At 48.6% G+C, this 144,179-nt stretch overlaps 3 protein-coding genes and 2 long non-coding RNA genes across 17 annotated transcripts in view; 4 read left to right on the top strand and 1 right to left on the bottom strand.

The window, feature by feature from the left end:
* The window catches only part of LOC122366829, a 21,661-nt gene extending 5,724 nt beyond the window's left edge, over window positions 1-15,937 (top strand). The window contains exon 2 of the mRNA XM_043339445.1: window positions 15,107-15,937. Coding sequence (XP_043195380.1) covers window positions 15,107-15,519 — 413 coding nt within the window. The 3' untranslated portion in view covers window positions 15,520-15,937. The remainder of the gene's footprint in view (window positions 1-15,106) is intronic.
* Window positions 15,938-41,103: 25,166 nt separating this feature from the next.
* On the top strand, window positions 41,104-41,751 carry LOC122366830. Its single transcript, XR_006253954.1, has 2 exons — window positions 41,104-41,412; window positions 41,672-41,751. It is a non-coding gene; the product is annotated as an uncharacterized LOC122366830 (long non-coding RNA).
* An 8,014-nt stretch (window positions 41,752-49,765) lies between these two features.
* Window positions 49,766-52,391, top strand: LOC122366827. The gene is made up of 2 exons (XM_043339444.1): window positions 49,766-52,052; window positions 52,312-52,391. Exon 1 carries the CDS (start codon window positions 49,836-49,838, stop codon window positions 51,414-51,416), a length of 1,581 nt encoding a protein of 526 aa, XP_043195379.1. The 5' UTR covers window positions 49,766-49,835; the 3' UTR covers window positions 51,417-52,052; window positions 52,312-52,391.
* A 2,347-nt stretch (window positions 52,392-54,738) lies between these two features.
* On the top strand, window positions 54,739-132,931 carry LOC122366826 (voltage-dependent calcium channel type A subunit alpha-1-like). Of its 13 annotated transcripts, none has more exons than XM_043339434.1 (41): window positions 54,739-55,364; window positions 66,216-66,416; window positions 71,715-71,820; window positions 72,110-72,249; window positions 77,233-77,339; window positions 78,757-78,912; window positions 79,126-79,182; window positions 79,601-79,752; window positions 81,691-81,794; window positions 83,001-83,116; window positions 84,010-84,069; window positions 84,252-84,350; window positions 84,767-84,793; window positions 85,779-85,863; window positions 86,043-86,170; window positions 86,553-86,778; window positions 87,102-87,306; window positions 87,530-87,751; window positions 88,179-88,288; window positions 89,922-90,041; window positions 91,624-91,813; window positions 93,856-93,968; window positions 96,271-96,531; window positions 96,969-97,112; window positions 97,480-97,681; window positions 99,403-99,567; window positions 108,976-109,086; window positions 112,210-112,293; window positions 112,676-112,795; window positions 113,126-113,191; window positions 115,645-115,736; window positions 117,432-117,591; window positions 119,946-120,073; window positions 122,425-122,627; window positions 122,772-122,876; window positions 123,059-123,165; window positions 123,804-123,833; window positions 124,191-124,336; window positions 124,556-124,724; window positions 129,668-129,878; window positions 131,079-132,931. In XM_043339434.1, exons 2-41 carry the CDS (start codon window positions 66,304-66,306, stop codon window positions 131,675-131,677), a joined length of 5,739 nt encoding a protein of 1,912 aa, XP_043195369.1. In that variant the 5' UTR covers window positions 54,739-55,364; window positions 66,216-66,303; the 3' UTR covers window positions 131,678-132,931. The 13 variants fall into 13 exon arrangements, with proteins under 13 accessions (XP_043195369.1, XP_043195367.1, XP_043195371.1 ...); XM_043339432.1 differs by lacking the exons at window positions 108,976-109,086; window positions 115,645-115,736 and adding exons at window positions 110,028-110,138; window positions 114,508-114,599 and having other exon boundaries at window positions 55,101-55,364; XM_043339436.1 differs by lacking the exons at window positions 93,856-93,968; window positions 115,645-115,736 and adding exons at window positions 95,109-95,215; window positions 114,508-114,599 and having other exon boundaries at window positions 55,135-55,364.
* A 1,728-nt stretch (window positions 132,932-134,659) lies between these two features.
* LOC122366835 lies at window positions 134,660-143,650 on the bottom strand. Its single transcript, XR_006253956.1, has 3 exons — window positions 143,264-143,650; window positions 142,707-142,838; window positions 134,660-135,090 (listed from the first exon to the last, which is right to left on the bottom strand). It is a non-coding gene; the product is annotated as an uncharacterized LOC122366835 (long non-coding RNA).
* Between the last annotated feature and the right edge of the window lie 529 nt (window positions 143,651-144,179).

Below are 144,179 nucleotides of genomic sequence, written 5' to 3'. Positions count from 1 at the left end.
GGCCCTTCCCGGCAGCAGCGGTGGCCACTTCAGCGCGGCTATTACGAGCCGGTGGCGGTCGTGGACTGACCCGAGCAGACCCGACAGAGCGAGACAGGCCGACCGACAGAAAGGGCGACAGAGCGACAGAGACCGACAGACCGACAGACAGACCAGCAGACTAACAGACCGACAGACCGACCGACCGACTGACAGACCGACAGACCGACAGACCGACAGGCCGATAGGCCGCCAGGCCTACAGGCCGACAGACCGACAGACCGACACACCGACACACCGACAGACCTACAGACAGAACGTCAGGCCGACAGTCCGACAGGCCGACAGACCGACTGACAGACCGACAGACCGACAGACCAGCAGACCGACAGACCGACAGACAGACAGGCAGACAGACATACCGACAGACCGACAGACCGACAGACAGAACGTCAGGCCGACAGTCCGACAGGCCGACAGACCGACAGACAGACCGACAGACCGACAGACCGACAGACCGCTAGACTGACAGACAGACAGACAGACAGACATACAGACCGAAAGACCGACAGACCGACAGATAGACAGACAGACCGAACGATCGACTGGGCCCGGCTCGGTCCGTCGCGGGGCCGGTTCGGACGGGAGATCTCACCGGCTCATCTCCTCGGAGCTCCTCTCCTTTGAATAAGGGTTTCGGTGACGATGCGATTTCTCGAGCTGTTTGTGACTGTGTTTATTGATTATTGGAGCTGTATGAGGAATGCCAAACGCAGCGTTCAGTCAGGGATAGTGGTCGATGGAGTTGCAAACATTGCAGGCAAGATACAGTCACATACTTTGGTCTATTGATCCAGGGCTTAGAGCAACGTAAACCTAGGTTCAAACCTCACAGGAAGGTGGGAACTCTGCGAGCAGTGAGCCAGCATGAAGAGCGGCCTGAGTTGGCGCCAGTTCTGGTGTCTGTCGGCGGAGCTCGGCGTCTGAGTGTAGCCCGCAGCCGTCCAGTGAAGTTTTGTGGCCGACTCAGGGCTGCTCGGAGCACTCTGTGTCAAACTTGAGCGACCTTCTCCCCCGGGGTGGCGGGGCTACTGCCGAGATCAGAGGCGCCGGCCCTGATTAGGCCCTCACTCCCCAGGTGACATCTAATATAGAGACAGCGCGAATCGATCTGGGCTGAGCGGCGGCGGGCGGCGGGCGGCGGGCGGCGGCCCGGTCCTGTCGGTCCGTCGGTCCGGTCCGACACCCGAGACGGAGGGCAGGGGAGGGGAGAGGCGGGCGGAAATCAGCACATAACCGACGCGCCTCCATTCCACGTGGAGCAGTGGAAATGGACTCGACACTGGCGCGCAATATTTCTGACGAAACTTATGAAAAGGAGGATTATGGAGTGCATATGATTCCTAATATGCAATACGTATGTTTACAGAAGATCATTTCAATAGGCGATACTTGACATAGTTGCAGAGACCGTTGTATTACTGGTATCTACTTTCGTCAGTAAGAATTCCGCTTATAATTAAAGGTACAGTGTTCACTTAACCCTCGCCCGTAAACGGCGATCTGCCACCTTCGCCCATGCAGGGGGGGGGGGGGTTGGTGCGACCCCCCCCCTTGGCGTTTGAAAACGGAACGTCGTAGAGCTTAGCGGAAAAAACCAACGGATTGCTCTCGCCGAGATCTCGCGATTGGTGGTATATTTTTTGGTCCTAGGTCAACATTTGACCTACTTTTGACCGGTCAAAGGTCAAATTTTCGGAAAAATAGACTTTTTTCATTTTTCCGCGGCGATTGCGGCAAAACGGTGGGAGATATCGACTTGAAACCTTCACTATCGTGTTCCTTGATCAATTCTCTATCGTTTGGTATGTATTTCGTTTCCCTAGCTCTAAAAATGGCGCGTTGGGAGCGCCGGAAGTCGGCAAGGTCACAGTCGGCGGCAGAAATTCGAAAAATCAAAATTTAAATTTTTGAAATCTGATTGTATTTTTGGATTTGGGAGGTCCATTTGCTCCCTATAGAAGCTAATATTGCTGCATATTCCCATTGAGGTGACAAGAATTAGCAAAATAGTGGTTCGGGCGCTTTTCAAAAATAGTACCGGACGCTGTTCCTCTTGTGCCGTCATAGCTCCGTGACCTGACCTGACCTGGTCAAGTTTCTTATACCATATGATAGCCAATACTTGCCCCAACATGCATGGGAAGTTTCATCACGATCCATCAACCGATGTTCGTACCACCGGCAGGAAACCTCGGGCGTTGGCACTCAGTTTGTGAAAATCCGGCCGGAGGCTGTTCCCTTTGTGACGTCATAACTCCGTGACCTGACATGGCCCGGTCAAATTTTTTTATCAAAAGATGCGCAAGGTTTGCCCCATAAGGTACCCAAAATTTGGCGGCGCTGCGCGCCGCCGTTTTTGCACTATTTCCGAAAAGCCTCAGGGGGGGGGGGGGGTGCACCAATCCCCCCTACATGGGCGAGGGTTAACCCCTAACACACATGGATTCTGCATTGATACGGCTTGCCTGTGCTAGATTACTTTTCAACGTAAACTTAATGAGATTTATTTCCTAAAAGCTGGACACATGATTGATTTCATGAGCTTTTATCATGAAATTAGTCTTTGAGACTCGTCCTTTAATATATACCGGATTAGCTTTTTAGGTTATCGACTATGTTTTGACAAGCGATTAGTTCATGGTAATAGTCATGATTAACATGGTAATTTGGTACCGAACTGGTTAACAACAATAATGAAGTTATGAACCATGCTTGTACTGAGGTATAGCAAAGGGCGCATTGACGTCGATAATGTATCCATTGATGCTATTGGCTCAATCTCACGTCCAGGCTGCATACTGTAAAACCAGTATCCTGGAGTTTGGAGATTCATGTCATGTCTCAAAGGGCTGCCGAAACTCGGTGATGTTTTTTTACTTAATCATAGAATAACCCATGTAGCGTTGTGTTCAAATGATCACTTTAACCAATTCAGATTCAAGTCTCCTCGTAAGCGGATTTCAGCAACAGTTCCTAGAAAACAGGATGTATCGGTACTTTATTGCATACCTCTTCTGTTGAATGCTGGGCTCCTTGCCGGAGTATCTGACGACTGACCTCCCCGTTGGACTGTTTGTCTCCGTTCGGCCACTGTTCGACCGCGGGTCCATCGGCGGCCAGTCGCGCCGCCGAGCGTCCCGGCCGGCCCCGGCTGTCGGGCCGAGGTGTGCTAGAGCGCCCATTTGGCGCGCGCCCAGCATCGCCCAGACGTCATCGGAGTGGCCGTCCGATGACGCCTCCTGATGACGCCTGCTGATGACGCTGCACTTAGCCACGGCGGCCGCCGGCCCCGCGCGGGGATTAACCCTCGCCGGACCTATTGGTTTTCTACATACGCGCCGGCCGAGGGGGGGGGGGCGGGTACGACCCCCCCTCGCCGTTTCGCCCCTGGTGGAGCTAGCGCGTCGCGGAAAAAAAACGAGCGTGTGCGCCGTTACGATCGGGGTACCAAACCCGATTTTAAGGTCCTAGGTCAACCGGTGACCTCTGAGGTCAGGTCAAGTGCCCCAGGGTACGGTTCAGTTTTTGGTGAATAACTTCGCAAAAAACGGCCGCAGAGCCGCGATTTTGGCAGCATCGTGTTCGCCTTGATCAGGCGCGTCGAATGATATACTTTTTGTCCGGGTCAGGTCAACTTGGGGTGTTGACCTCAGGTCAAGGTCAGGTCAGCACCCCCAAGTCACGAAGCTGGTCGAAAGGGGTCATATGTCGCAATGTCGCATATCATTCGATTCGGCAGGTCTTCCTGAGTCCATTGGTGGCTTTCTCGACTCGCTAGCTCAATTTGATCAAGAGTTATTGACGAAAAACTAATTTGACCTTGATGACGTCATAAATGACGTCACGCAAGGTCAACATTGCAAAAGTGACGCATCTAACCTTGCAAGGAGTGCATCAAATCACGATTCTGTGTGCTTGAGATAGTTGGAGATCGTTCCCGGCGCCAGAATAGCAGTTTTCATTTTTCCCCATTGACTTATAATGGTGAGGTCACGAAAATGACCTGACCTCATATGACCTTTAGGAAAAATCCGAGATATACAAGTTGTGAGACTCATAATGGATACTAGATCCTGCAAGTTTCATTTCCCTGTGACATCTCCTCTGGCAGTGAGGGCGTTGCGAAGTTGCGACATCTGAAGACCGTGCAGAGGTTCACTTATGACGTCATAGGTCAGTGACCTGACCTGACCCAAAAATGCAGTTGGTGTCAAAAGATGCGGCTTGGATCAAAGGTCAGGTATGCCAAGGTTCAGCTCTCTATCGCCAGCGTGTTCGGAGCTATCGCGAAAAAACCCTATGGGGGGCGGCACCCGCCCCCCCCCCCCTCGGCCGGCGAGGGTTAATGACCGCCTGGCGCCGGCTGATTGTATGGGGTCTGTGGAACCGGGTCCGGCGCCCGCCACACAGAGCATCCGACGGTATTGTGCTCACAATCCGATACCGCCGTGTGCCAACAGTGCCGAGAACACGTCCAACAGATAATGACATCCTGTGGAAAATGATACAGGAGCTATTACTGCGCCGGAGAGCAATTAAGTCATTTTGGTGAGTCGTTTCGTTGTTATAACTTCACGATTTAACCATACCTACTTTACGCGAAACATTCTCATGAGCCATTGAACAGCGTTCCGCTCAAAGAAATTGGCATTATATCACATTCTTTGAACATTGCCTTTGATGTGTTCAATAGATTGTAATTAGTTTCTCGAAATATCCCGGCTAAAGAGCTTAATTCCGAACCTTGTGTGACAATGGATCGGCTTCGGGGACCGGTGAAATCCCCGCACGTAAAAGGTATCGCCTCGGGCTCTGACGGTCGGTAGAGTGCTGCCACTCAGCACATGTGGTCGCCGGAGTCGCCAGAGGCTTCTGTCGTAGGACCCGTGGTCGCCAGGGTCGCCAGCCTCTCCTCTGTTTACTCATAGAGATTGTTGTCATAATCGTCAGCCACTCCCCGCCTGTCGGGCTTGTGGTCGCCATAGTCGCGCCAGCAGCTTACCGCTTAGCTCGTGGTCGCCAGGGTCGCCAGCCGCTCCCGTTTATCTCTGTGGTAGCCCGAGTTGCCAGCTGCTCACTGGTCGCCAGAGTTGCCAGCCTCCAGTGTATCCAGTACGCACCGGCGCGGTGTCTGATGTATTTATGCCGGCCACGAGCCCAGGTAATTACGGCTACCTGTGCACTGAATGCGCAGTGTCTCGTCTACCACAGACGTCCATAGAGACAAACAATGCGTCTGCCACACAGTAGGCAGGCGCAGTGCGGTCTCGGCTCGGGTACCCCGGCTACACTTTTGCAGTTTACTATGCTAACACCAGTAAAACGCCTTTTGGGCGAAGAACGAGCGAGCGAGATAGTGAGCCCTGCACGTGCAGAAGGGCGAGAGGGTAATTCCAACGGGCTTGTGCAAAGCATCCTTCTAACCGGTCGCTAGCGGTGTACCAAATTTGAACGCAATCGGCCCAGCCGTTCCTGAGATCTGGAAGCGGCATTCTGCACGTGCGCACGTGCAAACGGGGTCCAAAATGACTTTTGCACGGCATCCTACTAACCGGTCCCCAACCGTGTACCAAATTTGAGCGCAATCGGCCCAGCCGTTCTCGAGATCTGGAAACGCCCCCTGCACGTGCGCACGTGCAGTAGCACCCTAACCGCAACACATGGGAATGCATTGCCTGGTGGGTGCCTACCTGTATGCCAAGTTTCAGCGAAATCGCCCCAGTAATTACCGAGTTACTGAAATGGGAACAAAATTGGCACCTCTTATTGTTGTATTTTGCACGTGCAGTGGGGGTCACTCACATAGATGAAGAGTATCCGACCTTTGGTAGAAGGGATGCAGCTACCCTATAAAAATGACCGCAAGACAATCGCTCAAGCCGCTGCTGATATATGGGCCTCTCAAAATCATTACTTTTGCAAAACTGCTTAAACACCCTTGACTTTTCACGTGGCACGTGCCACGGCGGTCACTGAGATGTATCAAAAGTAGTCAATTACGGGGTAGAAGGGATGGGGCTACCCAGCAAAAAAGACCGCAGGCCATTCGGTCCAGCGGTTGCTGAGATATAAGCCTCTCAAAAGCGTTACAGGCCGGGCCGGGCCGGGCCGGGCCGGGCCGGGCCGGGCCGCTCATACTGAGATTTTACCGTTATATTGAAAAGACTTCGCTTCGCTCGCTGCGCTCGCTCGCTCGTAATCACTGATATATACCGAGGAAAAGGACTTCTGATAAAGTTGCAATATTTTCGGTGTTGGAATAAAAGGTAACCGTGCCTTTTATGCGCGTATGTCTGTCAAGTCATTTTAGCGCATTTGCACATTGTTTGGTAGACATCTGTTGAATATTGACTAGTAACGTTATTACTGTGGTTACGTCTATTGTAATGATTTAGTATGATTTTTAGGTTTTATCCCAAACTACTACTGGCGTGATGATAAGAAGCCCATAGTTTTTATCGGCTGTAGCTGACTTTCAAAGGTGACCAGCTCCTGTCAGTAACAACTTCTTTTGTGAGTGATGTGCAATGTGCAACATGCATGCTATTAGCCTCCCTATCCTTGGCGGAGATAAATGTTCATTTTCCTGAAATGTTCCGCTTTGCTCGTGATGTTGTCAGCAACAAAAGCCTTGAATATGTCTGAGTTATCGGATTTGGCTATTAGGAGTTCATGCTCATTGCGCCAACCATGCTTCAGTTGCGCGTATGTCTATCGATCAGCCATGTCGCTGTCTTGACGATGATAATATTCACATAATGTCCTTGGCAACCAGTAGGATTTTTTGCCAATACTCCTCATCCGCCAACAAACAGCCCATTTTTCAAACAGCCTTTTGAAAGCAGTCATACGTATTCTTTTATTCTTCGTGACAGGAAATATAGTGTCTAACGGCGCGTCTCAGTCGCCACCCGTTCGGTCTGTCTACCGTACCGGCACGGTTTGTAGATGTGATGCGGGATGGTGCGGAGGTGATAAATGGCGAGCCTCCCCGGCCGGCTGGGCACCGACGGGGGCGACGCGACGGGGCCGACGGGGCTGCGCGCGGCGGAAATGACCGGCTCCCACCATCTCGGCGGGTGGAGGCGGTGTCGCCATGCCGATACGCTGACCCCGATATTATATGTATCTGGCCGGCGGGAGACGGTGTGCTCCCCGGGGGGCGATCGGCGGTGTCCGGGGACCGCCGACGGGCCGCACCGCGGCGTCTCAGCGGTCGGTCACAGACTATGACCTGATGACACTGATCCCGACACCGACCGCTGTCACTGCGCTCCCGCCCGTCACTGGCTCATGTCACCTCAGCTCAGCAGAATGCTTTTGAAGACAACATTTGTTTAGCTTTCTGATCATGTTTGACGGAATTATCGTGAAAAGGCGTTTAAAGCATTGACGTTTCCTTGCAACAGGTGTATCAAATCGAAGCCGTAACCATTGACACACTATGATTCCATGCTGACGGGGACACGAATGGACCAAAACGGGCTTCGCTCCATGTTAGCTTGAACATTTGAACAATGCCAAACGGTTTCATTCAAAGTTCGACTTACGTCTGAAATAATCACTTGTAAAAGAAGTCAGGAAAACGCTATCAAAGGCCGATTGAGGTTTCTGGGTCGTCTTTGGCAGGCAGACGGCAGCGTAAGATGATCGTGAGGACCGCTGAAGGTCGGCCAAAAACTGCCGTAGCATCCCAATCAGTTCAGCTAGCTTTGTAAGAAGACAAGCGCTCTGTCTAGCTGTTCAGCTCCTCAGTTTCTTGATAGCATATTGTGTGAGCACCTCAAGGACATAAGTTTGTTACAGATATTGATGGAACGCTCGACAATATTCAACAAGGTATTTTAATCAAATATCTAAACCCGACTTTTCAATGACGCCTTGCATTCCCCAAAATAATACCCATGATTAATCACTTTGGCGCACCTCGGTGTTCATTAATTCACACTCTCCCTAAGCGTGATAAATCACACCGACAATGCATGCAGCCGCGGCCCGTGATTAGTTCTGACACAGCTGTCACAGTCTGTGTGTATGTGACGGGAGGGCTGTGACCTGTCGGGGACTGCGGCACTCCCTGCGCGCCCACGCCGCACCTCGCCGTCACGGTGGAGCGGCGCGACAACAAAAGGCGAATTTATCGTTCAGACCTAATCGATGGCGGCCTGCCGAGCGTTGTTTACTCTTACTTTGTTCTCCGGGCTCCCGAGCAGGCGGATACATGGACAGGCACTGGGACCAGACCGGTAAATGTCACACGAACGGTTATTTGTTGCTGCAGTCCGGTGTGTGAAAAGGTGACCCAAATATGTTGCGCTCATAAAGGGAAAACTTGGTGTAGTCTTACCGTAGTATGGCGGTCAATTCTGAGCTTAAATCAAACTTGAGAGTTGAGGGTTCGAAATGGGGTAGCAATATCACCACACTGGATTAGTTTTAATGACTCCAAACAAACTTTACTTGTGAAATGTTTCCTGAAATCACCATTGTGTGTCTACCTGAGCTTGACACAGGTAGAAATGCTGATGGCTGATGCTAGTGTTCCGAGCCTATTTCGGTATAACGATCCCACATGACACACGCGCTTGATATTGTAGCTCCAGATATTGTAGTTACCATGCTCCCAGTGCGTTAGTATGTAAATATCACCGCATCATTCCGTTATACCAGGTAGTCGCCGTGTCACCGACACACCCTGTGCCGTTATATAAACACCCAGCGGCGACCGCACAGCCGGGGATAATCTGCAGCGGCGCCGCACCGTGATTATCCAGTGATTACACATTCCTCTGATCCGCCCGGCAGCGCAGATTGAGCGCATCTGCAGTGTCACTGACCGTGTTGGTCCGGCGTATTGTGAGCGCGCTGAATACAGCCAGTAGTGGTGGGCTCGCTGCGCCGGGTTCGCCGCTAATTCGGTGTCATATGAGAGGCAGGATTGGTTAGTTATACGCCAACTAGAGAGAAGGGGGAGGAGAGATAATTTTGAATGGTCTGCGTATAGGCTGTGGAAGAAGTACTGCACATATTGAGTGGACCTAGATCCTGCCTGAACGTTGAAGGCGTCAGCAACCAATTCGAAGCGACCAGGAAGACACAGGTTTACGTGTCCTACCCGGTATTCGAATCTGGGCGGCCGATTAGGAGGTAAAGATCTCACCCAAGGCCACATGCTTCCCGGGACTGGCCAATTGGCATCGTGTGACGTGAACGGAGATATTTGCAGTGCAGTCCGGTCACAGCGACAGGCGTAGGAAACAGCGGTGTGCAGCCACGCTCGTCTGTTTTGGTAACTGATTGGACTTACGTAAGCACAGAAGTTGTAATCACCCTTGTAGTTGTGCACTGCTAGCAGATGTTTTTTAGCAATAGTATCAAGATGCCATGCGTCCAAGAAGCGTCTTTTGCACGTTTTTTTTTATTTATGTAAGTCTAACTTACAGATACCCAGCTGCCCAGTGTTTTTTATCTTCGATCTCAACCGATAAATGGTCAAAGAGAACTCAAACTTGGTCGGTCACCGCTAAAAGCTGGTCCAATATGGCGTGCTCAATATATAACTGGCACAGTTGATTTGACAGCTGCAGTAGTCATGATGTTAGGTTTGTCAGACTGTTTACATGCTCATTGATATTTGCTCTGATGCTCAGCAGCATTTATCAGCAGGCTGGCTGTCGGAGCTCCTATGTTCACCTCGAGAGTCCACAGCTGGTTCACATGATATCTGCGTTTGACCAGTCCGTGTGCACAGTTTGTCCAGTCGCCGTTTCCAGCGTCTCGGTCGGTCAGTTCGCTGGTTCAGTGGATACACGCGGTGTCGCTCGGTATGCCGTTACCTCTGACCGGCGGTGGAGGCAGTCCTGGACGGTCGTCCGGACCCTCTGATGGACGGAGCAATCTCGGTCCGTCGCCGGCAGACCGACCACCGACCGGACGCACCGCGGCGACCGAAACACGCCCCCGCTCGGCCAGAGCCCACACCGCTCCGCTCACCGTGCTTATCGAATTCAAATCAGTGTTGTTCAAGGCGCGCTCCAGCAATTACCAGAGGCGGGGATTCTTGGTAATGGCTCATTAGTTTTATGCTTAATTAGCGACTGGCGGTTTCAGTATCGGGAGGAAATTATATAATCGGGTTTCATATTCACCTGGCGGCTCTGACGGCACGTAACCCGTGCCCGGGGAAATGACGGATCACGTGGTTGCTTCCACGACCTCCCAGAGGCGCAACCACATTCCCGTCCCTTTATAACGGGCCCTCGGGGCCTCGCGGCGCTGAGCCTGGCCGGTTCTCTTTCGGATTGGTTTTTGTTTATAATTATGTGTGTAAATATATATAAATGGTCTTACGGTACTGACTTCTTTTCTATTTGTCATTGGCACCAGTGAATATGGAACAGCATGGCATGAGCGTCAAATCACGAACACGCTTACATCTTTCTTTGGCTTGTTGACATTTTGGCTTGGATGAAAGGTTGAAAGCGTAAGCATCAGTGATCATTAGAGAGTGAAAAGCTTTCACGACTAATCCGGCTCAAGCGCATCATTAAACTTTCTACCAACTGTTGAACTTCAGGCATTGACATCCATTTCCACTCCATTGTGGTGGTCTGCAAGTGTTGGCTGCCGCTGTCGAGCTGCGCCCTGCGGACGGACAAAACAATCCAGGGTGGTGTCTCACTTGAACTAGTGGACCAGGCCTGCTTCGGTTGAAAACCGAATCAAGGAATTGGAGACGTCAGTAATGGAACGTGGTGCACTTACAGGATATGTTACATTCATCAGATACAGTACATTTTAGGCGATACTGGTAGCTACCATTTATCTTTACCAGGGAGCGCAATAGGTAAACTGATATTCGGCAAGAGGGCCCAAACCACTTAGCCTGCCACTGCGATTTCAACCACATCCTCTGAGTAGAAACACCTATAAGCATTATATAAGCCCTTGCAAAATGCACCTGATTGTGCCGCGCCTCGCCCTTTCACCGCTCAACTGAATAGCAATGCAAACAATCTGGAAATCACAAACTAAAAATTACAAATCAAATATCCCTTTGGGTTTGGCTACAATCTCTCTGAGCAGACCAGTCAGATTCGTCATTTACTAAATTCCCGAACAGAAGCCTTGGTGTTTGGCGCAGCTGGCGTGTTTCCGCAGTTGCCGACAGACAGCGGGTGCCAGAACCAGCTCCGTCCCGGATGGCCAGGCGGTCTTGAACGGCGCGCTCGCACACCGAGCTCATATTTTTAGCGTGCGTTTCAGTGTGTCTGAACGACTGACGGCTCGGCAGTGAGGTCTGCAGCACAGTGCTGATCGATAACCTGCCCTGCTGGAGCGACGCCGCTCCGACGCAACACCATTACTCGGCAATTTACCAGAAATGATCCAAATAAATTACACCAATCTGCTACCGTTTAACATGCCAGCTCTCTGCTGGCGGAGGAACGCAGGTGGGCGGGCAGATCTCATTTTGTCTGGCGCTGCGTGCGCTCCGACACGGCGTCGCGGAATGTCGGCCGATACATCGGCGGAAAGGCGTGTCGATGAGACGCCCCAGAACTATCGAGCCGGCCCCATGCAGCGCCGAGAGCCGGGGCAGCCTCCCGCACGGCGGCTGAGCTACCGCCGGGCCTCGGCCGCGAGAACCCGAGCAGGTCACGTCGACAGACTGGGGTTCAGGTGACACGGACACGGACACACGGACACGGACACGGACACGGATGACACGGACACGAAAATGGAAACGGAACCGAGGTCTTGCGAAACACCTGTTCTAAGTTTCCTTGGAGGAGAAGCAGCGCGGTGACTTTTTTACTTCTCCTTCTTGGAATAATGATGAAATAATGCAATGTATTTCTTGCACACGCTGCACATCACTTCACGACACCAACCAGCACAGACAGAGGGTCCTGTCTGGCTGAGGCAGTGTACCGATCGGTCTGCTGAGTCACTCGAGCCGTGACCGCTGGCCGTGACCGCTGGTCACCTGCCGGGTGACAGGTCGCGGCTGGCGAGGCTATTGGCGGCGGCGGCTGCTGACGCCGGCACGCTGTGGAGCCGGGCAGGCAGACTCCATTTCCCAGCAGCGGGCACCACCAATAACGCTGTCCGGCTCCGACGCCAGGTCAGACGTTATGGAGAGGGACGGCGGGATCAGGTGACACAGCGCGCAGGCTCGGTTACATGGTTACAATGTAAAAAAAATGTTTACTTATATTCTAGTTATCCGGCCACTTTTCATTAACAAGTAAAATTATTACATTGTTTGTGAAAAGTGAAGTCTACTCGCATTTTGTTTGTGAAAAGTGGCCGGATAACAAGGAAATTACAAAAATAGTAAACATTTTTACAGTGTACGGAGGCTCAGTTCCTCGCGTCATAAAGGTTCGATGGCACTTTCATGTAGTTGTACTTACTTACTTCATCGTTAATTGCTTCCGCTTTTACCTGACATTGGTCACATCTCAATATCAACGTCGATAAGCATCTGATAATCTCGGTAAAAATACAATTGCATTAATGGAAGCGGATTTCTGGTAGAAAGGTTAAATCTAGACTGGTCACTTGGATTATGAACTGATGTGAGCCCGACGATGGCATGCTGTCACCAATGTGTCAGATTTTCACATATGCGTGGGCGGAGTGCACAGAGGAGCTGTCGCCAGTCCAATGTAACTCGATTGGTTTATTCATGAATCTGCTGTCGTAAAATGACAGCTATTGACAGGCCGCCGCTCCCACGCGGAATTAGCTACAACAGTTTGCATCAAATAGCATGCAACACCAGATTGTAAACAAGGTTTTCATATGTCTGTGTATTCATGGTTCCAGGGAAGCTGATAGGGTCATGGATGAGACTATGGTATACTTCGAGCAACTAGCTTCAAACCATTGGAAATATTCCGGGCAATGATCACTCCCCGAGCTGCTGTAGTTCGATTGCAGGAAGCTGATGCACTAACTCAACTTGCTTCACTCTTGTTGGAACACTCCTCACTCATCTGTTCTCTGTTAAGCGAATGGCAGGAAAACAACAAAGTCGTAAAGCCGGCTATACGGGGGAAGAACAGACCCGCGCTGAAACAGCTCCGTTTTACGATATGCGAGCTGGGCTTTTACGGGCCATCTACGGAATTATCTGTGACAGCCTGTTGTTGCTCATGTGGATGACACTGTATGCATGATTTGCATGTACCTACTAATTCATCGTACACCTCAAAAACTTTTCATGAATTCGGAAATAGCTTTATGACATAGCAGCGGAATGATATACCTAATAGCTTTCTGTACATAATTGACTAGCATTGGGGCTATATTTTTATGAGTTATTTTGCTGGTAAAATGCGCTGATATTTTTTTTCTCTGATCAAGAACACATAGCAATATACAATTTAGGTGCATTTGTTGGAGCATTTATTTGATTTTAGTGGTAGTCACTTACCTATGCATTGAGCGGAATCACTTAATTAAACATTCATCCCCTGGCCTGTATTTTCTAGACCGTATTCAAGGGGAGGCGCATGCATATGAGTTTATGATAACACTGTTGCAAGTTTCAATTTGCGCAGACCCTTTGTTCCTCTCTCGCGGTAGAGTTCGGGACGCAGCGGCGTTTTTTAACTTCAGCCTGCTGCACAATGGCCCAGCGTCGGCGGTATACATATATTATGCGTCTGGTCACCCACTTTTAGTCCCTGTTGCTGAAACATCCCGCAGCCATTAATGGAGAAAAGCAAAAGTGTTCTGAAAATAACTGAGACTTTCCTTTTTGCCTAAATGAGAATATCAGAGGCGCATACGCTCGCTCAAAAATTAAGCAGATGCAGATGGTTGAAAGTGTAAGCACTATATATTGTGAATAGTATCAACGAGTCTCACTCTCTGTAGTTATCATGATAAAATATTCAAGGCACGTACAGAAAAGATCCAATTTTCTCTTACAACGCTCACCTATCAACGAATAATGTATCGTTTCCCGTTCACCAAAATACTTGTTGAGCATTGAGTAATGATAACCTGTTAGGATTCCTTCTAACTACATGCAGTTATATCAGCATATCATATTTCAAGTAAGATAAACTTCGCCTAGTGTCAACCGTAGCTCGTCAGCCATAGTGCGACAGCGATCATTGGGTGGACCGGCCTGTTCCGCCAGACACGGGAGTGCTGCGGAACAGCCTACCACCGCAGGCAGTCTCGGCCGGCGCGAAGCTCGGCTCGTACAGTCTGGCGCCGCGCCGACGGACGGATGGTAACCTTGGCGTCAAGGCAGGAAACAGGTGGTGGTGCTCAATGCTCATGCTCCGTCGCTCCATTGCTCCTTGCTTTGGGCTGAGGGAGAGGGAGCTGCCCCGAATTGATAGTCGACATGTCTTTGGTTCCATGCGCATTATGGTCTTACAGTCCAATGCAGCACATCCAACAGTTTCCCTTCAACATCATCTTGCATAGCCGCCAGTGGCGAATACCTTCTTATTTCTTTATTGTAGAGTGATTTTTGCTTTCCAAATTGTAATGGGAACGAGTTCATAATAACAGTGTACAGTTAAGTACAGTATACTAACAGCTGCCCTCTGACTGTACCTAAAATGTAAAACATGTCTACCTATAAAAGAAAATGTTTCCATCGTGCGCGGCTCCACCCATCTGCACCCATGGTGACCGTCCATGTTCAACGAGCTGAAATCGTACACAGCGCCATCTGTCCTGGGTAACGGCCAACGGGGACGGTAGGCTCAGTTGGCTGAGCGTCCAGCAGGTGGCGGCCAGTTGCTGTTAGTCTGTCTGACCTGACACCCTGCCTGAGCAACCATCACTTCTGACTTGGTCGGTACTATGTCTGACCGGGTACCGTCTCTGCTGCCTGGCTCTGTCTACTGTCTGACATTGTGCTCTGCCCAATGTATGACCTGTTATCCCCCGGCACTGACCCGCTGTCTGACTACCTAGCTATTTAGTTTATTGACACTTCAAGAAGACTCCATAATACCTTGACCACTCTCCAAGCCGGTGCCCTGGTTTAACCGGTACCCTGTCTAACCCGTTGCACTCTGACCCCCAGGAGACACGATGCTGGCTGCCAGTGCGGCTCGGAGCCGCCGCCGGAGCAGTGTGGCCATCCCTCCGGCGGCCGGCGGCAGGCGTCAGTCCCTGTTCGTCACCCAGCAGCTGGAGGAGCGTCGCGAGCGGCGGCTGCGCGAGAACCGCGACCAGCTCGACGAGCGCGACGAGCCGGAGGAGGGCGAGGGGGCCGCTGACGCGCCGTCAGAGGGCCGGCCGGCGTCGGCCACCTCTGCCGAGCGCGTCTCACCGCCGGACAGACCGGCGGAGAGGCGCGTCACGCTCAACGTGCCCGATGGAGACGCGCCAGAGCCGGGGATGCGCCGGCGACGGGCCGTCGGCATCGGCGACCACAAGTCCTGCGCGCTCGTCCAGTCCAACATGAAGACCCTGCGGCTCGGCGACCTCATGTGAGTACTGAGTACCCGGATGGACCGGCTCTGTTCGGCCCGATCTGTGGGCCCTCTGTGTGCTGTGTATTATAGAGCGCAAGTGGCGCCGTGGTGCTCATGCAGACTGGTAGCGCCACTGACCTGCTGTGGCAGATGAGTGAAACTCAGCTTTGTTATAATCTGCACTGGCGGCGCACCGAGGCAGCAATTCAGGAACGGTGAATCTCAATCTTTGACATCTAAACCGAGGCATAACTACGCGTCAATCGTTAGTTTTTTGTCTTTTTTTTACTGCTTCGGACCAAAGCAGTCTGCTTCCTAAATAAACGAAGGTGTACCGCTTGGCGCAGCATTGGTATGCGGGTCTATACGGGCATGATTTATGCTGAGACTTATCAAGTCTCATGAATTTGTCTTCTAATACTAGTTGCAGTCATTCCAACTTTCATTTTTGTGTGGAAGAGTGCTGTCAATTTCAAATCATTTAGGTGCATGAAAGCAATTTTTAGCATTTTGAACAACCCATTTCCACGAGGCTCTATAGTCTATAGCTCAAATAGGCTGAAACGGCAATATGCTTACATCCGCCTCGATCTGGTCGTATGTGGTAAGCTAATGGGTCCGACCGACGACGCTAATTAATTCAAGAAGCGCGCAGATCTCCTGTGCATTTGTTAAACTGTTCATCCAATAAATCGAACGGCTGTTCAAGAGCCGGAACAAATTCCTTTTCAGGTGATTACCCAGTAAACATGGCAGCCTCGATAGTTGTTCCGACTGTTCATTGGATCAACAGCAGTGATCGATTTCCTGCCAATAAAACACATGGCCCAGCTAATGTGGTAGACTGCTGCAGAGACGCCCGACACACCCAGTTACCGCCGTTGATGGCGCGGTAAAATAAATCCGTCACTGACGGGTGTCACATAATAGTCGAGCTGCTCTACGTTCTCAGCATGCTGTTTGCTTAGCAATCTATTTCCAACACAGCGAGACACAAATGGCATTTTAAAATTATCACACTTGTGTGCTCTAACTTGGACTCAGAGTTTGTTGAGGTGATCCACAGACACCATATTGATATTAGCACACCTAGCTGAAGGCATAGACGAACTAACCAGCACGTGGCACGGGAAATCAGCCCTGTTCTAGTGTTTGAAGTGTCTGGGGTAGTGTTACATCCACGGATGGATAGCGGTTACAACGTCAACAAGAAACTTGATCCATATACTTGCATTTCGCAACAATAAATTTACAGTTAACCGTTCTCATTTAACCCTATTCCTGGCGGGCTCCGCCGGGACAAGAAACTGGCGGGGGGGGGGGGGGCCGATTCGGCCCCCCCTCAGATCTCAAAAACTACACATCGCAGCGACAAACGGTAAACGGAATCGGATACGCACGGTCAAGATCTACAATTTTTACTAAGGTCATTTTCAGGTCAGGTCAAAGATGACGTCACAGGGGTCGAAAAAGTCAAAATGGCGGCGCTAGATATGGAGAGAGTTTTTCTCGAATAACTTTCGAATTAGTCAAGATAGGAACAAACTAAGGGCAGCATCGTGATCCTCTCGTCAATCCGCATCGAATGATATATATGTTGACCTCGAAAGGTCAAGGTCAAAGGTTGACCTCAGGTCACGTGACCTCGAGGTCATCATGTATATCATTCGATGCGTCTTGACGAGCTGAACACAATGAAACCATCCACGCGTCTGTATCTTGTTCCTGTACGGAGTGATTGGCCAAAAACCGCTGGTGACCTTTGATGACGTCACATAACCTCACAGCTGCCCAACAGCAAAACAGACCTCAAGGTAGTGAAGGTTGATCGTATATGAAGTCATGTATGGTATATGGGGCCATTCCGACCCGTTTTAGTGGTAAAAACAGGGGGTTGATTTTTCCCCCATTGACTTATAATGGGGAGGTCGCGAAACTGACCTGACCTTAGGTCACCGATATCAAAATTCCGAGATATACAAATTGCACATACTGGTACCCTAACTAAAGCCTGAAGAGAAGAAATTGATCGGTCAAAAACTCTAGCTCTGGCGTGATTGCAAACTTTTCTGAGGTAGGGTCACCAAACCGCCTCTGGTGACCTGACCTGAGGTCAGATCAACTCAAAATTTTCAGACATGTTGCGTAGAAGCCTTTAAGGAAAAGTCAGAAAATTTGAGCTTCCTAGCTCAACGCGTTTGGGAGAAATAACCAAAAAACCTCAGGGGGGGGGCTCCTGAGGCCCCCCCGCCAGGAATAGGGTTAAAAACAAGCTATAAAGAATGTGTATGATTTAGAGAATGTAATATTAAACAACGTAGGGCACGTTGAAAGAGGAGAAGAATATGATCAAGATGCGACTGTCCTTCTGGACACCGAGGTTCGGCGCAGTTGAAAATCACCTTTCCTCGTCACCGCCACCGTCTATGTCACCGCCGCAGCAGCCGCAGCCCTCGCCTCTGTCCCGCGCCCGTTACCGAACGGCCAGTCCCCCGCGCGGTGTGGCGGGCCGGCCAGTCCGCCGCGCGGTGTGGCGGGCCGGCCAGTCCGCCGCGCGGTGTGGCGGGCCGGCCAGTCCCCCGCGCGGCATGTGGCGGGCCGGCCAGTCCCCCGCGCGGCATGTGGCGGGCCGGCCAGTCCCCCGCGCGGCATGTGGCGGGTCGGCCAGTCCGCCGGTGTGTCGAGTCGGCCAGTCCGCCGGTGTGTCGGCTAGGCTAGTCCGCCGCGCGGTGGGTCGAGTCGGCCAGTCCGCCGGCGGCGGGCCGGCGGTCAGGTCGTCACCTGGATCGGTGGTAGCGGTTGTGGTGGTGCCTGGTGGTGCTTGGTGGGTGGTGGTGGTGGTGGTGGTGGTGGCTGTAGTGACGGTGGTGACTGTGGCGGTGACAGTGACGGAATGGTGACAGTGACGGAATGGTGACAGTGACGTTGACTGTGACGGTATAATTGTATCCGCTTACTTTTCGACAAACCTTGCTATCATAGCGTAGCCAATCATTATGCACGCCTCCACATTGACGTCACATGAGCTGCGGACCTCTCTATGGCCAGCCGGATACTTAAAATGCCCAATAATTATTTCCTTTTTCCTTCCGAAAGACATCCGAGCTAAAAATAATGGCAGCAGTTGTGGTTGATAGTCCTAGTTTCCACTCCACTTATTTGATAAACACGCACGCTTAGTCATCAGAAGGTCGTTTGGATAGCCTGAAAACTAGGAGCAGGTGCTTTTCACGTCAACACATCACAAATGGATGACAATCAACAGCCGGATAGAGTGGACGCCTCCTTTGGCTACGTTCAAGTTCGTTTGTATCAGCCTAATACTGCCGGGCTTACACTCATGGATCCAATATGCCAATGAGGGCAGTTGTTATTGATATTATGTGATTCAATTTGTGCAATAATGTTTGGACTAAGTTTACTTCTAATTTTATAGTTCCAATTAGCGTAGCTAACACCTTCTCTGAAGCTTTACTGCATTTTTCTGTTTATGAGAAGCACGGCTAATTTAGAAAGTTACAGCCTGCATTAGTGCAAGCTATACGCCGCTTCACAAACAACCAGCATAACTTTTACAACTTGTCTCCAGTCTCCACTCGAATAGTATCCAACGTTCGATTTCAAACTACTGGCAGCACGCTAAAAACCAATAAGGAGCTAAGTATGGTATCGGTATAAGCAGCTGTTAGGATATCATGTTCCATAAGTAGAAGCCTCAGACCAAAAGTAGAGGCGGGCGGCAGCAAAACTTTAAACTCACCTTATAAGAAACATAGCTCATCGAGGACTTATGCCTTTGTACTGGTATGTAAATCATTCCTTCCTGACAATTTTCAAAAGGCTAAAAAAAAAATGGAAGAGCTACGAATTTCTCCTCCGGCTCATGTTTGCTTTCTACGCCTTTGCTTCAATATGTCAAGCTTACAGCCGGCGCTTAGTATAATGCTAAATAGAATATAGTCATAAATTCACGTAAAACTATAAGTTGCGCAATAAGCTGATAGTAATAAAATATGTAATAATTGCTGTATTTTTTATAAAAGACAATATAAAAATGTGTTTTACCTAAAAAATCAGAAAAAATATAAAAGATTAATGATAGAACGTAAACTGGGAACACCAAATTAAACTGAAGTGGTCATTAAAACATCCATATTGATTGTCTAACGCCCCTCGTCCCGGGTAAAGGTCACTGGGTCAGCTGGTAGTCTCTGCAGTTAGGTGGTCCATGAGTGTCGCGCCTGAGAGCTGTTATAAACCGAAATCAGAGTGGTCTCAGCCGCAGAAATCAGCTTCATCGGGGGAACGCACGAACCGTCTCATGGTGAATCACAGGGGATGATTTTAGGGTCATGGAGTCCAATATATAGATCATAAGCTAAGTTACGTTTCTCCTTGCCTGCATAAAATATAAGGTGAAATTTAAATTTGTCAGGAATGTTTATTAATTTAGCATGTGTATTCTGTATCCATACTGCTCCCTTGCATCGAAACTAGTGATGTCATTTTCCAAAAAAATGTCTGACCGATACCGACCGAAACCAAAATTTGGGAAAAATTTCCGACCGAATACCGACCGATAACATCCCAAGCCAAAATTTGACCGAAATTTGACCGAACCTCTATTTGCTATTACTCTACCTCAAAATTTAAATATTTGGTAAATTCTGATGGAAAATAATGGGAAATGGCATTTCAGTCCAAGTTCAGTCAATTCTTAGCCACTGCAAAATACATATTGTGGTAGAAGTTACATTGCTGAGGGTAGCAACACATGGACCTCACCATTTCACAGATTTAGTTGATTAGAATTGTCAAGAATCTACTGTGGTCTATGTAAGGAAGAATGCTCATTCATGTTGCAAAAGCACGATCTATTAGTATAGTCAAATGGTTGGTAATAGGTATGTTCATGACAACATTCCCTAGGAGAAAAGGCGGAATCAAAACACCACAAAACTCATCAAAGCTGCTTGGAAACTTGCCTTGAGTCTTGAGATGTGGTCTGAGATACTCTACAAATAATTTGACACTGAAAATCCAGCTGAAAAGGCAGGTAGCTCTGAGCTTGAATTTTGTCCCAAAAATGAAATGAAAATTCATTACACAGGCACTTTGTCTTATCTCTTGTTTGTCTTATCTTTACAAGAAAACAAAATATGCAGACAAAATTAATCCCTACAAAGTGGCGCCAAAGTGGCGCAAAAAGTAATAGAAGAACCAAGGATTGGCTTTTAAGATCCTCTCTTCCGTAACGAAAGGATGTATGTTGATGACGTAATATTTATTTATATGCCCTTTTGGTCGAATTATTGAAGGGAAATTAATTTTCTTGTAGTGAATTACACTCACAATGTTGATTTCATTAGAATTCAATATCGTGTTGGATCATTTACATCAATAAAATAATTCACGAGGCTAACAATCCAAAACTTTTTTTGCAGCAACTTTATCAGCTGGTTTAAAGTCTCTGTTATGGCGCACGTGTTTCGAAATCCTTCCTTGTGTTTGGAATGTGGAAGATTCCAGAAATCGGACATGAGCCGATGTAGTTTTTGTCAAGATTCCTATGTTTTTATGTTGTGGTCATCTAGATTTCAAACATTTGGTTGAAACCTGCAATATTTAACCCTAGAACGCCTAGGGGGGGTTGTATCAACCCCCCCCCCTGAGGTTTTTTCGAAGTGCACGCTAAACAGCTTGTCGTAGCGGGCTGAAATTTTCAATACCCTCTGGGGCAACCTTTGCGCATCTTTTGCCGAAAAAAAAAATTGATCGGGTCATGTCAGGTCACGGAGTTATGACGTCATAAGAGGTACAGCCTGCGGCCGGATTTTCACAAACTGAGTGCCAACGCCCGAGGTTTCCTGCCGGTGGTACGGACATCGGTTGATGGATCGTGATGAAACTTCCCATGCATGTTGGGGCAAGTATTGGCTATCATATGGTATAAGAAATTTGACCGGGTCAGGTCAGGTCACGGAGCTATGACGTCACAAGAGGAACAGCGTCCGGTACTATTTTTGAAAAGCGCCCGAACCACTATTTTGCTAATTCTTGTCACCTCAATGGGAATATGCAGCAACATTAGCTTCTATAGGGAGCAAATGGACCTCCCAAATCCAAAAATACAATCAGATTTCAAAAATTTAAATTTTGATTTTTCGAATTTCTGCCGCCGACTGTGACCTTGCCGACTTCCGGTGCTCCCAACGCGCCATTTTTAGAGCTAGGGAAACGAAATACATACCAAACGATAGAGAATTGATCAAGGAACACGATAGTGAAGGTTTCAAGTCGATATCTCCCACCGTTTTGCCGCAATCGCCGCCGAAAGTTGAAAAAGTCTATTTTTCCGAAAATTTGACCTTTGACCGGTCAAAAGTAGGTCAAATGTTGACCTAGGACCAAAAAATATACCACCAATCGCGAGATCTCGTTGAGAGCAATCCGTTGGTTTTTTCCGCTAAGCTCTACGACCTTCCGTTTCGAAACGCCAGGGGGGGTCGTAACAAACCCCCCCTGGTCGTTCGTGTTATGAGAAATGGCCTGGTCGTGCGAGGGTTAAGGAGAATGTGGGATAGTAGAAGACCTGTGAAATGTAAATGTGATCACTGCTAAGTGCTAACTGTCCAGTCTTCAGAAACACATTTCAGTAATTCAAGTTATTTTTGTCCTTGCATTTTTGATGACTGTATAATGATTTTTGTAGGTAATACTTTTTTGATTACAGGTGAAATTCAGTTAGACTGGAATATAGTTTCAAAATTGTGTGTACTTGTGGGGCCAACTGAGTCAATATCAGCCTGCTTGTAGTTGTGGTTGGACAATGGGTGGCTGCTGCCTGCTTGGTGGGTTGGCTAATGAAGTTGCCAAAATGTGGCATTTGGCATTTGGGGGAAATTTTGCAACTCTATCATTAACATTCCAATAAAGTTCATTTTAACTAGGCAAAAATGGAATACTTTCTCTTTTTGAAAATGGTTTCACTGGCAGGGTGACCGAAAGTGTCCGATTTTTGGGGGGCCTGACCGACCGATTACCAAATCGGTCAGCATATCTTTTCGGTAACCGAAATTTTCGGTAACCGATTGACACCACTAATCGAAACCATCATGTTTCTCAAAACTCCTTTTTCTCAGTCGGTTGGCGAAGAGCTTGCCTGGGGCTGGGTATGTAAGTACCCAAGCTGATCATAGATTTGCCGAAATTTACTAGTCCCGATTTTGGCCCTTCCTCTAACTTACTTCCCTTCTATCCAAGATGATTATGATTGCTTACTTGCAGCTAACCTCCATGCGTGACTTGTTACCATTATAGCCACCTAGTCGTTCTTGGGTCAAACTATCCTCCCACATGCACTACCCAGTCTATAATCACCCACGTAACCATTTGAATAAAGGCAATCAGCCCTTAGTCGTATAAGCGGTGTGCCGAATATCAATTCAGCGATAAGATCATCAAGATGATAGTGAATGTCTGTAAGACGAGCGCTTTTCGACCATTTGAAGAAAAAAAATCATCATAAAATACAAACTCTTACTGCTGCCTCCGGTGTTGATCGTACAGATTTCGTTGAGAATCGATGTCATCCATTTATCGTCGGCCAGCGGGTGTTTGAACTTAGGATTCGGAGGGTCTCTAAAACACATTCTGGTTCGCAATAGATAGCGGCTGCCATACTGAATGACCCCAAGCTGTTTGGCCTGAGCTCATTTCCAGCTGTTTTCATGATACTCCGATTTAAATCAAATCCATGAGGCGTGCTACCTTTTGGCGAGAATACAAAGTCAGTGGATAGTCGCAACAGCTTGTACTGGACCTAATGAAACAAGCTTCTTAGGAACGGTGAGCATGTAACTTAGCCAAGGGAAATACATAGCAGTAACCTTTTCAATGATGGTTCTAGATGCGCTAGTGGGGAGTTGACTTACATTTATATACGAGCATTGAGTAACGAGCATGATACTGTGACATTAACCTGACATAAATGTCGGGTATACTATACATAGCCTTTCACGATGCATTCACTCTAAACGATTCATGCTTTTACTGCGAGCCCACGTTTCTGGAGCAGCGGCTCTGTCTCCCTGGCGACACACGTATGATCTTTCCTTGGATAATCTGATATTATCCAGGCTATCTGGATAATCTGATATTATCCAGGCACCAGATGATGGCTGTCACCACACCAGCGTTGAGATGACATCCGTCAATTGATGTTAGCTCATAGCTGGTGGCGACGGCAGAAAATCAGCCGTGGTATACGTGTCCTGCCTGATGTACACCACTCTTCTTGACATCTCTATTTGTCTCGCTTTCCTGTGTCTTACTCTTTCGCCTTGTTTTTGTTATGCCTGACTCTCTCTCTCTCTCTCTTTTTCTCTCTCTCTCTCTCTCTCTCTCTCTCTCTCTCTCTCTCTTTCTCTCTCCTCTCTCTCTGGAATTATCTGTTTAATCAAAAGCTAGATTTTATAATGACGTGAGGGCCAGAATGTCGAGCGTTGTAGGTAGGTCCTGATAATTTTTGAACACCAAGAGCTTCATTGACGGGATATAGTAAGAATGTATTTAATTCTCTGTTCCAATGTCTGCCCGCGCCCGTGTCAGCTCCGTAAATAGTCGCGATCCGTGCGAACTAGAACACTGTCACCTCCGAAAGATGCATTGAGATGAAGCTGCTGCCGCACGGAACCGGCTGTCGCAGTGTCACCGGCTGGAGATCATTGTCCACCGTTCCCTGATTATGGACTTCTCTGTCTTTGCGATATAGTTCCATGACCTCCTGCGTTGAGTCAATTACGCAGAGTCGATTACTAATTGGTCCAAGTATGTAGCGTATTGCCTCCGGTGGGGCCCACTAGCCGTAATGAATGCTACTGTCCAGAGGCCACAGCGTCTGTTATATCTCCATTATTGTGAGATATTTTGCCAGCATTTTCGTTGAAAATTGCTATTGCAAAATTGTACCCTACATTGAAGGAAATGTTTGCTTCAACGTCTTGCCAAGTGTGTTTAAATCCTTGGCATGAATCTTCTTATATTCTCTCGCTTATGTGGTTCATTTCTTGTTAGTTTGCCTTTATTTCAATGCTCATCATTCATGAGCATAAGTTACTTGGTTCCTTTCTCGTTATTTTTCCTTCATTTCAATGCTAATTATTGATAAGCACAAGCATCATTCAACCGATTAGCTCGATGTTCTACTAATTAAACGCGGCTTAGGAAGAATGTTTTTTATATTTCATATCACTTACTCCTGTAGACAGACAACAGCCTACCTGGAGTTTTCCAGCAGGTCGGTTTGTATGCTCTGTTGGGAATCACTCGGGTTTCCCAGGTCGCAGCTCCTCCCACGCATGTAGTCGTGCTGTGTGCGGTGTCTCCTGTTGGTTGCCGTGGGGGAGGGAGGGGGAGGTCCTCAGGCACCGTGGGGCAGCCGTCGGCACTCGTTAGTGCTGGGACGGGCCTCATCATCTCACACCGGTGCTCCTGTCATAGCGTGTCTCTGAGAGGCGCAGACGGAGCGCGTGCGTCATACGTGGCGTGCTGGAACAGAGACAGAGGCACTGTGCAGTGTGCACACGGTGACTCGTCATCTGATAGTCATACAAAACTGATACCGGTACCGTCACTGACACTGCCACTGCCACTGACACTGCCACTGACACCGACACGCAAAAACAGCAGCGGCGGTGGTAGCGGTGACATTGTTCGCACTACTCGCCGGCTGGTGATTAATTGAGCTCGCCTGTTGGAGGCGGTCCTTGCAAGGAGATTCAGGCGGCCAACGGCTCATGAAAAAATATGGAAAGTGCTGCATTTCTCTGTGGTGGCGTCGTATTCCTCTGATATCCTTATAACCTTTCAAATACTGGAAAGTAGTTAACTGGTCACATTGATACACACCCCAGTGCAGAGTCTTGTACCCTTGTTCACACAGGGGACAGACGTGTGACGCGTCGGACCCTTCTCCGCCCTGTTCTGGTTGTACGGACTCTGTTGCACGCTACTGGCTCCGGGTTAACCTATGTCGCTGCAGGACCGGCGAGTCCGGAGAGTCAACTCCGCAGGTCCTGGGGATCCGGATGGGTCACAATCAGCCGGATCCGGAGTCGGGACGGCGTAGGAGAGGTCAAGAGGGTCCAGTACACTGTGCCGGATCCACGGATCCGATGGATCCTTCCCGCTGAATCCGCTCCGGCGCACACGGCGCTGCCATTTCGCGGCGCGCCGCGGCACTCTGTAAATCCATACCACTCTGTCGCTGATCAATGAGAAAGCGGTGACGGGCGTGTCGCCCTGACAGCGGCTCCCAGGATGTGACGGCGGCTGTCAGCGCGGGTCCGCAGGGACGAGACGAGACTGGCAGCCGTCAATGTGCTAAAAATGCACCATAAATACTGGAACGATAGACTTGGAGAGCGAGGCGGCCGGTCGAACGGCATTTGGTGATACCCGAAGGTCAATAGCCTTAAGCACCCGCTTATTAGTCCGATTAGCGGATATTGGGGTGGCAATAATGTCGGCACTTCCGTATGGATGCATGAGTGCATAATGCACGTTGCACAGCACGCACCTATTGCATGGGTGTGACGCGTTGTGCCAGCTCAGGATGGAACATTGCTTCTAACGTTTCCAAGACAATGATAAAATCATTATAAACTTTAGCAGACTGACTTACGAGTTTTCATCCAGGATTGAGCGGCCCCTGAGATTACACACCGCGGTCCACAAAGTTCTCTCCTCCCGACTCGGCTCTCTATAGAATCAAAATGAATGTGAAATGTGAGTTCATAACTTACACATTCAGGGATTAACCAGAATGTCGTCTGAGGCCCATATGTGATTCGGTTTGTTTTCAAGGATCACAGTCTGCTTTCCATTTGTTAATTGATCGAAGAAGTCGCGTTAATGACATCTATCCACCGCTATAAATGTTCGCTGATGAGTCGAAACAGCCACATCTGGGTTTTTACGTGCGGTTGACAATCGACTGACGTTTACCACGTGACACAGACCTAAGACGGAGTGGGTACGTGCCGGGGACATTTGAGCTGAAACAGAGAGAAACGCAGACGACGTTTTTTTTTTTTGCATGTGGTGTGGCGTATTCCAGAATCTTCGAAAACTCGTCCAATCGTCCAGATTGAAGGTGTGAACCAGCGAGAGGATGCACCAGCCAACAACTACAGAAGACTGCCGAGTGTGAACTTTTGAGCCAGTGTGCGCTTCCTGAGTGAGCTCTGAGACTGTTTACGACTCCCTGATCCTGGTGGCCCCACGGCAGGCCTCAGCCATGATCTCCACACGGACATACAGTGTGCGGATGAAGCGCAGCACGCAGCGCAGGCAGGCAGCCAGGAAACGGACGCCGGGCGGTGTGTCCCGAGAGTCCTCTCAGCGGAGTCAGACCGGGAGACCGCTGGACGGCGACCGTCCGTCGCCCGCGCCAGCCGCCGCCGCTGTGAGCCGGGAGGACGGAGCTGCTGCCGCCGCTGTGACCCAGGAGGACGGAGCTGCTGCCGGTGCTGTGACCCAGGAGGACGGAGCTGCTGCCGGTGCTGAGGATACCTCCGGCGTGGGACAGGACCAGTGGCCGGGAGCCGAGCCGCCCGAGGGTGCTGAGAGGAGTCCGCCGCGCAGCCCGCCGTCCGGCGAGGCGGTGGCCATCGGCCTGAGTGGAGACGGTGAGGCGGACGGACAGATGGTGTATTACTCCTGCAGGACACCGTTCCACCATCCGCACCAGCTGCACCAGCAGCTGCACCAACAGCTCCACCAGCAGCAGCACCAGCAGGAGTGCCAACCCAATCACCAACACCATCGACAGCAGAACGGACGGCAGCAGCAGACGCAACAGTACAGGTAAGAACGGCTCAGAAACAAAGCCAGGTCCATTACCGACTCTGAACTCACCCCGGCCATTCGGGTGACGTATAAATGGGATCAGAGACGAGACCCAGCTCGGAGAAACCAGATTGGAATGTTTTTTCAGAAGCTTGTCCGGGCCGCTATTTTCTGCTGATAATGTGGTAGCAACTGGGGAGTGCTTGTTCAGTCGCGAGATTAACCGCGGAACGCCGGGGACTCTGCCGCTGGCCGGGGTGTGGGCGTGATCGGCCTTCCAACACACGGCTGGGTTCGGCGGGGTGGCTGTTCCCGGGGGTCGCCGGCTGGAGACCCGACAACATGGCCTGATAGGGAGATTAGCAGGTGTGGCGCTGTTACAGCCTCCACTCTCCATGTAATCGTTTTTAGGACTGATTTTGGGTGATTGACTGAGCTGCCAATACCTGAGTCATATTTGTGTGAGTCGAATCGAATGAGGTGGCATGATATGTCTGTACATACCTACACTTCGATTAACCTTCGCCCCAGTGGGGGGGGGGGCATATGTTACCACCCTGTCGCGTTTTTCGCGTGTAAATAAAAAAGCGCGGCGCGTAGCGCCGCGCCGCTTGGGGTAGCTTTTTGTACATCAATTTTGGACAATGTGTGAAATTTTTGACCCCAGGTCATGTCAGGTCAGGTCACCAGGTCAAGTTAACTGACCAAGCCTAAAAAAAAAGTTTGCAATCATGTCCAGCCTGCAGTGTTTGTCAGAAAGGTTTCAAACTTGGTGGATTGCATGATGTTATGAGTGCCTACAATTTGTATATCTCGGATTTTTCATATCCGTGACCTAAGGTCAGGTCAGTGGCGTGACCTTACCATTATAAGGCAATGGAGAAAAATGAAAATGCCTCTAGATCCGTGTGTACGCATGGGAACAGTCCAAATATTTCAGAATCACAATGATTTAGTCCACTCGTGATGACCAAGGTGTCATTTTTGCTGATAGCCTCTAGACAGGTCATCTGAGGTCACTTGAGGCTACAAACAGTTTTTTGCCAATAACTCGCGATTGGAAAGAGATAGAACGCTGGGGATGATCTCATTGTGTTTGTCTTGTTGAGACGCATCGACTGATATGTAACATGACCTTTTCCGGTCAGGTCATGACCTTGAACTGAGGTCAAATTTTCAAGTTGACATTTCAAGGTCAAATTATAGTTCATTCGACGCGTCTCGGCGAGGGGAACACGATTCTGGCAATAGAAATGCCGTGGCTTTTTGTAGTCAAAAGTTATTGTCGAAAAACACTTTTCGTAAAAACAGCTATTTTTGGAGTTTTTGCCCTCTGGAGGCTAAACCGTTGACCTGAGGTCAATATTGATAATGATCTTTTCAAAAGAAGAGCTCAAAAGCTATCGTTTGCTGTTCCATGCGTTTTTTAGCTACCATAGTTCCTGAGATAGCGGCATGTTTTCAGAAAAATATAATGACAATTGGCAAATTTTGACCTTTGATGACCTCTGGTGACCCCAATATTGCTCAAAGGTGAAAAATGACTGAAATACTTTCAAACGTACGCATTGAGAGCTATCGACTGCTTTTTACCGCGTCTTTCTATCCCTCTTAGTTTTTGAGTTAGAGGTGGGTGGTAACATATGCCCCCCCCCCCCCCACTAGGGCGAAGTTGGCTGAGACCGCCACTGGGGCGCGGGTTAAAGTCCCTACACTTGTTTTAGGCAGCGCGCGACACAAAGTGTGCTCGATATGGAATGGTAGTAATCGTCTCTGCTGAAGATATCGCAGAGTGTGATATAAATAGATAAACGCACGTCATTTGAATAGCAAAGACGGAAGACTTCGATGTTTTAATGGTAAAACTATTAATCGCTATTCTGACATAGTTAAACCCTGAATGAGCTGCAGCGCCCGGTCAGTCACTTACGGAAATTAGGCGCCTTCTTTATTTCATGCTCAATTTGCCTGAATCAGCCCGCATTAGTCGGCTGCGATCGAAGCATCAGTGTCGGTAATGTGGCCCACAAGTGGCAGTGGGTGCTGGGCTGCAGCCTGAGGCCAATGCCCAGTCATCAGTCCCTCGGTCAGCAGGTGGTTAGTCCTTCAGTCGCTCAGGCAGGAACCAGTCACTCAGTCCTTCATTCGGTGGTTGCAGTCATCCAGTCTCTGAGTCAGGGGTCAGTCACCCAGTCCTCCATCCGGTGGCCAGTCACTCAGTCCGTCAGCCGGTGACCAGTCAGTCCCTCGGTGAGTGGGCGGGCCGCACCGCCGCCGGGCCGGCAGCTGCTCCTCCATGATGCACTATGGGCGACCGCTGCTTAAATACCGCCGTAATGCTGCCGCATCGATCGCTGTCTGACCTGACGGCTCGCCTCAGTGGGCTGCCTAACCTGGTCTATAGTGGCTGACTAGCCTGACCAATGGCGGCTGCCTAAACTGTCCAATAGCAGCTGCCTAGCCTGAACGATAGTGACTGCTCATCCTGCTAAAGTCAGCGGTCACTTATGTAGCACAGACACACAGCCCTGTCTGCTCTGTGGGACAGTCGGATAGTCCTGTCAGCTGTCTGGGATAGTCGGAGTCAGACAGCCCTGTCTACTGTGTGGGACAGTCGGATAGTCCTGTCTGCTGTCTGGGACAGTCGGATAGTCCTGTCAGCTGTCTGGGACAGTCATGGAGCCCTGTAAGGAATCGTGTGAGGACGGTCGGGCGGCTGGGACAGTAGCCCGCCCGCCGGGCTGTCCGTCTCTGTCTCTGACTGCGGGGCCGACTGTCGTCGAATATCCCCTAGGACTGTGTGGCGGTACTCTGTGATTATTGACGGCATATCCGCCTCCGCGTGCGGCGAGATTGGCCGGGGCCGCCGGCGGGGTCCGCTGGTCCCAGCGGCGGCGCCGGACCGATCGCGTGTCACCTTCACACACCACTGACCACTGAACAGCGTCCACCGCTGCTCGTGGTAACCAACACTGGACATGTCGCACTGCAATCATTGCATGATTTCAAGTCGTGTTTGCTCTTTTTCATAACTTCTTGATGATCTCAAGTTATTTAAACATTATCGAAAAATACTGCTGGAACATCTGACTTATTCTGGTTTTCAAGTGTTGGGAAAATATAATTTGGACGAAGTATATGTTTGAAACATAGCGAAAGTTGAAGCTCAAATGACACAAAACATCGGCAATAAAATTTCGAGCTCTGCCTTCTTTCCTTACGTAACTGGTACCCGTTCGAAAGTCGCCGTGGATTGTGCCAGGCGTGCTCGGGGGTCCTTCAGCCCGTGAGGACCACTCTGCTGAACTCCCATCTGCCACCCCCGTGACGTCATAAGGGGGGTCAGTCTACCGGCGCGGCGGCGGCCCATCAGCCAGGTATTATTGCCTTGTTATCGGTGGAAGCCACCGGCGCGATCGAGGCACAACGAGGGCGCTGACGCTTTTAGAGATACCTGTGCCATGATTGCCTCCCTCTTTGTACGAGGAACTAGAAAGCCTGATTATGAGTGGATTTTGCTGATTTAGTAAATCAGTTGCACTAAAAAGCATTTTATTATTTTCCAAATGTTTGATATTATGTGTATGAAAAAAAATTTAAAATGAAAGGCATTCGATGCATTTAACAGTTATCTAAATTATTTAAAAATAATTATCATGCAATAAGATTCAGCTCAACCTTCGCATTTGAACCCGTCCCTATACGTAATAGTTATAATTTTAAGCCTCAGAAACCGACACACAGACAAGCAACGAAAATCGAAGAATACCAAAGACATTGGTAGCGACTTGCGGTGATGAGGAGTGTGCTAATGCTCGAGCGGGCCGCTGCCACTGTGTCAGTCACAGCGCTCGAGTCGGCCTGGTGCGCGGTCAGTCCCGGCGCGCTGGTTCAGTCCTGTCCTGCTCCCATACGGCGCCGCCCCTTCACCTGCTCTGGGACCTAATCGTCATTCGGTACGGCACCAGTCTAAGCACTCCGAGTGGAAGTCAGTCATACTGCGTCAGTCTCAGCCTTCGGTACAGGATGTCCTAGCAATGTAACTGACCCAGCTCTAACTTTGGGCTGACCACTGGCCAATACCGGATCCGTCCCAACGCTCTGACTGGCCCAGTCTCGCTCGCTATCCGAAAAGTGCTGGATCAGACTAGGCGTTTTAGGTTTCTGACGGACCAGCTCTGGACTCTGGATCGCTCCCAGCGCTCTCTCCCGGCTTTGGCTGGCTGACCGTCGGCCCAGTCACCTGTTGTCTATCCATAGCGCTCGGCTACCGCCGGCTGGCGAGCCGAGCTCCCAGTCTGCGATCCGTTATCGATTCACCAGTCGATGCGTCGGTGTCACACACGACCGACCGACCGACTTTACAGTTTTATTCTGTCGCTATGCACCTGTCTCAACGCGGCATGTCTGTCTGCATCTGCTAGTCAGGTGAAAATTCGATAAGGTGATGTTATTTTGTGAGAATTAATGATGTACTTATAAGTAACCTAGCTGCTTATGTATATGATACGTCAACAAAGAAGGTTGCCTTTGAGCTTGATGTTTCCACTGACGCCAACATTATTTGCTGATGAGATGGCCAAGCGAGTAAAATATATATTAAACCACGAGCAGGAATAAAAATCATTTAAACGTCGAGCCGCAGGCGAGACGTTTAAATGATTTTTTTCCTGCGAGTGGTTTAATTGTTTTATCCCGTGGCGGTTGCGCGTTCTTCAATAAATATACAAGCTCACAAAGCCAGGGGGGGTCGAAGTCTAGTTCATACTAGACTGGCAACCCCACGGCTGACGTCACGATCCCCAGCGTGACGTCACAGCCCCAGGGCATTGACCCCTTGAAGCTTGCAATGCTTACAGACAAACTGAACAAAGCTTGTACGTAACAAAAGAGTCATGCTTCTACGCTCGATAATGTGTTTATTGAGTTTTTAGCAGATAAAGCAGACAAAATTGTTCAAAGGCAGAAACAGCGAGGTGTACGCCAGTCGCCACGCATCGATCTCATCGCATATGGTGCCCCAAGAGGCGCAGCATTGCACCCGTGACCCCTCTTTATGTCCCTAAGGTCATTTCAGGTCAAGAATGGTCTCCATCAGTTTTTGTTTTACCGTAACCTTTGACAGAGATATGATTCTTGATTAAACAGCAACAAAAATACATTAGATGTGTTAAACCGCGGCGCGTAGCGCCGCGAAATTTGGTACGACTATTCTCTCATCAATTTTACACATGGTGTGCAAGCTTGAACTTCCTAACTTTTAAGGTCAGGTCACCAGGTCACTTTGAATGACCCAACCTCAAGTCACTTTTTTGCAACTTTGTCACCGTGCCAGAGCTACAGTAGATGTCGGAGGCCTTTGAAAGTCGCAGGATGTTATTAGGTCATTAGTAGCTACAATTTGTATATCTCGGAATTTTGATATCGGTGACCTAAGGTCAGGTCAATTTCGCGACCTCCCCATTATAAGTCAATGGGGGAAAAATCAACTCCCTGTTTTTACCACTAAAACGGGTCAGAATGGCCCCATATACCATACATGACTTCATACTCGTATACGATCAACCTTCACTACCTTGAGGTCTGTTTTGCTGTTGGGCAGCTGTAAGGTCATGTGACGTCATCAAAGGTCACCAAAGGTTTTTTGCCAATAACTCCGTACAGGAACAAGATACAGCCGTGCGGATGGTCTCATTGTGAGATGATGTTATTCGTACTCCAGCGTAGATGGGTAGCCATACGGCTTCCACGGTTGACAGTGATGACATGTTCAGCTCGTCAAGACGCATCGAATGATATACATGATGACCTCGAGGTCACGTGACCTGAGGTCAACCGCTTGCCGTTTACCGCAAACCGAGGTGCCGTTTACCGCTTGTCGCTATCTTGCCTCGTTCTCGAGATCTTGGGGGGGGGGCGGTCATCCGCCCCCCCCCCCCGTCGGTGCGAAGTTGGCGCAGACCCCCGTCGGTGCGCGGGTTAAGCTGAGTTCCTGTTCATCTTCCTGTTTTGGACGAGCTTTTGAGTGTGAAAAGCAAAAGGGGGTGGCTGCACCCGAAACTGCTTTTATTCACAGACATGTTATTTATAACCACAGTTCTGACCGCGGTCGGAGTCGGAGTCGATTTTGGAAACCAGAGCCGGAGTCAGTCGGAGTCACCGAAAATCAATCGACTCCGCAGACCTGGCAGGGTGAGGGTTGCGGAGTCGAAGTCGGAAATAGAGTCGGCTGGAGTCGATAGGTATGCCCGCAGTCGGAGTCGAAGTTGTTTTTTGGAAGCCGGAGTCGGAGTCGGAGTCAGAGTCACCGAAAATCCATCGACTGCGCAGCCCTGGACTTATAACGGTACCGAAATGAGCTGCTGTTGGAATGTCAAGTGTGTTCACACGATTTTCAGGCACCAGAATCTGCATAGATGCAGATAGACGATCGATCATAGACGATCTAAGATCTTAGATCGTGAAATGGTCATTTCATGGCTTCTGGTTTCTAGTCAAGATCTGGTAGCCAGCGGTTCCTTAAAGTTCCCAGGCATTCTCTGGTTCTCTGGCGCCTCAGGTCTCTTGATTTCTCAACCTGTCGGCTGTCTCAACCGTTCACGGTTTTCTGAAAGCTTCTGAGTGGCGGCTCTTCCACCAGCTATAAGCTGGTTGTTTCGTGGTTCTTGACTTATAGCTAAACTTCTGATTCTCAGACAATTTATGATTGATCACACTTAGATCACAAGGATACTTCTACCAGGATAAAAACAGATATTTCTGTGTATCATTCACTTTACCACCAGGGACTGGCGACTTGCATTCTGTATAACATAATATTAATAAGTCTTTATTCTTATTTCTTTACGCGCTGAAATTAACCACCTGTGTCTGGAACCATGATATGATAAAGTTAAAATATTATGCCAAAGCTAGATAAATTAGATGAGCCCCAAAATACAGGAAAAAGTCCAAAGAGCTTATTTTACCCTATTTCATAACAACAAAACTATCTGCAAATACGAGATAGCGTCCTTAGCAACCGCCCATAGCAACGTGTTTGTCTGAACCACGCATCTGGAAAATTGAGTAGATACTGGATAAGTCGACTAGAGTTTGGTCAAAACTACACTGAATTTGATTTCGAAATGGCTTTTTGTGAATCAAATGTAAAGTGACTTATTATTTCCTTTCAAATTTTCATACTATTAGGAAACATGCTTGTTTGCTCTATATTTGTAAAGAAACAACTGCAAGGACGAAATATGACGACAAATTCTAGTACCTTGTTGGTAGGAAACTTCGTCCAACCTTATGTTTTAGGGCCTTGCACAAAGCCATCTGCAAAATATTTATCAGCTTCCATGATTACTTCCTTGGATTACTTTGTCGTTACTTTTTGATAGTAGGGGTCTGATTACTTTATTGTACTAATTAATTTCTACTTCTTCTTGGTCTAACTACTTTCTGGGTCGATATGAACCATGAAAGGGAGTTACCTAATTTTGACATGTTTCAAGGGTTCCTGGACTATGATGATGAACCAGATGAAAATGTGGAAGAAAGAATTGACAAGTTTATTCAAAATCAGGTGCCGGCGGCAACGACTAAGAAAACCAAGTCAGATATCCGGAAGTTAGACGCTTTTCTACAAAGAAAGAATGAGACTAGACCGATAGAGACTATTCCGGCAAGGGAGCTGAACATAATTCTATGCGAATTTATCATGGAACTTAACAAGGACAATGGCGATCCATTTGAAATTTCTACTTACAACGGCGTTCGGTATTCGCTGGAGAGACATCTGAAGGCCGTGAAGCACCCGCAACCAGATCTGAGTGGGAAAGAATATGATAAGTTTCGGGCTTGTCTGTCGGCAAAGGTGACCATTGCGAAGGGAGCAGGAAAGGGAAATCGGCCGAATCGTGCAATGCCCCTCAGCGAAGATGATGAGAAGAAACTTTGGACTAGTGGAGCAATGGGGAAACACTCGCCTAAGTGTCTCTTGCGGGCACTCTGGTGGAAGTTTACCACTGGCTTCGGTCTTCGTGGTGTTCAAGAACACCGTGAACACCGTGAAGAGCCATCATCAAACTAGTCGGAGTGGACTAGTTTGATGATGGCTCTCCCACAAGGGTCTCCGCTGTCTCCGATATGCTTCAACGCTTATACACTGCCCATCGCGACGATGTCTCTCCCTAGCAAGTTTCATGTCCTGACCTTTGCCGACGACGTTCTGGTGGTCGGCACGGGAAAAGACATGGCCGTTCTCGAGCGTCACATGCAAGAGGTCTTGGATGATATTCTAACAATCTGCCAGAACGCCAGCATGGAAATAAATCCTGCGAAGGCCACAGCCTGCGTGCTATCTCTGAGTAAGCACTGCCCACCTCCATGTCGACTTCGCTACGACGGTCAGCCTATACCCGACACCGAGACCATCACTCATCTCGGCGTTACGCTGGACAGGCGCCTCACCTTCGGCGCACACATCGAGAAGGTCGTCTCTCGATGCACCAGGGCACTCGGCACGCTGAAGATGGCTCAGAAGAGGGGCGTCTGCCAGCGGCGCATCGTCGAACTCTACCGCTCCCTCATCCTGAGCCGTCTAACGTACGGTGGAGAGGTGATTACGGCCAGCCCATCCTCCCTCGAGAGGCTCGACCGCATACAAAACGCCGCGCTGAGAATCGCAACAGGATGCACTCGCGACACGGCACGACCCACTCTTCGCTATATGGTCGACGTGCGGTCAGTGCCCCAGAAGATCGAGACACTCAGGGTGACGGCCGTCGCCAAGATCTTGGAAACGCCGGGGCACCCTCTCCGCACCGCTGTCCAGTCCATGACTGACCGAGCCCCTCTGCGCCGTCTTCAGAAGAGCGGCTGGATTCGTCAGGCATGCGCGACCCTGCGAGACATCAAGGGGCGCCACAGCTTGAGAGCGTGTCCTCAATTCGCAGCGACTCCGGACTGCGTGTCGGACGCTTGGAATATCATGGCCTGTCACTCACTTGACAGATCATGCCGCGAGTGGCCCCCTGGAGTCGCCAACGCGGCGTTCGAGGAACTTCTCGACAAGATCCACGACCGGGACACTGCCACTCTGGTTCTCGCCACCGACGGATCGGTCACTCGTGACCCCCCTCGCAGCGGCTGGGGCTGTTTCCTCAGGTACGGCGAGTCGACGCGCTGCACATCCGGGGCATGTCGACTGACCCTGTCGAGCATGCGCGCGGAAATGGAGGCGGTCACCCTCGGCCTGTGCGCCGCTCGCGAGCTCGCCCCAGACGCGGAGCACATAATCATCGCCACCGACTCACAATCTCTCCTCCGGAAACTGGAAACTGGCTGGTCGCCTCCCGAGTGGCAACAGGTTCCCCAAAGGATAACCTGGCTCTACTGCCCTGGCCACTCCGGGATCTCCATGAATGAAAAGGCCGACCGCTTGGCGGGAGAGGGCTCCTCGGCAACCAGCAGGATCGTGCTCTCGGCCTCCGACATCAGGCACATCGTGAACGACTACCAAAGAGAAGCGGAAGCGCAAGAAGCACTGCACCGAGGAAGCCGGGAGGTCGAGAGGATGGTCGAGCGCGGCCTTCGTCGAGGATGGGTCGCCAAGTCGCATCGTCGTGGCGCCGTGGGTAGACTCGCCTGTCAGCTGGCCTGCGGCACCATCTCTCGCAGGACACTGGCCGACGTGCAGTCGGTGGGAGGCGCAGAGGCGGCATGGACTCGTATCTTCGGGTCCCGCTCCGCCAGTGAAGCTACCGCCGAGGAGTAAGTAAGTAAGAACACCGTGACATGCAATGGGGCGATGTGAAGCTCGGTGAATCGTCTGAAGGGACCTTCATCGAGTTTCAGGAGCGAGCTACTAAGACGAGAAAAGGTGCATGCCCGGGACGCCCATTCACCCCCAAGATATACTGGACTTGTGAGGGTCAGTGTTCCGAAAGCTGTGCGGTGGCTCTTTTCAAGCTATATGAAGAAAAGAGACACAACAAAGAACACCCAGCGTTCTACCTAGCCATCAACTACCAGAGCAAAGAAGACTGGTATAAAAACCAGCCGCTCGGCAACGGCAGCCTCAGCAAGATGATGAAAGAGACAGCGATTGACGCGGGCTTAGAAGGAAACAGGTTTACCAACCACAGCGGCCGCAAGACCGGCGTTAAACGACTTCTTGACGCTCAAGTGGCGCCGCATTTCATTGCGCAGCTTACGGGACATAAGAGTGTTAGTTCTCTATCGAGCTACGCCGAAGCCGATGAAAAAATGCAGAAGAGAATGTCGGCTGTGGTCGCAGGAGAGAGCCATCCTGCTGGGCCAGTCAAGAGGACAGAAGTTGTGTCTCGCGCGGATGGGGGGCAAGATGTTCACGCGCAGAGCATGTCGACTGGTGCGAGCGGATTCAGTGGGAACTTCAATGGCTGTACATTCTATGTGTACAGTCGTAACTGATAAGTTACGAGGGCGCTAGACAACAAGGAGTGGAGTGATTTGAATAGTGATTTTGAAAACTGTCACCATTATGCTTGTTGTATGCTTGCGTTATGCTTGTTCAGCCTGCAACTCGAATGTTTTGAATGTGATGCGATGTGATTGAAATACATATCGTCATATGATGGATCACCGATGTTTGTTTTGGTTATTCAAATGAATTAACACATTTAATTTCAATACCCCATCCCTGTATGAAATGTGACGTCACAACAAGGGGTTTAACAATTTGTTAAACCCCTCCCGCATGTTTAACAACTCAGTTATCCATCGAGTGATAAACTTTTCAAGATAACACGTGAACCAATGTGTAACACATCCTTTCGCCATGGGATAATACTGTTTACTTTATTTACCTGCTCGGACCCTCCAGCAACATCTTTGAGTTTTTTTTTTTTTAGACAGTCTTGTCTACCTTAGAACGCCTTATGCACTCATGAAAATGCGTGATGTTTTTTTTTTTGTTAGTGAAGTTACACCTGTAAACATGATGTTATTGGGAACAGTTAGTAGTTAACCCGCGCCCTGCTGGGGGGGGGTGTTTGAACACCCCCCCTTGTGGCTTTTCGCGAATATCTCAAAAACGGCGGCGCGGAGCGCCGCCGTTTTTGGTACACCTTATCATACATCAATTCTACACATGTTGTGAAAATTTCAGACCAAGGTCATTCAAGGTCAGGTCACCAGGTCACTTGAAGTGACCTCACCTCATAAAAAGTTTCAATGTCTGTCATAGCTACACCGAGTGACCGATCGCTTTGAAACTTTCAGCGATTGCTAAGAGCAATAGCATGTACAAAATGTATATCTCAGAATTTTGATATCGATGACCTAAGGTCAGGTCAATTTTGCGACCTCCCCATTATAAGTCAATGGGAGAATATTGAAATGCGCCTCTTTTGGACGAAAGACATTATAAACACTCCCAAACACTGAATTACAAGTGGTTTAGACACACTGAACATGAAAATGGTGTCCGTGACCCGCTTGTTTATGCCCTGAGGTCATCTTAGGTCACGAATGGTATCTAACAGTTTTTCGCAAATAACTTTTGATAGAGGCATGCTAGAGCGATGAAAATGCCTTAGATGTGTTCAGCTCGACGATACGGATCGACTGATATGCAACATGACCCTTTCCGGTCAGGTCATGACCTTGACCTGAGGTCAAATTTTCAAGTTGACCTTTCAAGGTCAAGTTATAGTTCATTCGATGCGTCTTGACGAGAGGAACACGATGCCGGTAAAAGTAAGCTCGTACAAGGCTTGGGTCAAAAGTTATTGCAGAAAAACTGTTTCCGAAAAAATCGGCTATTTTTGCAGTTTTTGCCCCCTGCAGGCAAAACCGTTGAAGCTAGGTCAAATCTGAGAAAATTACTCAGAAAGGGCGTTAATAGGGCTATCGAATGCGCTTTTCCGCGGCGCTGTAGCTCTATTGGTTCCCGAGTTATGCGTTGGCTTCTTGGAAATTGTCGACATTCGACCTGGAAATCGGCGAAATTTTGCCTTCAATGACCTCTGGTGACCTGACCTTTGACCTGACCAAAAAATTGACCGAAGTGATTTCCTCATTATTTTTGACGCTCTTTCGAACGCCGCCTTCCGCGTATCGCTACGTGGCCCAGGAGCCGAGTTAGAAGGGGGGGTGTTCAAACACCCCCCCCCAGCAGGGCGTGGAAATCCAGGACCCCCAGCCGGGCGCGGGTTAATGTATCTTGTTCTTTTTTCTAATTTTCAATTCAAAATATAAAATAGCTGTATCTCTTCCCAACGCAACTTGCTGTTTGTCCTAAGAAAATAAGCATGACCTTCTTTGCAGTTTTTTTGCGCTATTTGAGTTAGAGAATTAGTAAATCACTATCACACATGTGAAGCATGACTAAGACCGGAATAAGAACTCTCGTCTGCCGTCGACCGTGGCTCTGACGTCGGGCCGTAGATGGCGCCAGGTGTGGCCCGACCAATGGTCCACACCGAGTGGCGCCGGACGGTGGCGACGGCTGGCGGGAAATGTACGAACCTCACTGGCTCAGCTGTAACCCACTGGCTTTCCTTTCTATCGTGTGCCAGTAACTGGAGCCTATAGGTAAAGAAGGAGATGGCAGCGCTGGTTTTGCGATACATAGCCGGTTTCTATCCAAGTGGACCGGCGAACCTTACCATTCCCTATTTGAGGGTGCCGATTTGGTGCATGACTATTAGACATTAGATAGGTAGGCAGAGGTGAAAAAAACCTGCTACTCGCCTGCGTGCGTAGGTGACAGCCATAGGAATAAAAAGACAGATTCGAGCATTTCAGTTGATGCATCTAAAATTGATAACTAGGCCGTTTCCGCTAAAATCAGAGCTGTCTTCCCATAGAGGGCCACTACGGACCACGGCACAAAAATTTAACGGCGTCATCTCTTTGTAGACAGCTGGGGCTGAAAAATCCCGCCGGTGCGACAGCCGGTGCGTTGTGAAGCGCCATAGACAACGCAGGAAAAACGGCGACAGCGCGACAGCTCGTCCCCGCTCGTCGCCGGTTGAGCGGTGGCGGGGACCGGCGCGGCCTTGGCCGCCGCTGGAGTAGGGGAGGACCGGGCGACTGGGACGGGGGACGTCACATCTGGGCCACAACTGGGGCGAGGTCCATGACCATCGGTCCCAGAAACTTGGTAGGAGCGTCGATAATTGGTTCTGACTACTGCAGCAAAGGCAAGTGAATCAGTGACAATCCTTTCGTGAGTTCTGATTGAACTGGATCAGGAAGCCAGGACGAGCTAGGAAGTCGATCAGACCTATAGGTAAGTTGGATGATAGTGATTTATTTATTGTTGTTGTGCCACTGAAATGTGTTGATGCGTTGTAATGCCCAGAGGCCGAAATTTGAAAGGTCAGTTTCTTTCTAACATTCTAGCCTCACTTTCAATTTTGTTATGCCTTCAAAGGTGATGAGAAAATGTAAAAATATGGTACCTACTGTTTCAAGATGACTTGTAAAAAAATCGTGACAGCTAGACATCGCGTAGGTGACAGCTTTTGAGTTTTATTCACCTCTGTAGGTAGGTATGTTTTGTCTTTGGGATTACCTAGGCCAGTAATAGGTATATATATTGAAAGTGAATACTACGCAAGATTATTTTGCATTATGTTCACTTATACGCAAAACTTTATTTGGCGACGTCAATAGTGCCCATCCACACACCCGGGAACTGGAGGCTGGGCGGTTGGACAGCAGATGGCTCCGGGAGGCCGGTGCTACTTGCGACGGAAAAATGAGCCCAGGGTGTTCCCGCCGTTACGGGTTGTTTAGGTTTTGTTATGCAAGAGCCTGAGTGAGGGCTGCTTTGTCTAAACGACTGCATTTGCTATTTTCAGGTGACCGCCCCAGACGATTTGTAATGATATGTGACGCATGTTGAACGGCATCAGAGCTGTCCTGATCGGGGCGCAGTGAAGTACGGTTTGCTGAACAGTGATTGCCACTTGGACCGATACTGAAGCCGAAATATTATTGCCGGCTATACTGACGGTGCAGTTGGCTGTATCACCATACTGAGTCACTGACATTTGTACTAAAGTCGCCTATCGTCCCGGACGAAGTGAGTAGCCATACACTGACACAAACCGTGTAATGCTTATTCGCTCTGTCATAAATGCATATTCGTTTGTCTCACAGTGCCAGCTGGCTACCTATCTGAAATTGTCTCTTGCGGACTGATTAAGAAATAATTTTCGTTGTTAAATTGTCAGTTTATTGGGTATGTGCAGTTCACGTGTTGTTGTGGCTGTTCCCCCCAGTGACCTTGGGCGAATCGTAAGCTGCATTGAGTTAATTGTCTTTTGTATGTGTTTTCACAGTTTTCTACGGTCATCACGGTCCACACTGATCGCTGCAAGGTGTCACTACTGAATGATCCCAATACATACTGACCGACTAACACTTTGTAGTAAAAACCGGTGGCCAGATCAGTAGAAAATTCCATTAGGACGATTGGCCACAGTAGATAAGTTTCTGAGGTTTTTCACGGGACAGTATAGACCCTACTGATATGCTCTTTCTTCAAGGAGACTAACAATATTAACTGAGATATCCTGTATTATAGAATGTCCTAATTTCCTACAGTTGACAAACCTCGACAACTTCATGTCATCTGGTCTTACAAGTAGTGCAGCTTTGTTGTTATCTCTCTCACTCTTTTCTGTCGGAGGCTTCCTGTGCCGGAGTCAGAAGATGGACATGTCAGGCAACAAGTCGATGTCAGGCAGGACCATCACTCCAACTGAAGCTGGGAGAGAGTACCAGACCAGCTTGAAAACAAAGGCGTTCAAACGGGAGCTGCAGGACCTGATGAAGCTCGGCTCGCAGCTTGTGCGGCATGATGATACTTCAGTCGAGATACTCCCGGGCATCATGGAAGAAGATGTTGCTAAGTAGATTCACACCTACATTTCTCTGGGACAGGTGGAACAAGATCTTCAGCATCTTCTCTCCCCAGAAGACTTTCAGAGACACACTGAGACACATAAGAAAACCATGGAGACTGTGAACCAGATTAAGACTGCTCTTGAAGAGTACCAGAGCACACTGAAGAAAACAAGTGTCAAACCACTCTCACGCGCTGGTGTGTCAACAAAATCTGGTTCCTCTAAGTCAGTCAAGTCTGGTCTCCAGCTGATGCGCATCCAGGCGGAACACAACAAGGCCGAGATTCAAGCAAAGCTGAAGATGTTGAACAGAAAACAGGATCTGGATAGACAGCGCCAAGAGCTCGAGTGGAAACAGGAATCATTGGAGCTGGAGACTCAGATGGCCGTTCAAGAAATGCAAGAGGAAGTCGTGGAGGAAAGGTTTGAAAGAGAACTGGATGACAGCGCTGCAGAAGACGGCCCACCAAATGAACCACAAGCACAGCAAGCAGTGTTGGAAGAACAGAGGATGCTGTCTCAGGAGGGTAATGAACAGAGACCCTCAAGTGGAGCAAGACCGATGTTAACCTCACCTGGCATGCCTCCCAGTGAGTCGCACGCAGCAGCAGCGACTGGACCTGCTGGAGGTAGCTTGAATGTGGAGGCACCAAGTTTTCAGCCACGCGGCCAGCCTCCCGATCATGACCAACAAGATCAAGACGACAACACAACAAATGTGTTGAAAGGTCTCTCCGAGCTGCTGGTGGAGCAGAGCAAGCGCGCCCGTCTACCAGCTATCGAGCCAGATGTGTTTTCTGGAGAAGAGGAGAGGTACCATCTGTGGATGAACAGCTTTGAAACATACATCGAGAACAGGACAGCCTGCCCGCAGGAGCGTCTACACTTTCTGTCCAGATACACAAGAGGAGAAGCCAGATCGATGATTGAAAGCCTGCTGCACCTGAATACTACAGATGCATACGACAATGCCAAGAAGAAACTCCATGATAGGTACGGTAACACCTTCATAACTGCCAATGCCTTCCGCAAGCGCATCCATGAGTGGCCTGCAGTTCGACCCGGCGACGGGAAAGCATTGAGACAACTAGCTGACTACCTCGAGAGCTGTAAGACAGCATCAAGACATGTGAGTGGACTGGCCTCACTGGACTCAGTGGATGAGAACATAGACCCCTTTAAACATGGACTGTGCACTGGCTTAGCCTAATCGACATTTGAGGCAAAATTTTGCCTCCTATGTAAACAATGAATCTAGCATTACATTCGATTCGGTGCTTTTTGTTGCGCTTTAGATATTTCATAATCACAATAGCTTTAAAAGAAACGCAACTAACTTATTCTAAGGGACATGGCCAACGGAGAGGTCAGGGCGAGGGGGGCGACCCCTGCACTTTAATGATCGGGGATCGACTCCCGCATAAAGTTGCGTTTTCCTCGAAACTTGACGCTTAGTTAAACACCCCACCTTTCAAACGAAAACTATCAAATAATGCTGCGAGTAGTTTATTTTGTATTGTGCAAAAATACACATGCATGCCTTCCTATTTACTTCTCTCAGTAGTTTCCCACCCAACTCTGACCCGAAGTCTGAATGTACCTGAGAACCTGAGATCAGGTACCGGAGAACGTAGGCGTTCAAATGTTCACTCATTTCGATCCAGTCAGCTTTCGGATCTTGTCGGAATCCGAGTTTCTTCGACCAGCGCGTCCCTGTGCTTGCTTTGGCCTCTTTTCGGCGTGTGCTAGGCTGTTCAGGTCCTTGGCATGATTGGAGATGCAAGCGTTGAACAGCGCCCCCGCCATGGTGGGCAAGATGAGTTTGCTGAGTTTGTGACCAGCCGCGCACTCCAGCTGGGAGCCTTTTTTTTCTTCCAAGAGGTTCAGCGATATCTCCTTAAACACTCTCCTGGGGTTTGTGCACCCAAACAAAATGGCGCGGGTTTTAGCCTCAACTCTCAGGGACCTGAAGATGGAGCATATGTCCTCAGTGATTTTGAGACAAGTGGCAGATGGCTGGAGCCGGATGTCCGAGTGCCGCCGGTCGGTTGAGTTCTGTCGAGGCGAACTCGCGGAACGAGCGCTGCCTGGCCTCCACCTCAGCGTCCGCAGCTCTCCGCTTTTTCTCCTTCCAGAGAGCCTGGTTCTCCGGAGACGGGTCCACCTGGACGGCTGTCCTCGCTGCCCGGCGCTCTGCCACGGCTCGCACCAGCTCCTCGTCGAGAGCCCACGGCTGCGGGTCTGCGCGAGCGCCCCGCGGGATGTATTTCCCGCTCGCTCCGCTGATGGCACCGCTGAAGGCCGTGGCGAGCCGCTCCACAGAGTCCTCCCCGGACATGGCACCAGCCGCCACCTCACAGGCAGCGGCAAAGCCAGCCCAGTCGGCCTTGTGGAAGGCCCAGCGCTCTTTCCTGATTCGGCGAGGGCGAGAGCCGGAGATAGCAGCCGTGATGACCTGAGGCAGATGATCGCTGCCTAGGTCTGTTCCGGCTTGCCACGTGCAGCGCCGCGCCAGGTTGCTGTGTGCCAGCGCGACGTCCGGGGTGCTGTGCTGCGCCTCCTCTCCGTAGCCGCTCCTTGTCGATGCGCCGGTGTTGAGGACCTGCCAGTCCTTCTCGCTGACCCAGTCATAGACGCGTCGGCCGACCTCGTCTGGGTTATAACAATGAACATCCCAGGCGGGGTGGTGACCGTTAACGTCTCCCCATGATGATGACGTTGCCCAGGGTCGGGAAGGCCTCCAGTGAGAAGAAGTCCACCCGCTCGTCAGTCGCGGACGTCCTGATGGGCGGGCGGTAGACGTTGTAGATGTCGAGATGGTGTCTGAGTTGGGTGGTTGGTCTTGGTGCGCTCAAGATGACGCGTATGGCGCACCACTCGGTAGTGTCGTCCTGCGGCTGGAGAGGCGACTCCCGGATGGTCTGGAAGTTGAGGCCGTTCCTGACGAGGATAACGACGTCTCCTCCTCGGAACGACCCCTCACCTCGCCTGCCACGGGCCCTCCGCGTTACCGCGGCCGTCTGGTATCCCGGCACTGCCAGCGCTCCGCCCGCCAACTGGGCCTCTTGAAGTGCCACCACGTCCACCTTCATGTCCGACAGCCAGCGGCTGAGCTCTCCGGTCTTGTTGAGGACTCCCTCCGCGTTCCAGCTGACCAACAGCAGGCGGCTTCGGACTTGGCAGTTGTGGCGGTATCTCCGGTTCTTGGCGCGCCGGCTGTTGCCGCCCCGGGGCACCCTCGGGCCACGGTCTCGCAGACCCCCGCCGTCGGGCCTCACGACGGGGGTGTCCGGCCTCACTTCTACGCGGGCCGGGCCACGCCGGTGCCACACGGCGCGCCCGAACCCGCGGAGATGTGTAGATGATGGTGGTCTGGTAGGTGGGTGACGACGGCACCAGGGGGCTGCCAGTCCCCCGACACCACCGGAACGGCTGCGAGACGGCGGGGCCGCAGGGCACCAGCACCACGGCATCCCGCACGTCGGGGGCAGTTCGGACTCCATTTGGTTTGCTTGTGCGGCTTGCGGGCCGCACATGCCTGGGGTCGGCCATGGCTGGCCTTCCCCCCACCGTCCACCGCGGGGAGGCGGAGTCCTCTGGACGGCTTGGAGAAGTTCGTTACGATTACTTTACATATTTTGACGAAATGGTAGTTTCTCACATAAAAAAATATATAGTCAGGCACTTACTTGATGGGAAGCGTATATATGCTTGGAATTGCATCTGGTCTCAAACGCAGATTTTTTCGGTCAGTTCTTCTGGCTGTTAGTGCTTCCTCGCAAAAACTCTCCGTCGAGAAATGCAGCTCACACTCCACTGTAGTCCAGAGATATTGGCTTCAGGGGCTTTAGTACCTCTATCCACTTCTGACGACGGGTTTTCTCCACAGGGAATTTGAAAACAGACTTTTTCTGTTTATAACCAGATCTACACTTAAGAGCAGCACATTTACGTGCCATTTTAAAAATGTATGCCTACTTAAATCTACATATCAGCGAAGTGTTAACAATTAAAACATGAATAAACTTACCAAACCACTTCAAAAACTGACAGATGGACAGCAAGATGGACGGAGATGTCCTTCGATGTGCATAACAACCATGTGATAGATTTTATTTTCCAAAATTTCGCTGCATGTCGCGTCACGTTTGTCGTCTTAAGGGACACTTCCGTTCGGTTGCATATTTTAATCCTGCAGTTGCGATAGAGAACAGAGTCTACAAAAGATCAATTTTATCCAAAAATATTTAATTGTTTATGATTATAGAACTTTCATTCAAAAGATGAAGGCCAGACGAATCTGTAGATAAATTTTCGCGGCCATTCTACCAATTTAAAGTGATTTAAGAAGCTTGTAAAATTTTGCCTCAAATGTCGATTAGGCTAAGCCAGTGCACAGTCCATGTTTAAAGGGGTCTATGATGAGAACAACGTGATCCTCAAAAAACTGCCACGATACATCGTCGACAGGTGGAGACGCGTGGTTGACGTCAGGTTGTACGAGCCACAAGAAGGTTGTTCTCCCGGCTATCCGTCGTTTGCAGAGTTCGCGGACTTCCTCAGCAAGGAAGCAAGAGTGGCGTGCGGCCCGGTATTGGACAGGTCCGACGAAGCTGGTGGAACAAGACGAACGACCAATGCTGGCCAACGCAGGAAGGAGAACGAGCGCACGTTCTTCTCGTCCGTTTCGTCCGATGGGAGGACATCAGCACCACGTCAAGAGTCAGATAATGCACGACAGACAGACAGAACTGCCAGACTCTGCAGGATCTGTTCGGCACTGCATCCTGTAGAATCCTGCCAGACATTCAAGAACATGTCAGTGTCCGAGCGACATGACGCTGTAACACGACTTGGGCTGTGCAGAGGGTGTTTGTGCAGAGGGCACATCTGGAGAGACTGCCGAAGTCGGCGAAGCTGTGACAGATGTGGACGCTCTCATCCGACGTTGCTCCATGACGACGCAAGGGCAGGAACGCGAGGCGCGTCGACAGGACAAAGGATGGCAGCAGCAGTCGGTGACAACAGAAGACAATACAAGTCACACACGAACAGGTGTACTCAGACCCAAGCTACGTCCCTGAAGGTTGCGGTTGAAGGTGAAGGAGCTGAACGCAACGCCTCGTTCGTGCCACCATGCTCTCACACCATGATCGTGCCGGTCATTCTGCGCAACGAGCTGGAACCGTCACAACAGCTGACAGTCTATGCTGTGCTAGATCCTCAATCGGATGCCTGTTTCATTCAAGAATCAACGCTCAGACAGGTCTCTGGACAAGGAGAAGACGTGACTCTTCAGCTCAGCACCATAGCGGGCAAGACCAGAGTTGTGACCAAGAGAGTGACAAACCTGTCAGTTCAGGGACTGAATGCACCGGACCGTATCATGCTACCTGCGACGTATTCTCGTGATGAGATACCGGCAGAAAGGTGGCTGATACCGAAGCGAGAAACAGCTCGAAACTGGAGGCATCTGGCTCATCTGGAGGAAGAACTGCCCCCATACTTCCCTGAAGCTGAAATTGGCCTGCTCATAGGTGTGAACTGCGCACGCGCATTGAAGCCGAAAGAGGTGGTTTCAGTTGACAGTGACGATCCCTGGGCAATGAGAACGGAGCTGGGGTGGACCATCGTGGGTATTACGCACGGGCCCAACATCACTTCGACGTGTCACTGTGCGCGCGTAGGGCCAGATGAAGTGTCGGTATGCCACTTTGCGTTCAAGACGCGTGTGCAGGAAGTGAGCCCGATGCAAGTGGCACGCATGCTGGAAGCGGACTTTCTGGATGAAGGCGCTCACAAGAAGGTCTCTCAGGACGACCGGAAGTTCCAGAAGGTGATGAAGGAACAGTTCCACCAGCGGGAGGATGGTCATGTTGAGGGACCACTGCCTCTGAAGGATCCAGAAGTGACATTTCCAGACAACAGGTACCTGGCCATAAAACGTCTACACAGTCTGAAGAGAAGGTTTGCCCAAGATCCTGGTCTGAAGGACGCCTACGAGAACTCCATGAACGAGTCGCTCGCAGCAGGATACACTGAATGTGTCCCAGACGACGACGACGTCAAAGAGGGAAAGACCTGGTACGTTCCCCATCACGCTGTCGTTCATCCGAGAAAGGACAAGATACGTGTAGTTTATGACTGCAGCGCGGAATATCAAGGTGCTTCATTGAACAACGAGCTGCTCCAGGGCCCGGACTACGTGAACAGTCTGGCAGGAATCCTGGTGAGATTTCGGAAAGAAAGAGTGGCTCTGAGCTGCGACATCAAGGCGATGTTTAACCAGGTTGGTGTCAGCAAGGAGCACAGGAATCTGTTGAGATTTCTGTGGTGGGAACAGGGCGACACGAGTCGAGAGCCAGCTGAGTTCAGGGTCACCACTCATCTGTTTGGTGCGGTGTCATCGCCTGCGTGCGCGATGTACGCGCTGAACATGATAGCAGAAAAGTATGAACCGACACACGGAAGAGAAGCGTCCGAGTTTGTACGTAGAAACTTCTACGTTGATGACGGCGTCACAAGCGTGGAAAGCTCGGATGCTGCTATACGGCTGGCCCGTGACACTGTCCAGCTGTGTGCAGAAGGCGGTTTCACGCTTCACAAGTTTGTGTCGAACGAACCGTCGGTGCTAAAAGCACTATCGCCTGGTGCCACTGGGTGCGACCCATCGGTGGAAGTCGGTCGCCAGCACTCAGGTCAGTTCGAGCAGGCCCTGGGTATCAAGTGGGATACGGTGGAAGACACGCTGAGCTTTCACGCTGTGATTCCGGACAAGCCGATGACGAGAAGAGGGATTTTATCATCAGTTTCTTCGCTGTATGATCCACTGGGTCTCGTCTCCCCAGTGATCTTGGAGGGAAAGAGAATCATCAAGCAGTTGTGCTGCGACGGATACAGCTGGGATGAAGCTGTCCCAGAAGAGACGGTGGCCCATTGGTTGGATTGGAAGAGAGACGTGCTCCTTCTCTCAGAGACACCGATACCAAGATGCTACAAACCTGGCGGCGGCAAGATGAAGCTGTACGAACTGCATCATTTTTCTGACGCCAGTACCGTCGGATACGGGCAGTGCTCCTATCTCCGTATGAAGGACGAACACGACCTGATTGCGACGTGTCTTGTGATGAGCAAGTCAAAGGTGACTCCCAAGCGATCGACTACAATTCCTCGACTGGAGCTGATGGCGGCCGCTCTCTCCGTGAGAGTTGGATGCTTTCTGCAAGAGGAGCTCGACATCACCGGCATCGAGCACTACTACTGGACGGACAGTCAGGTCGTTCTAGGATATATACACAACGAAACCCGGCGATTTCACGTGTTTGTCGCGAACCGCGTGCAGCAGATCCGACAACACACCACTCCCGATCAGTGGAGATATGTACAGTCAGATGAAAACCCAGCAGATCTGGCCTCCCGTGGACTGCAGGCAGCGGCCATCAAGGACTGTGATCTCTGGTGGCGTGGACCGAAGTTTCTTCAAGCAGGAGAACTTCCGAATGAAGCAGCTCACGTTGAACTCCAAGATGACGACCCGGAGGTCAAGAAGAAAACAGTTCTGACTACGCGCTCCAAACAGGTCGAAGGTTTTCCAAACATGTCTGACCGGCTAGTCGTGTTCTCTAGCTGGTTCAGGGCAAGACGAGCGATCGCGATCTGTATCAGATACGGGAGACGTCTGCTGGAGCGAGTGAGACAAAAACGTCAAAGCAGTGACGCTGAACTTGTTCCATCGTTGACAGAATCACCAGTTGGAGCAGAAGAGATGAAGAGAGCTGAGCTCGTCATACTGAAGAGTGTGCAGCAGCAGGTGTTTGGGGACGAAGTTGCGACTCTGACGATACCTCAGCCCTCAACTGAAGTTCGAGTGAAGAAACGGAGTCATCTGTACCGACTGGATCCCTTCGTTGCAGATGACGGACTCCTGCGCGTCGGAGGAAGGCTGAAGAGGAGTGGACAGCCCTTCGACGTGGTACATCCAGTGATCTTGCCAAAGGTTCATCACGTGACTCGTCTTGTCGTTGCAGCCTACCACGAGAGGACGTGTCACTCAGGAAGGGAGCTGACGCTGAGCGAAATCCGGATGTCTGGATACTGGATTGTGAAAGGAAGATCGGCTGTGGGCCGTCACATCAAGAACTGCATCAAGTGCAGGAGGCTGAGAGGAACGCCTTGCAGTCAGAAAATGGCAGATCTTCCCAGCGAGCGTGTAGACGAAGCGGAGCCATTCACCCACTCAGGTGTTGACTGCTTCGGACCGTTCTTCGTCAGAGAACGGCGCAGTGAAGTCAAACGATGGGGGATCCTATTCACATGTCTAAGTTCACGGGCTATTCATCTAGAGACCCTCAACTCAATGACGGCGGATGCTTTTATCAATGCCTACCGCCGATTCACCTGCCGAAGAGGAAAGGTTCGAGCTCTGTATCACGACCGAGGTACGAACTTCATCGGAGGAAGAGGACATCTAGAAGCTGCTTTGTCTGAGATGGACCACGACAACATCCGGCGCACTCTGTTAAAGGACAACTGTGATTGGGTACAGTTCAACCCCATCACACCCAAGGCCAGCCACATGGGAGGTGCGTGGGAGCGGCAGATACGCACCGTCCGCTCTGCGCTGAACAGTCTCCTTCAAGATCTCGGTCAGCAGCTGGATGACGAGCTGCTCAGAACTCTACTGACGGAAGCGGAAGCAGTAGCCAATAGTCGCCCTCTCTCTTGTGTCAGTATGAATGACACTAGTGTAGTTGAGCCGATCACTCCCGACCAGCTGCTCACCTTAAAGTCAAAGGTAGTGCTCCCTCTCCCTGGGAAGTTCTGCCGGCCTGACATCTACGGGAGACAGCGCTGGCGCCGGGTCCAGTACCTCGCCAATCAGTTTTGGCAGCGCTGGCGGAGAGAGTTCCTTCCGTCTCTCCAGGAGCGACGAAAGTGGAATCATCCAGAGCCGAACGTCAGTCAGGACGACATCGTCATTGTCGTCGACGAGGACACTCCACGCAACAGGTGGCCGCTCGCACGAGTGGTCGACGCGCACACAGGTGCCGACGGTCTAGTGAGGAGTGTGCGTGTGCGCATTGGCAACAGTGAATATGACAGACCCGTCCACAAACTGATTCTCCTCGTGAAGAGCGGGGATGGAGATTCCGCGACGGGGAGCCGTTGTGCTGAGTAGCGTGATTTGGTCGGAGCGCGACCGATAAGACCGAGACGCTTGTGAGCGCTGATACCCGGTCTGAACTTTGGTGCATTGTGCTCCGCTGTGCGGATGGCAGTACGACGGCGCCCGTGTTTCATATTGCTATGTCAGAAGTGATATTTCGTTACTTTCTCGCTCGACAGTGTACGGCGTTACGTGGGCTCGCCTGTGGCTACTGACGAACATTCGGTTGTTCGCGCGTCCCGTCGCAATGTGACGTTGCCGCGCGACGGCGGCCCATAACCGCCTCAGTGCGTAAGGAAAATTAGGAGAGCTGTGCCTAATTTTGGGGAGCCATGTTCCCGCCGTTACGGGTTGTTTAGGTTTTGTTATGCAAGAGCCTGAGTGAGGGCTGCTTTGTCTAAACGACTGCATTTGCTATTTTCAGGTGACCGCCCCAGACGATTTGTAATGATATGTGACGCATGTTGAACGGCATCAGAGCTGTCCTGATCGGGGCGCAGTGAAGTACGGTTTGCTGAACAGTGATTGCCACTTGGACCGATACTGAAGCCGAAATATTATTGCCGGCTATACTGACGGTGCAGTTGGCTGTATCACCATACTGAGTCACTGACATTTGTACTAAAGTCGCCTATCGTCCCGGACGAAGTGAGTAGCCATACACTGACACAAACCGTGTAATGCTTATTCGCTCTGTCATAAATGCATATTCGTTTGTCTCACAGTGCCAGCTGGCTACCTATCTGAAATTGTCTCTTGCGGACTGATTAAGAAATAATTTTCGTTGTTAAATTGTCAGTTTATTGGGTATGTGCAGTTCACGTGTTGTTGTGGCTGTTCCCCCCAGTGACCTTGGGCGAATCGTAAGCTGCATTGAGTTAATTGTCTTTTGTATGTGTTTTCACAGTTTTCTACGGTCATCACGGTCCACACTGATCGCTGCAAGGTGTCACTACTGAATGATCCCAATACATACTGACCGACTAACACTTTGTAGTAAAAACCGGTGGCCAGATCACAGGGTATTGTATTTTATTTCGAAAATTTCTACAAAAATTAGCGCAGCTCGATGGCATTTAAAGATGCAAGATCCCTATTGGGGACTGACTTTCCAACTTCCAAGAATTTCTCTCGGATAAAAGAATTTCTCAAGATAACTCGGGGGCTCCTCCACAGTTTTGGATTGGGCAGGGGGTCGGACCAAAAATCCACATCCTTATACACACAGCTGCCATGTGGAAACGAAATTATTGGGGGTCCGGGCCTCGCGAGTTCGCGACCACTCCGGTGGCGGAGCCCCTGCACAGTTCGCCTGGTCCCGTCACGGCCTCTCTCACGTGTCAGGCGGGACAGTCTACCCACTCAGGCTGTACACCCAGAGACATCTAGCGGCCGCGCCGGCAGATTAGGCCTCGCTGGTCCAGTGGGAAAATGTCATCGCGCATGCAGAGATTTAGATGCGAACTACAGGATATTTTTTTAATTAAATGAGAAATTGATTAATGCTATCTTATTTTGCATATAATCTTTTTGTACTTCCTCACATAAACGTAAGTACCAAACGCCCGTGGCTTGGAGGTTGCGCTTGCCGATTGCATATTCAATAACATGTAACGATTGATGAGGATTCAAGGATGTAAAACAAATAAATTGACGCTTTTATGGTGAATTCATAACGTTATGAGCTCTTATGCAGCCTACTTTATTTTAACCTTCGCCCTGGTGGGGGGGGGCCATTTTGGCCCCCCCCTGTGGTTTTTCAGCGATAACTCAGAAACCACTTGAGTTAGCGCCCTGAAACTTTGTATAGCTGTTTATTCAACATTTTTACATCATGTCCTGTTTTGGGGGGTTCGGGTCAGGTCAGGTCAGGTCACAAGGTCACCAAAACTGACACCACCTCTAAAAAAGTTCAAAGCTCTCTCAAAGGCACAGCTTTTATCCGATCGATGTAAAATTTACAGTACTTGAAGATGTCACCCAGCTCTACAAAATGGCTATCTCGGATTTTTTATAAATGTGACCTAAGGTCAGGTCAGGTCATCGCTGCTCCCCATTATAAGTCAATGGGAGAATCGAAAAGTAGTTGTTTTTCAGCTAAATCGGGCGTGATTGATCCTATATTTCGTTATTGAAGTGTCTTGGGTCAGCAAATCACAGCCCATGTGAAACCATTTGCTTGTGACCTCGCTGAGGTCACGCTAGGTCATCTCCCTGGTCACCAGAGGTCACCAGCGGTTTTTCTGCACTTACTTGTTATTGAATAGAGATAGAGACTCCGTTCGACGTTTATCGTGTTTGTCTCGTCAATGCGGATCGAATGATATGCAGCATGACCTATTTCGGTAAGGTCATGACCTTGACCTGAGGTCAAATTTTCAAAATGACCTTTCGAGGTCAAGCTATATATCATTCGACGCGTCTCGACGAGCCAAGCACGATGGTGCATGAATCGTTTCTCTATTTTCTCGTGAATGCATGCTATAGTTAAAAACATTTTCAACAAAATTTGCCAAGTTGACCTTGCATGACCTCTGTAGGCCAAACCGTTGAGCTGAGGTCAAATCTGACAAACCTTGGCGAAAGAGCTTGAAAAGAGCTATCGATTGCTTTTTTCCGCGGCTCTCTAGCTCTTCTAGTTTCCGAGCTACAGCGGAATATGTCCGGCAACACCGAAAACACTGAAATTTGACCTATGATGACCTCTAGCGACCTCAATATTGACCTTAGCGAAAAAATGACCGAAATACTTTCGAACGTACTTGTTATGGGCTTTCGTTTGCTTTTTTCCGCGTCTTCCTAGCCCTCTTCGTTTTCGAGTTAGACGGGGGGGTCATTTTGGCCCCCCCCCACCAGGGCGAAGGTGGCTCAGACCCACACCAGGGCGCGGGTTAACAACTATCTAATAGAAATATGAAATGTCCGTTTGATCATGGTGATTTATATAGCGTTGCGCTAGCACATGTAACCAATCAGATATTGTTATTTGAAAACATGGTGAGACGTCCGAGGTAGGTTACCGATCTCGTGTTCTGCACAGGCTATGTATGATGCCTAACTGCGCCGGCTAGATTATGAATTGTCATAAGTTTTCACGTTCATCATATTGAGGCTAATCAGCAGCGGTCTCGACGTGACCTGGCTGTCAGCCTCTGTCCGGCTGCTATAGAATATGACGGTATTTATTTTCGCCTGCCCGGGAGTGAAGCAGTCGTCGGCTTTGGTACCGCACATGTGCGCTGGGGGATGGGGTGGGGTCAGGTGCACCGCCGGGGGAGGGGCGGGGGCAGTACAGCCGCTGCCGCCAGGGGCCGCCGCGGGCGGAGACACCGCCAGTCTCGGAGCGCGGGCCGCGATCGAACGGACTCGGGCGGTCGCAGCGCACCGCGCCTCCTGCCGACGGGCGCCGCAGCCGCAGGCGAGTGTCCCGCCGCGGTACCTGCGCCACCAGCGGACAGTGAGACTGAGGGACACCACGACCAGCTCGAGACGCGACCTGTGAGACGTGACGTGACCCCGGGCGGCCGTGGCACCGACGTGACGTGTCGCTGCGCAGCGCCGCCGGCGCAGCTCGGGCCGGCTCCGGTTCAATACTGCCCCGCGCAGGCGGCTCCAGCGGCGACCGCACAGCGGCATCCATACACTCACACTCACACACATACACACACACACCTACACTGTGACACCCCCGGCCACCCTCCGCACGCAGTCCGCCACACCCGCGCGCACACGCCCTCTGAGGACGGGCGGGAGGGCGGGAGGAGTGCTCGGCCGCCACTCCGTGTCAGTGACTGAGGTGCAGTGATCGCTGCGGCACCGCGCGCCGCCCGCCGGGCCCCGTCCATCTCTCCGCGCCAGCCGCCCGTCGGCCATGCGGGGGGCCGTGTGCCGCACTGCGACCTTCTCCGGAGCGGCCACTCGAGATGCCCGCGCGTGACCGTAAACGGAGGCTGGATACAGGTGAGTGGTGACGGCAGCGAGCCGCCACAAAACTGGCCGACAGGTCTCCAGAAACTGCCTTCCTCTCCCAGTTTTCAGCCTATTTATACCTTTTTCTATCCGTTTCTGGAATAAGAAGTGAAATCTTTGCAAGCGTCTCGGTTGACTTTCTTTACGCAATAGCCTGATGGGTCGCAGGATTTATTTGTATATTACATCTCATGATTAAATTGAAAATATGTGCAAGTGCACGCAATTTGCCTTTGTTCTTTATAAAATGTCACAAACTATATCTTGTCGCATCGACCATCGACGCTTCCGTAAATGAAAACTGCCTTTTCGGTCGTGTAACATTCCTGACATGGTCAGTGGTACATTCAAGTCTGCAACTTCATTTCAACATTTACAGCTGTTTGTAAATTTACGGGCAGGTTCAACGAACCCGAGATCACTCAGACCATTAATTTGTGGTTGCTGCTCACTATACGAGACTTGTTCATGTTTTATAGGCTGAAATAAAACTACTTAAAGTCGGGTCATATTCAGCAAGGGAATATATATAGTGCACATCACATATGTTGCTGAATATATACCGAGTGGCCCAGAAAAAACGTTCCCAACTTTGAATCAATATTTCTCAGAAAGTGATAAAGATGCAACACTGAAACTTCCAATAGTCAATGCGGCATATATTTTCAGTGAATGGTATGATTTTTATGTTATTCGGTCAATTACTTTTTAACCCTAGAACGCCTAGGGGGGGGGGTTGTATCAACCCCCCCCTGAGGTTTTTCGGAAATAGTGCAAAAACGGCGGCGCGCAGCGCCGCCAAATTTTGGGTACCTTATGGGGCAAACCTTGCGCATCTTTTGATAAAAAAAAATTTGACCGGGTCATGTCAGGTCACGGAGTTATGACGTCACAAAGGGAACAGCCTCCGGCCGGATTTTCACAAACTGAGTGCCAACGCCCGAGGTTTCCTGCCGGTGGTACGGACATCGGTTGATGGATCGTGATGAAACTTCCCATGCATGTTGGGGCAAGTATTGGCTATCATATGGTATAAGAAACTTGACCGGGTCAGGTCAGGTCACGGAGCTATGACGTCACAAGAGGAACAGCGTCCGGTACTATTTTTGAAAAGCGCCCGAACCACTATTTTGCTAATTCTTGTCACCTCAATGGGAATATGCAGCAATATTAGCTTCTATAAGGAGCAAATGGACATCCCAAATCCAAAAATACAATCAGATTTCAAAAATTTAAATTTTGATTTTTCGAATTTCTGCCGCCGACTGTGACCTTGCCGACTTCCGGCGCTCCCAACGCGCCATTTTTAGAGCTAGGGAAACGAAATACATACCAAACGATAGAGAATTGATCAAGGAACACGATAGTGAAGGTTTCAAGTCGATATCTCCCACCGTTTTGCCGCAATCGCCACGAAAAATTTGAAAAAGTCTATTTTTCCGAAAATTTGACCTTTGACCGGTCAAAAGTAGGTCAAATGTTGACCTAGGACCAAAAAATATACCACCAATCACCAATCGCGAGATCTCGTTGAGAGCAATCCGTTGGTTTTTTCCGCTAAGCTCTACGACCTTCCGTTTCGAAACGCCAGGGGGGGGGGGGTCGTAACAACCCCCCCCCCCCCCTGGTCGTTCGTGTTATGAGAAATGGCCTGGTCGTGCGAGGGTTAAACGGTTCGTGTTTCTAACATGCCATGTAAAAATTACTTTTTTGCTCAGATGTTTACTAAAAAATGTGAGTGAACGGGCCACTTCCATCTCGGCACCACGGCCTGCAGCCATGACTGCTACTGGCAACTAGACTCATTGATGGCTCAGGCCTCAGGGTGATACATTATGTCTAGCTTTTTTCTTTATTCGGTCGATTTACTGTTTGATCTTCTTGAAGGGAGGGCGATGAGCAGTAACCCATGCACCGTGCCACTCCTTCTGCTCGAAACAGGACTTAGCGTTGAAACGAATGGCATCCATATAACACCATTTTGGCTCATTATTTGAATATTTGGCACATAAGTGGGATAAAAAAAATATTTAAAATAACAACATACGTGCTGGTTTCATTCACGTGTTCTATTTTTCTATCTCTTTCTAACGTAGTAGGTACGTCTAAGCCCATCATCACTTCCGTTCAACATCGGCAAAAAAAGCAAAAACATCTTACTTGATTCAACATAAGATTGCTGGCTTGAAAATGATGGTACAGTGTTACAATTTGGCATGCCAATGCGCAAAGAAGTGATGCAAACTTGATGAAAATTTTGGCTCGTTATTTGCACTCCAATTTGAGATATAGGCCTCCAAAGTTGGGAACGTTTTTTTTTTGGGCCACCCGGTATGTGTTTGCTTGGCTTCAAGTGAGACTGATAACGGAGTGTTCATTTTGGGACTAAACATGCTTTTATTTTCGTGACAGCCAACACCCTTTCAGCCCAGGTTTTCTGCCAGTCAGGAGCGAAACGTTAGGGGATCGTGTTACGGCAGGCAAAAGATTCGTTTGATAGGATTTATCTATTGTCGCCTCTTTGATGTACGTAATAACTGAAAAATACACATAAATAACAATCAGTCCATAAAAACGATAATTGATACAAATATGACGCTCATTCATATAAAGCATAGATTATCACAGCCAAAATTATGAGAAATAAAGCAAATAAATGGTTAAATCAGTAACGTAACAAGTCAGTAACATATTGGCAAATCATTTGGATAATAACATAATCATAAATATCATCTATTCTGTCACCTACTCTCTCCTTCCTTTGGCATAGCCCACGTGTCAGATATCTCAGCGCCGAATCACTGGCCACGACGCGCAGTGCGCCACGCAAACAAATCAAGGGCCGCGTTCGCCGCGCTATTCCTGGGGAAACCCGCAAGCAAATTGTAATGCGGGAACAGATCGTGTCATCCCTCCCACCCCTGCTGCCGTTCCCATTATTGGATAATATCCTGGTCCGGCTACAGCTTGCTTGATCTCATTCGGATTGTCGATGGATTTATGGTTTATCGAATTCATGCATATACATTGCGCAGAGCTAAATGATGGAACAGTGATGGCCGTTGTTCATTTAGCCGGGCGACGAACTTATTGGTAGAATAGCGATATGTTTGTTGCTCATAAAGACATAACATAAAGACACAAGGACATTCTAAGAAAAGCCACTAAGCAGATCAGCTAACATATAAGGTTTCTACACATAAAAAAACATCCGAGATCATTTTTGCGTGGAGTTTCCTTCGTCTATCTTATTATTTGACCTTATTGTCGGTATGCAACCAAAATGGTTCAGAGTAGTCAGGTAACGCACACAAAAATGTGTCGCCTAAGTGGATACGGCATCCGTCTCGTAACTCGGTGGCGGCGTGTTCGCGGCCGGGGAGCTCCACATACTTTGATCCTTGTATTTAGTTCTTACATTGGTATACAGAGCCCTGCCTACATACAGCCAGCTAGTAACTGGCGAGAGAGGGTCACGCTAGACCCAGTAGGATCATTCACTTCAATAAATTCAGCAACTTGTCCTAATCATTTCATAATGTTGACACTCACACTATTCAATGGGACGAACATCATTTCACATGTTTGCCACATTTCTAGTCACCAGATGATTTGTGCCGATATGCGTCGATTTCAGGTATTTGAACGTTGTGCTGAGCACTGTTAACCCGGCAGTTGCTGGGGTATTTCGCCACCCACCGCGTGGGGGGGGGGGCTGAAACGCCCCTAGCCGATAACTCGAGAACCAATAGGCGCAGCGAAACGCACGAGGCGGCAAACGAAAGAACGCGACAAGACGCTTCAGATGAGTACTTTAAAGCTGAATTTTGAGGACACAGGTCGGGTCAAGGTAAGGTCAAACACCTGAAATCGGGCTTTCAGTAGCATGGACTTCAGGACTTCGCAATGGGCGCCTCTCGTCATAAACTCTGTCAAAACGGTGCACAATCCATCATATAAGGCCTACAAGAGTGTCAGATCCATGTAGGGGTCAGTCAAGCAAAGGTCAGGGTCAAGGTCAGGTCAACCGGGTAGGCACATATCCCCGAAAATCAAAACTGATATTCGCAGCCTGTGACACATGTTTTATTGGTAATTTGGGGCGTAGAACACGATGGTGGCATTCATTTTATCATATGTGTACGTGTTTGGCTCAAAAAGTTGAATTTAAGAAATGCATGTATCATGGTCGTGAAGTAGTCACGATAAATTGCCGAGATTCAGTTCGAGATTTTGGAAAATGCGGAACGATAATCAATAATCGAAGATAGCCATTTGATTGTTCGTGGTATTTGCAGTCTAATGACGTTTACGGCACATCTGTATGTCTATTCTGTGATTTTATATGATTTTTTGAACATATGCCGTTTTTGGTCGAAAACTCAAAATTCATGACGTCACTAAAACCGCGATATCTCAAAAGTTTTCCGACCGATTTTTTTTGAAACTTTGTCACAATAAACTTCAATCAATTTCCTACAGGTACTCAAAATTTGGCGCGCCTGCGGCGCGCCGTTTTTATGCTATGGCCCAGCGAAAAAAAGTGGGGGCGTTTAACGCCCCCCCCCCCACCAACTCGCGGGTTAATAAGATTATTAGAAGGATGAAGAATAACCTGTTGCTCATTTGTATCAGAAATAGAAAAAATAAACCAAAAAATGGTTTATTTTTTCTATTTCTGATAGAAATGAGCAACAGGTTATTCTTCATCCTTCTAATAATGATATGCTTCGAGTCGCAATTCTATCATTGCATTATTCTTAGATGGTTAACGTGGTTGTGCATTTGGGTCCAAGTCATGCAGTTTTTAGGATAGGCGTAAAATGTTTCAAGACGAAGGTACTGAATGTTTCTTCTTAAAACCGATGTCTTTCACGTCGTCTTTTATTTTTAACCCGAGCCGTGCTGGTGGCCTGGGTTTTCCGTGGCATGCTGGGGGTGGGGGGTCATCCCCCTGTCTGAATCGGCTACTGGGCCCGTAGCAGCACGTGGTAAGCGGCATTCAAAAGAACGTCAAAAATAATGATGGAAACACTTAAGTCATTTTATAGGTTAGGTCAAAGGTCAGGTCACCAGAGCTCGTCAAAGGTCAAAGTTGGTCTATTTCAACAATTTTCGAAACACCGGCGCATAGCTCGGAAACCAATAGACCTATAGCGCCGCGGAAAAGCGCATTCGATAGCTCTTTCAGCGCTCTTTCGCTAACAGCCCTCAGATTTGAGCTCAGATCAACGTTTAGAGTTTTAGCGTTTAGAGGGTAAAAAACTAAAAAAGTAGCCATTTCACGAAAAACGTTTCTTTTCTGTAGTTACTTTTGACTCGTGGGAGTCACGACGCTACTTTTGCCAGCATCGTGTTCCTCTCGTCAAGATGCGTGGAATAAATTATAATTTGACCTTGAACGGCCATTTTGAAGGAAAAGTTGACCCCATGTCAAGGTCATGACCTAACCGGAGAGGGCTGGATATAAGTCGATCCGTATCGTCGGGCTGAAAACATCTGAGGTGTTTTTACCGCTCTAGCACCTCTTTCTAAAAAAGTTATATAGCGAAAAAACTGTTTGGGACCTTTCATGACATGACCTGAGATGACCTCAGGGGCACACAGGGGAGTCACGGGTGCAACGTTCCGATTCGATGTGTCATTTTTACCTATAAATCAATGTTTGGGAGTGTTTAGAAGGACACTTGTCCAAAAGGGGTGCATGCCAATTTTCTACCATTTACTTATAATGAGGACTGATCGCAAAGTTGACCTGACCCTTGGCACGGAATATATATGTCGTAGACTATATAATCCGTGCCCTTGGTCATCGACATCAATTTTGTAATTTAAATTTTCATCTAGATAAGCAATGTAAGATAAGCATTTTACTCTACCTGTCCTACAGCCATTGACATGAACTGGGCGGGGTGGGATGGAAGACGCGGGAAGCCCCGGAAGATCATGGCCCCGGCTCCGGAGTTGACCCTATGACCTCTGATGCTCTGATGTTCGGTGTCGTTCTGTGACGCTGGGTATTCGGGGCGCAGCAGGGGGCATGGAGGGCCGTGGAGATGCTTGTACTTGCTCGTATGTCTTACAGCTGACCTCTGAAGCACATGTATGCGGCATTTGCCACTGGTACGCACAGAGGGCTCTGGAAGGTCGACCACCGGCAGTGAGTCTCATATGTGTGCGGTCGATGCAGCGAGTGCCTCGGGCGGTGATTATTTATAGACCGCCGAGCGCGCCTTGTGAGATATTGATGGCCACCGTATATCCACCGGACATTTGGCGATCAATGCAAACTGAGCGTGCCGTGTAATAGCGCTAGCCGCGACAGACAGGCGGTTCCGACCAACACTTAATTGGAAACGCGTGCCGATTCACCGAAGCACGCGCAGTTGCACCCCGGTGACCCAGCGTCTCCCGGAAGAGAGGCTCCCCAACAAAGCCAGCGGGGAACAGCGACCGAGTCAGATCAAGACCAGGCCGAGAGGCAGGCGACTCGTCTGCTATCCATACATCGTGCGCTTAAATGTTGGAGCACGAGTGGCGGTGGTCGTGCTATGTGGCTTACAAACGACAACAGTTATAATTCATAGCTGTGGTTAGTGAAAGTAAACCATTCCAAGCACCACTGTTGTGATTTAGGACCAAGACCTGTCCAGAGCGGGCATCGCATAGCCACTAACGCGCCATAAAGGACGAAACACCGGCTGTGTATGTGTGCCACCGCTGACTGGCATTGGAATGGAACGAGGATACAGTGTTGGAAGTCAGAGAGCCTGAGAGCCGTGCTAGCATGGCTAACAGCAGCGGTGCGCGCAGTCCGGCATAATGGGAACACCATCCATGATATTTTGTATGGGCCGATTCGGCAACATCGCTGCAGTTGAGAGTGTAGGTGCTGGCGCGTCAGAGCAGCGCGTGATGGGCCGACTGTGACGTCAGCCAGTCGTGATTGCATCATCGGAAGGCCGGTCCGGAACGTCGAGTGTCTCTGTATAATTCGGCGGCCCACCAGATCCGGAAGGGGCGGAGGTGAGGGGAGAGAAAGTCATCCCGTGACGTAGCCGGAAATGCTGTGTGACGCCGTCGGCCGTGACCGGGCGCCCCGTCAGCTGACTCACCGCGTCGTCAGCTAGCGCTGTGACGTCACGGGGTGATGGTGTGACGTCACAGACTGACGGCGGCTCGGGCGCCGGACGAGGGCGGGTTGGAGGCGGAATAGGGCGGCCAGGAGGGGGGGGAGGGGTGGGGGGGCGGGGTGGTGTGGGTGTCGGTACGGGATGCGAAGTACAGCGCCATTAAGCCTGCCTATCTGACCTACAGTCGTCCTCAAAATTATTCATACCCTTGTTAATTTACGACATATTTTGCTTTTTTGGTGAAAAGAAAACATTTTGTCGAGCTTATTTATGATTTATATATGACCAACAGGGGAATGAATAACAGCAACATACAACTTGACAAAATATTCAGTTTCAGGTCTGTTTTATTCATGAATCTTTGAAAACACTCATGTTCAAAAATATTCATACCCTTGGTTTTCAGAGTTCAGTGTCTTTCTTCAGTAGTCGATAGCATATCCTTTGTTCCTTATTACTGCTTCTAGTCGGTTCCTGTAGGTGCTCACAAGCTTGCCACACGTTTCCTGTGGGATTTTGGCCCATTCTTCCCTGGCGAAAGCCTCCAGCTGGGTCAGGCTAGTCGGTTTCCTGGCCGTCACTCGGGTCTTCAAGTCCCGCCATAGATTCTCTATGGGATTCAGATCAGGACTCTGACTAGACCACTCGAGGACGCTGATATCATTGTCCTCGAACCATTCCTTGACTTCTTTAGCCTTGTGTTTGGGATCATTGTCTTGCTGGAACTTCCAGTTGTTGCCGAGTTCCAGCTTCTCTGCAGATTCCTTCAGGTTTTCGTCCAGAATTTGGATATAGTCCTCCTTTCTCATGGTGCCCTGGATCCTGACGAGGTTTCCTGTGCCGCGGGAAGAGAACATCCCCACAACATGATGTTTCCGCCACCGTGCTTGACGGTTGGCACCGTGTTCTTGGGATTGTAGGCCTCTCCTTTACTCCTCCAAACATATGTAGCATCCATGTGCACCCAAACAACTCCAACTTCGTCTCATCAGACCACAGGATGTTTGCCCAGAAGTTGGAATCTTGCTGCGTATTGCCTCTAGCAAGGCTCGCCTGGCCTTTGCTAGAGGCAATATGCAGCAAGATTCCAACTTCTGGGCAAACATCCTGTGGTCTGATGAGACGAAGTTGGAGTTGTTTGGGCACGTGGATGCTGCATATGTTTGGAGGAGTAAAGGAGAGGCCTACAATCCCAAGAACACGGTGCCAACCGTCAAGCACGGTGGCGGAAACATCATGTTGTGGGGATGCTTCTCTTCCCGCGGCACAGAAAACCTCGTCAGGATCCAGGGCACCATGAGAAAGGAGGACTATATCCAAATTCTGGACGAAAACCTGAAGGAATCTGCAGAGAAGCTGGAACTAGGCAACAACTGGAAGTTCCAGCAAGACAATGATCCCAAACACACGGCTAAAGTAGTCAAGGAATGGTTCGAGGACAATGATATCAGCGTCCTCGAGTGGCCTAGTCAGAGTCCTGATCTGAATCCCATAGATAATCTATGGCGGGACTTGAAGACCCGAGTGACGGCCAGGAAACCGACTAGCCTGACCCAGCTGGAGGCTTTCGCCAGGGAAGAATGGGCCAAAATCCCACAGGAAACGTGTGGCAAGCTTGTGAGCACCTACAGGAACCGACTAGAAGCAGTAATAAGGAACAAAGGATATGCTACCGACTACTGAAGAAAGACACTGAACTCTGAAAACCAAGGGTATGAATATTTTCGAACATGAGTGTTTTCAAAGATTCATGAATAAAACAGACCTGAAACTGAATATTTTGTCAGTTGTATGTTGCTGTTATTCATTCCCCTGTTGGTCATATATAAAACATAAATAAGCTCGACAAAATGTTTTCTTTTCATCAAAAAAGCAAAATATGTCGTAAATTAACAAGGGTATGAATAATTTTGAGGACGACTGTATATAACTTGGCTGAAAGGGAGCGAAACCTTGGGAAATAGATGTTGAATTTATTTTATCGTATTTATATTTTCTCATAAATATATGTAACATGTACGTCAGTCATGAAGCTAGAGACGCTATGAATAAACGGGCTTCACAAATCTGACATCACAGCGCTGGAGGTCAGTTCATTACGCAATACTTGTCGCCGGGGCAGCTCAACATAGGCTTAGTGATTAGCAACAGGACGTGGGGTTAAATGCCGCATTCCGCAGCCTCTGGCAGAACACATATCGATTTGGGGACAGATTTAGCGCGCTGCCAGCTGACCGCCCCTACCCACCAAGTGGATTACATAAGCAGCGCTATGTCCATGACGTTTATGTAAATGCTGTCAAAACGAACCAATGATAAAGAATTTAAGGACAGCACTGAATAAGGAAGCTTGAAGGACACGGTTGATTTATTTATTGATGGTCGAAATCATTTGGACCCTGAGCCGTCGCAGGCCAAGGGAGGGCTCACATTTACCCGTACTATTTGACCTGATCTGACCCGTCCTTAGTGGCCAGATTGACCTGATCAGTGATCATGGTGGTGGGGCTGCTCTAACCGTTCCGTTGTAGTCAGAATTCCTATATGTATTGACTGACACATCGCAGCGTGGCGCGCGAGCCGCCGGACCGGCCGGGCCCAGTCGACGGGCAGTCACCTCCCTCCAGGGGTTAATTCCCATGTCGGACCGGGTCGACAGGCGCGCGTTTCGGCCGCAATCATCGAGTAAGCAGCACACTTGTGGCGCACGTGGCCGTCCCAATGGTGCGCCAGCTGTGGCCGCCGAGTCGGGCGACTGTGTCCACCGTGCGCTCCTGGCGACGGCCACGCACCAGCAGCGCAGTATCTGATTCAGAACCTACAGGTGGTGTCACAGACTATTGTACGCCAGATATGGATGTTATGTAAGTTTTGAGGGACATATGATTGGAGAGATAGTTTTGGATGCTTTCCATGTGGCATTTACAACATTTTTGATGGGGAATTCTACTACCGGGTGGCGCGCCGAATATCGTGTGGACGGGAGTACCCCGCGTGGAACAGCCGCAGTCCTCAGGCCCTCACTTAGCCCTTGAGGGACATGCATCTATGAGAGCCACGCTCCGCAGTTTCCTGGGTGGGCAGACCGTCAGCTTGGCCAGCAGGAAACCGCGATCATTGATGAAGATTTAGGTTGAGATACGATTGTCTCACGATGTAAAGACGACTGTTTCGACTAACAGTATCATTTGATAGTTAATGAATTATAATTTTTGGTTAGAACTATAACATTTTACTTACAATTGTCAATGAAACTCTGCAAAAATGAAACATGGTCAAATGAAACTTCGATGGAACAGCATAACAGCAGGGAGCGGTTTCAGATTAGACCGGCCTGTTCCGCCAGGCACGGGAGTGCTGCGGGTCAGCCTACCAGCGCAGGCAGTCTCGGCTGGCGTCGCTCAGCTCAGAAGCTCCCCAGGCCGCAGCGGCTGGGAAACCACCAGCTCTGGTTGTCTACCTGCCGGCAGTGCATTCCAGCTTGTGGATTTGTGTTAACTGTGTGATGCATATTGTGATGGTTGGTCTTCTTGGTTCTCAATTTTCATACCAATATTTGCAGACTAGCAACTTATAATCCACAGCAAAGACCAGCGTGCTCCCCTCCCCTGTGTGTTCCGTACGTCTACACTAGGGTGTGTGTCTCCTCCTTGTGACTGACGCCTCTGGCTCGTGCTCCGCTCTGACTGGTTCTCGCTCTTCTCCGCAGGCTAGCGGCAGCTCAGGAGGCCCGCGCGCGAGAGGCGGCAGCCAGCGGCGCCGACCCGGCGGCGCACCGGACCTACAGCTACTCCGCCATGGCCAAGAAGAGCGCGGCGCCGTCGCAGGACGGCCGACGGCCCACCTCGCTGTTCATCTTCAGCGAGACGAATCCAATCAGAAGATACACCAAATTCATCATTGAGTGGCCATATCCTTTTTATGCAGCGTCGTTGAATCATTAGTTGTTTTGTGATATGTGTGTGTGTGGTTTATGTTTCTTTTAATTTGAGTAGGTTGGAAACAAATGTCCCTGGCCCGTCCCTGGTTGGAAACATGTGTCCTGGCCCGGCCCGTTCAGGAATAACTGAGCTTGTCCACTGTAATTGCATAGTTAGCACTGTTTTGCTAACTATGCAATTACACGTACAGCCCACCGCTAAAGTAATGTAGGGTTTTACCAATTTCAACGGTTGGCTTTGACTGGCGATTTTTTAATGCGGAGTGATCGAAAAGAAGATGTCAATAGCTAAAGTTGCAGCTGCAAGGGTGACGATACATATAAGCTACATTCAAAGTTTCATTGTAGTCTGGTCAATCATTCCTAAGCTTCAGAAGCAGAACATACCCATGACCGAAACCCCACATTACTTCTGCTGTGGACTGTACAGCCCGTTGATTCTTCATATTTGAGGATCCAGTCCAGCCCAGCCCGAAGCACAGCCCGGCCTACGGTCTGTTGGAGCTCATTAATTAAAGGCATCAAAAGTAAAGTAATGAAAATGGTTCCGGAAAAGTAAGCTTGACACATACTGTCACACATGCTATGAGATGCATCGATTCTGTATGCCAGCTGCGTGTCAAGGTCTTGTCGTTACTTGTACGTTTTTTTTATATAAAAGCTAGTTCCATAAGTTCAATCAAATCCAATGGAACAATTCCTTCCAGTAATGTGTCTGGTATAATCCAAACTTCCTATGCTCATGTTCTCAGAGGCAATATCGAGCGTGTTTTCAGACATGCTTTCCGTACAGTTCATGTCCCAGTCGCTTCTGGTTGACTTAGTCCTTCCCTTGACCTGGTATTCGACATATTCAACTGAGCCTTGTTGCTTTATTCCAAGCTCGTTTTGTCTTGTTTTTTTTTTTCATTCGCGCAGTTCTCAGATACGTGAGGACAGAACAGTGCTAACAATGCAAGCACAGTGGACAAGCTCAGTTGTTCCTGAATTGAGTAAGCGTCCCAAAGGAGTTATCGAGCGTTTGGCATTATTATACAGCGCTAGATGACGATTCAGAATCAGCCGCCTGCAGAGCTGAGGTCCTCTGTCTTTCTCTCCTCTCTTTCTCTCTTCCCTTATATGCTACTTTATTTCTTCTTTTTCATTTCTTCCGTTTCCCCTTCTTGTCTTCCCCCCTCTTTCCCCTCTTTATGGTTCTCCTGGTTTCCTTACTTTTTAAACTTAATTCTCTTCTGCTTCCATCTAATCTGCACTGCCAATTATTTCACTGCTTTCTTCCTTCCGATTTCTCCGCTGTCGTCTAAGTATTAGATGTTTAGATGGCTCATTATTTGAACACTTTTGATTTTGCGTATTTTCAGTTCGCTTCTTTGTTTGATTAAATACAATTATCTGTATTGGTTTTGCTGCATTTGGCTTCCTGGGCATAGTAATTTATGTTATCTGGTCATTAGGAGTCGTACCTGTCTTTCCTACTTTCAGTTTCTAACCTTCACCTCCACCTCCCTCCCTCTCTCCCTCTTCGCGCCTTTGTGTGTCGAGTGCCACTGTCTGAGGCTGGAGACTGGTCTCCCGACCCTCTGCGTGTCCTGTGGCGCGGTCTGGCGCCAGCGGCCGCTCGTGCGACCCTCTGTGTGCCACGCGCCGCGTCTCGGTCCGCTGGGGTCGCCGGCCGGCCGGTCCGCGGCGGCCGGTCGGCCGGTCTCTGCTCCAGTTGGTCGGCCGATCAATGGGCGGAGGCCTGCCGCCACCTCCGGCCAGCCGCGTGACGTCATCGGACCGCGTCATCGGAACGGGGCAGTTCCTTCTCCGGGCCGCCGAGCTGCAGACACGGCGACACGCTTCCCGAGAATGAATGGCAGCTTTTATCGGTTGCATTATGACTTCTTTCATCGGTGACATTTATTTCCCCGGAAATGCGTCCAGCTCTACCATTCATTCAAAAAATTCATTAAATTGTTTTGCATACGAAGCTATGCATGCATGCTAAATTTTGATCATTTCATAAGAATACCCTATCGGCAAGCTAAATTAAACCTTGCGCTTATGGGGGTTGGGCTGGACTCTGTCTGGACTTTTTATTTTAGTCCTCTCGCAAGGAAAAAAGATTGAGGGTGGCCCCGAATTCACTACTCGCTTAGTTTTATGCATACCCTGAAAATTTGGCTAGTACCGCTACCCCCCCCCCTAAAAACTTTATTCCCGGGTTAGAAATGCGATTCGATACGTTTTAACACGCGTTGCCTGAGCGATCCCCGACACTTTGCGATTAGAAACGTGTCAGCATGTGCGATGATTTGTTTTCCTTGAGTATGATGGTATCAAGATCACTTGAAGTTCAGGTCAAGGTCGTTGGCTTTTTATTATTCTGATTGATCAGAATAATCAAAACAGGTCAGGACGGATGTTTGGCCTGGCCTCAACTGTACCGCTCCAAATGCAGAAACTGGACATTTCGAACAAAACATTTGTTATTCGAAATAACCCCCAAATTACCACTGCAAACGCCTTTTTCAAAAGACCTTTCGTATCCTCATTTTCATAAGAGTTGTCATTGACATGTTCACTGACCTGGTCTACATAGTAGGTCAACGATAACCTAGGGCATAGACTGAGTCGCATTGGCTTCGACTCGTCACGAGCAACCCCCCCCCCGCCCCCCCCCCCCCCTATTCTTTAGGGAAGCCATAGCTCAATCACAGGTCAAACGGCTGGTGGAGTGGGTTCGCTTGACCTCCTGTACGCTAGTCGCTGTGAAAAGGACAATACGCTTTGTGTCTTCTTGTCAGCCTGATGAAAAAAGCTCAGATCAAGCTCCAGAGCTCCGCCCCGTATTTGGTCTTTGTGCTTTATCGGTCTCGGGCCTAACTTCGCGCTATGGCCCCTTGTAGACGCTGAGATAGACTGCACCGCATTGCTTGGCTGTGGTGCGGTACAGCCTACCTATCCAGAGTGAAAGACTGGGGGCTGCCTATAGTGATAACCAGATTTGCATGGCTGGTACTGTGTTACAAATTGGACAGTGAATATATGCACTTGAATGATAGAAGCCATCATTTATTATTCTGTTGTCTTGCTCTAAGTGATGGTAACCAGAATTGCTCGGTCTCTGAATCAGTCCCTGGCCGACCCTGGCCTGGTACATACCAAGTCCACCCCTGGGGCCGGCGTCGGGCCGCGCTGGGCCGGGCCGGTCTCTGTGCAGGACCGCCTCTCGGGCAGAGCGCCGACGCCGCGCGGTAACCGTCCGCTTCCTCCGCTGACTTGGTGCAATCGATAGGGCCAGCGCCGCCGCCGCCGCCGCCGCCGCCGCCGCCGCCGCCGCCGCCGCCGCCGCCGCCGCCGACTGCGTGCCGGTCCGGCCGACGGCGGCGCCCCTCGACGGCCGAGGACGTCCAAACTAGGCCACCGGGTCACACACACTCCCTCCCCAGGTCCGGCGGCGGCGCCGTAAACAGGGCTGCCACCTGAGTCAGAGGCTGGCGCCAGACCCTCCGCAATTGGCGACATACTGGCGTCACGGAAGGGGCCGAATGAAAGGAAATGGCGTAGCAGTGGCGCCATGTCGAATGCTGGTGAAGGCCTGTTCACGGCGCTAAATTACTTAGTGCATTGTGGGTGATATCATTTCAGAGATGGGCTTTGCAACGGGTATATCATGCATCACACTTTATTATGAAGAAAAAATCATTTAATTTAAAGTTTCAAGTCAAGGTTATAAAAGTGGAGATGCCAGCGTAAACACGGCAAACGTTTGGATTATGTGCCAACTATACTTCTTGTGATGCGTTGACTAATTCCATGCATACATTTCTCGACTAGAAGGCAAAGCTGTTTTCAACTTCATATGTATTTTTTAACCCGCGACCTGGTGGGGGGGGGGCTATTTTTTGCCCCCCCCCCTCCAGACTTTTCGATATATCTCCAGAACCGCTGCGCCGATCGTCACGAAACTTCCAGTACCCTCCCGGACATCAATTTTACACATTGTGACCAAAAATTTTTCCAAAGGCTATGATAGGTTGGCCGGAAATGACGTCAGAGTGACGTCATGTTCTGCCGTTTTCGACCCAAAAAAGGGTTTCGCGGGAAGAGCTGTCAGGCCTATAGCTTTGCAAATACAGAAAAATGATAAAGACATAAAAGCTGTAGATTGGACAGGGCTACAAAACTGTTATCTCGGATTTTTGAAATTTTTGGATTTTGACCCCCAAAAATAAAAAAATAGATTTTTCGGATATAATAATCGAAAAATCCAAAAAGTTTTTTGAATTTCGCAAAAACCGGAATATACGTGATAGTCCTTACCGCCTTCCATCCACATACCAAATTTGAGATTGATACCTCTTTTTTTTTGGCGAAGTTATAGCGAAAAAAACTGTTCAAAATTGATGACGTCAAATTTTCATACTCAATTTTTAGCAATTCTAGACCCCGTAGCGCAAAACAAAGACCACCATTAGACTCCCCGTGACGAGCCGCATCGAATCAATACCCATTTTATGCAAAAATATCAACTTTAAAATTTGACCTTTTTTGGCCTGACCTTGACCTGACCTTGACCTGAACTTCACCAGAAAGTGACCTAAGCCGTACCTGATAGTCTTATAACCAACACCATTGAGTTGGAAATGAAAAATTGGCCATAAAACATGTATCACACAACCTTAGTAAAGTTGGGCTCATGTGACCTGACCTGTGACCCTTGGTGACCTGACCTGTGACCTGACCTGGTATTGCCAGTGACATCTAATAACAACATATCTACTAGGCAACTGACGCCCTACCGCTGATTCTCGACAAAATGCGTTTTCCTCGGTGTTATAGCGCATTCCCTAGAAGCCCCGTGAACGGTGAAACATTTCATCTTTGACCTGACCTGTGACGTCATCGGTGACCCCGAGGTCAATGAAATTTGGTTTCCCTTGACAAATTTGACAGGCCTTTCGAACGCCGTTTGAATTTTGCGGATCCGTCCAGTAGTTTCGGAGATACGAGGGGGGCAAAAAATAGCCCCCCCCCCACCAGGTCGCGTTATAAACAGACCCCACCAGGGCGCGGGTTAACTAATCCAACCCTCACGTGAGTCCGTCTGACTGGTTTCGCCTAGCAAATGCGTCCCTGATATTTGTGCTGTAGTGTGACCTCCCTCTACGAGTATGTCGTTTTGATTTAACTGATTTCGCCCCGTGAGCTCGTCTTTATTAGTGATGTAAGACTGACCTCGCGGTATGTCATGTTCATTTCCTTAACGTTTTGCCGCTGCACTCCGTTTGAGACGGCAGTTTTGATGACCATCATCGCCAACTGCGTGGTGCTCGCTCTCGAGGAGCACCTGCCAGAGGGCGACAAGACGATGCTCGCCATCAAACTGGTCAGTTACTCGTCATGTCTGGCTGGAGGGGTGGGGTGGGGTGGGAAAACCACGCTCCATGACTCGGACCGAGCCGTTGAGCCAGTTGTAAAGACAATTGTAGATACATATGTAGATATTTGAATTGCAGATGCGTCTTATTCCGTTGCTAACATTTTAACCAAGTAATTTTCAAGTAACTAACCGATGCTATTAACCGTTTGCGATGACTTGACCTATCAACAAACGTTTTTCGCGTGTGTGGTGACTATTCTGACACCAACTACCTATGTCTTCTTTTGTTCCGCAGGAGGCTACTGAAACTGTATTTTTGTGCATCTTCTGTGTGGAGGCGTCGTTGAAGATAATGGCGCTAGGATTTGTGCTACACAAGGGTGCCTACCTTAGAAATATCTGGAACATTATGGATTTCATAGTAGTAGTTACCGGGTAAGTGAGCCGCATCATCTGCATGCTGCATCTCCCCCCTCACGCTGTAACTAACACGCAACAGGCACCTACATTCATTGGATCGAACTTATGTCATAAGAAAACTAAATTGTAGTCATAAGATGCATACCTTTTTAAAGCTGCACATGTGTATAATTAGTCGATGTGCAATAAGTGTGATGTTAACCCGCGCCCTGGTGGGGTCTGTTTATAACGCGACCTGGTGGGGGGGCTATTTTTTGCCCCCCCCCCTCGTATCTCCGAAACTACTGGACGGATCCGCAAAATTCAAACGGCGTTCGAAAGGCCTGTCAAATTTGTCGAAGGAAACCAAATTTCATTGACCTCGGGGTCACCGATGACGTCACAGGTCAGGTCAAAGATGAAATGTTTCACCGTTCACGGGGCTTCTAGGGAATGCGCTATAACACCGAGGAAAACGCATTTTGTCGAGAATCAGCGGTAGGGCGTCAGTTGCCTAGTAGATATGTTGCTATTAGAGGTCACTGGCAATACCAGGTCAGGTCACAGGTCAGGTCACCAAGGGTCACAGGTCAGGTCACATGAGCCCAACTTTACTAAGGTTGTGTGATACATGTTTTATGGCCAATTTTTCATTTCCAACTCAATGGTGTTGGTTATAAGACTATCAGGTACGGCTTAGGTCACTTTCTGGTGAAGTTCAGGTCAAGGTCAGGTCAAGGTCAGGCCAAAAAAGGTCAAATTTTAAAGTTGATATTTTTGCATAAAATGGGTATTGATTCGATGCAGCTCGTCACGGGGAGTCTAATGGTGGTCTTTGTTTTGCGCTACGGGGTCTAGAATTGCTAAAAATTGAGTATGAAAATTTGACGTCATCAATTTTGAACAGTTTTTTTCGCTATAACTTCGCCAAAAAAAAGAGGTATCAATCTCAAATTTGGTATGTGGATGGAAGGCGGTAAGGACTATCACATATATTCCGGTTTTTGCGAAATTCAAAAAACTTTTTGGATTTTTTGATTATTATATCCGAAAAATCTATTTTTTGATTTTTAGGGGTCAAAATCCAAAAATTTCAAAAATCCGAGATAACAGTTTTGTAGCCCTGTCCAATCTACAGCTTTTATGTCTTTATCATTTTTCTGTATTTGCAAAGCTATAGGCCTGACAGCTCTTCCCGCGAAACCCTTTTTTGGGTCGAAAACGGCAGAACATGACGTCACTCTGACGTCATTTCCGGCCAACCTATCATAGCCTTTGGAAAAATTTTTGGTCACAATGTGTAAAATTGATGTCCGGGAGGGTAGGGGAGAGTGGGGTAATTTGGCCGCTTTTTTTAGAAAACGATGTAACTAAAAATCGACAACACATTTCTGCATTTTCTCAACGCTGACAGGTGTGGCATACATTTTACTTTCTTGGATAGTAAACTTGAAATGATTGAGTCACTACTTATATTGAAATTGTGGCGTATTACAAAGGTCTGCAAAGCGGCCAAATTGCCCCACTAGCAGGGTTATTTGGCCGGGGGTGTGGGGCAATTTGGCCGGTGTTAGGTTAAGGCCATGGTTTTGGTTATAGGCGAGTCAGCTTCACATTCAGCAACGACGCGTGTCCTACGACGCATTTGAAGCATTTTGGAGGTTGACTCAGCCGTCACAGGGGTCGAAAATAGTCAAAATAGCGGCTCTAGATGCGATGACAGTTTTTTACGAATAACTTTTGAAGTAATCAAGTTAGGCCAAAACTAAAAGTACCATCGTAATTCTCTCCTCATTCCGCATAGAAACATGTATGTGTTGACCTCGAAAGGTCAAGGTCAAGATCAAGGTCAAGGTTGGCTTCAGGTCACGTTACCTCAGGTCGCTTGACCTCAAGGTTACGTGAGTTCAAGGTCATCATGTATATTATTCGATGCGCCTTGACGAGCTGAACACAATGAGACCACTTGCGCGGCTGTATCTTTTTTCTGTAAGTTTTTATTAGCAAAAAAAGCGTTAGGTAACCTTTGATGACGTCACATGCCCTTACAGCTGTCCAATAGGAAATATGGCATCAAGGTAGTCAAAGTTGGTCATGAATTATGTCCGTTATGGTATAATTGACCATGACAACTCGGCCGTCCCAGCATAGTGACTCTGAGCGCACCGGCCAAGTTGCCCCGCTAGTCCCGGCCAAATAACCCCACGTTGCCATTCTGAAAATTTTTGTCTATAAAGTCGTCATGGCTGTACAGAACTAGATGAAATTGCTCTTGGAACCACTGAACATCCTCAAAAATGGCGCTATAATGTTGGAATTCGTTTACAGCCCAAATACTACATGTTATACAAATTCTTAAACGGAAGTAAAAGTTACCATTTTCTAACGTAATTCACCTTTTGTCAATTTTGAATAAAACTAAGAGGGGGAAAGCTTTGACATTTGTTCTCGAGTTAGTTCTGCCGATGACAAATGAATAGAGACTAAAGTTATTTCATTCACTTTTATCAGCTTTCGTACAGGTGGGGGCGGCCAATTTACACCACCGGCCAAATTACCCCACTCTCCCCTACTGGAAGTTTCGTGACGATCGGCGCAGCGGTTCTGGAGATATATTGAAAAGTCTGGAGGGGAGGCAAAAAATAGCCCCCCCCCCCCCCCCACCAGGTCGCGGGTTAAGTGAGCATCATGAATAGATTAAATGTTATACGATTCTCACATGTCATGATCTAAAAGAAATAAGTAACGCTAATCATAATATATTTTGTACATTTTCCTTCCGGCGTCTTCATTTATTTATGAGTTAGCGTGTTTTGATCTTTTTGTTGAACCAACGAATATTGCCATCCAAAATAATTTTATTTCATGCTATTTTTAGACCCAAGGAATCTGTCTTATGCAATGTTTTCTGAAACCATGTCATATTTGATTGCTTTATTTTATTTGTTATGTTTTTTTTTCGGCTATTGTGCAATAACGAATATGATTGTTATGTGTATTTGCAACATTTCATGACTTGGGTGCGACACTAGCGACGGTCTGAAATGCTATGCACTCCACCCCATGCACTGGATGGGAAGGGGAGGGGAGTGGCGGGAAGGGGTGTGCTGTATCGGTTGGTAACCGATTCATCCTATGGGAGGGGTTTTATGCTTTGATAAATTTAGGTTCCCCGTTGATAACTGTGTCGCGCCTTTGCGAGGTGCCCCATGGTAACCATGTTGCCCCTTTAGGCACCTGTAGTGCGGGGGCAGGGGCTGGTGATTGTTTTGCCACTATGAGAGGTAACCTGTGTCGCCCCGCGCCCCACTGGCAGCCTGATAACGCTGGTTATGTCGGAGGCCATCCACGTTGACCTGCGGATGCTGCGCTCATTCCGTGTGCTGCGCCCGCTAAAACTGGTCTCTCGGGTGCCAAGTGAGTGCGCACTCGACCGGCCACAGACCCGCTCATGAGGGCCAAAGAGCCAGGCGCAGAGCGAGAGAGCAAACGGGCGATCGGGAGGCTGGCTCCAGCCTCCCGGCCCGGCTGCAGCTGGCTGCACGTGCTGCATGCACCGCCGGCCGCCTCGTGCCAACCGGTCTCGTGCCAGTTGCACGTGCACGTGTACGATCTGACCGCTGCGGGGTGGGGAGCGCGCGGGGAGTGCCGCGCCCGTTCTGACCGCGGCCCGTGGTCCGCCCCTGACCGGCAGCACCGTGACCATGTTCGTGGAAAATCGGATTGAAGTAGACTTTCGTATGCTGCGCTCGTTCCGGGTGCTGAGGCCTTTAAAGCTCGTGTCACGGGTGCCTAGTAAGTGTCTGAGGTGACGGCACTAGGATAGCCTGTAGGGATAGCCACGTCAGATAGCTGCTTCCAACGATACCAGCACTTAGCTATAGGTACCCAGCCATAATCAGACCCAGCAAGCCAGTGGTAATGTTCTAGATCCCTCCATTTTAGGGCCTCATAATGCTTACTGTAATTTTAGTGAACCAGGTGCAAAATGATAGCTGATAGAGCATAGAATAGAAAGGGAGTTGAATGTGTGTTAGCTCTGCGCTGCAAAGTTTATGATAGGCAATACCTATGTGCGCAATTTGTTGACGTATCAAAACTGAATAAAATACTACCCCCATAATATACACGATTGGTAAGTTTCCTATATTATTATTTCCGTCTCAATATTTCAACATTTTCTGTGCCATAACTTACTTTTATATCAACAATTCATTATTAACTTTTCATCGAGCATGCTCTGATCGCATTAAAACAACGCATACTGATTTTGAGCTATTTATGCCATGATTTTGCTTCGTATTTTTGTCAAAATAGGCTGGGGTCGTCTTTGTAGGAGAGATGGAAGACTTGGAGAGGCAGCAGGAAATCATTTATCGTTGCATTAAGTGCAAGGAGCAGAGGCACGATAAAGAAAACATGGTTCCATTATCTAGTCTCGGTAGAAAAGGGGCACCACGAAAGATAAAAAAAAAAACAGAAGTTATCATAAGCAGCGGATGTTCTCGGATTTCGAGTGGAGCCTGAATCACAAATTCTAAAAAACGACATTGAAAAAAATAATGTCGACCGATCGCTAATATCTCGTAAAACTTGAAACATATCATGCGATTGGTATGATGGTACGTACCACAAAAATATAATGCATTGTAAAGTGATGGTTAGATAAAAACACGTAAAAGGGTGCTTGAATAGGACAATTTTGGCATTCGGGGCTTTCATGAACGTCGACAACTTGGAGGAAAAGTGAAATGTTGAGCTTTATCACAACTGACTGACCAAGGATTTTACCTGCAAGAGGCTTGCAGCTGCTCGAGCTGTAAGAAGGTATGCAACAACGAGACTGACACATTTTAGACCCTGACTTTATTCTAGTTTTCAGCCTTACTATAGCGCCGGATATTTTTAGCGCCAGACCTAGACACCATATAGCGCCTAGGCCTAGCCGATCTTCTAGTCCCCGTGGAGTCCGGCAGTGTTAGCGGCCACTAGGGTGACTAGCGACCCCTCTGCTTTCAGACTGGTCACAATACTAGCAGATGAGAGACTCACGGCCGGTGTCGACTTCAGGACGCTCAGGGCCATTCGTGTCCTGCGACCGCTTAAGCTAGTGAACGGAATTCCTAGTAAGTAGCTGGCCCAGTGACCCCGTAGTGTTACCCGTGTTCTCCCCGGTCAGTCAGATGGTCCGTGACCCGTGTGTGACCTGCCGGGGGACGTCTTCTGTCGGACCCGGCAGCACTGCTCTCAGAGGTAGGTCAAGTCGGCGAGTCCGGGCTCTTATAGCGCCTGGGCCGCCTGGACAACAGCCTAGGAAGGGCACGCCTCGCTGCACCGAGCCTGCACTCGCCGAGGGTCATCTATAGTGCACCTAATAGTATCTAACTTGGGGAAACCAGTTCAACTCTTAGGAATTCACTATTCAGGAAAGAAAGAGGCAGCGGCAGAGTTGGCATGATTCAGGTATGATATACTAACATTTTAGTCAGCAAACCAAACTCAAACTCATCAGTTTTCATTACAACTCCGGAGATGGCAGAATTTAATTCAAAATGTTTTGGACGATGCAGATTGTTTGTGTTCAATGTCGGATCAGGCACTGCTACATCTCGTTTGATAAGTTTCAGTTAATGAAGCGAAAGGCTCACTTTTCCACCTTTCTTGCACCCATTATGCAAACATATTCAATATAATTCAAAACACCTGCAGCATTTTGAAACACAGAGAATGAATCACAATAGGGCTGTAAGTGTCCATCTGCCTAGCAGAGTAACGACAGAAACCAGCACGTCTAATTCATTCCGATGCCCCTTCACGCCTCTGCCGCTGGTGGGTTCGAGTGCCTCCGGTCAGCCGGTTGACAGTCTCCCGGGGGGGGGGGGGGTCAGTGGGGGGGGGGATGGCCCGGGGCGGCCGACCGCTGCCGGCCAGCTGAGCGAGCGACCGCCCAGTCCGGCGATCAATATAGCTGGTACGGCGCCGCCGCTGCCGCTGCCGCCGCCGCCGCTGGCGCTGTTGGTGGCAGGTTGCTATGACAATTTGATGAATACCGCTTATGTGCGCTGGCGCCCGCACGCGTTTGAACGCATAAAAACAAATGCGTTTCGAGATTCTCTGCTGATGATTTTTAAAGCATGGCGAAAAACTGTGATGAGCCAGTCCCATGGATCTGAATTTATTAGCAAAAACATTGCATATCTTTGCAAACGCTTCTGATGTTAGACAAGAGCTTAGAATACTTCATGTTAGTCATTATTTAGTCTGGATGTGCGTAAGGAGCATATAGGGCCAAATAGCTTGGGTTAGTTTTGCTACGGTGTCGCCATAATTTATCGAAAAAGTAAGATTTGTTTCAATAAGGTGGCAGTTTGTGCCTGTGTATTTATATAATTAGTCTACGCAAAACACGTAAAACATAACGCAATCAATAGTTGTAGGACATATTTGCACTGCAGACTGTCTCTAGCAAGCCCCAGCGGCAGGGTAACGTGTATGTATTCCGTCTGTTTGACGCACACTGAACGCTCTATACGCTGTTCCCAGGTCTTCAGGTGGTGCTGAAGTCCATCATCAAGGCGATGGCGCCTTTGTTACAAATCGGCATGCTGGTGTTGTTCGCCATCGTCATATTCGCCATCATCGGGCTGGAGTTCTACTTTGGCGCGCTTCACAAGACCTGCTATGATTTGAAGGATTTCAGTGAGTCAGATGTGCTACGGTAAAAACAATGAAAATCACATGCATATAGATATGGAACTAATTATAGGCAAAAACTGCTAAGAACCTCTATATGTTCACAAGAGGGGAATGTTTTGTTTGCATCATACTAACCTCTTGACTCTCAACTTGATCAAATTCAAGTGGCTCATTGTATTGATTAGACTCACGCTGATGATTGTGTCCCGTTTTCAGGTAAATTTAAGACGGAGGGGGACTCGCCAACTCCTTGTGATATGTCCAATGCATGGGGTAAGTGTTGAATGACCGTCATTTTTCCAATCACCACACATACCACATCTGCTGTTGGTGCATCAAAGCGAGATCCCAAAATGAAGCTATTTTGACCGTGCGTGGCATCTTTATACGCATTCGTTGAAGGAGCTGTACCTATAAGAACTCAATTTTTTATCATTTATTTGTAGACTGAATAACGTAAGGCCCGGTAATACCTAGCTGCCATGATTATCGTGTACTATGAAGTATACCAGACGTCTCCACTCTCCACCAACATGAACTTTCTCCACTAGCGATGTCCACGGTTATCAATGTGCGTTTCTCGGTCCTTGTGAGTGAGTGTCTGCCCGCTGCGGATTCCCTCAGTGCCGCGCGACTCCCGTCGGTTTTAGCAGCGTCTGCAGTGGATGACCGTCCCGCCCCTCTCCGACAGGGGGCTACCGGTGTAACGAATCGGTGTCAATGTGTCTGGAGGGCTGGGTGGGCCCCAACTATGGCATCACCTCGTTCGACAACATCGGCTTCGCCATGCTCACCGTGTTCCAGTGCATCACCATGGAGGGCTGGACGTCCATACTCTACTGGGTGAGTGGGGGTGGACGTCCATACTCTACTGGGTGAGTGGGGGTGGACGTCCATACTCTACTGGGTGAGTGGGGGTGGACGTCCATACTCTATTGGGTGAGTGGGGAATATACATAATGTATGTAGCATATCCATTTTAACCCGGCGGCCGCTGGGCCTCCGCGCCACCCGCCGGCCGCTGGGGGGGGGCATATAGTTGCCCCCCCCCTTTACTTCCGCGGCGATATCGTCGCAACGCGAAGAGATAGAGAAGCGAAACTTTGCACACATCTTCTTGAATACCTAGCCGAGGTTGTGTCCAAATTTGGTGTCGATCCCATTTGAAATGACGTCACAGTGACGTCATAAGTTAAATTATAGATTTGCGACTCTCAGTTTCCTCACGATACATCAGATATACGGGACCGAATATAAAGGGCTGATTATTGGTTAGGAACTAGATGGAAGTGTACTTAGATGCTTTAGGATGACAACAGGTGCTGTCTAGTTCATTTACAGTTGAGTTTCATGCTCAGCGTCATCAGAAACGGTCCATATCGGAAAATGACAAAACTTTATGACGTCACTGTGACGTCATCTTAGGTGCTAAAACCACCAAACTTTCTTCAAACATTGATTAGGTATTCATTTGAAGCTATGCCAAGTTTCACGTTCGTAGCTCATCAGGTTTCGGAGATATTCCACAAAACGTAAAGGGGGGCAACTTTATGCCCCCCCCCCCCCCCCAGCGGCTCGTGGGTTAACCACACCTATTCCTCAATGGAAAACGTCATACAATCCACTAAAGCTCATACTACAAACATGCAGCAAACATTTAGCCTGCATTACGTCTCACAAAGCATCGTCTGATTTTACGAAAGCACCGTCAAGTCGACAAGATGCGAATCAATTTATTGATGCTTTTTTAACCCGCGCACCGACGGGGGTCTGCGCCAACTTAGTACCGACGGGGGGGGGGCGGATGACCGCCCCCCCCTGAGATCTCGAGAACGAAGCAAGATAGCGACAAGCGGTAAACGGCATCGGATACGCACGGACAAGGTCTACAATTTTTACTAAGGTCATTTTCAGGTCAGGTCAAAGATGACGTCACAGGGGTCGAAAAAGTCAAAATGGCGGCGCTAGATATGGAGAGGGTTTTTCTCGAATAACTTTCGAAGTAGTCAAGATAGGAACAAACTAAGGGCATCATCGTGATCCTCTCGTCAATTCGCATCGAATGATATATATGTTGACCTCGAAAGATCAAGGTCAAAGGTTGACCTCAGGTCACGTGACCTCGAGGTCATCATGTATATCATTCGATGCGTCTTGACGAGCTGAACACAATGAGACCATCCGCGCGGCTGTATCTTGTTCCTGTAAGGAGTTATTGGCAAAAAACCTTTGGTGACCTTTGATGACGTCACATGACCTTACAGCTGCCCAACAGCAAAACAGACCTCAAGGTAGTGAAGGTTGATCGTATGTGAAGTCATGTATGGTATATGGGGCCATTCCGACCCGTTTTAGTGGTAAAAACAGGGAGTTGATTTTTCCCCCATTGACTTATAATGGGGAGGTCGCGAAATTGACCTGACCTTAGGTCACCGACATCAAAATTCCGAGATATACAAATTGTAGCTACTAATGACCTAATAACATCCTGCGACTTTCAAAGGCCTCCGACATCTACTGTAGCTCTGGCACGGTGACAAAGTTGCAAAAAAGTGACTTGAGGTTGGGTCATTCAAAGTGACCTGGTGACCTGACCTTAAAAGTTAGGAGGTTCAAACTTGCACACCATGTGTAAAATTGATGAGAGAATAGTCATACCAAATTTCGCGGCGCTACGCGCCGCGGTTTTCCCGCTATCCGCGAAAAACCTCAGGGGGGGGCGGATATCCGCCCCCCCCCCCCGTCGGTGCGCGGGTTAATCTCCGATTGTTTTCGTTCCAGACCAATGACGCCATTGGAAGCAAGTTCAACGTTATCTACTTCGTGCCTCTGATCATACTGGGCTCGTTTTTTATGCTCAATTTGGTTCTGGGCGTGCTGAGTGGGTAAGTACCATTTCTCGCCGGCGGAAACCGCCCGGGAAACGGCAGCCAATCAGCGACCAGCTGACCGCGGATGCTGGTCGCCGATTGGCTGGCTCTGTTGGCCGCTCGCGGTATGCGCTCTAATGCGGTCCGATGGACGCGGGCTGGGTCGGCTCAGACGGGTCTTGTGGTCGACGTCAGCGGGGGTGGACCCCCCCCCTCCCCCGATGGCCCCTCCGGCACTGCCAGTGTCGCGGGCGGGCTTCAATGGCGCCACCGGTCGCACATCGATCAGACGCGGCCGGCCGCCGGCCCGGCGCGGCCCAGAACCGGTGCCGGCACTGCAGCCAAGAATAGACGACGCCGGCCGAGCGCGTGCCCCCGGCTGATTTCTTGCCCGACCGCCGCGCCGTGCCCGCGGGGTTCTCGACAGAGCGAGGGATGGGGTAGAGACAGCAGGGGTAGAGGTAGGGGGTTTGGCTGGGGTAAGGATGTTTGATGAGTTTTAAGACCAGTCGACTGCCTCGCTTAGGAACAGATGTGCCATAAATTCACATATGTGAATATGTGAATATTGTGCTCTTTTCAGATATTCACTCCACGGAGTTAAGTTTTATACAAAACCATTATTGTTTATTTTCCCTCTAGACCGTGTTGTGTAACCGATGTTTAATCCACCAGTGAGTTTTCCAACGAGAGGGTTCGGGTTGAGAGGAAAGAGCAGTTCCGAAAGATGCGCGAGCGAAAGCTGGTAGCCGAGGCGTTTACCGGTTACTGCGACTGGATCTGTAAAGCAGGTGATGACGGTGTCGGCGGCGCCCGGCCTGAACTGTCTGTCTGGTGCCGTAGCTCAGCCCGGTCCGTAGCGTATATCTCGGCACTGGCCGCCGCTCTGTGCCGTCCGTGCCAGTCAGCTGCTGCGCCCCTCCCCGGCGACCGACCGCGGCTCAAACGGCCACCAGTGACGTCATCATCTGAATACCGGTGACGTCACTGGGTCGGCTAGGTCACCGGGGGAGGGTGCGGATGCTGCCCCACACAAACACAGTCGACTCGTGTACCGTACCGTACCGATACAAACACCAACACCACAGCTCGGCACTCAGTAGGCGTAGCATTCCCCGGTGAGAGAGAGCATCTAACTGGGTGAGCGCGCGCTGCGGTGAGAATGTGCCGTGGTGTGACTGTCGTCTGTCCCGCACATTGACTGATTCCGACTGCTTTCAGTGAGTTTGCCAAGGAGAGAGAGCGGGTAGAAAATAGACAAGCCTTTTTGAAACTTAGACGGCAGCAGCAGTTAGAACGAGAACTGAATGGTTATGTTGAGTGGATTTGTAAAGCAGGTTCGTAGCGTTCCACGTGTTCGTTTTATGTTTTGTGTGCACGGGGGCATGACGTTTGAATGGTCGCGCATGTCGCATGTGAATTGCGGTGTGTCGGCTCTCAGGTGACTGTCATCATTTATCGAAATGGCTCATGTGACACCGCCTATATGCTAAGGCACGAGGGTGCTGCTTATTTCACGGCTTTTTGATAGCCAAAGCTCCTGGCAGAGATGCTGGCTCGATTTATTACTTTCAGTGAGCTTCGTGATGGATAGACCATCACAAACACGTGTTAGTATTTTGTTACGCCTAATGAATGTGAAACAGGAATGTGTTTAGACAAACTTAAGTACTGCTTTCAAATAGCTCTGTTTCGAACCAAAGATATCGCAGTGCTTACTCGTTTAAAGATCCGTTTTCCTAGGTCATAGAGTTTTTGACATCACTGGGTATGATTTTTCTGATATTCTCTGTCCCTTTTCTGTTCATGAAATCGGTGTTGGCTTTGCTTGACAAGCTTCATTCCTTTGCTTTTCCAAGTTACACCATTTCCAAGGCTATGCACGCTTCGGCTGATATTATCTGTCTCAGACTGCGCCGTTTTAGAGATAGTCTTCCTCGCTCACAAAATGCTAAAGGCAAGCAGCTGATCACTCTTATGCTTCTGTTGACTTACGTATTTGTAAACTGTTAGCTACGTGTTTTTAACGGTGCACGTAAACGAATTAAGATATGTTAGCTTAAAACAAGGAATAAACTCTTTGTACATCTCAGCTGTTTGTAAAATGAACCGCACAATATCTCTCGCTGGTTGAATTATCTCTTTGACATATAGATGCAAAATTATACCCGTGTGTTTTCCCGTTTACACTGTACTAACTACACACTGACCCTCGTATGGCTTCTTACAGAGGAAGTGATATTAGCGGAAGAAAGGACAACTGAAGAGGAGAAAATGCACATCATGGAGGGTAAGCTGGAGTTTCAAGTTGTGAGATGCTAAAAAAGTCCAAGCGCATGGTACTTAGCAGAATTGATAGCCAAATACTCCAGCCCAGAGAGTTCGATTGCGGATATCACATCCAATAGTCGATCTTATAGATTCTCGGAGATGACAGTATTGTATGACTCAATGGCGTTTCTTTACTCACAGCGAGGAGAAAAGCGGCAGCGAAAAGGAAGAAGTTGAAAAACCTGGGCAAGAGCAAGAGCACCGACACGGAGGAGGAAGACAATGACGGGGAAGAAGATGGTAAGCCTCAGCTGACTCTCTCCTTCACCTATCATTAATTCCTTATAAAACATGTCAGATCCGCAAAGCAGTTTGCTTGAGGATGAAGTTTTTACCAATGGTATTCCCTGTTGAACCTTTTCAAATGTAACTGAGTTTTAACAGGTAATGGCAACAACTACATAATGTGGTAAGATTAACACATCGTGATGCATTTATTTGCCCTCAACATATTCCATAGATATTGGAATATATTGAAAAAGTCAAGACTGTGCGAAGGATCATGAATATAGCGGTACATAACATCTTGCAAATGTCTTCATAGGCTGAGCTCCACATACCTTGTATGTACCACCTATGCATCGAACTAACCACACACATGTTGTAGTAAGTGCAGCTCATACAAGTGTTGACATATTTTGTACGTGTTTCTTCAGCCTTATATATGCCTAAAAAGAAGTCAGGTAAACTGATAGTCGCAGTAGAGTAGTGATTGATATGCTGTCGAACAGTTTTGTCGCGAGCAAAACTGCTGTTGTGTTGTGTGCACTATGTAGATTCGAAGTAATGCCTATAGTCCCGTCTAGCGGAGGTGCTATACCCTTCCAGTTCATCATTTAGCAGCATCAACTTTAGTTAGATTAGCGAGCTAGTTCTGTCTGTGACGTGTTTTCACCCGTGCTAAAAAAAAGAAAAAAATCGGAGCCTCGACTTTGAGCGATCTTAAAATACTAATGTACTTCCCAAGCTAGGCAACTTACTTCACATGACGAAAGCAGATCACGTCTCATGCTGCGTTTTATATATGGCGCCACTTTTTCATAATCTCCATTTTTTTTCGAAAGGAGTAATCAATCGGAGCTCTGCAATAGCTTTTTCTTAAAATCGAGAACAACTTTCTCTCTGCAGACCGAATAGCAGTGTAGAGACCGTACTTGTCGATCTGCATTTGCTTGTCGTGTATGCCGTGGTCTGGACCAGTTCGAGTCGGCGTCGCTGCGACTTTGGTAGACCACCAGGCAGCAGTAGCGGCAGCTGACTATACATAGTGTAGACAGGAGTGCCGCCCAGCTGAGAGGCCGGCGCGGCTGCCCCCTCAGCGCCCCCCCCCCCGCCCCCGCGCCCCCTGACCGGGCTGGCCGCTGACGCAGTGCCGTCTATGTAGGCGCCTGTGTCATCGATTATTAGTACTTACCCGTGAATGTTGTCCTTTAACTTCACTGTGCTATTTTCTGCTGTCGGTGGCCAGGAGTGTCAAGTTGACATTGACCTTACCGACATTACAAGTAACGCCCACTAGTGCGGTGCAGTGAAAATTGAGCTGTCGCCGCTCTCCCCTAATATCGTCTGTCAGACCTGACCTGTGACGCTCGACAGTGGTGTCTAGCAGTGTGTCTGATGTGTCTGATGTCACAGTCTGTGACTGCTGACAATCCGACTTTCCGACAGGTTTAGCCAAGGCGTCGTACCTCAAATCAAAAATAAAGAACCAAGGAGCCTGCGCGGGGTTCTGGCGCGCGGAAAAGACATTTCGGTATGCATATAACCTATATAAACTCATTTGTTAGTATGTTTCCCAAATAATGAAATTTTGTTTGCATGAGATCGTACGCATATTTTGTGCCACTTTTCTTCACTTCATTTTCCTTCACTTTTACTTGCAATCGTATGCCCAGCTAAAACAGTCTTATCTGATTTCGTATCGTCCTTCAGGTTTGCGATTCGGAAGGCGGTGAAGACGCAGTTTTTCTACTGGTTCGTGATTGTGCTGGTGTTTCTGAACACGGTGTGTGTGGCGGTGGAGCACTACAACCAGCCCGACTGGCTCGCCCAGTTCCTCTGTGAGTACCGCTCTCCGACGAGAGATCACAGCTCCGCTTCACAGCCACTGAGCGGAAAGCTAGCGAGCCATGGCGACCTTGAAATCATAGGGAAGTGGCGTCTTGCTCTTTGAGCGGCGTTAAGTGGTATATCTCATGATGAACTGTGCCCCATTGAGTAGTGTATTACTCCTGACATAGGAGCTGAAAGAAGCAAAAGTAAGCGTAATTGTTTTGCTGCCGCTTTCGTACCATCGCTTACCTACACACCCTTCCTTGCTCCTCCTGCTGCCAAGCTGTTTCTTTATTATGTCAGCGCACCTTATAATACCCTTATATTCACCTACTGATGCATTATTTCTTTGACCTGCCTGTTACTTATCTCTCCCGTTATCTGCTGCAGATTATACCGAGTTTGTGTTCCTCGGTCTGTTCATATCGGAGATGCTGATCAAGATGTACGCGCTGGGGCCGCGCATCTACTTCGAGTCAGCCTTCAACCGGTTCGACTGCGTCGTCATCTCCGGCTCCATCTTCGAGGTCGTCTGGTCCACCATCAAACCAGAATCCTCGTTCGGCCTCTCCGTGTTACGAGCCCTTCGTCTGCTGCGCATCTTCAAAGTCACCACGTGAGCTCACTGAAGGCACTAGTTGAAAATGTTTAGGGTTGACGTTTGATGGTGTACTTATAACGGTTGTGTGCTAAGTACATAACTAGTTATTAGTTATTTGATACCCTGCTGTAGGTATCGTTGTAGTTTGGTATCGTACACAAAAAAACAGCATTCTAATGGTCACTGAGTCATTAAATATGCTAGCCTGTTCGATCCCCGTTCATGAACAGGGCCCGTTTCCTGGTCCTGTGACCCGTCTGAATCGCTGTTCTACTCACGTACTGGTCGTCCGTGCGGAGCCTGTTCCTGTGACCCTTCTGAGCCGCTGTGTTCCTCAGGTACTGGTCGTCCCTGCGGAACCTGGTGATCTCTCTGCTCAGCTCGATGCGCTCCATCATATCGCTGTTGTTCCTGCTCTTCCTCTTCATTCTCATCTTTGCTCTGCTCGGTATGCAGCTGTTCGGAGGAGAGTGGAACTTCAAGGACGGCACACCGCCGGCCAACTTCAACAGCTTCGCCGTGGCGCTGCTTACCGTGTTCCAGGTGAGCTCGTTGCTCTCACTCGCCTGTCGTCAAAAAAAATAATAATAATTCAGCATTTTATATGCATGACATTACCAGCATCTCATCATCATTAGTATGAAAGAGCCACTCTATGGTGTATCATTTGCGAGAAAATGGAACTTTATAAGGCACTTGTCTTACGACGAACTGCCACCGTCCATATTGTGTCCCAAATTTTCCAACCTGTGTTCCGTTCCGTCAGATTCTGACTGGAGAGGACTGGAACGAGGTCATGTACAACGGCATCAAGTCGCAGGGCGGCCACGACAACGGAGGCATGATCTACTGCCTGTACTTCATCGTGCTGGTGGTGTTCGGCAACTACACTCTGCTGAACGTGTTCCTTGCTATCGCCGTGGACAACCTGGCCAACGCGCAGGAGCTCACCGCGGCAGAGGAGGAACAGGAGGAGGAGGACAAGGAGGTCAGCAAGAGAGGGAAGGGAGGGAGAGAGAGAGAGAGAGAGAGAGAGAGAGAGAGAGAGAGAGAGAGAGAGAGAGAGAGAGGGAAATGGAGAGGGGATGGGAGAGGGGAGGGGAGAGGGAGAGGGGAAGGAAGGAACGGGAATAAGGAGAGGGAGGAAAACGGAAAGGGAGAGGGAAGGAAATGAGAGGGAGAGGTCCAGACAGAGTAAAAGACAGAGAGAAAGGGAGAGGGAGAGAAAGAGATGAAAACTTAAGGAAGGTAGACTGACAGTAAAATAAAACATAGCCTCAAATGCTTTGTAGGAAGCGAACATCATTGACTAATAACTGGTTAGTTTGGTTGTTAGGCTTTGACGATTCATTCAGGGCGCTTAGAACGGCTGTTTTGTTTCGGACTGACTATGACTCGTCTGTATGCTCCGTCAGAAAATGGCTGCTGAGCTGGAGAAGGAGATTGGAGCGCTGCACGTGGCGGACGGAGCTCCGACCGTGGAGATCTGTCCTCCGTCACCGCACGCGCCCGTCCGCAACCACAGGTAGGGTGTTCTAGGACACTGGCAGGCTTCAGTGCTTTGTATAGGTAGTTGTCATGGTAGGGGAGAGTGGGGAAAGATGCCCAGGGTTTGACTATGTCATATATTATTCGAAAATGACGATCGGAAAGCCAAAACTTGGAGTTTCAACGGAAGCCGACATCATTTTTCTCCAAAAATATCACACTTTCGTGCCTGAAATATGATAACTTTTTTTGCTATTAAGCATTTTCCTGAAGAAGTGAAAGGGGGCATCTTACCCAACAGGGTGGAAAAGACGCCCCCTGGCGCTGGGTAAGATGCCCCCTGCACTAAAAGTGACATAAATAGGCACGTGAATCGCCTGAACGAATCAGTAGTCCCTTCGAGCCTGCAGTAGACACCAAACGTCATCGTAAGGGCCCTCAAAAGTAGTCGTAAGGGGCTTCAGAGGTCATCGTTAGGGCCATCATAGTCCAGCGTGGCCAAACAAGCCTCCGTGGTGGCGTTCGGAGACCACTGTGGGGCCCTTATAGGTCTTCATGATGCTTGAGGTCCCTCGAGCCCATCGTGGGGACCTCAGATGCCAGCGCGGCCCGTGGAGCCAACGTGGGAGCCCTCAAAGGATGTCGTGAGGGGCCCTAGAACCAATAATGGGGCCCACAGAGGCCGTCGTGAGGGCTCTCAGAGTCAGATGCCGCCCAAAAAGTCGCTGTGTGGGCCGAGAGACCGGCATGGGGAGCACCCGACCGTACCGGACTCTCAATAGTCCCAGATCGGCTTTTGCCTCTCATCACAAGTATGTAATAAATGATTTGACGGGCTGCTTGAAGGACAGCCTACGGATTTAGGGGGGCGTCTTTCCCCATCAGTACAGGGGGCATCTTACCCCAAGGTACCGAAGTAACATTAAATCAGCACAATTTGTTAGCCATAAAACTACACCCTGAAACAAACTGTTTGGGACACAGTACATGCATGTTAATGTATCACGACTATAGCAAGGGACGCAAAAATTATCGACCTTTTTTATATTTACAATGTTTTGACGCCAAAATATTTTTTGAAAGCAGCAAATAAAAAACATGCAATCACCAGCCAGCCGTTGCCCAACTGAGCTTCGCAAGTTTTTGTGCAGTTAACAAGGCAGGCTTCTGCTTTACACTAAAAACATTAATTTCCAGGTTCGATTCTTTGTTTCCCCGCTAGAGGGGGTGGGGCGTCTTTCCCACCCTGGGCATCTTACCCCACTCTCCCCTACTTTGTATTATTTAGTTACCCTATTATGTTATTGAATGTTCAGTTTACCGTTTGCTTGAAATATTAAGTAAATTATGCGAAACATCACTGCATCATTATTTCACGGGAATGCTGCAACTATTTAAATAATTCTCGTTTCTGCATGCTGGGTTAAAACCAGGGCCAGGACTTGTTAACCTCAACAAACGTATGACTTTTCCTTTGCTATAACCACGGGCTAAAGTGTCATCCATCATCGGTGAACCTCTGTGCTCCTCTCCTTCACGTCCCTGAGCTCGCTCTGAGGCGCACTCGTCTGCTGGTCTTCAGCTCTGCTCGCTGCTCTGATATCCTCCCATGACAATCGTCCTTACGTGCACGTCCCCGCGCTGGTTCTAACGTGCGCACTCCCCTCCAGCTCGGACAACCGGCCGTCGCTGCAGGCCATGAAGGGCGACACAGTGGATGAGGAGGAGGCTACCGGGCCCAAGCCCATGCTGCCCTACTCGTCCATGTTCATACTGTCGTCGACCAACCCGTGAGTGGAAACAGACGCAGCTGGCGTCGAGCGTGAAGAGTGCCAGGGATTGGATAAGATGAATTGTCCTGTGCTACCTTCTTTACTATGTAAAGAAGTGCCAGGGATTGAATAAGATGAATTGTCCTGTGCTACCATCTGTACTATGTAAAGAAGTAAGCACATATACGAGTACAATCTATCTCAAATTACAAGTTTACTATAGTTTCATACATTCCAACCTGTTTCATGCTTAACCCGCGCGGGGCTGGGGTCTCCAGCCGAACGCGCGGGGCTGGGGGGGGGTAAATTTTACCCCCCTGTTATCTCCCGAACTAATGGTCCGATTTGGAAAATTCAAACGCCAATCGAAAGCTCTCATCACGAACTACTAGAAACATGTACTTAATTTAAAGTTTGAGGTCAAGGTCAAGGTCAGGTCAAGGGTACAAATTGCAAGTTTCTACAGTATCGGCCTTGCACCGTAGTTGCCGAAGAATGGAGTCATGGACTGAGACTGATCGCCCAAAACGTGTTCTTAGGCTACCATGACAATATTCGTTGCATACAATATCATTCAGAGGTCAAGGTCAAGGTCAGGTCAGGTCAGGTCAGGTCACCAAAAACCAAAATATAGAAAAGGGCATGTGCGACACATGTTTTATGGGTCATTTTACTCATAGAATTCAATAGGCACACTCAATAAGTGATATGGACCACCTCTGGATGAATTTCAGGTCGAGGTCAGGTCAAGGTCAGGTCAAGTGAGGTCAAATTTTGAAGTTAGTTGTTAAGGCCTAAAATGGTGTCTATCTGATGCAGTTTTTCACGGCGAATCGAATGGTGCTATTTTTGTTTCCGTACGAGGTCTAGAACTTCCAAAAAAGTCATTTTTCAAAAATTTTGTGTGTCGTGACGTCATAAAATTTTGAATAACTCCCACATTTTTGAACCGATTCTTCTAAAATTTGGTATGTAGGTGCACATAGACCACTTCTCTGACATATATTCCGTTTTTTTCGATAGACTCAAAATTTTGGATTTTATATTGATTTTCCCAAAAAAAATCAGTTTTTTGAAAAAATTTAGGCCAAAATCCAAAATTTTCTAAAAACCGAGATAGCCATTTGATAGACAAAGTAAAATTACGTATAACCTTTTTTTGTTACGTCTTGATTCCTTTAAAAATGAAGATGTTAGCGGCGTTTGAACTTTTGCCGTTTTTGAGGCGAAAATGGCGAACATGACGTCACTAAAACGTCAATTTCTCAAAAATTTTCCGACGGATTTCGCTCAAATTTTCAGGGAACGTGTCAAATTGATGTAAGAAAAGGTACTGAAAGTTTGGCGGCGCTGCGCGCCGCCGTTTTTGAGAGATCGCAAAAATTCGCGAGGGGGGGTAAAATTTACCCCCCCCCCCAGCCCCGCGCGGGTTAAACAGATCGGCCATATCTATTAGGGTAAAATAGTGCACCACATATCAAGGATCTGAAACTGCTGAACTTCACTCTGTGTTTCCGGAGCCCCAGCTGAACTGCATTTGATGCAATCAGCTCCATGCACTTATGGGCCACAAGTGATTACAACGCCAGTTATTTTGCAGGATTCGGTGTGCCGCTCACTGGGTGGTCAATCTGCGGTACTTCGACTTCTTCATCATGTTCGTCATCTCTCTGAGCAGTATCGCTCTGGCGGCGGAGGACCCCGTGGTGGAACAGAGCAACAGGAACAAGATCCTCAACATGTTCGACTATGCCTTTACGGGCGTCTTTACAGTCGAGATGATCCTCAAGGTATGAAACCAGCGCCCGGTCCTTATTTGATCTTTACCTGACTAGTCGACTGTGTGATGAAATGGACGTAACGAAGGTACGGTTTCGACTCTTAGACTTATGATGCCACCAGGAATTGTCAAATCACGAATGCCGCAAATAGGATAGCAATGCGTATAGCTTAGTTTGGGTTTTGAAAATTCATCCGTGACAGTTTAAACCAAACAGCATAAGCAAAGAACGTTCTGACACTCATATAAATGACAAGCGAACATGACCAAGGCTGACGTTTGAATCTGACTCGCCAGTTGCATTGACTTGTCACTGATATGCCATTTAATTATTGGCTTGAGAGTTGCGCTTATTCAGATATTCGTGTCTAAGATGTTGTGTTTGTGCAAACGTTTGTTTTGCTATTTATTCGAAATGAATCCCATCACATGGTACGTTTTACATAACCTGGGTCCCGCGCCATTGTTTTGCACACTTTCACCGTGTCAAAAGTCGTGTTTGGTAATGCTGTGGGTGGTGGTGTCAGTGTCATTATCGGCGGTGGTGTCAGTGTCAGTGCTGGTGCTGGTGTCAGTGTCAGGGTCAGTCTCGGTGTCGGTGTCACTGTGTCGGTGCCGGTGGGCTCCATTGTGTCGCTCTGTCTCGCTGACTGGCGCGTCTGCTCGCGCGGCGCGGCGCGGCCGCCGACAGATCGTAGACCAGGGCATCATCCTGCACCGTTGCTCGTACCTGCGCGACTTCTGGAACATCATGGACGCGCTGGTGGTGGTGTGCGCCGCCATTCAGGCCACACTCGATCTGACGTCAGTGGCGGGCCGTCTAGCCGTAGGCACCGCGCGCCGTAGGCAGCGCGCGCTGTAGGCAGCGTGTTGCAGCCCAGACGGGACCGCAGTCCCTGCTCCAGCCCTTCGGGCCGGCCCCCGTAGGAGTTGTAGAAGGCAGGCCTGCCCAGTAACCCAGTAGACAGGCCGCCACCGGAAGGCAGAAACGGCAGTCGATGTCGAATAGTTTGGATTCCACCCTTTTAGCGTAAAAATGTATGATTTTTTGCTACTTAACGACCTTTTAGCTAAACACTAGACAAGAGGTTTTTAAGTAAATTGAAAAAAAAGAATCTATTCTTAGGTTTTGCATATTTGCTGGAGATTTTTACTTAAATTTTGTGGTTTAATAAGTGGAATGAGTAGGTTCTGGTTACGAGAAAAAGTTCGATAATTTTTTAGAAAACACATTCAATTGAATCAAATAATAGACTGTTTCCTTTTTTGGGGGGGCGGGCTCTTAACGTTTTGCTTGCGTTGCATTTTTGCGACCTATATTATTATAGGATCATAGACCTTTTCTAAAGTGGTCTGTGATAAGATTTGCTCGTTTACATCATGTTGATATTTGCTGCGGTTAGTTCTGCGAAAATGTCAAAAAGTTTTAATGAACGCACTAAATACAAGGAGATGATTGATTGAATGATTAATTGATTGATTGATTGATTGGTTGATTGATTGAATGAATGAATGAATGAATGAATGAATGAATGAATGAATGAATGAATGAATGAGCGTTTGCCTTATGGTAGGAGGGTGGTGGCGGCGGTCCTGACGCCTGTCGTTTCAGCAGCTCAGCTTTGCACTGTCGGCGGCCGGCGGCTAGCGCTGTCCGCGCCTCCGTTCCCTGTTTTCAGAGCCTATACTTTGATGGTGCCATGTATCAGTTGGTCGGTGTATCATATACTTATGTGGCTCATAGCGTAGGTTCGCTTTAATCAGAAAAACTTAGCTTTGCTTTGTCATGTTCCTGTGTGAAATACGGATAGAGTGCATCTGTACTGTATTTGTGTACGTACTCAGTAGAGTAGGACAGTGGGCCACTGGCTGTCCAGTCGTTACCAGTCCGCCGCTGCTGTCGGCTGCAGGGGTGCTTTGCCAGCGGCGTGTCGGTCCCTTTGTTTGTATATGATGTTGAGTAATCGGCTTGGGAGAGACTGCTGGTGCTCTGGTTGGTGGCTCCACTGCTCTTACGTGTCTTAACTAGATGTGTTTTGATTTTCCCTTTAGGTCATAGATATGGGTCTTATTCTCCATCCTGGTTCCTACCTACGAGAAGTGTGGAACGTTATGGACGCTACAGTTGTAATATGCGCCTTATTTTCGTTCATTTTTAATCAAACGTGAGTGGGTGGGGCAGCAGTTGTCGGGTCACTGCATCCTCGCTGTTGGGCCTGTGCTTGTCGGCAGCGTGTAGCGGGTACTGCGCTGGCCGCGCGCCAATGGCTGTCCTCCGTGGCCGTCCTATGTCGTCTCAAACTTGTCAGATCAAACACAGACGGCCATATATTCAGTTATGTTGATCACGTTTCCAAAAATATCCAACACTCAGTCTCAGGTACCCTGGCCCCTTGTGGTCTGCATTATTAATCTGCCTCAATATCGCTAAATTAAATAAATATTATCTGTTTGTTCATGTTTGTAATTTCATAAAGGAATCTGAGTTCGAAATGCAATTGACAAATTGTAAATATCTGACAACTGAAAGACGGCAAAGGACCTTCTCTAGTATATGAGAACTGTCGGTTGTATGGCTTCTGTGCATTTTTCTAGCGTAATCTGCTAGCTTGTTGCTATGCAACGGGTGCAACTTTTTCTATAAAGAATCATTGCTAACTATCGTCTTTGCATAAAGCCAAATGGCAAGATTTATTTGCCATCCTTACGTCGTATCATCGTATCATTTAGTCATATTGCAGATTTGACCTTATAAATTGCTAACACCAGGCCAACTAAAATTCATAAAATTTCAGTAATAACTACTTCAAAGAGTGTGTTTTGACGGTCACATTATGATCCAGAATCAAGTTGCACCTGCGAGTATACCATACCCATGTTAGCTTTGATAAAGAAGACATAAAATGATTATAGAAATTTTGTTTAAATTCCACCAGTGCCTTTTACGTAAATTATCCTCTTTTTATGTTACACTTTTCATATAGGTATGTTCTTTCACACATCAGCAATCAGAAAATTTGTTTTCTCTTATGTCACAAACATTTTTCCTTGTTCCTAATTTACTTTTTATTTGGATTTTGTGTGTCTGTAGGCACTGATACACTTTTGTGTTTGGTGTTTTGTTTGAATAAGATGTTCACTAAAACGGGCACTGGACCGTTTCGATGTGGGTTTTTGTCGTGCATTGTCGGTCCGTCGAGCATGGTAGCTGCGAGCGGCCGGCCGCGTGGCGGGACGCCGCCGCCGCCGCCGACCCCTCGCTGTGCGCCTGCCCCCGCTGACGCTGCTCCGTTGCCGTTTTCCAGGTGGTAGATCTAGGAGTAGTTTTGCATCCCGGCTCATATTGTAGAGATTTGTGGAACATACTAGATGCCACCGTAGTCATATGTGCTCTGGTAGCATTCGGACATGGGTGAGTTTCCTTCGGGTCTTATTCGCCTTCCTTTTATCCTGCTTGCTGGAACGTGTGGATTGCACAGTAAAAAATGCGGTGATAAAATTGGGTCGAATTATTCTCCTACTTATTGCATATTTTGCTTCATTTTCTTGCTTTCAACCTGATAATTTCATTTATGATTGTTGAGTTGTCTTGGGATTGTTTATGTAATGCAAGACTGTTAGAGCTTTCAAACTTGATATATTTCAACCGTCCAAAGTATATTTTTTGCTATTTACTTTATTTTGATTTCTTGATTTCCGTGATAATCAGGCCTGAAAGAAGCACACACTATCGTCACTTCGATATATGATTTTTTATCAGCACTTGTTGAATAAAATCATGCCTTTGGTTTATTTTGGGAGTGATGTGCAATATTATGAAAATATTAATGCTAAATCCAAGTTCTAGTAAATACTTTGTCACTTTTTAATATTAAATTGTCAAAAAGCATTCGATGACTAGTACTAAATATAATGTCATTGTGCTTCGCTTCCTTATAATTAATCGAGATGACAATTGATATTGTTATCTGTTAGGCCACTTTTCAAATTCATCTCTGCCTGAACAGCGTCACACAAAGAACAATGCATGCACCAAGCATGCAAGTAATTGTTGCATGACAAGTGTGAGAGGCCCGCTGACACCTGCCAATTTTGCTTCAGACATGTATTGGGGATATTTTTGGGCTCGAGAAAAGTATTTATAGGGATTTAACTTTAAACTCAGAAAGTGTTTATAACTTCGATATGCTCTCTGCCACGCTAAACTAGAAAATCTTTCATTATTAACGCAAAGCTTAAGATGTTCACTGGTCAACTTATATATATTTTTACATTTTCTAAGTAGGAAAGTCTGCTTTTCTTGCAAAGGTCAATAATTCGTTAGATTAATTTGCCTCAAAGCAGCCAGTGCGTTTGTCAGTTCCCGGCTGCTTATATCGCAGTCTGCCTGGTGCTGTGTTGATCTCTGATCCGGCCGCTCGCCCTGTGTCGTCCGATGTTGGACCGGTGTGTCACTGTCGGTTACAGCGGGAGCTCGACGGGGCAGAACCTCTCCACCATCAAGTCCCTGCGAGTTCTCCGGGTGCTGCGGCCGCTGAAGACCATCAAGCGCGTGCCCAAGTTGAAGGCGGTGTTCGACTGCGTGGTCAACTCGCTGAAGAATGTTGTCAATATTTTGATAGTGTATATGCTGTTTCAATTTATCTTCGCTGTGATAGCAGTGCAACTGTTCAACGGGAAGTTCTTCTACTGTACGGACAATAGCAAAGTGTTGGAACAAGAGTGCCAGTAAGTAGCCGTGGCGGAAGCGGAGTCAGGGACAGTGAAATGCCGCTTCATTATGAGGCTCCCATATGTTTTCCTTTCTTACTAAAGATAGATCAAAAGACTGTTCTGCAGCTTAAGTTATCGATATTTGTTAATCAATGCTTGAGAGAGCTGCCTGTCTGAAACAACGAACGGATGAATATCAGTTTGTGGGTGAAGCAACAAATGATAGTGAAAGTCATTCGTCAACATCATCCGTATTTTCACCTCACCTGAAATAGCGTCAGTACTAAGAAAGGTTGCTTTTAAAAATGCTATGATTTGCTTTAAAACTATTGATAAAAAAATGCTGACATTGACACTTTAGAGTTAGACAAATTACACCAATATTTTGGGTTTGACATAAAAACCTGGTCGCTGACCACCTGTGTGTCTTCTGTGTGCGCGCCCACCAACAGAGGAGAGTACTTTGTGTACACGGACGATAACCAGCCGCCGGAGGTGCACGAGCGGAAGTGGAATAAGCAGGACTTCCACTACGATGACGTCATGATGGCCATGCTGACCCTGTTCGCCGTCCAGACCGGAGAGGGGTGGCCCACGTGAGTTCACCTCCCCTGTCTGAAGCGTCCGGCCTCTGCAGGACACTACTGCGCTATGATATTATTGAAATATTAAAAAATGCCACTGCTAAAAGTTAACTAAATTTATTATTGTATCAGACCTGTCAACTAGAGGATTTGAACTCCGTGACATTCTGATTTCATGATTTTCAACGTGAAAGGAACTCGAAACCGGCATTACTGTGCAACTGATTGTTTAATTTATAATTTATTCTGAGTGGCGCCTCAGTTTGCCACTATTGCCATGCGCTTAGTCCGTGGCTAGAGTATTTCCTGAAGTGAGACTGTCCGGCTAAATGAGTTTGCCTGGTGGAGTAGGTTTCAATTATCCTCCTCCCTGCCGCAGAGTGTTGCAAAACTCGATGGCGGCCACCTCTGAGGACAACGGTCCGAAGCCGCACTACCGGATCGAGATGTCGCTCTTCTACATCGTCTACTTCATTGTCTTTCCGTTCTTCTTTGTCAACATCTTCGTGGCGCTCATCATCATCACGTTTCAAGAGCAGGGCGAGGCCGAACTGCAGGACGGCGAGCTGGACAAAAACCAGGTAATTTGTGTGTCTGTGTGTGTGTGCAGGGGGGTGGGTCACCAGCGTGATTCGGTCAGGCTTTGTCTGCGTCAATTACACGGGTGGCGATTTTTTGCTCACGTTATTTTGAGGATATATACCAGGGATCGGCAAATGGTGGGGCATGCCCCCTTTGGGGGTAATGTAGCCCTTTCGGTGGGGGTAATGAGGGATTCTGAGAAAGCCTATCTTTTTAGAGTTTGTAGCTCCAGTGATGGAGCCATCGTGACTGTTGCATCCCAGGGTTCAAAGATTAGCCCAGGCCAAAGGCACAGCAGTCAGCACACATTGATTAGATACCAATTTTCACGTACCTGCTCGCCTCACCATCTCACCCCTCCGTACAGTCGTACAAAAGCAGCTGCAACTTTTGACCGTCGCCCGTCTGTTGGCGTTTCAACAGCCGCTAACGTAAGGGGGATGAGTCGATCGGACCCCCGCGGCCTCTCGGACTCTGATATGGAGCTGTGCATGAAAAAGACGAACGTGCTACCCATGACAATAGGAAGCCGGTGCTGCCCATTTTTAAGGTCCTTGGTCATTCCGTCTCATTCAAGAGGGCAATGACAAGTGTCGAGAAAATCGGGACCCGCTATAACTCCTTGAAGTGAGAGTTTATGGCTCAAGATGATCTCCAGAAAAAGCTCATAAGCCAACGGTCATTATGGGTCCAGAGGCCAGTTTTACCAACAGAAAAATAGCCGCCTGCCGGAATTTTTGCCTAAAGATCGTTTCACATATGGAGCGTAAACGGTACAGCCCTATCCGCTTACGAGCCCATCGCGTTTACGCTCCGTATGTGAAGCGGTCTTGAGGCAAAAATTCCGGCAGGCGGTTATTTTTCTGTTGGTAAAACTGGTCTCAGGTCATGATATTTTCCGGGCTGGTAGAAAAAAAAACATGATGGGCTCGAGGGTACAATTTGGTCGTGATCCAATGCCTTTTACGTGAGCTTTTAACGAAAAACCACCCGCCGCCCCTATACGTACAAGGGTTAAATGGGATATAGCATAGGCGGCGGAACGGGGAGGGCACCGGGGCACCATGCACCCTTTGATTTTTGCATTTTAACATTAGCCCTATGGGCGTTGCATGGAAAGAATGGGACCAAAAGTCAGCAGTGCCCCCCCCCCCCTCACCTCCACCTTAATTGAAGGTGTTCCGCCGCTACTGGGATATAGGCATTAAATGTTTTGTGAAGGAAGTGTCATGTTTTAAACTTGATGCATTGGAAATGCACAAATCCCCAAAGAGTTCCAGGACGGTATGGAATTTCAGTAAACTTGGTTGTGTCAGCAATGGGGTCTGGTAGGTTGGGGTAATGGCTCTGCCTGGCGCCCAAAAAGGGGGCACGACCCCGAATGACCTGCCGACCACTGATATATACCTTGTGAAGATCGCTAGAAAATATTTTTTATAAAGCAATCGTATTTGCCTCACATTTCCTGTAAATTGTGTTCGGGAAACTGCCTTTCTCGCATAAAAAGTGACACCTAATGTCAAGAATTTGCAATGGGACTGATGGATTAATTCCCGTTATCTGTTACCGAGTTACTTTTATTTATAAAAAAAAGTGCTTGAGCCCAGTTATGCCAATCATTTGCCTGGCACACACTTTGCTAAGTTGAGGACATTGTAGCCCATTCTTCCTCCTTGCAGCTGGCTTCAGTCTATTCTGATTTATGGTCCTCTCGTTACAGAAATCCTGCATAGACTTTGTTATTCAAGCGAGGCCTTTGGAGAGGTACATGCCAAAAGATAGAAAAAGTTGCAAATACAAGATGTGGAAGATAGCCGTCTCAACTCCGTTCGAATACTTCATTATGGTTTTGATTATTCTAAACACACTTCTTCTGATGGTCAAGGTAAGTGAAATAACAGCTCCCACTTCTTAATAATTGAGTTCAAAGCTTATTGTCTTGATATTGATTTATCAATAATAATGTAATGTAAATTATGTCATATTTTAGTGTCGGCAGTGATGTTTTGTTCCTTGCTTCAACTCGATTTGATGTCCGTTGTACTGTGCTAGAAATATGTGCCACTGAAACCATCTGTGCTCGTATACCTGTCAGAGCGCACATGTGACCGTCTGACGGCGAAGTAACCATGTGTGTGTGTGTGTGTGCGTCTGTGTGTCTGAGACTCAGCTGTGTGTTGAAGTATTATTCACGCGGGTACACTGTTGACCAGGGTTGAACACATGCTGTGATCGTGTTGTCACGTCCGGAGGTGTCTGAACGGCCGTGCTCTCGGAAACGCCCGCGCTGTCCGCGGCGCGGCGGTTCCTGCCGGGCCGGTTCAGATCCCTCCGGGCGGCCGTGGCGCCCCGTGCCGTGTCTCGTCGTGTGCCCTCGCTCTCTGATGTTGTCTCCGCGGAGGGGCGCGATGACGCCGTCTGTGTACAGAGCCGGGTCAGGTGTGGCTTGCCTGTACGTCTGTGCGCGCGCCGCCGTGTGTCTGTGCAGGCATGCAGAGCCGGCCTGGCACCGCTTTGTCCGCAGACCGCTACCCAGCACAAGCACAACGCACTTGCCTGTGTATGAGCCAGCATTTGACAATGGTAGCTTTTTAGAGAGCAATGAGATGATGCCGAGCACGCAGCAGAACCTTTTCAGTAGAGCTGCATGTGGTCGATGCAATAATGTCTCACCCTTTGTTAGTGATGTAGTAGCGTGAGTCGCATATGAATTTTGATTGCTTTGGATAGTGTCGCTTATGTTTATGTTTGATTATGAAACGATGTTTATGTTTCATGTTCAGCACTTTTAGTCAGTTTGTTTCAGTTTGTGCTGCTGGTTAATTACAAAAGAAAATCCGATAGCAGTCCAAGCACCACGACAAAATTGCAACATAAAAGCTTTGCACACGCTTGTACGTGCATGTGTGTACTGTTCTGCACCCTAGTAAACATGTGGGATCATTTAACTTTTCAGATTATGCCTTCTCTGTAATTTTGTTAACTCTTAGCGAATGTGTTTGTTTTTTAGTAGTTAACCCTCGCCCATGTAGGGGGGTTGGTGGCCCCCCCCCCTGAGGTTTTTCTTAGCTACACGCCGAACCGTTTCAGATAGCCTGCTCAAATTTTTCAGTACCCTATGAGGCATCCTTTGCGCAACGTTTGGTATTTTTTTGTCAAGGTCATGTCAGGTCACGGAGTTATGACGTCATAAAGGGAACAACCTCCGGCCAGATTTACGCTAAATTGGAGATTGCTTAACATTGGTATAAATGCCGACTGACCTGACACACTGATGGATTGTTTTAGAATCACAACTGGCTGATTTGACATTGGCACAATGTCCGTTGACATTTTGAAGGTTACTAAAGGTCAAGGTAAGGTCAGTGGCCTCGGTTGACCTGTAATGACTTCTTGCGCTTGTATGCCTTTTCGGGGTATTTTGATGCCCTGAATTCGAATTTGCTATCCATTTCAGGCATCGTCGGTTGTTTCTTGTAGTTCACTTTGGGGCGGTGTTTCACGGGACGCTGCTACCACGCTGCTATCAAATTGCGCGAGCTGACGTCACACTTGTGGTAGTGTTGGAGCAATGGGCCTGTTGATGTTTCCATGGAAACCCAATTTGACACGTGTAAAAGCAGCGTGCTGCTATCACCGGTGAAACAGGGCCTGGGTCAGGGTCAGGTCAGTGACGTCACACGCCTGACGTGACCCAATGCACAAATGACCTTGCAGACTTCCGATGCTCCCAACGCATCATTTTTAGAGTTATGACATCGAAATACACACCAAACGATAGAGAACTGATCAAGGATCACGATAGTGAAGATTTCAAGTCAATATCTCTTACCGTTTTGCCGCAATCGGCGCGGAAATCTGAAAACGTTAGATTTTTCCGAAAATTTGACCTTTGACCGGTCATAAGTAGGTCAAATGTTGACCTAGGACCAAAAAGTATACCACCAATCGCGAGATCTCGTTGAGAGCAATCAGTTGTTTTTTTCCGCTAAGCTCTACGACGCTCTGTTTTCAAACGCCGGGGGGGGTCGCACCAACCCCCCCCCCTGCATGGGCGAAGGTCGCAAAACACCGTTTACGGGCGAGGGATAAATAATATCTTATCATTGCCAGAATTACAAATGTCATGTTAGGAAAATTGCCTTCAACATCATGAATCATGATGAGGTACATTTAGGCTAAAAGATGATTATTAGCTTCTTATCATAAAGATAGCAAATTGAAAAGATTCTGACGATGAGCTACTTGTATTTGCATTTCGCAATGCGCATCCTAGCATTACAGATAAGCAAATACCTGCGGGATTACTAACATTACCTAACTGTTGGTGCTCAATGCTAGGATATATATAACGCTAATGCAATGCTATTAGTGCATGGCCGAAGGATGTTTGCTCATAAAAGTATATTAAGCTTGGAGAACGCAATGACATGCTTTGCACTATAAAGATAAACAACGTTATGCGTTCTATCCTTTAACGTCAAAAATATCAAGCCATTTAGCGACTGTCTTTGAAATTTTGTTGTGTACAATTGTATGGTCATATAGCTGCAATATTTTTGTCATTAACTTCAAAGGGGGAAGTTTTAGTTAACCCTATTAGTGGCAGGGGGGGTTGTTTTTATCCACCCCTCAGGTTTTTCGGGAATATCTCCGAAACCGCTGAAGCTACGATGCTGAAATTTTCTGACTTTTCCTAAAACTAAATTGGGCACATTCCCTGAAAATTTCAAGTTCATAACTTTACCAGGGGCGGCTCCAGAGCACTGGGAATTGGGGGGTCCTATTCGTGAAGCGAGTCATTTGGGCGAAGATCACGATGCTGCACCAGTTTTACGAACAGTGAATGAAAGGTATCATGTGATAACATATACAAAGTTATTGTGCATCCTCTTTTGACACGTTTTTGCTATAATAGGCGGATCCAGGCGTCCAAAAAGGGGGGTTATTTTTTACCTCCCAACATAGGTGCCCTGACACCGCCTATGCATGACCAATACAATTTTAGTCGTTCTCTCATAAGAAAAGTGTAACATAACAAGACCATTGTCACCCTTTTTAGAAACAGTACCAACAAAAACCTTATTTACTATACTTTTTGTGTACCCCCAATCTCAATTATCTGTATCCGTCTATGATTTTTGAAAATGCATATTTTTAGGATCCATGTGAATTCCTGGTTCATTCTCTATCGATCGGCAAAAGTTGCGTTAAGATTGGTTCAGAAACCTGGCCGTGATAAACAGTCTAAAATGTATCTGCAATTTGCCCGTTTTTACCCCCCTCTACCCCCCTATTGACATTTTTCAATTTTATTTTTTTTAGAAATGTAGATCTCGTTGAGCGAAATCGAATGCCGTTTGAATTTTGAAAATCGGCCCGTTAGATCTCGAGATATCAAGGGGGGGGTCGTAAACAGCCCCCCCCTGCCACTAATAGGGGGTAGCCAGGAGCCTGCCACTAATAGGGTTAAGAATAACTCTTTTTTAACACGTGCTATAGTAGTTCACCTTGAGCATTGTCACATATCCACAGCAGATCTGGTTAAATTGCACTAAATGTATACGCTGCCGAGTATACGGTCGCTGTTCGCATGTGCCTCTGGTAACTCAAGCATGTTCGCCCAAACTTGGTTTCATGCGCCGGCTGTACAAACTGCGTGGTCACGGGCCCTTGGCAGTGCTCTGTGTTCCGGGAACCAACTGCTGGCGACCGGTGGTCATCGAATGGCTTTCGCTGTGGCTGCTACCGTCCTGATGACATGTGAACAAACTGCATTCTGCTGCTGCTACTGTGCTGCTCTGACGATGGATGTATGTGTTGCTACCTGCTGCTGCTACCTGCTGCTGCTACCTGTCGCCGCTACCGCCGCCGCTACCGACTGCTACTCCGCGCGGCCGCGCGAGGCGCGAGACCCGCGGGTTCGGCCGGCCGGCCGGTCCACTGTAGGCGTTCGGGCCGGTCTAGCCTCTCAGAATCCCAAATTTTTTTCTCGCTTTTATGAAAACAAAAAGCATACCAATCGACGGCAAAATGTCCACACATTACATAAATGACAGTTATTTGGTCCTGCAACATCTTGGTATGGGGAGAAAGGAGCCTCAAACACAAAGTTTTTTTGGACCGTGGACAAGTCATGATTAACGCATGTTTGAAGAGTCAAAGTATATGCCATGGGGATCCTATGTGCGTTAGTTGTCCACGTCAATGTTTTTATGAGTTGTTCTGTGACATGTTACGATCAATCCTGCGGAAAGAGAAATGAGATGAGGTGCATCATTAAGCAACATGAGAGATCAACATATCATCGCGTCATCTCATATTTTTGAAACTAACATCGATCACTAAGTTAGAGCCGATCTTTTGAGTACCCCTAGGTCCCGCTCTAAATTGTGCGTCACAATACGCAGTGGGATGTTACTGAACTAGTCAGACAGTATAAAAGTGCGCAAACGTGCGCCTCGGCGGCTATGCAACATTTTGCAACACACTGCTCACCAATATCCCGTGCCCCACTGGAGAGCTGCTATTCATAGCCCCCTTCTAACTCCATAACTACTAGACCGATTGTCAAAATTCAAAAGGCATCTGATAGCCCTGGAAAAATTGTTTAAAAGTACCTAATCTTATTGACCTCAAGGTCACCGATGACGTCACAGGTAAGGTCAAAGTAAGAGTTATCGAAGTTTTAGCTTGTTTTTGGACTCTGGTCGCCGGCTAGTAACTCAGATAAGCCTCATTTTTGATAATACACTCAAGAATATGTCTTATATACCCTGATGGTGCCAAACTTGTACAATTAGTTTTTCAAGTCGACGCCAGGTCATCCTAGGTCACGGAAATTTCAAATCATGCCCCGGTCGCGTGACATATGTTTTATGGTCGATTTAGGCTATATGTTCGGAAGACTGTGTCGTATGTGTCATTCAAGGCCATTTTCAGCTGAATCTAGCTGAGGTCAAGTCACTTTCAGGTCAGAAAAGGTCAACTTTTGAAGTTTAAGTTTTCATTAAAAAATGTGTCTATCAGATGCCGTTTTAGCTGAGGAACACGATGGTGATATTCATTTTGTGGTACGATATTTTCGAAAAGTCAAAAACGTATAGTACAAAGGTTTAATAATACCTATAATTTTTTATTTTTGATGCTATTAGTTTTCTAAAGTTTAAAATTTTTAAAAATATGAGATGTTAGTTTAAGAGTCCTGTGTATTTTGAGTTCTCCAATGCAAAAAAAAAAATACAATCCAGCTTTAAAACTGAGCTCATAATCCTCGCCGGCACAGGCCATTTGGCGTCCTTTGAAGGCACAGGGAGGGGGGGGGGGGGGGGGGGTGTACGACCCCCCCCCCTCGCGTTTGGCCCCTGATCGAGCTAGAGCTTCGCGGAAAAGACAAGCGTGTTGCCCGTGACGAGAGGAAGCCGATGATACCAGATTTTAAGGTCCTAGGTCATCGGTTGACCTTCCAGGTCAGGTCAATGACCCAAAAGTCGGGAAAATCGGGACCTGTGAACGTCGTAAGTGTGGCTGCTATGAGGTCTTTCGGGGTGCTGATCACGAATATCATGTTAGTTTTGATCACAGGCGATGCCTTTATGCATTTAGACCAGGGCCTCGTTTCATAAAAGGAATTACTTACGGCGTTCCGTCTATTATGCCAGATTTGGCGTATTTGATGCCAATTCGGTTTCATAAAGCCGGACACCGGAGTAATTCACGCCATCGAAATTACGGAGCTTCATTTACGGCAAATGCTCGATTCCAGACCAATTGATGCCATTTGGGTTTCATAAAACGACGTAATTAACGCCAAATATTTTATCAAGTTCTTGATATCAGTGGTGTAAACTACGCACAAAAATGTTGCGTGAATTTGAATTAATGTGAAGATTCGAAGCTAATTTTTAATATATTTTATAATGTTGAGCCCGGTGAGGAAGAAAGAACAGCCAAAATGAGAAAAAGAAACTGCAAATCTTCTGTACCAGTCGCTTTTTGTGGCAACTATCGGAATTTTGTTTATTCGCCGCGCCGCGCCACTTTCGTAGTAAGGCACTTCTGCTTAGCTGGCTTTCTGCTGTTTTCAATATATTGATTTAATAAAGGATGGTATTAAATATCAATTTTGTTTTTTCATAAATAATTTTTAAGATTAAAATTCAACGTAATTGTTTTATAATTTCTCGTAAAAAAAGTGTTGACACGAAATTGTAATTTGTAGGACGCTTGATAAATTACGGTAACTACGCAAATGTGCTTAGTTACGGAGGTGTAAACAATTCCAGTTGTGGCTTTGTGAAACCGCTTCATTTGCGCTCCGTAGTTTGAAAGGGTGTGAATTACGGAAAGGTGTAAGTTACGGCAGAGTTTTATGAAACGAGGCCCAGGTTGGGTCAGGTCAGGTCAGGTCAACCGGTAGGGGTCCTGCCGGGTATTCGTAGTACGTGTCAACCGCCTCTGACAGCTTGGTACGAAGGCACCAAAACTACTTCGTAAATGTTCAGATGGTTGCTAAATTCGAATTCAGCTCCAAAAACTACCCTAGAAACATGTACCTAAAACTCAAAAAGAGAACCGAGGTCATCAAACGTCAATTACCTGACCTGACCTTCAAGTGACCTTGACACCCACCATAATGCATACGACCAGCATCATATCACAAGTTGGAACGCTTGAAACCACGAAAAGACTGCAAACGCGAGCCGACATACGCCGAATCGCGACTCCGGCCAAACATGGTCTCGAGAAACAGGTCATAGGTGAAAGGTCGTTTGGGTCAGGGTCATGAAATTTTTAGGGTAGATGTAAGGTTGGTTGACTTGAGAGTACTGAAAGTTTCGTTGCGATCGGTCGACTTTTACGCGAGTTATTTGCGAAAAACCGAGGGGAGGGGGTCCGTTCGACCCCCTCCCCCCTAAAGGGGGAGGGTTAAGTGCTGTGGTCACAACGCACTCGTCAACTGTACAGTGCATTTAAATACGATTTCCTGGTGATAAAAAGCCCGAAAGTTCAATAAATCATAGAATGGACGCGCTCCGTTTTTGCCATAAATATGCAACATTTCGTGCAGCCCATGCACATTGCAAAAGCTTATGACATGGCCAAGGTGATCCGTCCACGTTCTCTAATGAATTTGCTACAGATTGGTGTGCCATTTGTAGGCGTAGGTCGCCTAGATTCAAATCTATGAGGACTGAAAGGTGGTGAGAGGCTAGACCCACTGAAACGCCCACTGTGCGGTCGGCGGCGGCGGCGGTGCCCCTCGCGCTGACAGCAGCATGGTCCTCGCGGCGCTGCGGCATGAGCGCCGTGCCTGCAGCGCTGTGCCACGGGCGCCGCCCCAGCTGCGACTGTGTGTATATGACGGCATGGCGGCTCGCTCTGCTGTGCTACATATGAGTTAGGATTTCTCAGCGCGCGTCCAGCTCAGCTCTCCCAGCCACCGACAGACACGGACTCTCACTGCCAGCAACACGCCCACGCACACACTGTAACAGGCGCGCACCCACCCGCGCTCATAGACATGTGCAGATGGACGGGTACATGTGTGCACACGCGAGTGGACACGGCGAACACAAATAATACGTGCTCTCAAATGTAGCGCCGTAGCCAATTTATTAGGACATAGCTATGGCGGGCAAGGGATCTGCTAAACAGCACACAGCAATTGTGGCGATTTGTACAGAAAACTGCGGCCGTCATTCAAGTGTTTCCCTGTAAATTTTGTATGAAGTTACAATAAAATTGCCTTGTTATTTACAAGTTTTTGACGTTTTAATTTAGATTGAAGTGTTCATTTGTAAAAAGTCATTGCAGTATCAGGTACAGTAGTATGCTCCTGGAACCTTTGAAATTCAAAGATGCTAAGCTAATTATTCACCAGTGGTTACCAATTTGTCACACTTGTAAAAATGATGTAAACGGCAAAATAAATGTCAGGCAAGATACAAACGGGAAACTATATTTCCGATAGCATCCTGTTCGAAGGGCGAATGCAAAAAGGGTGTTAAATGGTCTCCCTATTACGAGAGGTGTAAAGGAACGCACGACAGCCTTCATGACAAACGTCTCACAGAACAAAGATATTGCAACTGATAATGACTAAAACAACACAACGAGAGCAACTTTCTTATTTAAGGCAGGATGGAAATGTCCTGTTTTCTTCTGGGTTGCTACAACTTAGTGTTCATAAACTGTTTTCTGCATATAGTTATGGGACGGCCGACATTTTGATGAAGCATTGGTGCGCGAAGGATGGTCTAGCCGCCTCAACATGCACGTCTGACGGTTGTACAGTTGGAACTTGGTTTACTGTTTTGTGTGGGCAGCCGGCTGGCAAAGGACGTCTGCCACGCACCGTCTGCTGTCGTTCGGCGCGTGTCATTTACCGAAACCATAGCCAATCCGGCCGGAACGCCTTCCGCTATACTTCAGCTTCTGCCCAGGGTTGCCAGATCCAGAATGGTCCTTATCGCCAAATTCGCCCCTCGAATTTCGCCAAAATTCGCCAAGTAGGATGCACTGTATAAGCATACGTATAGTCTGTTCCATATCAAGTTTGCAGTCGGAGTTTCTTCGGCAGATCGCTCCTCCGCTCAAGAATTTGCGTCTTAAAATGTAAAAGAGCTATATATGTATACAGAAATCATGCACTGCTTTCAACAGGGCACTTCGGCTGCAAGCTTGAAACGGAACAGAGTATAGCAGCGCAAGTTGGCGTAGGTGTAACCGTGTTCACGATTCGTTTCCAAGTTCACGATTTACCTATCTCGTTTCTCATATTCATTTACATAACATCTACATACATTCTCATATTCAATCAAGAAGATATTTTCATCAGGAACATTTTATATTTGAGTGCGTAATATGAAACGTTGAAAGGTTAAGTTAATCAGATTACGAAATATTTCGTAACGATGTTTTTTGCTTTGTTTTGTTCATTTTTTAAAATAATATTCGGTGATTTAGAGGTGAACTCTGGAAATTCGCCAATATTTGACGTTTTATCGCCTATCGCCAAACGCCGTGCTTCTATCGCCAATGACTTTCAAAATTCGCCAAATTGGCGACATATCGCCAAGTCTGGCAACCCTGCTTCTGCCCTTCTGTGTGGCTCGGAACGCTCCATGTCCACGCTGTGAATTAGCAGCCAGGCTCAAATGGCCAACCGACGCCTATTGACTATGGGAGCGCAAATGGCACACGTCTCTTGCATTGCCTGGTCCTACTGCATTTAGCTCATCATGCTTGTTTCTGCATCGTTGTTAACAGTTGTGTCTGTTTCTCGGTCCAGAACTACCCCCAAAGTGATTCCGAGGAGAAGGTCGTGCGAAATCTGAATAATGTCTTCACCTTGCTGTTTGCAATAGAATGTGCGCTCAAGGTGGTGGCCTTTGGAGTCAGGGTAAGACAGTAGACAGCTTCATTTTAGAGCTATCATCTAGCTATTCACGTTAGTCCATTCTCTTTTTGTTTACTTTTGTTTTTAGACCTTATGTTATATTTTAAACTATCCTTTTACAATTCCTGCCTGTTTGACCGAGCCAGCGTTCCGCCTGATCCTGGTGGGGCAGAGGCTGCTGCTCTCTTCTCAGAGCTAACTGCAGCGTCTTCTGACCAAAATAAACATCCGGTTTGTTTGTGGGCTGGGCACCACTGGAAGGCCCTGTGACCCAAAGCAGAGGCTGAAACGCTTCTGGTAGATAGCATGCCGCGCATAATTCAGCGAGAAGCCACCCGAGCCGCCATGGGATTTGAATAGGGCGCTTCTCATGTCGTCTGTTTCTACTTTGTGGTCTCCTGAATCCACCGGCATCCCCATTGCATGTCCGTTTTTGTTTGGTTCGCCAGACGCGTAGTGCATAACGGAGGCGGCTCCTGACGAGCGCCCGCGCCGCCGGTCAGGAGCCGCCCGCCAGCCGACTCCTGCCCCGGCCCTCCGCCCTCCCGAGGTCTCCTGAGCATGTGCATGCCCGTGGCGCGGTCGCAGCCGGCGCGGGGCGACGGGCCGCCAGCCTGATCGGCGGCTGTGCCGTTCGCCGGGGGACGGGCACTCGCCGGGGCGGCGCCCGGCACCCGGCGCCCGGCGCCCGGCGCCCCCATCAGCCGGCCGGCGCGCGCATGATCCGTCAGCTACCGATTTGGGCCCGCCGGCGGCATGTGACCACACCACTGCACGGAGAGCACCGGCTGCTGCACTCGCCGCATCAGTGCATGTCAAGCCACACCGAACCCCGACCGGCCCGGGCTGGGGACGGGCGGGGAGCGGGGCGGGGTGCGGACTGCGGGCCCGGCCGCCAGGCCGAGCAGCGCGCGCGTCTAACCGACTGTTTTGTCCTCCCTTAGCATCATGGCGCCAACGACACGTTCTTGGATATACTCGTATACTCGAACCTCCTACTTACATTCCTGTTCACTCTGGAGTGCATTCTAAAGATAGTGGCGTACGGACTGCGGGTAAGAGCCTGCCATCCCCGATATACCGTCTCTGGCACCGCACCCTCCCTCCCGCCGCTGTGCCCCCTCTATCTGTTCGTTTCCTCGTTTAAATGTGTGCTGTGAGGTACCGTTAACGGTTCCAGGGATCATTGCCCTTTTAAATATACTACATAATTCATAGATTGCTAAACAGGGTGCCTGCTTTTTATTTGGGAATCAGTTCCTCGCTGGGATCTTAATGACTTTGTTGGGTGTTATGATTTGTTCGATTTTTAGAATAATCTATTTTCCTGGCTGATACTGTTACGTCTGTATTTTAAAATGATTGCTTTCATTCCTTAGAAAAAACGCGTTCTCCACAAATGTTCTCATTTAACGTGCCTAAAGCTGCTTTAACTAATTGCATATTCGAGGTGCACTACAATGGAAACGATACAAGAAAAACTAAGGAACTTTTGGCGAACATTTTTTCAATGAAGTTGATTTCTCTTTTATCAATATCAGTGGCGCGGGAACTTCTTCCAGAGGGAGGGGGGGCTGCACTATAATAGAGATCAACCTAGGGTACCCCAAATCTAGTTTTCTCACCGGTTTTAGGCCACTTATTTTTCACACCTTGGCCTTTTCAACGGAAAAAAGAGAAAACATTTACAAAAAAGTGAGGCATTCCATCTCAGCTGAGTGAAGAAACTACCGTTTTGGCAACCTGGAATACAGGTTTTAATCTGCCAAAGGAGTTGCCGAGCCAGTGAAAGACGTGGATTTTTCACTTACATGCTTTCTTTCTGTGTGACCCACAACCCCTAATTTGGGGAAAACAAGCTGTCCCAACAGCTCCTGGCCTTATGAAAAGTTGTGGGGCACCGCCCCCACGGCCCAAAGTTGTGGGGGCAAGCTGCCCCCACTGCCCCTGGCTTCCGCGCCTATGTATGAATCTATGAAATTATTTTGGTAGATTTCCGATTTCGATTCCTTCAGTTGGAGGGGCTCAAATACATAACGAGCCCCCCAGCCGAAAAGTTGGAGGGGCTCCGTCCCCGCTAGCCCTCCCTCCCCCCCCCGTTCCCGTGCCACCGAACAGTATTATGTATATTTACAACTTCATGCAGATATTCACAGGCTAATTATTGAGCGTTGTTTTCCTATCTGAATTATTTCACGAAAATTTCGAGTTTGTAATTATTATAAAGCACCTGTGCCTTTCCTAAGTAGCCCATTGTTTTGGTCTTCTTCTGTTATCCTTATGTGCTCGTTATACTTTATGCTTGTTTTGCTACGTGAAGTTATGGTGAAAAGATACACCCCTGTAAACGTGTTTTGCTTTTGCTTTATAACGTAAAACCTTTGTGTGTTGAACAATAATCCTACTCCACATAATAAAACAATTGTGTTTACTTATTCTTTATGTCGAACATTAATCCTACTCCATATAATAAAAAGATGATGAACCACATTTTGTTTGTTTTTTCGATTTATTTTACTTTACTGAAGAACTTTCAATGCAACTTTTGAGAACGCGGTTTTCTTTTTTCAAGCAGAAGTGTGGCACATATGAGTTACTTACATTCAAAACCCTATGCTTAAAAGAAATTCAATCTACAAGTAATTCGACATCATTGCCCTTTTACCGTCTCAAATTATTTCCGGAAATCACTTAGGGAGATTCTTAATTCCTATGTAATGGGATGTTTGATGAAATAAACCGGCGGGGAACAGCACGTCTTCAAAATTTGTAACACTTTTTTGCTTTTTTAATGTTACACAACATTGTATTGTAACTTATCTGAGTGATGCAGCTTCAAGTTAAAGCTGAAAGCTAAGAGTACTTTGTCATCACATAACCTATATCAATGCATTGTTTGCATTTCCGAAGCTGTATAATGCAGTTACTGTTTGCAGCGTCTCGATATATCAAAGTCTATCTCAATAGGTTATTTTTCTATCTCTCTATCGGCGCTCGCTATCACTAACGTTCAGTTCAGGTGCATGCTGCGCGCTGTGTGCCGGTGTAAGTGTCCGAGCTAACTCCTCTCGTGCACTGACCTTCTTCTCGTCTGTGTGTGTGTGTGTGTCTGTCCGGCGAGGACAGAACTTCTGCAAGGACAGATGGAACACGTTCGACCTGATCACGGTGCTCGGCTCAATCGTGGACGCCATCGCCACCGAAACGCAGGTAAGACGTCGCTGATCGCCGGCGGAGGGCGTTACGAGACACCGCTGGGAGCCGGCACAAGTTGCATTACAGCGACGCCACCGGCCACGTGCAGAAGGGGCGCCGTGGATAGGCACATGTGGCGCCGTCGAGCCACCGCGAGCAGACGGCGCTCCCGACCCAAAATATCCACCATTCACAAATTGGTACTTCAGTCGGATTTTGTTAGAGTCTATTAAAGTGATGTTATCAATTAGTTTACACAGCCCTAATCGGCTGCAGTTGGGGTTCGAAATTATGTGATGATTTTTGTCTGTGTTTTTTTTTTCTTAGGCACCGATTATTTTTTACGTGCTAAAAAGCTGACGTGGCGATGTTCACAGCAGTGCCTGCTCCATTTCAGATGACCAGCTCCATCAACCTGGGTTTCCTGCGACTGTTCCGAGCAGCTCGTCTTATCAAACTGCTCCGACAGGGTTACACCATCCGCATCCTGCTGTGGACCTTCGTGCAGAGCTTCAAGGTCCGTATCTGATCCTGAATTGGAGGCCCGTGAGAAGTTGGACGCTGATTTTTTATTGATTTTTGATTGATTGATTTTGATTGTTGATAGTTGGTATTGGGAAAGCAGATTAGGTACAAACCACATTAAAAGCTATTATGTTTATGTTTTATTGGGTCATTTATTTTACATGAGGATTTTAACTGTCTTTGACTGTATTTTGGTTTCAACATTTAGTTCTTGATCTCGGCGATTTCTATTGCACCGATATCCATGTATCGTGCAATATGAAATCGGTCTTTGCTTTACCCGGGTATATTACAACATATGTGTGTCTTGTTTGTGTTACAGGCCTTGCCATACGTCTGCCTTCTGATAGCCATGCTGTTCTTCATTTACGCAATTATTGGCATGCAGGCAAGTGTCATTCAACTGCGGCCACTGTCTGTTTAGGACAGTCTGTACTCTGTAGTCTGTGGGAAGTTCTTCTTGTGCCTCCCACGAGCGTTCTTGACATTTGACACAAATATTCATATTGAAAAAAAGTTTTTTTTATCTATTTTGACTTTTTATCCCCGGTCGTTTTTTAGATGCTTGATTCATTTGTTAATTAACATTTGTTGATAGCAGTTTTTAATTAGAAAAAAAAAACTTTCCACGCACATTGTGAACTTCTCCTTTCGAGCTCTTTTTCCTAGCACGAAATAACGTGTTACGGTTAAATGTAACCATAACCTTTCACGCTGCTAAGTAGCACGCTGTTCCGTCATCACTGACGTCAGTCCTGATAAAAAAGTGTTCCACTCGTGTTATGTATAAGTAATTGTGATAGAAAAAGATATTGTGTTGCACCAGTGAAGCTGTTAGTGTTATGCTGTCATTTCCCTATTCTCCCACATCCCCACATCTCATATTTTCGGCGCGAGGGCCGATCCCTGTGCATCGTTCTTCAGCTATCGGTGTGGCTCCACATTTTACCCATGTCTCTCTCTCTCTCTCTCTCCGCCATTTGGTTCTCACAGCTTTTGCATGGTCACCGTCCTATTCTCTGCGTTCTGGCTCAGTTTGGCTGGCACCTGCTGGCTCCGCTGGTGGCGGCGGTGGGCGCCCGGGGTCCGGCCGGCGGGACGGGCACACCCGGCCCCGCTCGCCGGTCGGCCCCGGGTGGCTGCTTTCCGCCTGCATCTGGGCCACGCCGTGTGCTCTGGGGAGTGTGTGCGCTGTCCGGGCCGGGCCAGTGCTTCATGCAGTGCTGAGGGGCAGGCGTGGCTTCGCAGGCCACATGCGGGAGGAATGTGCGGACAGGAATGGATTTGCTACTATGGTCATTTGACGCTACCTTTGCACATATCGTGTCTACTGCACTTGGTTTTGTTGAGCTCACCGGTCGCCTTCCAGAGCCTCTGAGATTCCTAGATCAGCTTCTCAATCACTCTTTTCCATTCGATTGTTGCATTGTACCGGCTGTTTTTTAATTGAAAAAAAAAAAAAACATTCTAACGAATAGTGCTTGTCGATTGTCAAACAGCCTGCGGCTATCATACTTTTTTTGCTATTTCGAAAAGAAGAAAAGAACCTTTGGATTTCCTTCAGCTCCATTACCGTCACCGTCACTATCTAAAATAAGAGTCGACGGAGGCTTGGTTGGCGACCACCGCACAAGCGTACACCACCACACATACTGCGCGTGTTGACTGCACTGTTGGCTACGTCACGCCCGTCTCCCGCCCAAGGTGTTCGGAAATATGGGGTTCGATCCCGACTCGGATATGAACAGGCACAACAACTTTCAAAGTTTCTTCAGCTCTGTGTTATTGCTTTTTCGGTGAGTCGGAATCTTTCTCTGTCTGTCTGTCTGTCTGTCGGTCGGTCTTTGGAGCGCCCTGGTGTGGGGTCGGCCGGCCGCGCCGCATGCCGCGCCGAGCCGACCGCCGCACCGCGCACGTCTTGCAGCCTGCGCCGCAGTCTAGCCTCGTTGCATGCTCCACCCGCAGTGTTCCGTGATCCCCGTCCCGTCCTGTGTCCTCGGGCCGTCCCCACACAGCAGAGCCGAAACAGCAGTCGGGGCTGAGGACCAACAGCCCGATCACACGTCCGCCGCTCCGGATCCGTCTCACGCCCGGGTATACGCCTCAAGCGGTCTCCCCTCGGACACGTCTCGGACATGACACTGATCCCTTACGATGATACCCGACGGATGAATGCTGTTTTGTGAGAGTGACCTGTGAGACTGCGAGCGTTGGATGAGGCGTGAATGTTTAGGTAATGAATAGAGTGGGAGTGAAGCTGTGTCTACGTGCAGTGTGTCAGGCGAGAATCGAGAGCCGTCTGGGAGCCCTAAAAACAACGCAACCTGTGAGCCCTTCCTTTGCTGCAGGTTATTTGCCATAAAAACTTACGGCCTATCCAAGTGGTCACATGAAGAAAGGGGCGACGAAAGTTTGAACTATATATCAAACCCCGCTTGTATTTTTAGTTTTTTTTTTTTCAAATCGGTTTAAGCTTTTAGGACCTCCTGCATATCCATTGAAGTGCTTATCTTACCACACACCTCGGTAATATCAGGCTTCCAGACACAAACACCGTAATTCAATGCTCAACACCCCACCCGCCCCGGCGCAGTGCCCCCCTCGGCCGGGCTCGGCTCCACTCATCCTGCATGTCTCCGCCGCCGTCCGAGTCGTTCAGAACCCGTCGGCGCCACCCCCGTCAGTGACGACTAGCCGCGCAGTTGACCTTAGGTCAGGTACTGACCCCGCCCGACGTAGGTGACACTGCAGCTGTCGTTGTGTTGAGTAGGTGGTCGAGTCGTGACTAGCAGCTGCATCGGGTGCGCTGACTGTGTCTTGATGCCTATTTTTGTCCCTTAGGTATTTGGTAACATAGCTTTGGACCCAGGAACTGCCATATCTAGGCACAATAACTTCCGTCACTTCTTTCAAGCGCTAATGTTACTATTCAGGTAACCGTATGGTTGTTGTCTGTGTTGTTTGGTGTGCCTTCATATTATTGGTTTTATTCGTTTTGTTACCACATCACTTGAGTCTCTTTACTTCCACCACCGGTTTACACTGGCTCCGCATGATGACACGTTGTTTTCTTGTTACTCTCACTCGCACACATCGCGTCAATTTGCAAAAATTCTCACACAAAGTAAACGGCTCCTCGATATGGTATATCAACTGGGAGCGGCGCTGCTCATCGCGCATTCCAAGATAAAGGTGGACCGAAACGTCGAACGTACTGCGAAGCACCAGCACTTGACAAAGCTCCCTCTTGCACAATGCTACATGTAACTTGCTATTTCTATTTTGTCGAATACAACTATTTTTATAGTTTTTTTTTTTTTAGAATTCGGCTCGTATATGACATATGTATTATGTGCATTACTTGCAAGTGCCGCTCCATTCAGAGTCTTTATGAGACAGATGTTATCTAGTTTTCCTCTTGTAAAAGCCTTTCGGTCAAAACTGCAATTCTTTTGAAGTAGAACCAAAAAATTGACGCTAACCCTTTTTTGCATTAACCGCGCACGTCTTTCTAATTCACATTTCGCATCCACATGTTTTTGTTATGCCACGATACTTTTATTTAAGTTTTGTTTACAACGTCCATACGTTTTCTTCATTTTGCATGCCTTTGCGATGGTTCGCTGAAACATGAATGCTTTACGTTATACTGGTATTGCTCAAAAGATAATTGGTGTAACTTCCAGACTGTAAATCAGGTAGTAATGGGTTCTGGCCTCATCGAGTGGTGTGTATGCTGCATGACAGAAATGTGTCCGCTACCCTTCATCATGTGAAATAGTTTAGGACCGATATTAAATTTGGGCTCATTTCCTATCACATGAAAGCAAAGTTAGCTAAGTAAGTTTTAAATGCGATACAAGCTTTACTTCAGCAAAAATAAGCGTTAGCAGTGTTACAGAGTATTGTTGAATATAAATGTGAATTAGATCCTAGTGTAGCCATTCCATTAGCCATCAGACTAGTTAATAGCTTCGCATTCCCAAACGGTGCAGCATAAAAGATTACCTAGCGCATCATTTTTTGATAAACTGACATCATATGCCATCAGACAATTGCGCTTATTTAACTCTAAAATTATACTGTTGCAAATTTCAGGTAATTGTTGCCCTTTCAGATGGTGTAATATGTGTTTAGTAGTTAAAATCCCCATTAAACGCACATCATTACCTTCTCAGGTACAGGATGGCTGTGTTGACACAAATTTTTCTTCACCTGCAGTGCTTTTGTGAACACCGCAAAAACTCGCACCACTGCCCCCCCCCCCCCATTGTCCCGTGCCCTACCAAGTTTTCCAGCTCAATGTGCTACAGTTGATGCCCACAATAATTGTATTATTTATGGGATTATTGACGACTTCTGTTACAGGCTGCTATTGGCGTAAATAAAGGACTATTTACGTAATTTTATCAGGGAATTGTTGCTTTGAAGACCTCTCGTAAGTGGTTCACTAGAATGTCTGCTCAGGTTGAATATTACAGGGTCTTAGTTTTGACGCGAACTTTCAGGCATAATACCTTGTTTTGGTCGCCTCCAGCATCGACCTGCCTGTGCCCCTGCCCCCCCCCCCCCCTTGTCAGTGATGTGACGGCCCAGCTGCACCCTGCACTGATCGCGCCCGCCCCCAGGTGTGCCACTGGCGAGTCGTGGCAGAGCATCATGCTCGCCTGCATCAAGGGCAGACCGTGCGATCCGCGCGCCATACCCGAAAACGATCCCCACAAGGTGTGCGGCTCGGACTTCGCCTACGCCTACTTCGTCTCGTTCATATTCTTCTGCTCATTCCTGGTGAGTCATCTCACTGTGGGGTTTTTATCGATCCTAGCACGAATTTATTTATATCGCATCCTCCGCTACCTTAACTAATTTTATTTCACCTTCAAATGGTTAGGCTTAGGGTGTATGATCCCTGACAACATGGTTGGCTCTCCTGCTTGACCCCATCCCTCCCCCGCCCCCTCCCCACGGACTTAGCACTGAAGCGTTTTCGGCTAGCAATGCATCGTGGGCGTGGAAGCGTTAAAAAAGTAGAACGAAACTACAATCGTTTTAGAAGTAGATATTTGTTCATGTCCAGCCCAATCACCAAAAGGCATTTCGGGCTTAACCTTTGCACTTTGTTAGTTCTTGCACTTAAAGGGGGAGGGGGTCGCACAGACTTCTGTCCTCGACTTTTCGCATACTAACTCAAGCAAAACGTGGCGGATCACGACGAAACTTTCTATAACTTCGATTCGATCAATGTTACTCACACACTTAAAATTTCATGACCTTGACCTCAATAAAAATTTGACCTGTGACCTGTTTCACCAGACCATGTCAGGCTGGTATCGATTTGGCGCTTATCAGCGCACATTATCGGCGCGTTTTCAGTCTTGTTGTGGTTGTTAACTCTCCAAGGTATTAAATGCTGTATGTTCTTTGCATTTTAAGTTCACGTTAAGGTCAAATCAAGGTCATTTACCTTAGATGACCTTAGTTGACTTTTCAAGTTATACGATTTTTCTAGATAAGTGCTTGGAGCTTATTTCGAACTTAACACCCACTTGAAGATTTAAGTAGTTTTGGTGCCTAACGGAACATGCTACCAAGCCGTCAAAGGTAATCGATGCATACCTTCTATGGATAGCCGGCAAGACACCTACTGGTCGGGCCTGACCTGACCCGGCCTAGCATGAAAACATCATCCTTGATCAAAACTAGCTTGAAATTCGTGATTAGCACCCCAAAAACCTCCAACCTCACTTTACAAAGTTACAGCATTTTTCGATTTACCTATATCAAAGCTCTGTGCTGAAGTTCAATAAGGTGAACATTGGCGGCGATAGCCAATAAAATGGACGCAGCGTTGCAAGGGTGTTGTTATTTTGTTCAAAGAGAACATTTGGCGATAGAAAAATAATGTCAACATGGTATCACCCCCTTCCTCCCTCCTTCCAACTCCTATACTGACCGGAAACCCCCAGGCGGTGTGCTGCGGTCGGGTAACCCGCCGCGGCGCGGCCCGGCGGGGCGTAAGAAACCACGCGGCACCGTCTGCTTTGACGTCTCATAGTGACTGGTTTAGGCAAATTTCGGCAAAAAATGAGAGCTTCCCCCGATGTAGAAATTATTGGAGAACATTTTGATATACATTTCCACGCGTACCACCGCGTATCAAACTTTGTAAGGCAATAGTTAGCTTGTCAACTCTCTGAATCAAGAAGCATTTTAACATTTTTAGCATTTCGGTCAAAAATTATACATTTGGATGAATTTTGGAAATTTTCGTGCATACCATCATCTTCCTTATAAGTCAAAGATAATGAAAACATGTCGCAACTATAACCTGCTGTTCAGGGAAACGAGTGAGAGGGCGTTTTATTGTAGTGTGCTTTTTCGCTGTATGCAGGTAGCACGACGCTGGTCAGGACGAAGCTACACTTTGAGAGGTTTTTTGAGGCATAAACAATCATTTTACAGACGATTTAAGGTGTGATTCGGATGCGCTGGACAATTCTACATGGAATGAATAACAAAAAAGTGGAAATCGAAATACTTTAACTTGCCACTTAATGCGTGCTAGGATGGCATAAGTCCCCACGGTGCATCTGTCGTGTTATTTTTTTTTTTCCTATTGGACATTGCGAGCTCGTCTGAGTGGTACCTATGACAGAATCGTTTGGGTTCGTGTGCACTCTGGTCTGCCTTGCTCAATGCTCATTGTTAGCACGTCATGCACCCCATGTATCGAGTCGACTTTTCAGAGACATGCTAATATAGTTAGCTGCTCCGTTGGTGTTCAAATACGATGTATGTACAGGTCTCGCGGGTTTTAGCGGTAGGTTTTGCACCTAGAAAATTTAGTGTACTTCAGGCTATATCTTCGTCGTCTTCAGCTTTTCAGTGTTGAAGACGCGATCGACTTGTTGGTTCACAAGCCGACCATGATCGTGTAAAATGGTAGATCGATTGGTTTCTGAGATATAACTGGAAATGGAAAAATGCAAAACCTACCGCTTAATCTCGCGGAGCCGTACCAATGTATAACCATCCCGTCGCCTGTATGTAAGCCCCTAGGGCGAAAAACTCCATCCTGCATTCACATTCGTCCTTTCACGCGATCTTGGATAACCATCTGATCGTCTCCTTTTCTCGTCCAGATGCTCAACTTGTTTGTGGCTGTAATTATGGACAACTTTGACTACCTGACGCGCGACTCGTCGATCCTGGGAGCCCATCATCTGGACGAATTCCATCGGATATGGGCCGAGTACGACCCGAATGCAACGTGAGTTCAACGAGATAGCGCGCGCGCACACACATAGGGTAAGGGCGGGTAAGAGTACGCGGGCGATAAGAGTACGCATCAGCTGTTTCGGTTGCTTAGTAACGCGGGTTTGTCGAGTTCATGAAGTGACATGAAGCCGCCAGTGCGTGCTTGTCACCAACGGAACGTGGGCGTTGAGCGGCGACGCTGTTGAGTTTAAGGCGATGAATATTATTTTCGAGCGTTATGATATTATTATGGTATGGTAAAATAATGTTGATACTTTGCAGTTCAGATAGGGTAAGGGCGGGTAAGAGTACGCGGGCGATAAGAGTACGCATCAGCTGTTTCGGTTGCTTAGCAACGCGGGTTTGTCGAGTTCATGAAGTGACATGAAGCCGCCAGTGCGTGCATGTCACCAACGGAACGTGGGCGTTGAGCGGCGACCCTGTTGAGTTTAAGGCGATGAATATTATTTTCAAGCGTTATGATATTATTATGATATGGTACAATAATTTTGATACTTGGCAGTTGAGATAAGGTACATTTCCGTGATTGTTGTGGGAAACTTGTGAGGTTATCTGGGGAAATACTGTACAGTGCAATATTCTGTTTGCGAAGTTTTGCACAACGTTTCGGGGTTGTTTTGTGCGCGAATTGCATGTACGGTAAGAGGACGCACTGTTCAGGAGGGTAAGAGTACGCAGAATTATACATTAAATCGAATATACAGAAATATAGAATGATTGATCTATCGCTCAATGACGTTTGTTTTGTAGGTATATTATCAATGGAGCACTGTGATGCAGATGCGTACCCGAAATTCTTCCAAATACGAGTTATTCTCCTTTTTGATTGTGCATTTTTTTTTTAAAGAAACACACAACATGATTATTTCCTGATTTATAGACTTGAAAGATTTATTTTATGTTTTTCTTTTTGGATTCTAGAAATAACTTAAATGCCTTCTGAGTTTGGAGTTTAGCATTTGGACAGTGCAAGCTGCATAGGTGTGTGTTCATATGCTTGCGTACTCCACCCGCCTGGCGTGCGTACTCTTACACCCCCCATATGGTAAGAGTACGCAAGTGCAACGGTTCAGAAAATGTCAGTTTTAGACCACTTTCATTTACGCTGAAGGATCGTTGCCCCATGGGTTGATGGCTAATTCAATGAACTTTAATATTCCTTATTTGCGATTTCTTTCCTTCAAATATTAAACAAATGAGAGCAAGAAATCCACTAAGTGCGTACTCTTATACGACTTCACCCTAAGGTACATTTCCGTGATTGTTGTGGGAAACTTGTGAGGTTATCTGGGGAAATACTGTGCAGTGCAATATTCTGTTTGCGAAGTTTTGCACAACGTTTCGGGGTTGTTTTGTGCGCGAATTGCATGTACGGTAAGAGGACGCACTGTTTAGGAGGGTAAGAGTACGCAGAATTATACATTAAATCGAATATACAGAAATATACAATTATTAATCTATCGCTCAATGACGTTTGTTTTGTAGGTATATCATCAATGGAGCACTGTGATGCAGATGCGTACCCGAAATTCTTCCAAATACGAGTTATTCTCCCTTTTGATTATGCATATTTTTAAAAGAAACACACGACATGATTATTCACTGATTTGTAGACTTGAAAGATTTATTTTATGTTTTTCTTTTTGGATACTAGAATTAACTTAAATGCCCTCTGAGTTTGAAGTTAATCATTTGGACAGTACAAGCTACATAGGTGTGTGTTCATATGCTTGCGTACTCTACCCGCCCGGCGTGCGTACTCTTACACACCCCATATGGTAAGAGTACGCAACTGCAGCGGTTCTGAAAATGTTATTTTTAGACCACTTCCATTTACGCTGAAGGATCGTTGCCCCATGGGATGATGGCTAATTCAATGAACTTTAATATTCCCAATTTGCGATTTCTTTCTTTCAAATATTAAACAAATGAGAGCAAGAAATCCACTAAGTGCGTACTCTTATACGACTTCACCCTACACCCTGTCGGGCTGTGAAAGGAAATGGGCGAATTCGCTGACACAGCTCACTTTGCGATATGACCTACTTTTTTTGATTTGTGTTCTCGGGAATATTTTTATTATGAAGTATTGACTAAGCATCTTTTGTAAGTGTCTACATCAATAAAGATGCATTTAATATGTTGAGAGACGTTTCAAAATAATGTCATCGCGCCGAGTGGGTTTCTGTGTACCTTACAACCTTGTTGATGAGTAAACCTGGCAATTCGCATCATTTAATACTCTATAATATATCTACAGTACCCACTGATGTAAGACGCTAGCTGATTCTCTGGTCTATGAGCTCACTGGTGTGACAATGTTGCCCGCCCTGTTGCCCACAGCGGCAGGATAGAGTACACAGAAATGTACGACATGCTGCGCAACATGGAGCCTCCACTCGGCTTCGGAAACAAGTGTCCGTACCGGCTGGCGCATAAGAAGCTCATCCGAATGAACATGCCCATCGACGAGGAGGGCAAAGTGCAGTTCACAACGACTCTGTTCGCGCTCATCAGGGAGAACCTCAGCATCAAAATGAGGCCCGGTGAGTGCTGAGTGGACGCCGGACAGCCGGGCTGATGGGACCGAATCGCTGTTAGAACAAATCCATTATCCAATTTAGACAGCACTTTGCTAGTGTAATCGACCTGACGTAGATATGACACGGGTGTTGTATCACATTTGCCAGCGGATGAGATGAACCAGGCGGACGCCGAGTTGCGGAAAACAATTACGAAACTCTGGCCGCTTCAAGCCAAGAAGCTGCTCGATCTGCTCGTCCCTCCAAGAGAACGTGAGTGCATCGAGTCATTAAATTTTCTAAATAAGAACGTTCGGGGAAAATGAACCAATTTATCAACATTTTACCGACAAATTGCTCGAAACCACGACTGTAGCGCGTGGATGCTGCTTTGCATTAGGACGCCGCTCCTCGTCTTCTGTCGACTGCGCTTCTCATTGCACGTGCCTCTGCAGAGCTGGGAGCGGGCAAGCTGACTGTCGGGAAGATCTACGCCGGCCTGCTGATACTGGAGAACTGGAAGACGACGCGGTTTGGGCAGATAGCGCCCGAAAATCAACCGGTAAGTGGAGCCAGATAACGTGCCTCTTGTTGCTTATTTCACAAACCTTGACTGCAACATGGTTATACCATTATATATTTATCGTTACGAGGAGAAACTTTTGCGCCAATCGTGTTTGCATGAATCATGTTTGAGTATTGTGCTAATCGCTTATCGTATTTACGACTATACGAAGGACATTGATTCGAAAAGAAAACTACATACATGCTGTGTCTGGTCAACCCCTTGTGCCACAATCCGGGTGCATGACATATAAGAAGTGTGTGAACTAGTCACTAGTGTTGAGACATCTCTTTTAGGATTTTCTATTAGGCAGTGATCATCTGTTGACCCCAGTGAATGTACAGGAATGCCTTGTCACGTAACAATAGGAAATGTTGTAAGGTAAACGAGTGTCAAAATCAGTGCTCGGGTGTTGGCCGTTGGAGCGATCTTTGATTAGAAATGCGTGTCTAGTTGCCATAAGCACAGAGTTTGTCATGCCTGCCGCGATCATTGGGACACGTGTAATCTCTAATAGTGGATAGCTAGTGGAGAGATGACTAGCGTTTAGGCGGCAATGGTCACTGATGGTACAAACGGGCCCCCGGTCCGGGCTCCGGACGGTTAGATGATAGTGTGCTGTCTGGTCTTTTCAGGAGAAGCAGGAGCTAGTGCCTCCCGACTCGGTAGTATATACATCTAGTATTTTTTCTATCCTCTTCTGCTGCTCTGGGTTTCTTTGCTTGTCTAGGAATAGAGTATAGATAGATCATAGAGTTACAAAACCGGTGCATGCACGCAAGCCGGGTTCTAGAATAGAGAGTAGATTAATTTTTCTTCGCATGCGGGTTTTCACCACCATTGGGGAGATTTTCACCACAGAACATCGCAGGGCGCTCGCTGCCCCTCGTTGTCACGTTCACCGGTCTCACTGCTTCACACGGCACTGCCACCGGTCGGGGCGGGGCGCCGCGCCGGCGACTGGTCGGCACGCGCCGGCCTCTGACTGTCCCTGACCCTCCTCCGTCGCCCGCCGGCCGCAGAAAGCCAGTTTGCTAGAGCGCATCATGGGCATAGCGCGGCCGACCAACCCGCGCGCGGCGGCTGAGCCGTCGGGGCCGCCGCCGCCGCCGCCCGCCGCCGATGACGACGACGAGCTCTGCGACAGCGACGACCGACAGAGCGTAAGGTGGGTGCCGGCCCGGCGACGGCCGTCGGACGAGGCGGGAGGGCGAGCTGAGACCTAAAGTCGGATATAACTTCAACTTATGCAGATGTGCCATAACGTCAATAAAGTTTTGGCATTGCTTGAGAACAGATGTTACTGATGTACTCTGAAGTGTTTTTCCCGGCCGTGCTGCTGTGCCGTCCGGCGCTGACGCTGCCGCCCGTCGCCCTGTGCCGGCAGTTTGCTGGGGCCCTCTCAGACGGTAGTGTACACGGAGGCGGCCGTCGAGCCGTGGCGCCGGCTGGGCGGCTCCGACTCGCGGCTCTGGCGGCCCGACGATCCGCCCGGCTCTCCGGCGCGCCACCGCTCGGCCTCCCAGCAGCTGGTGTCACCCCGCGGCAGTGGCCAGGTAGCGGCCGGCCCGCCGCCCGCCGCCCGCCGCCCGCCCGACCTCGTCTCTCTGTCGCTGAGCTCCTATCTGCGCACCTCCGCTCCGCGCCGTGTGCTCCGATTGGCTTGCCCCGGGTTCCGGCCTCCGCGCCGGCTCGGGCGCTGTCTCTGTCTCTGTCGCCCTTCACGCTCTGCCTCGCCGGCGCTCGTGTGTGATCCAGACAACACACTGTGTCTGCTACGATGGTATCCAGACAACACACTGTGTCCGATACGATGGTATCCAGACAACACACTGTGTCCGCTACTATGCGTTTCAGACAAAGCAATGTCCGTAACGTTGTGAACCAGACAAAACCGTCGTTTCAGCTTATTCAGAAGCCATTCTACGTTATGCTTCATGCCTGGTGATTCCCAGTGACTCATTCTCTGGTCCGTAGCTAGCCCATCCTTCAGCTGGTGTGCGGTGACGACATTGCTTGGGCTGGCGTTGGTATTTTAGCTGATCCATAGATTCGTACAAAGCGATAGCACTGGGTGAATCGATTACGATATCCACTTGATGTTCGATGATGGCTGATATTTGCCGCATAAAATACTCTTTCGGGTTGCAATCGGGGCGCATTCTTCACCGTTTGAATCTGGCAATGGTTCGGTGGATATCCGTTGACATTCACTGGACAGCTTACCTCATAATACCTACTGACGGCTTGTTCGAGAAGAGTCTGGGAACGGCAGGAAAGTGATATATTTACCTCATTTTTCTAGAAACAGCAACTGTTTATCACTCCTTTCACTCGTCTTGCCACTACACGATCTCGTTTCATGCAGCCAACTGCGCTGCCTGCTTCAACTTACGATTCCGCCGCTAGATGGCAGAAGTGTTAAATGCCTGAAAGCTAGACTGTGCCGCGCGGCTCGGAAGTACTGCGGTACAGTCTACCTTTGGTGTCCGACTCTGAATTCCGCCGCTAGATGGCAGAGGTGCTAAGCGCCTGAAAGATAGACTGTGCCGCGTGGCTTGAGTGTACCGCGGTACAGTCTACCTCCGGTGTCCGACTTCGCAACCATCGCTCCGCAGAGAATTTTGAGGCAGCACAGGCGGGTGGCCGTAAAGGCATCGGATAGTTGACGGCTGAGGATAGAACATATAGGTTTGGCTTTGCCCTTCTTGCCCTTCCACACAGCTGGTATACTAGCTAGCTATCACAAATGAGTCAAATTATATTCATAAGGGCTGGGGCTGGAGTAGCCACTCGGAACCCTTTAGCTCAGTAGTAAATAGCAATGCCTCTCCAGTTTCAATTATAACACTATGCAACAGTCATTTTGTTCCTGAGTAACGACCGATTTTTTTGGACTCATTGGGTCCCATTATAACCGAAATGGGCATTTGTTTTGATCTGAAAATGCTTTTCCGGTTTTCAGAGACGATTTTCGATTTTTGGCCCCGAAATTCGGTTTTTGGCCCACTGTGTCCGGTGTACTTGAGTAATCGACTCGCGGTAACTTTCATCGCCCTTCCTATGCCACAAGCTTTCGAATGATATCCGGTTTTGCATATTTGCGTGTAAAAATAACGTCATAAATCTATGTTAAAGTAAGAAAATATTGAAATTTTGTAAAAAATTTGACATTTTTTTCGATTTCATTTCAAAATAGAGTAAAAACTAAAGGCCCTATCCAAATTCTGAGCCCAGTTCCTTGAAGAGCATTCAATTTCCGTTCGGAAGGTACTATTTTAGTGCATTTTATCGGTTTACTGTGGCGTCCAGATTGAGTCACTTGAAAAACGGGCCCCCAACAGATCAAGATTCTGAGCGACAGGACTGCTCAAAAGTAAGTTCCTGCGTGTGACCCGAGGTCACAAGGGGTCAACAAAATGACCTCAGTTGACCCCTCGTTGATCCTATGGCGTTAACATACGTTATCAGGTTAATGCTATGTGATATGACTTAGGATATGTGTTTAGGTTAACTCAATCTGGACGCCACAGGAATCCGATAAAATGCACTAAAAAGGTACCTTCCGAACGGAAATTGAATGCTCTTCAAGGAACTGGGCTCAGAATTTGGATGGGGCCTTTAGTTTTTCCTCTATTTTGAAATGAAATCGAAAAAATGTCAAATTTTTACAAAATTTCAACATTTTCTTACTTTAACATAGATTTATGACGTTATTTTTGCACGCAAATATGCAAAACCAGATATCATTCGAAAGCTTGTGGCATAGGAAAGGCGATGAAAGTTACCGCGAGTCGACTACTCAATTACATCGGACACGGTGGACCAAAAACCGAATTTCGGGGCCAAAAATCGAAAATCGTCTCTGAAAACCGGAAAAGCATTTTCAGATCAAAACTAATGCCCATTTCGGTTATAATAGGACCCAATGAATAAGAAAAATTCGGTCGCTTTCCAGGAACAGAAAATTTTCCATTTTTTGTTGCATAGTGTAATAGATCACAGTTTTTAGTCGTGTAGCTTGTGAAAATGCGATTTTACCCTAGCTTTGATGTACTGATAGTGGAAGTAACATTCGATACCTAACTTGTGAAGTGAAACTCATCGAAATGAGGAATAACTTGTGTTACAAATTCTTTAGGTATTCTAGCATTGAAGTTAGCAGTGATTCATCGCCGCCTGCGAAGTGGGAATTATGTAAGCACAATAATCGTATTCATTTTATTGGCTGTGCTCACTTCTAGTTTACTGGTGCTTAGTGTTACGGCTAAGTACTCTGGTGTTTTCTAGCCTTCTTCGGAGATGCTAGCTCTGACGGAAGGGAAGGCTTCCCCTGGACAGACAGCCAGCAGTGCTCCCGGAGTGGTGGACCGGTTCCACCAGTCAGACGACGTCCAGTCGCTCCAGTCAGTGGTCAGTCCGAGCGGCTGGCACTGCCACTCGGACAGAGAAGATTGGGCCCACCCCTCGCACCGGCCAGACGAGCGGCCAAGCAGCGCCTTCCGCCACTTCAGCCGGCCAGGTGACCGACGCAACAGCGAGCCTCGCTTCCTGCCCCGGCCAAACGACCGACATAACAGCGATCCCCGCCGACCGACCGACCGGCTGACCAGCGCGACTCATCGGTTCGACCGAGCGGTCTACCGCGGCGCAAACCGCTTTCTGCCCATGGAGCGACCGGTTGGCCGCCCCGCTGGTGGCCACCTCTTCAATGGCTGTATGAGGAGCGGGGCGCGGCGACACTATCAGCTGATCGGGGACGGAGTCTGGGATCGGTCGTATTACCACACCATCGACAGCGCTGGCGACTCGTGCGAGTCTTCGGAAGTGAGTTCAGTATGTTGATGGCGCCTGCACCTAGGTATTCTTTTAGTCCAGACACAAATATCGAGGACAGAGAGACTCATCCCATTGGCGAAGACGACCAAGCCTGTAGTTACTTTTACTTTAGGACACAAGTACGTTGATTTTAAATGTCGACTTTGATGCACTACTCCATCAACCTACGCGCACCGTTCCATTCGCCTTTCGCTCACCATTTCCATCGACTGTAAAACACTCGTGTCTGGGTATTTTCGTTTGTATTGCTGAGTTCCCATAGGAGTAATGGTATTGTAGAGCACCCTCTCTTCGATGAATTTTTGCTGCGTTATAGTGCTCATCTTTGCTTCAGTTATACATAGGTATTTCCATCTGAAGAATAATACATATCTCTCAGCGAGATATTTATCGACTAGACAATAGGTTATCATGCAACGCTTTATCTACTCATACCTAAATCTAAATTTAGCACACTGCTATAGCGATGATCGTGAGCTGATTAAACACAACATGAATGAAACGTCTGGATATTATGTGGTCGCCTCCATGTTCACCATGTGATCGCTCATCGCTCGCCGACATGAGCCCACCAATCTCGCTCATCGCTCGCCGACATGAGCCTACCAATCTCGCTCATCGCTCGCCGACATGAGCCCACCAATCTCGCTCATCGCTCGCCGACATGAGCCCACCAATCTCGCTCATCGCTCGCCGACAGAGCCCACCAATCTCGGTAGGGTGAGCACCACACCATACATACATCTGTGCAGGTCCTACTGACCGGCGCACGCACCGCTGAATGACCCCGGTCACCGCCTGTTGTCCCATGCCGCCAATGTCCTTCTAATAAGATTGGACTTGGCTCCGATCCCGCCAGCACGGCCGGCCGCGCCATGGCCGCCGCAACGGCAGGTAACCGACTCTACTACCGAGGAATCAACGAGACCGGCCGTCTGTCAGCGCTGTGAACTCTGCGGGACAGAGTCTACGGAGCTGAGCCCACGAGAGGTCGGCGGGCCTGACCAGCCCGTCCCTACTGATATCACTGCATGCTCACTGATATGCCACACTTTTTCACACACTCGCATACACATGTGTGACAAGCATTCACAGGTTTTGGTGTGAAAATACAGCATGCTATGGTTTTCATATTTATTGCCGCTTTTCATACTTTGCTTTATTACTGGTTCTTTGTCTTATTGGTTATTTGTACTGATGCTGTCTGCATTGAAGGGTCTGTTATCTAAGATATGACGACAAAGCTTGAATGATGTTTTCAATTGCTAAAGCACACAAGTAAAGATTTTGTAATGTAGAAGTGACTCAACTGCTGATAGCTAGATTGATCATTATTCGTCTACGCTTGAACATTCATTTGATTATGTTGCAACTGTACCAATAAGAAGAGCGCCCCACAAATAATCACCCAAGTTCAGATTTGACATACGATCCCTGTCTCACCAATACGTGATCGTTCTCATGGCGTTCGTCTTTCAAGAACATTTACCTTTGATTTGACCCACCTGATAGCACGTTTTATAAAGTAAATAAGACCAGGTGACCCATTACTGCCCCTTCCCCCCTCCCCCCGTATCTATACCTACCAATAAGCTGTGCACCCCCGCCCTGCCTGTCCGTCTGTGAGTCTGACGGTGTCTCTCGGGCGCTGTGGGTGCAGGGTGACCTGATCGGGTCGCGGCGCAGTTCGATCGCCTCTCTGGTGACCCAGCTGCAGGGCGGCTTCCGGCCGGGCAGTTTCCGCTCGCGGTCGCCCAGTCCGCGCGCCTACCACTCGCCCAACTCGTCATTCCGGAGGCGCGTGCGGCCCCAGTCGCCCTACCAGGACCGCTCGCCGTCGCCCGCCGCGTCCTTCCAGCGCAGCCTGCCAGGTCAGTGCAGGTCATCAGGTCAGGGCCGCCAGGTCAGTTGGATAGCCTGCCTAATGTAATGTGCGTGATAAAACCGACAGCTGTGATTGTTAAGTCTAGTAATTGAATAATTTTAACCCTATTCCTGGCGGGGGGTGGCCTCAGGAGCCCCCCCTGAGGTTTTTTGGTTATTTCTCCCAAACGCGTTGAGCTAGGAAGCTCAAATTTTCTGACTTTTCCTAAAAGGCTTCTACGCAACATGTCTGAAAATTTTGAGTTGATCTGACCTCAGGTCAGGTCACCAGAGGCGGTTTGGTGACCCTACCTCAAAAAAGTTTGCAATCACGCCAGAGCTAGAGTTTTTGACCGATCTATTTCTTCTCTTCAGGCTTTAGTTAGGGTACCAGTATGTGCAATTTGTATATCTCGGAATTTTGATATCGGTGACCTAAGGTCAGGTCAGTTTCGCGACCTCCCCATTATAAGTCAATGGGGGAAAAATCAACTCCCTGTTTTTACCACTAAAACGGGTCGGAATGGCCCCATATACCATACATGACTTCATATACGATCAACCTTCACTACCTTGAGGTCTGTTTTGCTGTTGGGCAGCTGTGAGGTCATGTGACGTCATCAAAGGTCACCAAAGGTTTTTGGCCAATAACTCCGTACAGGAACAAGATACGGACGCGTGGATGGTCTCATTGTGTTCAGCTCGTCAAGACGCATCGAATGATATACATGATGACCTCGAGGTCACGTGACCTGAGGTCAACCTTTGACCTTGACCTTGCGAGGTCAACATATATATCATTCGATGCGGATTGACGAGAGGATCACGATGATGCCCTTAGTTTGTTCCTATCCTGACTAATTCGAAAGTTATTCGAGAAAAACTCTCTCCATATCTAGCGCCGCCATTTTGACTTTTTCGACCCCTGTGACGTCATCTTTGACCTGACCTGAAAATGACCTTTGTAAAAATTGTAGATCTTGACCGTGCGTATCCGATGCCGTTTACCGTTTGTCGCTATCTTGCTTCGTTCTCGAGATCTCAGGGGGGGGGGCCGAATCGGCCCCCCCCCCGCCAGTTTCTTGTCCCGGCGGAGCCCGCCAGGAATAGGGTTAATGGTGAATGATTGTTAGCGAGGCTATGTGCAGCTGATGCATGGTGTAAGCGAGTTAATCAGACTCTGACCGCGCCTTGTGTGCCTCCGGCAGGCAAGGACCACTGCGACTGGGCGCTGCCCCACCGGCACCGGCGGCTACCCAACGAGCGGGCGGCCTCCATCAGCCCCGAGCGGCGGCGGCGAACGAACGGCTACGGCGCCGGCTCGCTGGACCAGCAGAGCCGCTCGCCGTCTCCGCCGCCGCGCCGCACCGGCAACTCGTTCCCGACGCTGCCGAGTCGGCGCAGCGGCGGCCGCCGGCTGCCGCCCACTCCCAGCCGGCCCTCCACGCTCGACCCGGCCGAGTTTCCGCACGTGGCCCGAGCAGCCGGCTACCGGCCGCCACCGGGCGCAGCGCCCTTCAACTTCCCCAAGGTGAACGCCTCGCCGACTCACACCGGCCGCAGGATGCCGGCGCCAGGTGTTCCGCCCGTGCGCCGGCCGCCGCTGCCGCCGACGTACGCCGCCGAGCCGCAGCCGCCGCTCAGTTTCGAGGAGGCGGTGGCGATGGGCCGCGGCACCCGGCAGCTGCCGTCGCCTGTGGTGCCGAACGGGTACCGGCCGGGCGGCGGGGGCGCGGGCGTGGCGCGCCCGGCCGGCCGCCGGCTGCCGCAGCCTGCCGGCGACTCGGAGGACGAGGACTGGTGCTGACACAGCGGCGCGCCGCAGCCGGCCAGTCTTTCAGCGCGCAGTGGCGCCCGCCGCCAGTCGTGTGGCCGCCGCACACGTGCCCACACTGCCCCGTTTTGTACCGCGCGCCGGCCGGCCGGCGCCCGCGGCGCGCCGCCCCGCCCCGGCTCTGTACATACTATGAATAGTTTGTATTATACATATACATACATAGCTAACATACATATATACTCTCATTGTAGTCAACTTAAATCAAAGGGTTTCGTATCTTCTTCATACTGCACCCGTTGGGCAGAGGGGCTGCCGCGGTGGCGCCAGCCTTACTCCTGCTTGTCTGGTGTATATCGGGTGTGGATGTCCCGGCGTGTCGCGCTCGGCGGGCCGAGCCACCGCCTCCGCGACGGGCGCGCGTACAATGTCTCTCTCCTCGTGACCGTCTGGGCCTCGGCCCTGTATGCCAGTCTGTCCAACTTCCGACCCAGTCTCGATCGGTGGCGTCCTCTCTTCTCCGTTTCTTCTCTCCTGCCGACCGGGTGATAGGCGGGGCGCGGCTCGCCGCCCGTCCGCGCGCCGGCGCGTGCTCATCCCTCCTCTCGGTGTGTGCGTGTGTGTCCGTCTGCGTGTCTGTGAGTGCGTCGGTGTGTGTGCGTCACCCTGATCCGGCGGCGCCCGTCCGCGGCGGCCGCAGACCACCCAATGTGCCATGGGCCGCGGCCCGACTGTGGCCGCGGCGCCGCTCCCCGGGTCGGCCGGCCCCGACTGCGGCTCTGACGGCGCGCAGCAGTTCTTTTCTCAAAGTATACCTACACACAGAGCTGTTATATCTATCTGTTGGTTGTTGTCAGAAGCTGAGAGAGTGTGTAGCACAATATCTCAACCGTTTATCGCATTCCGGTGCATTCCCCATATGAAGAATCCTGTGCAGCCGTGGCCTGTTCGCGGTGTTCGAGCACAGCCGTTACGTTGTCCACATATATATGCTCTGCTCTATTCCATGCATATGGCGTTACTGTTTCCCGTTGCCGCGTTTTGTTCTCGAAGCGTCTACTGCGTGCGTTCGGCAGGAGATTAGAGTGGTGTGTACGGTCGGTGGCCGGTGCCGGTGGCCGCCGGGGTGCTGTGTACCGTGTACGGTCGGCCAGGGCCGCGGGCGCGCCGCCGGCCGTCCGCCGGCAACTGAGCGGGCCGCGTGAGTCGCGCGCGTGGGTGTGTACCGTGTGGTTGTGGTTTTATACACACGGCTTCCAGTCCTAGAATACAACATTTCCAATCCAACACCGATCTTTGAATCAATGCTGAACCGTTCTCGTTTGTTCGGCAGTGTTCTTAGCAGTAGACATTAGCCATCAAGGAACTACCAGAGTATCCTCAGAGTGCCAAGACGCTCACTGCTCAGACACCAGCATAGGTGGAGAATTGTGACCAGCTGGGGGTGCTCGGGCGCAGCAAATCCGCCGCCGCCTAGCGGTGACCTTGACCCGCGCCGCCCGGCCGCGGCTCCAAAGCCAAGCCGGCGTGGAATTGGAAGAGGTCGAGCACCCCCAGTCCAGCACAATTCTCCACCCGTGGACACCAGTTAGGACCTCAGAAGCCGGCTGGTGGCCTTTCTAGTAGCTATGGGCCGCGGTCCGACTGTGGCCGCGGCGCCGCTCCCCGGGTCGGCCGGCCCCGACTGCGGCTCTGACGGCGCGCAGCAGTTTTTTTTCTCAAAGTATACCTACACACAGAGCTGTTATATCTATCTGTTCACTGAAAAAAAAATTTTACTCACTTTTCTGAGTAATGACCAGACATGTGCATGGATCCGAGTGATGGATCTATGATCTCAGTGGATCTCGAAGCAAAGTACAGGTTGGGATCTATGATCCCACCAGATCCGGCGTGAAAAAATACATCTTGGATCTATGATCTCATATGATCTGACGATAAATTAAGAACATGGATCTATGATCTGAGTGGATCCCACCATGCACCACATTTGAAACCATGTTTTATAGGGTTTCTATGCCAATAAATGCCACAAAACTATGGATTATGACGCGCGATCACATAAAATCACTAAAACAGTATGTTTGTGAGTTGAAACAAGCGTTTTTTGGGATATATGTGTTCACAAAAAATAAGCGAGGATCTATGATCTCACTGGATCTCAACCAAAAAATGAGACTCGGATCTGTGATCCCTACGGATCTCTCGATAAATTACAGAGCTGGATCTATGATCTCGTCGGATCCGAGATCAGGATCCGTGGGATCAGATCCCAGATCCATTTTCTCGGATCCATGCACATGTCTGGTAATGACTGAGTTGCCATTTTGTCCAATGGTAAAACTCACTCTAAATCCGCGTACTCAGGTAAAACTCAGGACGGAACGCAGGTAAAACTCGGGCAAAACTCATTGCAAGTGAGTAGCATGTGAGTAACAAAGTGAGTTGCCATTTTGTCCGATGGTAAAACTCAGATAAAACTCATTAAGTACTCATGCGTAACTCATGTCGTACTCAGACAACTCAGGCCAAACTCAGGTAATAGTAAGTCATTACTCATGAAAAACTAGGAAGTAACTCATATGTAACTCAGCTGGTACTAATGTATAACTCAGGTGGTAGTAGGGCCATAACTCAGGTGGAACTCATCGGTTATTCAGTGGAAACTAGGGCTGTAGGTACTCAGGACGTACTCATATCGATAACTCATACGATACTCGGGTGTTACTCAGGCGCCGCCTGAAACGGCTGATCTGATTCGTTTCATATTGGCTCAAGCCAATGTATAGGCTCGCCGCCCATGATAACAGCTGCCGCATCAGCATTATGCAATAGGTATGCATGCATGATGCTGATACATACAACAGCCACTACCAGGCAGCTAGTCTATATATTGGGATTGGCCAATATATAACGAATCATTGCCCAAAACCAGCATACATATCTGTATTATACCATGCCCGACCAACGTCTAGTCTTGCACTATTCGCCCCAGCCCTTACCAAGAAATATATGTTTGTAGAAACGGTCGCATTGCGCTGTATTTCAATTCTGACACACGCCAAACTGCGTCGGGGGAGGGATCGACTCCACGTCAGCTCAGCTTCACTCTTTTGCCAGCTTCTCGACCTCAGTCTTCGCGGCTACAGGTGGCTGGCGCTCAGCATTGAATGGTGTTTGGAGCACATGGATACACACAAACCACAGCGTGTTTCGCACTTAATGCGCCGTTTGTTGATTGAGCACAAAGTGCGCCGTCGCCCACAGCAAGACTCCCTTCCAAACCATGGATCCCCACAAGACTTCCGTTCGAACTACGCTGAGGCGGCACCGTTCGTTTCCTTCGGACTTGTTATGATGGGGGTGATCCAAATTTTCGTCACCCGTGTACGCCACCACTGACGCCTTCTCCGCCAAGATGCAGAGGAGGCTCAATGGGCCGTTCCCTGAAAACACAATAAAAAAGTCAGATTTTCTTTTGCCAGTAAGAGAAACGGAAGTTATATGGGCATGCAAGTTGATTGAAATATCAAAAGTTATCAAGTTACTTCAGCTCAAAATTAATGTTAAACCGCGCCGTGCTGGTGCTCTGAGTTTACCGTAATGTACTGGGGGGGGGGGGGGGTCGTCTTCACGTCCCCTCTTCTAACTCGGCTGTTGGGCCACGTAGCGACACGCAGTAAGCGGCATTCGAAAAAGCATAAAAGATATTTAAGGAAATACTTGGGTAATTTTTAAGGTCAAGTCAAGTGCCAGGTCACCAGAGGTCAGGATAGGCCAAATTTTGCTTATTTCAATATTTTCGAAAAACTGGTGCTTAACTCGGAACCAAAAGAGCTGCCCGCGGAAAAATGCAGTCAAAAGCCCTTTCGACGTTTTTTTTTTTTTTGCTGGCGCTTGATCTCAGATTTGACCTCAGTTCAACAATTAAGCCCCCAGAGACCAAAAACTCTAAAAAAAAGCCGTTTTTACGAAAATGTTTTCTGTAATGCTTTCCACTCAAGAGTCACGATATTTATTTTGCCGTTAGCATAGTGTTCCTCTCGTCGGGACGAATGAACTATAATTAGACCTTGAAAGGCCATTTTTAACCCGCGCCCCGTAGGGGGGGGGGCCGAAACGGCCCCCCCCCTGTCCTTTTCGGTCGATATCTCCTAAACGGCTTGAGATATCGCCACCAAACTTTCAGGACCCCTCCGGGCATCAATTTTACACATTGTGACCAAAAATTTTTCCAGAGGCTATGATAGGTTGGCCACAAATGACGTCAGAGTGACGTCATGTTCTGTCATTTTCGACCGAAAAAAGACCTTCGCGAGAAGACCTGTCAGGACTACAGCTTTGAAGATACAGAAAAATGATCAAGACATAAAAGGTGTAGAATTGACAGGGCTACAAAACTGCTATCTCGAATTTTTGAAATTTTTGAGTTTTGACCCCCAAAAATCAAAAAAGCATTTTTTTGATATATTCGCCAAAAAATCCAAAAAGTTTTTTGAGTTTCGAAAAAACCGGAATATATGTGATAGTGCCTACCGTCTTCTATCTACATACCAAATTTCAGATCGATACCTCGTTTTTTGGCCAAGTTATAGCGAAAAAACTGTTCAAAAATGATGACGTCAAATTTTCAAACTCAATTTTTGGCCATTCTAGAACTCGTAGAGCAAAACGATTAGACTCCCCGTGACGAGCTGCATCGAATCGATACCCATTTTATGCAAAAATATCAACTTTGAAATTTGACCTAATTTGACCTGACCTTGACCTGACCTTCACCAAAACGTGACCTAGGCTGGCCCCAAAGGCTGCCTAACCCACATAATCGCATTTGTCATGTAAAATGGACCATAAAACATGTATCACACGACACATTCATATTGTGACCCCCGGTGACCTGACCTCGCTGTGACCTGACCTGGTATCAGTGACCTCAGATAGCAAAGTATGTGTTTGACGAACAATTTACCATCGATGGTTTTCAATAAATTACCAATTTACTCGCTTTCACAGCACATTTCTTGAATTGCCTGTGAACGGTGAAAATCTGACCTTTGACCTGACCTGTGACGTCATCGGTTTGACCTAGGTCAATGAAATTTGGTCACAAGGTAGTTCCCGGGTGGGGCTATCGAACGCCGTTTGAATTTTGAAAATCGGCCGGTAACTTTCCGAGATCTTAGGGGGGGGCCGAAACGGCCCCCCCCCCCTACGGGTGGTAGGGTCCGCCGGTAGCCCTACGGGGCGCGGGTTAAAACTTGATCTCAGGTTGACCTGACCAGGTCATGTTGCATATCAGTCGATCCAAACCGTCAAGCTGAACACATATGAGGTGTTTTATTGCCAGGGGCGGATCCAGGAAAACTCCAAGGGGAGGGTCATGAATCGAAGTGGTGCCCCTACCTATACCCAAAATTAAAAACTCAACGGATTTCGTCCACTTCATTTTGGTGGTGCCCCCATTTTCAGGTTTTTTCTTTTTATTTTTTATTTTTAGTCAGTATCTTAACTCTTAGCCACAACCACATTTACCAATTGTAAGCAAGTATATATGAATGTGCTTTGTGTATATATGTTATGGACGATGAGTATAGTGAGTAATTACCAGGAACGCTATCAGGTAAGCGAATCGTTGTCAGTCCGACGAACTTGACCCTGGCGTCTAAAGGGTCTGTCCTTGACACTTCAGGCTTGTCAGGGGCACCAAAGTCCTTCCAGGGACACCACAAACCTCTCAGGGGCACCTACGGCCTTGTAGGGGCGCCACAGGCCCGCCAGGGGCACCACAGGCCTGCCAGGAAGCAGGGGCACCACAGGTCTAGCAAGTATACACGACAGGCCTGTCAGGGGCACAACGGGCCTGTAGGGCCCATGAGCACCCCTAGGGGCAGGGGCACCACAGTCCTTCCAGGGGCACCGCAGGCCTGTGAGGGGCACCAGCGGCCTAGCAGGGGCACCAGTCAACACAGGCCTGCCAGGGGCACCACAGACCTGCCAGGGGCACCAGAGGCCTGCCAGGAGCACCACCGACCTCGCAGGGGTAACTTGGGCCTGTCAGGGCCCAGGGGCACCACGGGCCTGTCGAGAGGCACTTCAGGCTTTTCAGGGGCACCATAGTCCTCTCCGGGCGCAGGGGTAGCAGGGGCCTAGCAAGGGCACCAGAGGCCTGCCAGGGGCACCACAGGCCTAGCAAGGGCACCACGGGCCTGTCATGGGCACCTCAGGCCTGTCAGGGCCCAGGGACACCACAGTCCTTCCAGGGGCACCACAAGCCTGTCAGGGGCACCAGAGGCTTAGCAAGGGCACCACAGGCCTGCCAGGGGCACTACAGGCCTAGCAAGGGCACCACTGGTCTATCAGGGGCACCACGAGCCTGTCATAGCCAGGCATCTCAGGCTTGTCAAGGCCCAGGGGCACCACAGGTCTGTGAGGGGCACCAGCGACCTAGCAGGGGCACCAGTCAACACAGGTCTGCCAGGGGCGCCACAGACCTTCCAGGGGCACCAGTCACCACAGACCTGCCAGGGGCACCAGAGGTCTGCCAGGGGCACCACCGGCCTCGCAGGGGGACCTTGGGCCTGTCAGGGGCACGGGCACCACAGGCCTGCCAGGGGCACCACAGGCCTAGCAAGGCACCACTGGCCTGTCAGGGGCACCACGACCCTGTCATGACCGGGCACCTCAGGCTTGTCAGGGTCCAGGGGCACCACAGTCCTTCCAGGGGCATTACAAGCCTGTCAGGGGCACCAGAGGCCTAGCAAGGGCACCACAGACCTGCCATGGACACCACAGGCCTGCCAGGGGCACCACCGGCCTTGCAGGGGCGCCTCAGGCCTGTCAGGGGCACCACGTGCCTGCCGGGGACACTTCAGGCTTGTCAGGGGCGTTACAGTCCTGTCAGGGCCCAGGGGCACCAGGCCCGTGGTGTCCCTGCTAGGCCTGTGGTGCCCCTGGCGGTCCTGTGGTGCCCCTGTCAGGACTGTGATACCCCTGATAGGCCGGTGGTGCCCCTGGCAGGTCTTTGGGCCCCCGGACCTCAAGGGGGGGGCATGACCCATGTGACCCCCCTTGGATCCGCCCCTGTTTATTGCACTAGCAAATATATTTTATACATGCCATAAGGTTGATACTTGAGACATGGGACAGTATCAAAAACGCTATTAAATGAAATCCGTTCGATAATTTTTTAACATTTTACCTCAAACTGGTGTGAAATCGAGCGGTGAATTCCCTGAGCAAAAATGACAAAAATATCGAACGGTTTCCATGGCACGGTGCACGATCGTCAGCGACCATTGAAAATTTTTTCTCATGTAAAGTCATTTGACGTGACCTGACCTTGAACGACCTGGGTCTAAAATTTCTTCCATATGCAGAAAAAAAATGTATGAGCAGGTGTGCCGAAAATGGTGGAGCTGCGCGCCGCCGTTCTTAGATATTCGCGAAAAACCTGAGGGGGCGGGGGGGGGTGTAAAACGCCACCCAGCACAGCGCGGGTCAAGGTGGGATGGTCACCTTAACCCTCGCCCGCACATGGGGGGGGGGGGTTGCCACCCCCCCCCCCAGGCAGTCTTTCTGCTCTGCACTCAACATTTTTAGAGCTAGAAGGCTGATTTTTCGTATAGCTGCTCGTCTATCCTTTCTTGATGTCCACTGAAAATTTCAAGTTTCTGTAATTTTTGGTTTCGGAGATATGACCTTGTTTTTCAGGTCATGTCATGACCCAAATGGCCAATTCTCAACATCTAGCGTTTGCCATGGGCCTTGTGAGCTTTTGACACCCTGATTTCGGCCTTTTTTGCCAGTCTTACCTCCCACCTATCATGGAACATGTTGTTCGACGATGTACAGGGGTCAAGGTCATGGTCAAGGTCAACCTAGGTCATATAAGATAATTGCGTTTTAGGCAAGCTGAATTTACTTTTTGTGAAGTTTTTTAACTGCATTTTTGGTAAAAGCTTCTCAGATCATGATTTCATGTGATATGGACCTAAAAACAATCGGTGCACACATCAGTATACACACAGACACACACAGACATACAAACACATATAATTGACCTTGACGTCCTAACTTGACCTGAAATGACCTCAGCAGCAAAATTCTGGTCGGATAGTGTGACAAAGAGGTTCTAGCTGGCTTGGCACCAGAAAACAGCATCGTCATCGGTATTTGATAAGCAGCGCACTTGATATCCAACGGTGACCCAAAACAGCAACATTTTTTAGTTTGACCTGACCTGGAAGGTCAATGACTGACCTGAGAAGGCAAAACTGGGTATCATTGGATTCGTCTCTTCCCAAAGAATCTTTTTGGTCCTTACTGCTAAGCTCTATCTCCAACAGGAACGAAATGGCGCGGGGGGGGGGTGGCAACCACCCCCCCCCCATGTGCGTTCTAGGATGGGAAAATGGCATGTGCGGGCGAGGGTTAACAGACGGGTTTTAGTCTCGCAAAACACTTCCATGGGCGTCCAATATTAAAATCAACTTGAAACAATCACATAAAATGTGTTAAACTTAACAGTAATGGATATATATATATATATATATATATATATATATATATATATATATATATATATATATATATATATATATATGTTGCAGGCACTTTAGAAAATCAGTCATTTTGTAAAATGCCTAGGCATTTTACAAAAAGACGGCTGTTTGAAAAATGACTGAACGCAACCAGGCTTTTTTCAAAATGGCTAGCCATTTTACAAAATGACTAGGCATTTTGCAGAATGCCTGACCAGCATGGAACGTAGATCCCACTACAGATACTATGGCCAACAGTTTTTGGACGTCTTCTTATACCCTATAGGTACGTGTTCAGCCTGTAGCTGCTCGATTTGAAGCTCTGTGATAACGACAATGCTGAGTAACGACCAGGTTGAGTTGCAGACTCGGTTGTAGCATAAAGCATTGTTTAGTTAACGCTGTAAAAACTCCCAAGTACATCAACGCTGTTCATGTTCTGCCTGAAACTAGACCTAACAAAACCAGCCGGAGACCGGCCCTAGTCAATAGGCAGGCCCGGTTGATGTACAATTACATGTAAACGAATGAGTGTAGTCTTTGTTTGATTGTGCCATTACGGACAAAACTGCATTATGTATTTGGCCATTTAAAACACGTTCGAATTTAATTATAATTTCCCACTCCTTCTCTCTCATCCTCACATTTTAACACGCGCAGTGGAGGGGGGGGGGGGCGGATTCCGACCATCGCGCCCATCCATCCTGTTTTTCGGCAATAACTCGCGCCGCAAGGTTTTCTTTAGGTTTTCTTTCTAACTTTTCTTTGGAATAAAAAAAACTCTCTGATCACAATGAATATTAAAGCAATAATTAAAAAAACACGATTAATTTTGCTCTGTGGCAACAGCTTGAGTACCTACTTGCATGGTCCCAGTTAAAAATATCAATTTCCACATCGGGAGAATCATCAGGTCGCTTGGCGTAGGACGAGAGCGTTGGTTTCAGAAGACACTAACGCCTAAGTGTGTGGGATCGAATCCTCGCGACCTGTAATAGTTTTACAGATACAGGCCGGCATAGGGCCAGTCGTTTGTTGACGCTCCAGATCGATCATTTTAAATCCAGCAGCGTCGCTGACGTGGGGGTTGGAAATGTCGCGGGCCTGCACTTCTCAAAATAGAGGTAAGTATGGACTTCCCACTGCTGGACTCCTCTGGTCATAATGCTGGACTCCTCGGTCCACCTACACGCTACCAAAACGTATATAATTAGGTACTCGTATCTACAACACACTGCTCAGTCATTTTGTAAAATGGCTAGGTATTTTGTAAAATGCCTAGGTATTTTGCAAAATGACTTGAGAGTCAGTCATTTTGTAAAATGCCTAGGCTTTTTGCAAAAAGCCTGGAAAAACAGGCATTTTGCAGAATGCCTAGGCATTTTACAAAATGACTGATTTTCTAAAGTGCCTGCAACATATATATATATATATATATATATATATATATATATATATATATATATATATATATATATATATATATATATATATATATATATTAATGTTTATATTGATGCATGTATAATATTGAGGCACGTTAACATACTTAATTAACCCTCGCATGTGTAGGGGGGGGGGTCGGATGGACCCCCCCTTGGTTTTTCGCGAATAACTCGCGTAAAAAGCGACCGATCGCGACGAAACTTTCAGTACCCTCGCATTGATCAATTTTACACCTACCCTGAAAATTTCATGACCCTGACCCAAATGACCTTTGACCTGTGACCTCTTTTCCGAGACCATGTTTGGCCGGAATCGCGATTACGCGTATGTCGGCTCGCATTAGCCGCGCGTTTGCAAGCTTTTCGTGGTTTCAAACGTTCAAACATGTGATTTGATGCTGCTCCCATGCATTAGGGTGGGTGTCAAGGTCACCTGAAGGTCAGGTCAGGTCATTGACCTTTGGTGACCTCGGGTGACCTCGGCTCACTTTTTCGAGTTTTACATGTTTCTAGGCTAGTTTTTGGAGCTGAATTCGAATTTAGCAACCATTTGAACATTTACGAAGTAGTTTTGGTGCCTTCGTAACATGTTACGAAGCTGTCAGAGGCGGTTGACACGTACTACGAATACCCGTCACAACCCCTACTGGTTGACCTGACCTGACCTGACCCGACCTGGTCTAAATGCTTAAAGACATCATCTGTGATCAAAACTAACACGATATTCGTGATCAGCACCCCCAAAAACCCCTTAGCAGCCACACTTTACGACTTTCTAATAGGTCCCGATTTTCCCGACTTTGGGTCATTGACCTGACCTGGAAGGTCAATCAATGACCTAGGACCTTAAAATTGGGTATCATCGGCTTCCTCTCGTCACGGCCAACACGCTCGTTTTTTCCGCGAAGCTCTAGCTCAATCAGGGGCCAAACGGCAAGGGGGGGGGGTCCAACCGACCCCCCCCCCTTCTACACATTAGAAGCTGGCAAACGCCGCACACATGCGAGGGTTAATTGTTAGTTACGTTGCTTTTCCTTATTTTATTGTATAAAAATGAACAGATAATGAAACACAAACCTTTTGTGCGGAAGCATGCCGCCTGAACTCGGCTTAGCCATGATTTAAGCCGCTGCATCGAGGCCTCGTAGTGGTCAGTGCCGGCTTCGAGCCGGCTGAGCAACCCACCACCCGGTCGAACTCGCGCCAGAACTGTAAGAAAGGTTGAAAATGCTCGCTGAAATCGAATAGTGTACGAAATTATGTGTGTATGCATTAAAAAAAAAACAGTCGTAAAAATAATAACAGTCGGAAAAATAGCAAGCACAAACGAGACAGAAGAATCTTAAACGGTTCAGCGAGCGGAATTAAGACCATGGGCCCCACCACCGGGGGGGGGGGGGGTACGGGGGACGTGTCCCCCAATATTTTACATTTTTAACATTGTGCCTATGGGTGCTGCATGGAAAGAATCGACTTCAAACAACCTTCGCCCCCCCCCCCCAAAAAAAAACCATCGGGTCGTGACGGAGCTGCTGTTTAAAGAAGTAAAAAGGGTCAAACGAACGTGCTTTTAGGATAAGGACAACATTATCCCACAAACATGATTTTTTAAATTTAATTATAACATAACTCACCTCTTCTTTCTCGAACTATGCCGGGTAGGTATCCCTCAGTTTCTCGATCGATCTGCTCCGCCGTTCACGGTAAGCACCGACCTCCTGACGTCGGCGGGGAATGTCTGCTGGTCCATCAGTTCACCTCCCTGTTCTCCGTGGCGCATACGATTGATAAAAGCTTCATCGACAATCACCGAGTTCTTCACAGATAACTTACCCATCCTTCGCTGCACGCCTTCCCCGCTCCTGCACTCTCCTGCACAATTTCACAATACGGCCTCAACAATTCAACGTGAACTACGCGAGTCACCGCGCCACAACGGACTGAAGCGCGCGCCGCGGTTTTCGAACGCAACGGCTATAATACTCATCACGCGAACTCACGCATCACGCAGGAAACTCACCCTGCCGCGCAAGCGCGCATCTTCAAGCCAGGGGTACCTCACGCACAACTGCACGTGAATTCGCGAGAACTCATGCATTGCGCAGGAAACTAGATTTGCCCAAGCAAAACTCATTTCCGACTCAGTTCGAATTCACGCAACTAAGCACTCAGAACTCACGCATAACGAAGTCACCCTGGTGATGTGAGTTAGATCAGCCAATAAGTGAGCACCACTATCGTATTCACTGAGTTTCTTCATGAGTTATTACTGAGTAATGCCTGGCCTGAGTAAAAATTTTTTCAGTGTTGGTTGTCAGAAGTTTCTAGGTAGGTATATACTAGAGGTGGCAAAATGTGGACCCGAGGACCCGGTCCAAAGAACCAGTCTGGACCCATATGGGTCCAGACCGGTTCCTGGAAATTTTTTTCTGACGGGTCCAACCGGGTCCTACCATAAACTATACATCTTGCACACTACACATTATTACAAAATATGAAGGGAATTAAGTGAATGTTTCTTTGCACACAAAAGCTCATGAGTATTCCCAG

The sequence above is a fragment of the Amphibalanus amphitrite genome, unplaced genomic scaffold (genome assembly GCF_019059575.1).
Source record: "Amphibalanus amphitrite isolate SeventyFive unplaced genomic scaffold, NRLGWU_Aamphi_draft 000833F_arrow, whole genome shotgun sequence".
Lineage (NCBI taxonomy): Eukaryota > Metazoa > Arthropoda > Thecostraca > Balanomorpha > Balanidae > Amphibalanus > Amphibalanus amphitrite.
Note: the sequence above shows the minus strand (reverse complement) of the source record. Positions and strands in the feature narration are given on the sequence as shown.

What these genes read in the sequence shown, in the direction of transcription:
- LOC122366827 (XM_043339444.1), top strand. Translation starts at nt 49,836, where the DNA reads ATGTCTGACCGGCTAGTCGTGTTCTCTAGCTGGTTCAGGGCAAGACGA.
- LOC122366826 (XM_043339434.1), top strand. Translation starts at nt 66,304, where the DNA reads ATGGCCAAGAAGAGCGCGGCGCCGTCGCAGGACGGCCGACGGCCCACC. An exon ending in GGACGTCCATACTCTACTGG is followed by an intron (nt 79,753 to 81,690) that starts GTGAGTGGGGGT and finishes TTTTCGTTCCAG; the next exon opens with ACCAATGACGCCATTGGAAG. An exon ending in ATACTGTCGTCGACCAACCC is followed by an intron (nt 90,042 to 91,623) that starts GTGAGTGGAAAC and finishes GTTATTTTGCAG; the next exon opens with GATTCGGTGTGCCGCTCACT.